Raw genomic sequence first — 121,896 nt, forward strand, 5'->3', positions numbered from 1 at the left:
CTCTACCTATGGTTTTTGTGAGAACAGCAGTAGCATAGTGGGTTATGCATTGGGCTGCTAACCTCAAGGTCAGCAGTTCAAAACTGCCAGCTGTTCCAAGGAGAAAGATGAGGCTTTCTACTCCCCAAACAGTTGTAGTTCAGAAACCCACAGGAACACTTCTACCCTGTCCCATCATAATGCCACTATGAGTCAGAATTAACTCCATGGTCATGAGTTTGGTGGAAGTGTTGTAGGTAAAACCTTTAAAGAATGCTGAGGTACTTTATTGTGCCATGTGGGGTTAATTGAAGGGCAGAGGGATAAATGACTCGGCGAGCCTTGCCTTTCAAGTTCTCAGGTCTCTTGCTTTCTGATGGTCGGACCAGTGTCCAGCTGCCTTAGCCAGTTCCCTGCTTTAGCTGGCATGGCTCATTTCCTGAGGAGAAGCCACATGGATCTACTCCGATGCAATGCTGGGTGCTGGAGCAGCCTTGTGGAAACCCCTGCCAGTGCTGAGATGCTCACACATTCACTAACTCGGCTTTCCTCCTGCATTCAGCATCATAGTGTGTGTGAGATGGAGGGGGACTTTGTGGATTGGTGTTTGACATATGGGTTAATGAGTTAATGTTGGACTTGTGGGCTTCGGCCACACTGGGTTGAGATATTTTCTTGATGCGCACTTAACCTTTATATAAAACTCCCTCTTATACATGAGTTTCTGTAGATTTGTTTATCTAAAGTCCCCAGACTAACACAAATGCTTATAATGTATGATTCACAGTTATACAAGAAGTACAAGTTGAATGTGCACAGCCTAATATCTTGTGCATTTTATAAATTGAAATAGCAGAATCATGGATTTATAAGAAAATATTATAAAAGCAGTGAAAACATCACAAGCAGAGCCTGCGGGCTCCCATCTGAAACCCACAGTGACGTTCACTTTCCCTCAAATACTGTTTCCCTGCCTTCAGAAGGGAAAATTTGTTCACATGCTTTCAGGAAGTCACACGACTGTCACCATCAATTACTCCTACGCCCGGAGTTAAAAGAAAAGATTGCAAGATTCAAAGCATCCTGTAGATTCGTCCTATGCTTTAGTGCAGGCACAGAGAATAGTGAGACTAACCTAGAGCCACTTCTGAGGCTTCCGAGGTAGGCGGAGCAGTGGGGTGATTTCAAAACAACCGTCTTTAAGTTCCTTAACAATCAACCTTCATTATTATTTGTATTTTGCACCAACAATGGTCAGTGAGGGCTACTTCATAAGCCATTGCAGACTGGCGTAGAGTCCGACACCACCCCCGTGCAAGCTAGTTATAACTGACGACACAGTCATTGTCCCTTCTTTTTATAGGGACCAGTGTTACGCTGCGGTTCATCAGGTTGGCTGTGACCAGCGCCTCAGAGAAAAGCAACGTCATCCTCCTTCAAAGAGTTCGGTGGTATGGTGGGTTGTGCTTTCCGATGCTACTAGCAAGACAGGCCGTTCAAAACCACCAGCGACTCAGGTGAGGGGTGGTGGGGTAAGGCTTTCTATCCGAGCAAAGAGCTACAGTTTCAGAAATCCACAGGGGTAGATTGACCCTGTCCTTGAGCATCTCTAAGAGTCTTAACTGACCAGGGGTCATTGAGATTTGAGTCTGTTCTTGGTCTCGAAGCCCCATTGAACCTCTTTCACCACGGTTAACCTAGCTGGTATTTGAAATACTGGTGACGTAACTTCCAGCATCCGAGCAACCAGCAAGCCAATGCGGTGTGGCAAACGGACAGATGAGTGCAAGTGAAATGAGGACAATGCATGAAGAAGACCTCAAAAGAGCTGAGGCATTTGCACTATGACATTGGTGACGGATATGGCACGTCCCAAAGAGCAACCGTATCTTGGATGAAATACAACCAGAGCGTTACTTTGGAGGGAGGAGGGCAAAGCTCCACACCTGCAGTCAGGTGAACTCCCAAACCACACTCACGGGCACGTAGCCCATGCCAAGTCATAGCCATCTGTAAGACAGGGTCTGTCACTGTAATTCTCCATGGGAGTCGAATGCCACTTCTTTCTCCTGCTGAGTAGCTGGTGGTTGCCAACTGCTGACATGGAGGTTAGCCGTCCACCAGGAAAGACACGCCCCTGACAAAGGACACCGTGCTTGGCAAAGGGGAGGGTGAGTGAAAAGAGAAGACACAATGGCTACCAGCAGGAGCTCCACCACAAAGTGAGAAAGGACGAGCCTGGCAGCATGTCCCTCTGGGGTGCACGCGGTTGCTGTACTTTGGAGCCGAACTGAACAACATATGGACTCGAATCACACACCGAACGATCCCATTAGCCCACTGCACCCACTTGTCAGATCCTTTCCCTTGCAGTCCCTTTCCTCAGGCTCCAAAGAGGATGCACTCACCCACCTCCTTCTCTCTGTCAAGATGGCGTGCTAAGAGTGCAGGTCGTGATGGCCAGCATGCTTAAGGACGGGAGGCAGGCGGAGCCTGAGATACGGGCTTGTGACTCTGTGACCTCACCTCCCCACAGAACCGTAATGATCACTTCACCTTCAGTGGCAGTGACAGCACGTGCTTGGGGAACTGAAAACTTTTCTCCAAAACGCTTCCCACTTTGGTTAATTACCAAACTCAACAACATGCATCCACTTAGCATTTCCAAAGAGACCCTTCAAGCCTTGGGAGGGAGGCATTGCTGGATCCCTGCTGGCCAACTGAGTTTCTTAAGGAGGGAACAGGAGATGCTGAGGTCTAACCTGTCAGACACTGGCGGCAAAACAGGTGTGTCTCCCATGGATTCCCTTCTGCTCAAGAAGTTTTTGGACTCAAGTGTCCCCAGTGTGTTGCACCATGGCACACTCTTGAGTACAGTGAGTTGCATCATCGCATACTCTGTATGCAGAGAAATGGAAAGAGACCAGGTACACACGTTAGATTGTCAGACAAACAAGTGCAAGAAAGAATACACCTATAATTTACATTACATAACCACAGGCCTCGTGGTCACAAACAAACCCAAATAAGTGTGACACATTTGTGTCCACGCCAAATGTGGTGAAACTGCTAGAGGGAAATATACTTAGTCAAGAAGAATCCCAGAAGTCACAGGAAGTAAAAATGGAATAAGCGCCACAAGAGAGCAGCAAATCAAAAGGAGCCACTCTCAGATTAATGTAAAGGTCAGATGACTTCACAGCTACGTGACAGCATTGTCCATTAGGGGTGTCCAGGTATTGACACAGCAGTTGCAACCATGGGCTCCCACTAAATGTCACAGGAGGAGGCAGAGTGCTTTTTATTGTTTATAATGACCTTCCATGAGTAGGTGGTGCATTGGTTATGCGTTGGGCTGCGATCTGCGTGGAGGAGTTAAGTCCACCAACAGCTCCTCTGTAGAAAGACCGGACTTTCTGCTCCCGAAACAGTTATATTCTCAGGAACCCTCGGCAGGTAGTTATGATTCAACATTCACTCCACAGCAGTGAGTTTGTTTATTTTTTTGTTTTTAAAGATGAGAACAAAAAAACAAACAAAGCACAGACTATTGTCAGACCACTAGATTCCTGCTGTGGCCGTTACCAGTTGTGTGCCCACTGTGCTGGAGAAAGATGGGACTATCTGTTCCTGTACAGATTTACAGCCTGTGAATGCCTGTATAGGGTCCTATGAGTTAGGATGGACTTGATGGTAGTGGGTTATTTATTTGTTTTTGCCCAACACAAAATTCCCACTGCCACTAATTCAATTCTGATTAATAATGACCACATGCAACAAAGCTCCTGTTTCCAAGACTGTGGTTCTTTATGGGAGCAGGATCATTTTTTCTTACACAGAGTGGCTGGTGGATTTGAACAGCCAACTTTGGGGTAACGACCCAACAGCTAACCGACCGATTCAACAGGATCACATTCTGTAAATCCAAAGTAAAACACTAGTCAAACTTCTAACAGCGCTCTCATTTCCTTTTTTAAAAACAGTTTTATTGGCATTTCATCCACATATCATACAATTCCATAGTTCAACCATGTCAAGGAACCTTGTACAATCTTTACCTCAATCAATTTTAAAACATTTTCTTTTCCTTCATACTCATTGTTACTCGTGTAATTTTTTTTTTCATCTTGATAAGCACATCCACAAATAAACATTCACCAATTCAACAACTCCTGCATGTGCAGTTCAGCGCCATTGATTAGGCTCTTCATGTTGTACAACCTCTATTGGTATCCCTTTCCAAATTGTCCCACCAATATTAAAATGAACTCAATGCCCCCTAAGAAAAAAACTCTTCTTCCTTCACACACAGTAGCTATAGCTCACGTTTGATTTCTTTCTTTCTATTTTTATTAGTTGAAATTTAATACATATGACATATTATATATTTAAATCACATCAAGTTGAATTGTACTATTGCTACCACAATCAGTTCCGAACATCTTTTTTTATCATCTTATTAAGGGCTCATACAATTCATCACAATCCATACATACATCAATTGTGTAAAGCACATTTGTACATTCATTGCCCTCATCATTCTCAAAACATTTGCTCTCCACCTAAGCCTCTGGCATCAGCTCCTCATTTTTCCCCTCCTTCCCCACTCCCCCCTCCCTCATGAGGCCTTGATAATTTATAAATTATTATTTGGTCATATCTTGCCCTGTCCGACCTCGCGCTTCACCCAATCCGAACATCTTTTTCTACCTGTACTCTTTGACGTCTTCTGACTTTTACTACCACCACCACCACCACCACTGTACCCTCCTCCTCCAAAATCCCTTTTTCTACTTGCTGTCCCTACAGGTTCATCAATCATGGCTTTCATAGACTGAAAAACAGAAAAACACATAACGCAGTTTCAAGAGAGTGACCTCCACTGACATAACACCTCTGAGATACGCTCTACTATGAGTGAACAAAAACCATGCGAAAAAATGCAAACCAAAAATACAGAAAATTCTGGAAACCAGGTCAGGTCCAGCCTGCAGCATGAGGAGGATCTACTGACAAAGTTGTAATTGTTCAGGTCAGATTGATGCCTTTGATCTTCTATACTCCTCTCTCAAAGACACTCTGTTATAAAACAAAACAAGCTCACTGTCAAGTCAATTCTGACTCAGCGACCCTATAAGACAAAGCAGAACTTTGTTCCAACTTCACCGTTGGAACTATGATGTGAAGATTTCTAGGGAAAGCAGAGACTGCCATACAACCCTGGGATATTTGGTGATAGAGACAGAGATGACTGACACCCAGGGGAGAACAGCTTCCTGGGATTGTTGGACCCCTAGCTTCTCAAACAGTTGCCATTTCAAGTGTTTCATTTCAGTCTAGAGTTCTTAGCTGCAGGAGGTACAGGAACTCAGACCCATGGAGGCAAAATGTTTCACAAGAGAAGATTTGCTTCCTGAGATCAGAGTTTCATCTTCCGTCCGATTTCCTGAGACTGTCACTCTGTGAGTGTAGAAAGGTTCATCTTTCTCCTGTGGAGCAGCTGGTGGTTTCAAACTGTTGACCTTTTGATTAACAGCCCTATGCATAACCACTACACCAGGGCTTTTGAAAACGAATACAATTGTTGGGGGAGGTCAGTCACTTACAGACATCCTCCCTGAGGGCAGTTAGTCACCAGACTACAGGGTAGGCCTCACTCCCTGCTTCTGGGGACAATAAACTATTCCTCCCTGAGGCCTGTGACCAAGCTGTTCTCACCGTACCAATAATGATCTCTATCAACTGAGTCAGGGAACAGGCCAAACTGACTCTGTGACATCCAAAGTTAAGTTATCCGCCCGCTTTATCACATGTATCCCTCCTCTTACTATTGCATGTATGTCCCTAGACCACCCCCTCTCATTACTGCATTACCTATAGCACAACCCCTTTCTGTGATGTTTGTCCTCACCTGTAATTAGAGGGCTTGCATGTCCCCAAAGGATATAAAAAAGCCTGGGCTAGTATTAAAGATCTTTCTCTCTCTCTCTCTCTCTCTCTCTCTCTCTCTCTCTCTCTCTCTCTCTCTCTCTCTCTCTCTCTCTCTCTTTCTCCCTCCCTCCCTCCCTCCACGCGGACCATGAATCGTGAATGACTCCATTTATTTCAGGACTTCACTTCTATCCCTCATGCTCTCTATAACTTTACTATGATCTTTACTTATTATCGCTGTACAATTGCACCTACCGGACCCGTAATGATGTTAGGCTTTTTAAAAATAAGGAATCCATTACTAGGATTTTCTACTACGATAGCACTGTTCTTCAACAACAATAGATTGAACAGGGCAGAGGGGAGAACGGTTTTTGATCAAAATGTCCACTGGGTTTCTGGGTCGTAGCTGGATTCAGGAAAGTCCCATGGAGACACAGTTGCCCTGGAGATTATTAAGGGAAAACGGGACCCATGCAGTGAAACAGACTCCAAGCAACCAGCTCTGAAACCTCTTCTCGTGTCAAGTCTCTAAGCTAAGCCTCTCTGAAGAAGAACGCAAGAACGCAAAGCCCCTAAGAGCTCGGACAGAAGATGAAACTCTGATCTCAGGAAGCAAATCTTCTCTTGTGAAACATTTTGCCTCCATGGGTCTGAGTTCCTGTACCCCCTGCAGCTAAGAACTCTAGACTGAAATGAAGCACTTGAAATGGCAACTGTTTGAGAAGCTAGGGGTCCAACAATCCCAGGAAGCTGTTCTCCCCTGGGTGTCAGTCATTTCTGTCTCTATCACCAAATATCCCAGGGTTGTATGGCAGTCTCTGCTTTCCCTAGAAATCTTCACATCATAATTCCAACGGTGAAGGGGAAATAGCTACTCGTTCTTTCGGAGGCAATAAATCAAGATTGAGTCAGATCATTTCACCTCCTTCTCCATGGTGGGCATGGGGCTAGGGATGGTCCCAGGCAGTAACTCGAAGGACAGGCAATGTTCTGTGTATTTTTCTACCTAGGAGTTTCAAATCCGAATATTTCAGTTTGAGATATGTCACTCATACCCTATACATATCAGGAAGCAAACGGATAAATGGTTGCTATCGATGTTTTTAATGACAGATAATACTGTGTATGTAAAACAAAGTCCCACCATCCTTGCCTCTACGAAGGACTTTGGGGGTACTTCTTTAGAAATGGGTTTATTTATGATTTTAGCAGCACATGCTAATTTCAGTATGCAGCACCAGCACCACAATTCAAACTCAACGATTCTTTTTCATTCTTCCCATCCAATGTCAAACTTTTACGTGCATCTAATGTAATGGAGTAAAACCACGGCTCCGGTCAGATTCATCTCGTCCTCAAAGTCACAGCCTTGCTCTTGAACTCTCTGAAGAGGTCTCGTGCAGCAGATTTACCCAATGCAACAAGTCTTTTGATCTCTTGACTGCTGCTTCCATAATCAGTTTGTCTGTTTGTTTAATCATTTTATTAGGGACTCTTCCAGCGCTTAAAACAATCCATACATCAATTGCATCAAGCATATTTGTACATACATTGCCGTCATTTCTGAAACATTTGCTTTCTATCTGATCCCTTGGTATCAGCTCCTCTTTTTTCCCTCCCTCCCCCCTCCTACCCTCATGACCCCTTGATAAATTATAAATTACTATTTTCATGTCTTACACCGACCGCTGTCTCCCTTCACCTACGTTTCTGTTGTTTGTGCTCGGAGGCGGGATGGAGGGTTATGCATCAATCATTGTGATTGGTTCCCTCTTTCTCCCCTCCACCCACCAACTTCCCCCTACCCCTCCTGGTATCACTACACCCTTTTCTGTTCCTGAGGGGTTTATCTGACCTGGATTCTGTGTGTCATAAGTTCTTACCTGTACCAGTATACATGCTCCGGTCTAGCCAGAACTGAAAGTCAGGACTGGGGTCATGATAGCGGGGTGGGGTGGGGTGGGGTGAGGAAGCCTCAAAGAACCAGAGGAATATTGTGTATTTCATTGGTGCTATATTTTGCCCTGGTTGACTCATCCCTTCTTTGTGGCCATTCTTTGAGGAGATGTCCAATTGTCTACAGATGGGTTTTGGGTCTCTGCTCTGAGCCCCCTCATTCTCAACAATATGGTTTTGTTTTATTTTGTTTGGGGTCTTCTGGTGCCTGTTTCCTGATTCTGTCAACACCTCATGATCGCACAGGCTGGTGTGTTTCTTCCATGTGGGCTTGTTGCTTCTCTGCTAGATGGCCACTTGTTTCATCTCAAGCCTTTAAGACCCCAGACACTATATTATTTGATAGTCGAACACCATCAGCTTTCTTTACCACATTTGCTTATGCACCCATTTGTCTTCATCAGTGTGTCAGGAGGGGGAGCACATAAGCACTGATTGTGGATCCATGCAAGACAAAAAATCCTAGACAACATCAACTTCTCCTCCACTTATCATTATGCACCCTGTTGGTCCAGCTGTAAGGATGTGGGTCTTTACATTGAGTTGTCATCCACACTGAAGGCTGCAAACCTTGATCTTCACCAGGAAGTACTTCAAGTCCACCTCACTTTCAGCAAGCAAAGTTGTGTCATTTGTATATTGCAGGTTGTTAATATGCCTTCCTCCCATCCTGATGCTTCATTCTTATTCATATAATCCAGTTTCTCTGATTTGCTCAGCATAAATATTGAATAAGTATGAATATATGATACAACCCTAATGCACACCTTCTCTGATTTTAAACCATGTAATTTCCCCTTGTTCTGTTAGCACAATTACCTCTTGATTTATGTGCAAGTTCTATGGGAGCACAGCAAAGTGTTCTGGAACTCCCATTCTTCATAGTTTATTATGATCTACACCAGTGCTTCTCAACCTTCCTAATGCCGCGCGCGACCCCTTAATACAGTTCCTCATGTTGCAGTGACACCCCCCCAAACATAACATGATTTTTGTTGCTACTTCATAACTGTAATTTTGCTACTGTTATGAACTGGGTGACCCCTGTGAAAGGGTCATTCAACCCCCCAAAGGGCTCACGACCCAAAGGTTGAGAACCGTTGATCTACACAATTGAATGCCTTGGCATAGTCAATAAAACACAAATAAACATCTTTCTAGTATCCTCTGCTTTCAGCCTAGATCCATCTGACATCAACAATGATATCCCTTGTTATATGTCCTCTTTTGAATCCAGCCTGAATCCAGCTCTCTGTCAATGTACTGCTGCAACCCTTGTTGGATGATCTTCAGCAAAAATTTTACTTGCATGTGATTCAATAATAATATTCTTCTATAAAGTGAGTATTCTCTTGGGTCACCTTTCTTTGGAATGGGTACAAATATGGATCTCTTTCAGTCAACTGGCAAGTAAATTTCCTAGCGTAGATGAGTAAGTGCTTCATCAACTTGCTGAAACATTTCGGTTGGTGTTGCATGAATTCCTGGAGCATTTTTTTTCTTTCTTCTTCTTCTTCTTTTTTTTTTTTTTAGCTAACATCATTAGTGCCACTTGAACGTCTTCCTTCAGTATCATTGTTTCTTACTCATGTGTTAACTCTTGAAATGGGGGATGTCAACGGTCAACGAGTTCTCTTTCCTGCTTCGGAACTGCATCGGTCAATGTTTTTCCTCAGAATCTCTCAATATTGCATCACAAGGCTTGAATTTTTTTCTTGAGATCCTTAAGGGTCAGGGGAGCCAGCCCCTGACAGATCAGCACCGTCCCGGCAGGCACAATTGCACAGCATAATAAGTAAAGATTATAGTAAAATCATAGAGAATAAGAGACATAGGAAAGAGTGAAATGAAGGAGTCAGACACATTTCATAGTAGCATGCTCACCTCAGCTCCTCTTGGTGGCACAGCGCAAGAGCAAGATGTTGAGAGCGATCTATTGCTAACCAAGGCTTATGTATCTTGGGGGACGTGCAAGGCCCCTAATTACAGGTGAAAACCTATGTCACAGGAAAGGGTTGTGCTATAAGGCAAATGGGAGGGGGCAACCTAGGGGTCTACATGCATAGGAAGGGGATTGACAGGATACATGTGACAAGATAGTCTGATCCTAGATTCAGGATGGCAGCCTAACCTTGAATGCCCTTGAGATGGAAACTAACAAGCTTTCAGGGGACGTAATCCATTGCCCTTAACAGCAGGGAGTGAGCCCCACCTGTGGTGGGACCAGACAGTAAATCTGATGGCTTCAGGGAGAATATCTCTAAGCTTCTGACCTCCCATGATGTGCTGGCAAACAGCCTCTAAGTTTGACTTATCCTGGGGGGAGACAAAGCTGGGGAAAAGTCTTTTTATATCCCACACTTAACCTTAAGGTATGTTGAGCATTTCTTCCTTTTTTTAAATAATACTTGGCTTTTGTTTTTCTCAAGTTGCCCTTTGAAATTTTCTATTTAGCTCTTTGACTTCATCATTTCTTCCATATACCTTAGGTATTCTATGATCAAGAACAAGTTTCAGGGGAGGGGGCCAGCCCTGCAGACATCTCTGTTAGTTCACTGCTTCATGCCAGCATGTTGCCCTCAAGCTTGACATACCAGGTTGAGATCTAGTCCCTCTATCACTTTCCTGCAGAGACATAAACAATATCCTCCCATGGATGGGTTAGTGCCCTGGTACCCCACTGTGGTAGTTACATAATCTGGTGTCAATTTGAGAGGATTATGAGTGAAGGGATGGAGTATGCCTTATCAATCAAGATCTAACCAATGAGGCCTCTTTGTAGGCATGGCCTTCCCCTAAGGATGCTGGGAATTCCTGTTTTTCCTCCTTGGAGGTGGGAGACACCTCTCTCTCTGCTGACTGCCTGGGAGACATTGCAGCTGACAAGACACATGGAACTACACTAGTGCCCTGAGAAGCCACATGGACCTACCCTGATGCAACCAGACCTCTGAAGCCAGAGAAGCCATGTAGAGGCCCCTGCCAGCACTGAGATGCTCACAGCGCCACTGGATCCTAAGACTTTCTACCCACTGGCCTCTGATCATCCTGCATGTGGCGTCATTGCATGTGTTTTGTGAGTCTGAAGATGACGTTATAGATTGGTATCAGACATATGGGCTAATATTGGACTTATGGGCTTGGACTGGACTGGGTTAGGATGCTTTCTTAATGTACCATTACCCTTTATATAAAATTCTCTCATACAGTTAGAGTAAACCAGCCTTTAACAACCATGGGGGGGGGGGGTTCATGGGCACAACTGTACGGTTATAGTATATAAAGATTATAGTAAAGTCATAGACGATAGAAGAGAGAATAAAATAAAGGAGTCAGACACATTTCATAGTAGCAAGTTCATCCTCACCTCCTGGATGGCCATGCTCTCAGCAGCCAGGTCCACGCAGAGCCAGAACGCAGGAGGAGGAGGCAGGAGGAAAGAGCGTCTCTATTTCTGACCAAGGCCGATATATACTTAGGGGTGTGCAAGCCTTCCTGATTACAGGTAACCACATACATCACGGGAAGGGGTTGTACAATAGGCATATGCATCACAGGAGGGGGATGAGCTAAGGGTGTTCATGCAATAGGAAGGGGAGGGACTAGGGACACATGTGACAAGATGGGTGGACCCAAACTCAAGATGGCAGCCTAACCTTGGTCATCCTTGAGTGGGCTCAACCTTGCCTCTGGGCTCTCCTTCGAAAGAACAATCCACTACCCTTATCAGAAGGGAGTGGGCCTACTTAGGGTGGGACAGACTATACAGACTGATTGCTCTAGATGGCTGATAACCCTCAGAGAAAATAACCTCTAAGGCTATTCCAAGTCGACCTTCAAGTGTACAGTCATTTACCTTGTGGGGCAAGTAGCATCTTAGATTTGGCATATATTTGGGGGAGACAGACTGGGGAAAAGCCTTTTTGTAACCCACATTATACACATATGATTCTCCCTGGATCTGTTTCTCTAGCCTACCCAGACTAACACGCCCACTATCCATGTCCTTTGTTTTTTTTCCCCTCCTCTTTATTTGGCTGCCATATGCATCCCTGGGTTGAGTCTGATCCCTGCCAGAGCGCCTGAGCCTACCCCAGGAATGTATGCAGTCAGTGGCTTTTCCTCTGTGCCCCTAGTGATTTTTAAGCTTACCTCAGTGGACTCATGTTGTACTTGTCCTTTTGTGCTTGGCTTACTTTGCTTAGCATAATTTCCTCCAGCTCTTCGAGTGCGACAATGTGTTTTGTGCATTCATCCCTGTTTGTATGTGTACTCCATTGTACGTATGTAGCAGAGTTTTTTAATCCATTTGTCAGTTGATGGAAATTCAGATTGTTTTCAATTCTTTGCAATTGTGGACCAGCACAATGAACATCAGAGCACGGATGTCTGGTCTTAGTCTGTCTCTTATTCCTTTTGAAATGGCCTATCTTAGGTGATATCTCATTGTTGTTTTAATTTTCATTTGCCTTATGGCTAATGATCGGGAACATTTTCTCTTATGTTTATTGGCCAATTGGATTTCTACCCTTGTTAAACAAGCGGGTATCTAGCGGGGAAGCAACAAAGCCCACATGGAAGAAGCACATCAACCTGTGTGATCACAAGGTGTTGACCCGGATCAGGTATCAGGCATCAGAAGACCTAAAACAAACAATCTTATCAGTGTGAATGAGGTGAGTAAGAGTGGAGACCCAAAGCCCATCTCTAGACAATTGGACATCCCCTCACAGAAGGGTCACAAGGGAGGGATGATCCAGCCAGGGTGCAATATAGCACGGACAAAATATACAACATTCCTCTAGTTCTTTAATGCTTCCTCCCCCATCCCACTATTATGACCCCAGTTCTACCTTACAAATCCAGCTAGACCAGAGCATGGACACTGAGAACATCCCCTCAGTTATACATGAGGGTAGAGGGAAGGTGGGGGAGAAAGGGGGAACTGATTGCAATGATCGATGTATAACCCAATCCCCAGAGGGGACAAACAACAGAAACATGGGTAAAGGGAGACAGTGGCCAGTGTAAGATCTGAAAATAATAATAATTTATCATTTATATCAAGGGGTCATGGGGGTGGACAGGGAAGGAGGGGAAAAAAAGGACCTGATACCAAGGGCTCAAGTAGAAAGAAAATGTGTTTTTAAAATGATGATGGCAAGGGGAGGGTATTGTTTATATCTCCACAGGGAAAGTGGGACCAGACTTCACCCCAGTGCCGCAAGGTGTGAGTGCAATATCCCGGCTTGGAATAGGGAACCAGTGGAGAGGTCTGGGAGGCTGGCCCCAGCACCATAAATTAAGTGGATTCCTGCCCCTCCCCCGAAAAGAATTTGTTCCAAAGGACAACATTGACTCTGCAGCTCCGGGAGATGGACATATCTGATCAGAGCACACGGAGCAGATGAAAGGGCAGGAGGAGAGAGTGGAACACAGCCTTGATTAGAGCAGCCAGTCCACAGAGAGAACAACTTGGCTGGCCCCACTATGAGAAATGATGCCCCTCAGTGACTAAGGGCGATACAGGAGACAGCACCGGAGACACAGTGTGCGAATTGCACCTGACCTGATCCTACCACACCGAGGCAGAGCACTGGGGGAGTGCAGCGGAACAGCAAGGGAATGGAGTGGCAAGGTCCCCAGGGAATGCTGAAGGTGGACTTTGGGGCCAGGGCGTGGTGCCCCAACAGACTGGACTGGAAAACACTCCTAAGGGCCAGCAAAGGATCCCTGAACTAACTACAAGCTTTTCTTTGATGTATGTATATGTATGGATTGTGATAAGACTTGTATGAGCCCCTAATAAAATGTAAAAAAAGAAAAGGAAAAAAAATGATGATGGCAACATATGTACAAATGTGCTTGATACAATTGATGTATGAATTGTTATAAGAGCTGTAAGAGCACCCAATAAAATGATTTGCTTAAAAAAAGATCAAATTTCAGAGTCTCTTCTGAAATCCACTTTGGTTCTTTTCTTTCTTGTCTTAATGACATACATACACACACCACTCTCCTTTCTCCCAGGTCTAGCTCTCTCTCCAAACTTTAGAGTCTTCTCTTGTGGGAAACCGGAAAGTTATTCCCCAGGCTGTCCCCCCACAATATATGCCACACCTAAAGGGCTGCTTGCTAACACATGGTCAATGACTACACTTGGAGGTCCCCTGCTTAAAGGTCATCTCCCTGAGGGTTATCAGCCATCTAGAGCGATCAGACTCTATAATCTGTCCCACCCTAAGTAGGTACCACTCTGTTCTGTAAGGATAATGGATATTGTGCCCCTGAAGGAGAGCCCAAAGACTAAGGTCAAGCCAACTCAGGGAGGGCCAAGGTTAGGCTGACATCTTGACTCTAGGATCCGCCATCTTGTCACATGTGTGCCCCTAGTGCCTCCCCTTCCTATTGCTTCTATACCCGTAACTTGTCACCTTCCTGACGTGAGTATGCCTATGGTACAATCCCTTCCTGTTATGTCATTTAGGGCGGTGGGGGGCTTGCAGGTCCCCTAAGTATATATAAGCCTTAGTTGGAAATATATTCTCGCTCTCTGCGTAGACCTGGCTGTTGAGATCATGGCTGTTGAGAGGTGAACAATTGCATGCTCTATCTTGTGTGATGTCTCTTTAGTTTTTTCACTCAATGACACAACCACCCACTGGACCCGTTCGATTGTGGAGCTGGTACCACACATTCTCTATTTCTACGTATCAACTCTGCGCTCCCCAATCTACTCCCCCACCTGCACAGAGGATGGCTGAGTCTTGTCTTTAACTTTCTCTTCTAGTCCCCCTTTTTTTAATGTTTTATTAGAGGTTCATACAACTCTTATTGCCATCCACACATACGTCAGTTGTGTAAAGCACATTTGTTCATTCATCGCCCTCATCATTCTCAAAACATTTGCTCTCCACCTAAGCCCCTGGTATCAGCTCCTCATTTTTTTCCTTTCCCTACCTGATACCCCCTCCCTCATGAATCCTTGATAATTTATCAATTATTATTTTGTCATATCTTGTCCTGTCCGATGTCTCCCTTCACCCACTCTTCCATTGTCCATCCCCCAGGGAAGAGGTCACATGTAGATCCTTGTAATCGGTTCCCCCTTTCCAACCCAACCTCCCTCTACCCTCCCAGTATCGCCACTCACACCCCTGGTCCTGAAGGGATCATCCGCCCTGGATTCCCTGCATTTCCATTTCCTATCTGTACCAGTGTACATCCTCTGGTCTAGCCAGACTTGCAAGACAGAATTCGGATCATGATAGTGGGGGAGAAGGAAGCATTTAGGAACCAGAGGAAAGTTGTATATTTCATCATTGCTATACCACACCCTGACTGGCTCGTCTCCTCCCCGAGACCCTTCTGTAAGGGGATGTCCAGTAGCCTAAAAATAGGTTTTGGGTCTCCACTCCGCAGTCGCCTCCCCCACCTCATTCACTATGATAAGATTTTTTGTTCTAATGATGTCTGATACCTCATCCCTTTGACACCTCGTGATCACACAGGTTGGTGTGCTTCTTCCTTGTGGGCTTAGTTGCTGCTGAGCTAGATGGCCGCTTATTTACCTTCAAGTCTTTAAAACCCCAGATGCTATATCTTTTGAGAGCTGGGCACAATCAGCTTTCTTCGCCACATTTCCTTATGCACCCATTTGTCTTCAGCAATCGTATCATGGAGGTGAGCATACAATGATATGATTTTTTGTTCTTTGATGCCTGATAACTGATCCCTTTGGCACCTCATGATCACACAAGCTGTTGTGCTTCTTCCATGTGGGCTTTGTTGCTTCTGAGCTAGATGGCCGCTTGTTTACCTTCAAGCCTTTAAGGCCCCAGATGCTATATCTTTTGATAGCCGGGCACCATCAGCTTTCTTCACCACATTTGCTTATTCACCCGCTTTGTCTTCAACGGTTGTGTTGGGAGGGTGAGCATACCATATAAGAACTCAATTATGAAAAAGAGAAAAGAAATTTAAAAAAATTCAATTAGGGAGGCACGTCAATCTAGATTTTTTTGTGTGGCCAATCTAGATTTTAAAAGATATGTGGTACCATTTTTAGAAGAAATCAAAGGAGAAAGTGCCTGTGGTCTTATGTAGGGTTCTTTCTTTCTATTTTAAATCATTTTATTAGGGCCTCATACAACTCTTATCACAATCCATACATACATCCATTGTGTAAAGCACATTTGTACATTCATTGCCCTCATCATTCTCAAAACATTTGCTCTCCACCTAAGCCCCTGCCATCAGCTCCTCATTTCCCCCCTCCCTCTCTGCTCCTCCCTCCCTCTGTTTCTGTTTTTCTTAACAGTTTTATTGGCACTTCATCCACAACTCAATCACCCCAAGAAGAGCTGGACAATTATCACCACAGTCCATTCTAGAACATTTTATTCTTTCTTGTTTTCATTGTTATTCGTGTAAAACAATGTGTGTGTGTTTTTTTTTCTAATTGGGATGTTTCTTAGACAAAACAAAATAAATCAAGCTCAAAAATATAAAAATTAAAAAAAATAAATAAATCAACCTCAAAGGGGGAAAGTGAACAATTAGACTATTAAACTACAGAGCTTTCAGCTCTCCACTGCTGTTGATAAAGGAACATCCACCAGAGAGAGAGGGAAAGAAACATCCATGGAGAGAGAGAGAACAAAAGGCTTTCCTATAGCTTATCTGAATGTCTCCTCCCACCCCCTTAAAAAAAAAGAAAGAAACCCTTAAGAATCAGACAGATAACACGCACATAAAAGGGGGGAAAGACCAAAGACACTTTGTAATACACTTCATAAAGGAGCTTGCCAATTAGTCAAGAAATGCGAAAAGTTGCTCAGCTTCCCTGGTAATGGAGGAAATGAAAATATAACCACTGTCAGATCTCATCACACAATAACCAGGGAGCTAAAATGAAAGTGGCAGAAAATACTAAGTGTCGACAATGATGCAAATAAGCACAATTTCATACATTGTTATTGGGTGTGTAAACTGGAACGGTTTGTCAAGACCAGTGGTTTTCAACCTTCCCAATGCCGCGAACCTTTAATATAGTTCCTCATGTTGTGGTGACACGCCCCCAAGCATAAAATGATTTTCATTGCCACTTCATACTTGTAATTTTGCTACTGTTATGAATCGTCATGTAACTATCTGATAGGCAGGATGTATTTTCATTGTTACAAATGGAGCATAATGAAAGCATAGTGATTCTTCACAAAAACAATGTCATTATATATTGTGAAATATTTATTTCTAAGGACAAATCAATGACATTGTGTCTTGAAGCATGGTGTAGCATGGGTCACCGTCTTCATGCCGGGTACTCGCAGGTGGGCGTATCTGCACTAGGACCATCGGAAATAACTGTCTTCCTATGGTCTTAGGCGACCCCTGTGAAAGGGTCGTTCGACATCCCCCCAAAGGGGTCGCGACCCACAGGTTGAGAACCACTGGTCTAGCCCTTCGACACTCCCTGTCCAAACTGGACACAGCCTGCCCAACTGGTGGAAAGGAAGGAGAATGGCCATTCTGCCTCTAACCCTGAGTAGGGAGGAGGAACAGCCGGCTGGGCAAGCTGAACCAGGACCAGGAGAAGCGTCCATCTGCTCCATCACCCTCAGATGGCTCCGTCAAAGCCCATCCCTGTCTCGGAGACCCCTGGCGGAGGTGAGGAGCCAGTCCCTTCTTTACCGAGTGCTGCCGTGTTGGAAATAGCACACCGGAGTGGTTTTCGGGCACAGCCATTTATTTTCTCGCGGTTGTTCAATGAAGTCATGTTTATTCCAACTCATGGACCCGATGTGGATGCAGACCCCATGTAGATGAGAAGTGGACACTGCAGCGCTTTCAGGAGCAGGTTCACAGGCTTTGTTTTTAACGGGTGTCTTGGTGGGTTTGGCCCACCAACCTGTGTTGGTTGCGCCACCTCGTTGCAAAATTCAAACTCACTGCCATCCAGTCGATTTCAACTCCTAGCAATCTTTCAGGACAGAGTATAACGTCTCCTGTAAATCTTGACAGGAGTACAAAGCCTCATAATTCTCCTGAGGAAATGCTGGTGGTTTCAAACTGCTGACCTTGCAGTTAGCAGCCCAACCCATAAGCCATTACACCACCATACCTTGGTCTACCAGGTCCACTCACAGGCATCTAGTCAATACTGACTCAGTGATCCTATCAGGCAGGATAGAATTACCCTGTGAGTTTCCAAGGCTGAAACTGTTTCCAAACACACACACACACAACTCACTACTATCAGGTCAATGCCGAGTCATAGCACCCCCGTAGTGGGTTTCTGAGACTGTAACTGTTTACAGGAGTAGAAAGCCCAGCCTTTCTCCCTGGGGGCTGCTGGTAGTTTGGAACCGCCAGCCACTCAGGTTGCACCGTCACCACTACACAACCTGGGCTCCTGTAACTATCCAGTTTAAGAGGCTAGAAGTCCAGGGCTTCAAACTGATTCATTGTGGTTTCACTTCCTGCTGATAATTTGCAATTCCACTCTCGTTCACTGCTACCAAGTCCATGCTGACTCACAGCAATATTATAGAACAGACTAGATCTGTTCCATAGGGTTTCTGAGGCTGTACACCCTATGGAAATGGACTGCCTCATCTTTCTCCTGTGGAGTGGCTGGTGAATCCGAACTGCTGGCTTTTAGGTAAATAGCCCAATGCTTATTCCTCACTGTATCACCAGGGCTCCTCATTTCTACCCCAGATATACAAGGGAACTTCAAACATTTGTTGAACAGGGAATAACACTGTAAAAACATTTTTCCATAAATTTTTTGAAAGCCCCTCCTACTGAATAAGAATCCATAATTTAATAAGATCCCCAGGTGGTTTTTTTTCTTTTTATTATTTTTTAATTAAAAGATTATTTTATTAGGAGCTCTTACAGATCCATACATCAAGTGTATCAGGAATATTTGTATATATCATGCCATCATTATTTTCTAAACATTTACTTTTTAAAAAAATACTTTTATTGGGGGCTCTTACATCTCTTATCACAATCCATACATTCATCCAGTGTGTCAAACTCATTTGCACATATGCCGCCATCAGCATTCTCATTCCACCTGAGCCCCTGATATCAGCTCCCCATTTCTTCCTCCTTCCACCCCCACCCACCCTCCCTAACAAACCCTTGATAAGTTATAGATTTTTATTTCCATATTTTACATCATCCTCCATTGCCCCTCACCCACTTTTCCGTTATTTGTCCCCCTGAGAGGCGGTTCTGGGTTGATCCTTGTGATTGATCCACCCCCCCACCCCAGGTGGTTCTTATGTATAAATAAGACTTGAGTGTAAATAAGTATCACCGGTGATCTTGTTAAACTGTAGGTCCTGACTCAGCATGTCTGGGGCCTCTCACTGCCACTGAGTCAATTCCAAGTCACAGTGACCCTCTAGGACAGGGATCCTCAAACTTTTTAAACAGGGGGCCAGTTCACTGTCCCTCAGACCCGTTGGAGGGCCGGACTATAGTTTAAAAACAAACTATGAACAAATTCCTATGCACACTGTGCATATCTTATTTTGAAGTAAAAAACAACCGAGGCTAAAACCCCCGGCGGGCCGGATAAATGTCCTCCTCGGCGGGCCGCGTATGGCCCTCGGCCGTAGTTTGAGGACGCCTGCTCTAGGACAGAGTAGGGCTACTGCTCCTGTGGGTTTCCACGGCTAAATCCTCAAGGGAGCAGACAGCCTCATCTTACTCCAGTGGAGTGACTGCTGACCTTGGGGTTCGCAGCCCAGCACGTGACCCACAGGGGAGAGGGTGGCCTAAAGGAGAGGTTGGAATAGGTCTTCCCTCCAGGCAGGAGGACGGATGACAAGGCAGGGGTTCAAGCACACGGGGTTCTGATGAGACCCATGGGCAGAGATGGACAGGGACTTCCTTCCGCCGGCTCTTTGCATAACCACTTGTGGGTTTGAAAAGGAGAAGTGGTACCCAGTCTTCAACTTCTTTGCCCTGACTCCTTAACCTCAACAGAGGCCTCATCTACCCTCCTGGACCACCGCCAAGCCTCCTCCCCAGCCCTGCTTCACCTTGGCACTTGGAGCCTCTTTAAGATCCGGTCCCTGCAGACTCTTCCATGCTCCATCCCTCTTTCCCTGCCTGTGATCTGAAATATGTAGTCTCAGCAGCGGTGGAAAGATGAGGCTCTCTGCCCATAAAAGATGTACAGCCTTGGAAACCCTACAGAGGGCCTCCGAATCAACTCGATGGCAGTGGGTAGTTGGGTGCATGGCATAGAGGAAGTGAAATGCTCATCTAACTGAAAGGTCGGCGGTTTGAATCCACCAGCTGCTTCTGGGGAAATGAGGCAGTCTGCTCTCATAGAGGTATGCCACCTGGAAACCTATGGGGCTGTGCTACTCTGTGCCATAGATTAGCTATGAGAATTGGCTCATAGTAACCTGTTTAGTTATGGGGTTATAGGTGGGGGGCAAAACACACCTCACTGCCACAGTCAATTCCAACTTAGAGCGCCTCTATAGGACAGGAGGGAACTGCCCCTGTGGGTTTCTGAGGCTGTAACTCTTTACAGGAGTAGAAAGCCTCATCTTTCTCCCGAGTTGTGGTTGATGGGGGTCAAACTGCTGACCTTGTGGTTAGCAGCCCAATACATAACCCACTGCCAGTGGCACAGATGGTTAAAATCTTTACTACTGTGAAGAAAGCTGATGGTGCCCGGCTATCAAAAAATATAGCGTCTGGGGTCTTAAAAGCTTGAAGGTTAACAGCGGCCATCTAGCTGAGAAGCAACAACGTCCACATGGAAGAAGCCCACCAGCCTGTGTGATCAAGAGGTGTCGAAAGAATCAGGTATCAGGCATCAAAGGGCAAAAAAACCCTCTCATTGTGAATGAGGGGGAGTGTGGAGTGGAGACCCACAGTCCATCTGTAGGCAACTGGACACCCCCTTACAGAAGGGTTGCAGGAAGGAGACAAGCCAGTCAGCAACAAGGAAACATACAACTTTCCTCTAATTCTTAAATGCTTCCTCCACCCCACCCCCCACTGCCCCACTATCATGATCCCAAGTCTACCCTACAAATCCGGCTAGACCAGAGGATGTACACTGGTACAGATTGGAGCTGGAAACACAGGGAATCCAGGATAGATAAACCCCTTAGAACCAATAATGAGAGCTGGGACACCAGGAGGGGAAGAGGGAACCAATCACAATGATCTACCTATAATCCCCTCCCTGGGGGATGGACAACAGAAAAGTGGGTGAAGGGAGACATCGGACAGTGTAAGACATGGAAGAATAAGAATTTATAAATTATCAAAGGTTCATGAGGGAGGGGGAAATAAGGAGCTGATATCAAGGGCTCAAGTAGAAAGAAAATGTTTTGAGAATGATGAGGGTAACACATGTACAAATGTGCTTGACATGATGGATGGATGGATGGATGGATGGTGATAAAAGTTGTACAAGCCTCCAATAAAATGATTTAAAAGAAAATACCATGGCTTGGGTAGAGCACACCTTAACCTTCACAGTGACAGTGTTGCTTCTTAACACTTTAAAGTGGTCTTTTGCAGTACAGTTACTGAAATGCAGAGCATTTTTTATGTCTTGACTTGTTCTCAGATTTGTTATTTAGTTACTGTAAGTCTTTTTAAAAACTGGGCATTTTTCAAAAGGCAAATTCATGTACCGTTTATTTTTTTCCTCCAAAGTTTTGTTTAAATAAATAGTTTGGAATTACAACTCAATTTGAGTTTGCTATCAAACATATAATTCAAATACTTTTAAATAATCCCAACCAATGTATATTATTTTAGAATTGTACCATTGAATTGATCTTATCAATTGCTTTGAATGTTATGCCAATGTCTTTTTATGCTGTGTGTGGAAGTTTTTAGATTATTCTTTTATTGATCTTTTTTTGTTTGTTGTGAGAAATTTTCCAGAGAGATTATATTGTAAATATTTTAATGTTAAATTATAGTTTTATGCCTATGATAGTCTTTCTAATTTCTCATTTACTGGAACACATAGACCATACATTATTTATGATCTATAAATATGTGTGCATGAATTTCTTCCAAATATTTCAAATATATCCTTTGAATCATCACATTAATTTTAGCCATATTTTTTCAAGCTATGTTTCTAATATTTCAAATTATGTCTGTTTCCCAATAGATTCTTCTAAGAAGTGTAAGACCATTTTTATCATTATAATAGTAAATGCTAATTTACAGCTTGTCAACTTGGAGAGAGGAAAAAAAAAACCTTAACTACTAGCCAGAACATTAATGGATCAAGCCCACCCAGAGGTACTCTGCTTCACATTCCTGTTGACAAGCCACATGAAGCCACACTGGTGGCTGCCAGAGCCCTGATGATGCATCCACTTGCCATTGGATCCACAGGCCTTCCTACCCACCAGCCTGTGATCTTATTTGGCATCATTGCATGTGCTCTGTGAGTCTGAAGAGGAATTCATGAGCTAATATCAGATTTATGGGCTAATATCAAACTTACAGACTTGATCTGGACTGGGCTGTTTTTATTTATTTATTTTCTTGAGATAAAATTCTCTCTTACACATACATGCATGTCGATGAATTTGTTTCTCTAGTCAACCCGGTCTAACACAGCTGGGGGATACAGAAAGGTAATTCCCTAGGTTGTCCCCCTGCGGTACTTAGTTGATTGCGCCAACCTGGCTAACAAACACAAGTGGGGTTAATTGAAGGGCGGAGGAATAAATGACTCGGTGAGCTTTGCCTTTCTAGTTCTCTGGTCTCTTGCTTTCTGATGGTCGGAGCAGGGTCTAGCTGCCTTAGCCAGTTCCCTGCTTCAGCTTTGCAAGGCTCACTTCCTGCAAGACATGGCTGAGGAGAAGCCACATGAACCTCCCCTGATGAAGCCCTGAGTAGACCCCTGCCAGTGCTGAGATGCTTACACGTTCACTGGCTCGGCTTTCCTCCTGCAGTCAGCGTCATAGAGTATGTTTTGTGAGATGGAGGAGGACTTTGTGGATTGGTGTTGGACGTATGGGTTAATGCTGGACTTGTGGGCTTGGACAGCACTGGGTTGGGATGTTATCTTGATGTGCACTTAACCTTTATATGAAACTCTTATACATGAGTTTCTGTGGATTTGTTTCTCTAATGTACCCACACTAACACCACCCCCACCCCACTCCCAAACCTAAGATGCTGCTTACTAACACATGGTCAATGGCTATGCACTTGGAGGTCAACTGCCTAAAGGTTATCAGTCATCCACAGCAACCGGACCCTATAGTCTGTCTCACCCTAGGTGGGGCCCACTCCCTGCTGATAAAAATAGTGGATTGTTCTCAAGGAGAGCCTAAAGACAAGGTCAAGCCAACTCAAGGAGAATCAAGGTTAGGCTGCCATCTTGACTTTAGAGTCCCCCAATATTGTCATGTTTGGCCCTAGTGCCTCCCCTTCCTATTGCATGTACACCCCTAGCTCTTCCCCCTCCTACTGCATGTCTGCCTATGGTACAACCCCTCCTGCTACGATATAACTAGGGGGCTTGCACATCCCCTAAGTGTATTTAAGCCGTGATTAGAAATATACTTGCTTTCTCTACTCAGACCTGGCTGCTGAGATCCTGGCCGTCCTGGAGGTGAGCATTAATTGCATGTTTTGTTTTTTGAATTGCATGCTTTATCTTGTCTGATATCTCCAATTTTACCCCTCAATTACACAACCACCCCTTTGAACCCGTTCGATTGTGGGGGCTGGTAGATACCTCACACGCAGCAACTATGCTGAGTAGCAGTTGAGCCTTTGAACATAGGGACTAAAGGCACCCACCTTTCCGGGCAGTTCTAAATCTGCTTATCATTTAATGTGGCCCCTGGAAGGTTTGAGCTGCCCGGCTTGGGCCCACTTATACGTCTTACAACGGGTTTTCTCTTTGTGTTGTAGCTGTGGCAGTTACTTTGAGGACGAAGGTGTGAATGACCCAAACCATGCTATATTCAATTGCTCATAGGCAGGTGAAAGTTAGACACTGCACGGGGACCAAAGAGTTGATGCATTTAGATTGTGGTGCTGGAGTACTGAACGTACCATGCACAGTTAAAATGACAAACCGATCTGTCTCGGAAGAAGTATGGCAGTGTTGGTCTCACACTGACTTAGGACATGTTAGGACATGTGCTGGCTTGGCACAGTGGGTTCAGGTACGATTGTGAGGGTGGAGTGGAATCAGGCGCTGTTTCCTTGAACACTGGGTCACGGTGAGTCCTAATCAACTCGACGGCACCTAATACCTTGGCGGTGAGCACAAGTGTGTTGTGTTTGCACTTAAAAACGTTGTTGTGTGAGGCTCATTAATACGTTCTTAGAGACTGACTGCCCATGTGCAGATCGTGAGCTTCACTCATGGTTCTCCATGAATTTTCCCAACATTGGGCTCATGACCACAGCAATAGGGAGAAAGAAAACTCCGCACATGAAAGTAGTCTCACGTATAAGCAGCCCTGCAGCCCTGGTGGTGCAGTTTTGCACTGGGCTGTGATCTGCATGGTCAGCAGTTCGAAACCACCAGTAACTATGAGGGAGTAAGACTGGGCTTTCCACTCCCATAAGCAGTCTCGGAAGCCCACAGGGGCTGTGAGTTAACACTGACTCAAGGGCAGTGAGCTTGGTTTTTGGTTTGCACCTGTGTCGTTTCAAACAAGCACAGAACCTATTCCTCCCCTAGAGTGAGAAGTTAGTTCCCCACTAGAGGTTCCAGTTACCATCAGAAGCCCGGAGATGTGTGGAAGGTTGGCAGGAACAGTGTCACTTGGAAGCAGGAGGAAGTGAGGAGACAGGTAAAGCTCGATCCTGGTTGTCAAGGTGATCAACACGCCTTTTGCGTCACCAAATCCTGACCTTGGGATTCGCACCCTTTTGAAGCTCTGCCCTCCCTCCACGGTCCCTGCTTCTTCTCACACCTCCTCTCTTACAGGGAAGCCTCTCCGGTCTCTTGGCCTCATTCCAATCTCTTCCCCCTTCAACAAGGATAGCTCTGTGACAGGTTCTAGCTTCCAGAACCAAGTTCCAATCCTCAACTTGCTCCCACTAGTCTATTGATCCCTCTGCATGTGCCTGGCAGAGCTAACATGGAACGCTCAAGTTTGCCACCTGAGCCACAAAGGGTAGACTGACAATGGTGGGACTGTCTCTGGCCCTCCCCACGTGGACGCTGGCCTGACCTTGTGATGCCTTCAGTTTGTGATGCACCCTGAGGCGTGTTCCCTTCAGAGCCTGTTCTAGGGACCTGGGTCAACGGAGTGTGCCAGGGGAAGCCAGCCCCTAACACATCATTACGGGTCCACTAGGCGCAATTGTACAGTGATAATAAGTAAAGATCATAGTAAAGTCATAGAGAGCATGAGCGATAGAAGTGAAGTATTGAAATAAATGGAGTCAGTCATGATTCATAGTAACATGCTCACCTCAGCCCCAAATGATGGTCCACGTGGAGGGAGAGAGCTCTTTAATGCTAGCCCAGGCCTTTTATATTCTCTGGGGACATGCAAGCCCCCTAATTACAGGTGAGGACATATGTCCCAGGAAGGGGCTGTGCTATAATAGGAAGAGGAGGGATTGGGGGTATACATGTGACAAGATGGGCGGATCCCAGGTTTAGGATGGCAGCTTAACTTTGACCTATTCTCTGCACCTCCATAGGAACCATTATCAGGGTGTAAACCCCACCTACTGGAACCAAATAGATGACTGTAGGCGTCCAGTGTCTGTAACAGCAGGGACTAGGGCTCACTGCAGTCTGGCAACTCACAGGCCCTCAGGGAGGATGCCTGTGAGCATCTGGCCTCCCCCCACAAGTTCCCCTTTTATATATAAAATTCCAAAGCCACATGGGCGACATGGTTATTTTCTATACATTAAAAGCTGTCAAGGCAAAACTTCATGATCCAATTAATATAGCCAAAATTTCAGGCTTAATAGAGACATTTGAATCCAGGTGCTGGGGAAAAAGTCCCCTATACCCATCTGCTATTGGAGGAAGGTATGAGAGATTGGATACCACGATGGGAAGAAAATAGAGCCAAATAGAAATGTCTGCTTTTATAGTTAAAGCTGCCAGCCACACAGCAACGAGCTCTGTGCTTGTAAGAGACAACCTCAGAGCAGCACCATACAGGAGGGTAAAGTGAGGAACAATGTCATGAGCATGTGATTAGGACTTACCTACAACTCACAAGGGTGGAGGTCCCCCTCCTACCACGAGAAACCTAGCCTTCCAGGCTCCTTTGCGATTCATCCTTAAACACTCTCTTCCCGTTCTCTGCTCCTCACGGTATTTGCCTCATGCGCGAACTTCAAAAGTGCCATAGAGGCCGTGTGATTCTCCTTCATACGCCTTAGCTTCCTATAGAAGCAACACGTGATCGCCAGGACGAAAATTGTGATAATGAGCAGCACTGTTAGGCTGGAATCCAGGCTATGAGAAACACTTTGAACCCAAGCACGAGGGTCCAATCCTTCCATGCCCTTCACCGATTGCTTAATGATATCAGAGCCAGGAGATGCCTCAAGCCTGTTTTGAATGTATAGAAAATATCCTTTTAAAGATGATCAATATCTAATTAAAATGTTTCCCTTAAACCCTTGCAAATGTTTCCTGATCAAATCCCCATCATGCAATGTTACATTATATAGGTAAGGAGTTACACAGAAATCAGTTATATTCCAATCACATTATAGCATTGACAAGTCCAAAATCTTGCTCTTTCAGCAAAATAGTCTGTAGTAAAAGTCCAGTCATTGTATAAAATGTTCAGTTATGATAGAGTCCCAGAGTTTCTCTTAAACAGCGTCAGCTATGGAATATCTCAGCATTCAGCAATCGCCATTCTCAGGAATCTGCCAGGTCTTCTTGACTTTTTGAATAACTTCAATAACAGGGCAGGGGGTCAGGTCACATATCAGCTTCCCTGCTTTCTTCTGGGCCTTGCTGGCTGAAGAGAAATCCACCTATCTCCTTTGCCTGTGAAAATATAAATAGCCCCTCTCTTCGGGGTGTCATTAATCTGAAAAAGGAATTATGATTAATATTGGTGGCTTCTCCATCTCTTCTTTGTCTATCTTTCTCCAAACATGGTTGCGTCCTAAGGAAAGTCCAACAGCTTTATTCTGTAAAAATATAAATGCATAGCCTTTTCTCCAGGTGACAGATGAACCTGGATCCCAAATGCGGTTTCCATCATCTTCAGATTTCTTAGGATCAATTTTATTTATTTTATTTTGGATCAATTTTCTCTGTAGAAGTGAAAACGTGTTTATATTCCCTAATTTTATTACAAGCTTTTAGTAAGGAGAAAATTTTTTTGGTTAAAATGACTAAATGAACTTTGTCACATGTAAGATTCCTCTTTTCCCCCTTCTGCTTTAACAATTCAGATTTTAAAGCATTGCTAGCAGTCTCAGTTGACTTGCTAGGCCTTGACCCAGCGTAAGGATTGGTTAGATAGCCTTCATTGTTGTGTAAATTTTCGCTCTCAGCTCTGAGAGAGCTAAATTGTGAGAACTTATCATATATCGAAAGACTGAAAAGATTCTTAATACATTTGTTCAGCTGTTCTTTAAGTAACTTACCAAGCAGACATTTTTTCTCCAAGCTTACGAATAAGGTTATAGGCTCAATTAAGCCGCTTTGCTCTTCAGGCTTCTTAAACTGTGTGATTTTACAACCTTGCAATCGTCTCTCTTTGTTAACTTCACTCATTCCTTCCAAGCTGGATTTAGAGGAAGCTAGTGGGCAGGTCTTGGGCCCTCCTGATTGCTCTAAAGAAAAGACCCTACATACAAAGTTTAAAACCCCTTTCCCTTCAATTTCTAATTCCATGTGGGGGCGCTGGTGTTTCCCCACAACAGCATTCCAAAAGACCCCTTGATTTAAAGGGTGTTCAGACTTTTCAAGTACTCTTTCCTGATAGACATATATTTTTACTCTAGGAATGCAAAGAAGCAAAAATTGGCTTAAGCGATCTTTTATAAACCATGATATATCAGAATTCATCACTGCCTTAATTTCTTCATAATCTTGTTCAATAATTCCAGCAACGGTCAGAACACCTTGAGAATTTACATTACACTTTTCTAATAAACATCCTATAGTTCTTTTAGGTAGCGAACCCCAATTACCGCTCTTAATAATTTCTGATTTAATCACAGCTTTTGGCTTTACTTCACAACTCTGATCAACTCCAGTATCAATTTTAATTCCGAGTACTTAGGTCAAATCTTCCCGATAGAAACTGTATTACTCTTTCAATAGGAGGCTCCTGCCTTTTAGAATCAACAGGGTGCTGCAAGGGTTTCTGAGCCATCTCTTGGTTACTCAAACCAACTGCAGGGAGAACAGGGGTTGGGGTTCTGCAAGTTTGGCTATGTCTGGTCTCCTGCCGTGAGGCTGGAAGATGCCCGCAGTTTCTCTTTAAGATCTTTACAGGCAAACACCTTGCCTCCCATGTTCTGCTGGGTGGGGTCTGTATCAAGCTCCTTTCTCTATTTTCCCGCTGGGAAGCCTTTTCTAATGGCAACCCTTCACTGCTGAATTTTGAACGACATTGGCTCGCCCAATGAGTTCCCTTCCTACAGCGGGGGCAGAGTTCAGGTTCTTTTAAACTGCAATTAGGAGTCCCTGGTCCATGCTCTGGCGCAGACCGGTTTGCTTTTCACGGCCAAGCTGATCGGCCTGTGCTGTCTGCACACTCTTTGAAGATGACCTGTCTTTCCGCGACTAAAGCACTCTTTCCTAGGTCTGATATAATTTGCCAAGGCCGCTGCCATGAGGTCTGCCTTGTGTTCCTCTGCCTCTACACTCTTGCATACCCTAAGATAATCCAGCAACGTGCCCTGTTCCCTGTAGGGACGCAAGGCATTTTTACAGTGCTTATTGGAGAAATCATAAGATAGCTTGTGCACTAGGTCTCTTACTGCCTGGACATTCTTCACACACTTGGAAATAGCATCTTCCAGTCGGGACACAAAGTCAGCATAAGGCTCATCACTCCTGTCTCATAGCCATGTAACTCAGCTGATGGAATTATCTTTCCCCTGGCCCTTAAGCAAACCTCACATATCTGTCCTATTGTCTGTTCAGTAAACTATTTGAGACTCAACTGTGATATAATTCTCATCTCCTAGCAATTGATGAATCCCTGTATCTATCTCATCAGCATTCTTGCGTGCTCGTGCAAGGGCTGCTTCCTTCCGCAGCATTTGCTATTGCAAGGATTCTGAAGAGTAAAGACAACTTCTCCCTAAAGCTCTCCAGTCTGTAGGGTTCCAGCTCTCGGACTCTGCTAAGGCCCTTACCATGCTAATTACAAAATGAGACTCTGGGCCATAATCATTGATTGCCTGCTTGAGATCTTTTAGTAACTTAAAAGGAAAGGCAGTAAGTATATCGCCTTTCTTGATTCCCTTCGCAGTGACGGTCATCAGGCTCCGTCTATAATTCTAACGGGATAAGCCAATCTGAATTCTAAGTCTGCTTCTTGAGCTATACTCTTCTCCACTCGCGAGAGCAAAGGTGCTTTGCCTCTTTCCCAGCTTCGCTTTCTAGGTTAAATCTATTTGCATTCCTTTGGATCTAATCTCTTCTCCTCCAGCACTGGCTTGCTTGATAGTATTGATTCCCTGAGCTGTATTCTGGTGGCAGATGCTTCTACTCTGCTATCTCCTGATTCAAACTTCAGTTTTCCCAGCTACACCTAAAATCTGCCTGAAACTCATTCTGCCTGCTTCTCACCTGATTTAAGTCTGCGTATCTTAGCGGTTTCTCACTACTCTGCTGGTCTTCATCTTTTGTTCTCTCTCCTTGCAGCGGCTCCAACACTGCTTTAATCTGCACCCACAGATCAAAGGTCTCCATGGGTATGCTCTGCCCTTCCCTGTGAGCTTTTCTTAAATTGATGGCTACCTTTTCCCAGATCTCCACATCAAAGGTTCCTGACTCCAGAAAAGGATTAAATTTCTTTACCAATTGAGGAAACTCTTTCATTCTCTTATTCTTTACCACTACATTGTGTTTCTTCAAGAGGTGGCAAAGAGTGATACCACCATACTCTATCCTTGCTCTTTGCCTGACCCATATCTCACTCGGACTAGAAAACACACTTAAAAAATAAACTCAAATATGTCCCGATTCACCCTCACTGTCCGTGAGGCCGTGCAATTGTTACACGGGATGTAACTCAAGAGTTCTTTTCCCACAAGCCCCCACGTGATGGGCGCCATATGTCAGGGGAAGCCAGTCCCTAACACATCATTACGGGTCCGGGAGGCACAATTGTACAGCGATAATAAGTAAAGATCATAGTAGTTACTGAGAGCATGAGAGATAGAAGTGAAGTATTGAAATAAATGGAGTCAGTCACGATTCATAGTAACATGCTCACCTCAGCCCCAATGATGGTCCACGTGGAGGGAGAGAGAGCTCTTTAATGCTAGCCCAGGCCTTTTATATTCTCTGGGGACGTGCAAGCCCCCTAATTACAGGTGAGGACATACGTCCCAGGAAGGGGCTGTGCTATAATAGGAAAAGGATTGGGGATATACATGTGACAAGATGGGCGGATCCTAGGTTTAGGATGGCAGCTTAACTTGACCTATTCCCTAGATCCCCATAGGAACCAAGTAGATGACTGCAGGCCTGTCCATTGTCTTTAATAGCAGGGAGTGGGGCCCACTGTCAGTCTGGCACCTGATCACCGCCCTCAGGGAGGATGCCTGTGAACATTTGACCTCCCCCCACAGGAGAGGTCTTGCTATGCTGTAGGGGCAGAATACCCCATCAGGCTCTGGCTGAGGAGGCAGATATACAAGGTGGGAAACCCATCCTAGGAGCCCCACTTGCAGTAGAAAGCACACGGGGGAAACAGCCATCACCATTCAGTCATTACGTTTGGGAGTGGTGTGTTGGGCCACGAGTGACTTCGTCTGGCCCTTCTGGAAACAGGCTGTGTGACACCCATACTGTGACCAGGTGGGAGTGAAACAGAAGGCTAGGGCAGTCGGCTAAGTTGGGCTGCTAACCACAAGGTTGGTGTTTCAGGTGTCAGTCCATCTCCTTGAAGGCCTTCTTTGTTGCTGCCCCTCCCCTTTACCAAGCAGAGGGTTGGACAAGAGAGCAAGACCCTCCATGAGAGGGACTGACACAGTGTTGGCCAACAGTGGGCTGGAGCACTGGGAGGCTGACGCAGGACCAGGTGGTGTTTCATCCCGTAGTAAGACAGGTCGCTATCTGCTGGCGCCAACTCCACAGCACTAACCGCGACAGAGGCAAAGACTATGTCTTAGTGGCCAATGACAAAGACCAGAGGACCGGTTATTTCTAGACCTTTATTTGTCTGTGAAAAGGGGAAAAGAGGGAGGGGGGAAGAATAAAATAAAAACAACACAATTGACACAAAAAAATCACTGAGGTGGAAGGAAGGAGGGAGGTGGAGAAGTTGACAGGAGAGGGGTCCGTGATGCAGCAGCAAGAGCCAGGAACCTGGGAAGCTTGAGTCTCTCCCTGGCTGGGCGGGGCCTCGCCTCCCAGGGTCTCACCTGTCCTGCCTCGTGTTCGTTCACCCAGCCCCCCTGGGAGGTGAACAGTGAGGAGTCGTCCCGGGCTGGGGAGGGGACGAGTCGTGCTGGGGGAAGGGGCCTGGGGTCAGACCATGCACGGGGAGCGGCAGCCACTGGCTCCCCGAGGGAGGGGCACGGGCAGGTAGACACCCGAGGCCAGTGTGGGCTCGTCCTTCAGCTTCAGGCCAGAGACAGAACTGGAGGAAGAGGCAGAGGCGGAGAATCAACAACAGTCTCCCATTGCTGCTCCCAGCCCGAGCCCGGAGCCCCGCCGCGTTCCCTGGGGTCTCCACGCCTCACCTGTCAGAGCCTCCTGGGCAAAGTACTTGACGTCCACATCCTGGTCCTGGGTCAGCTTCTCCAGGACGGGCTTGACCTCGCTCTGCAGCGTGCTGGGAGGCAGGGGAGGAAGGAGCGGGCATGTCAGCGGGGGCAGCTTGGAAGACAAGGCCCTGAGCACCAAGTGTGAGGTGGGTGGAGTCTCAGGACTGACACACGGGACCCCTCCTGTGTTCACACAGCTGGGCGGCTTAGAAGAGGAGGAGCAATGGGAAGGGGGACGAGGGACAGCCCTGAGGGGAGTGCGCTGGGATGGCGGAATCGAGTGTGTACGAAGTGCCCGGTGCAAAGCTGAGGCTCTCTGGAAACCCTCACTTTGTTCAGAAGAAAACGTGCACACTAAATGCACCCTGGGGCAGGTTCTGCTTTCCAGTCCAACTGTGCATTTTACATCGATATTCACAGCTATCTAAACAAATCTATCAGACAGTACTATGCAAATAAGGTAAGTAAACACCACAATAAGCAGGGGCTTATTATGCAAATAAGGTGGCTGTGATAACTGAGGGATTGGTCAGCACATGATTTTGGTGGGAGGTACAGGCTTATAAAAGAGGGTAAGGGAAACGTCTTCTCATCAAGGAGCTGGACTAAGAACCTTCTAGACCCAGCAGCCAGGGAAGGAGAGAGCTGGAACACTGAAAATAGAGGACAACTGGTACCCCTACTAGTTTGTACATGTGTGTGTGCGTGCACACACAAACACCTCCACGCCAACCCAAATCATGGTGGTGACCCGTGTGAGTGAGAGCAGACTTGTGCTCCAAGGCTTGCCTCCAGCTGTCTTGGGGCCTGTCTCTGCAGTGCCTCGGGGCGGACTTGGACAAGCACGGGAACCATCTGTGCCACCCAGGCATTTGCTGGGGACCCTTCTAGTGTCCACTCCTAGTAGAGACCCACGCCTTCTCCCTTCCAATGAGTGCCACTCTACACTGAAGGAGACTGAGGCCTAGGGAAAGGGCACGCTGCAGGCAAAGAGCGGCAGCGGGCCTCCAACCCTCAGCTCTGTCTTCAAAGGCCACAGATTACAACGGGGGTTCGGCCCAGTACGAAAGACTGCTGGGGTCCGGGGAAGGGCCGGGCCTCGCCTCACCTGTTGTCCAGGATGGGGCCTATCTTCTGCAGGGACTTGGCCACGTTGAAGCGGACGTTGGCAACAGGGTCTCCGGCCATTCGCAGGACGGTGGGCAGCATGTGCTTGGTGGTGATGTCCTGTCCACAGACCTCAGACAAGACCTAAGGGCCGGAGGGGCAACAAAGGAGAGATTACCTCGAGTGTAAGTCTCAGTCCTATGCCCCTGGCCAGGCCACCTTGGGGAGGACTGGCCCTGCAGGGACACGGCAGTATGGGGGACTCAAGAGTCCAGCTGCCGCTCTCCTGGAGGAAGCACATTTGCTCCCTAAAGCCCCTACCATTTTCCTGTCAACATGACGCCCTCCCAGGGGAGGAACAGTCTCCCAGCTCTGACTGCTCCAGAGCTACCTGCCAACCTCAAAAGTCCCCTAAACTCAGGCTAGAAATGTAGCCCTGACCCCTGTCCCGGGGAGCACTCCTTTCTGGTGTGATGGTCGTGCAAAGTCCGCCGGGGAAGAGAGGCGCACACCAATTTGCATGTACTCTGAAATCCCACCCTGCGGCGTCTGCTTATGTGCCCGGTTTGTCAGAGTACGGTCAGAGGAAGGTGACAACACCAACCAATGGGAGTGCTTCCTCCTACCAGACTATTATAAGCGCCTGGTGTAGAGCCAACCTAATCGAAGCCCGAGCCGCCCACCACCCGCGGCCCCGACGCTAGAAGCCCCAACCTCTGGCACTGGGTTCCTGAGACTCATCCCTGTGCCCACATGTACGTAGCCAGGCGTCTCTTCCTTGGGGAGCAGGGGTGCTCACGTTGATGCAGAAGAGCGTGGTCATGCGGTGCAGGTAGTTGGGGTCCCCAGACATGGCCAAGACCTTGGGGATGATGGTGGCGTGGGCCCATTCCTTCCCAAACTTCTCGACCAGCTTCTTCAGGTTGCTGGTAGCTGCCTCGCGGATGGCGTAGACTGCAGCAGAGGGAGATGGGTAAGCGGGATGGTAAGTTGGGAGGGGGGGGGGTTGACAGGCAGGTGTGGATAGGGAGTAAAGATTAAAGTCCCTACAGATCCTAGGGGCTGGGCTACCTCAGCTACCAGCCTCTGTCAGGTACCAAGGGGCAGGACTCCACTAGGGGCCTACAGGGGTGTACCTAGCAGGTCACTGAGAACCAGGTGCAGTCACACCGGGCCCCTCACACCTCGCTTCACAGCAGGTGCGTTTTATGCACACTAAGGCTGGGGCGTCCCTGCCAGTTGAGCAAGACCGTTGCCAATCTTGCTGCGACAGCTCCACCTCAATGCCCATCTCACGCTGGCAATCCTTCATACTTCTTGTCACTCGACTGCATGCATCACAGGCACAGGGTCACGTAAGCAGGCCTCTTCTCTGCCCAGGGGAGCACAAGCCTTTGAAGGACACTTTTGACTGTGTGCTCGCCTGGCTCACTGACCTCCGTGGTCTGGAACGGAGCAGGCACCCTCCCTGGGTCTGCCTGGACTCTGCTCGGTGCCTAAAGCAGGGTACTTCCCACAGCGCCCTGAGGATCAGGCAACAGCCATGGCTACCTCCTCAGTGTGGGGCTAAGAGATGTCAGTGATCTATTCTCAGGGTCCTGGCCTGGAGGGGCCCCGTGTGTCTATCAAGAGGATACCCACCTCCCACCCTGCACTCCTGCTGTAGGCACTCACCGTGATCCACCAGCCAGGCCATGCACAAGGAGTTGAGCTTCTCATCGAAGAACTCTACCCCCTACAGGAGAGGGCGGAGGGGTTGGGGGAGGCGTATCGATAGCTCAGGGAAGCTAGCTACCTACACGGACTAGATTCCTTCCACAGGGGCTCTGCCCACCCTGTCATACCTCACTGTCTGCAGCCTGTCCTTGGACTCCCCATGGTCCTGGAGCGGGCACTGTGCCCCCGAGGCCCTGCTCATGACTGGCTCACCCGGCTGTCTCCCTCCCCAGGCAGTGGCCACCCCTCCTGCTCCCACCCCAAAGCCCGGGTCGCCTGCCTTACCAGCTGTCCGGCCAACAGGGGCATGTACTCGATGATGGCCAGCCGCACCCGCCACTTGGCATCCTCGGCCAGCTCGACGATGGCAGGGAGCAGCGACTGGGACAGCTGCCTGATACCAATGACCTCGTTGACACAGTCCAGGTTGGAGATGATGTTCAGCCGCACCTCGGGGCACTGTGGAGAGGGGCGGGCACAGGCTCTGAGACGGCCCATGGCCATCCAGGGGACAGAGCAATAGGAAGGTGAAAGAACTCAACCAACTGGGTCCCCAACCCAGGGTAGATCCGAGGGCCAGGAGAGGACAAGGAGTCACTCTCTGTCAGCAAGACACATGCAGAAAAGCTCAGCACTTCTGAGCGGAAGCCAAGCCCACGGCCATCAGGGTGACATCTGTCTCAGAGAATCCTGGAGAGCAGAGAACTGCCCCCTCAGGGTCCCAGGCTACAAGTCTGACTCAGCTTCCTCCCCCAAAGCAGCTGGTGGGTTTGAACGGCCGACCTCCCAGTTGGCAGTCCGACACTTACCCCACTGTCACCCAGGATGACCATGTGACCTGACACTCCTACTCTGAGGCAGACCCCGACAAAACCCCGAGAGCAGGAAGGAGCGCACAGACTAGTAGGGAAACGTCCACTGCAGCGCTCGTCCCCAGACGGAGAGCGGGCACATGCTCATGAAACAAGCTGGTCATGAGATGGCAGGGATTGCGTGATCCCACTCGGGAAACATCCGCAACAGCCGAATAGAGACGAGGGACCCCGGTGACCGACAGCTCGCTGCCTTCTGCTAACTGCAAGGTCAGCAGCATGGAACCACCACCTGCTCCATGAAAGATGGGACTTTCTACTCCTGTAAAATTAGTCTCAGAAACCTACAGGGGCATTTCTCACCCATCCCACAGGGTCACTTGTGAGCCGGCATTGACTCAGTGGCAGTGAGTCTGGTTTTGAATATAGTGACGAGTAGTTGAGTACGGGCCAGGGAGGGCAGGGCGGGGTCTCTGTTGTGGTAGGGGTTGTAGCACAGGGCAGATGTCATTGATGCCAAGATGCTGAAGAAGAGGAACTGGACAATGTTTTGTCCTGATTATTTTTACCCTACCTAACAGAACAACTTTTAAAGTATCTGACAAGCCTCTAAAACCAGGTAGGTGGCCCTTCCTCATCTGTCTGAAGAGCCCTGGGCCAAGTCTGGCTGCGCTTGGCAGACACGGAGCGCGCAGCCAGCACTGTGTGTTACCGCGTGGACTGCCAGAAGCGCCAACACACATCTTGGAGGAAGTGTAGCCAGGTGCTCCTTAAAAGGAGGGATGGAGACCTGTCCCCTCACATGCTTCAGACAGGTCTCAGGAGGGACGTCTCAGCCCCGGACGGACCTCAGGCTTGGCAGAAGGGCAGCAAGTATGGAAAACCCTCTACAAGACGGCCTAACGTGGCGGCAGCAACCACGGGCTCTGACCGCACCACAGGCGCTGGTAGGACTTCCCTCTGCTGCACACAGACGGAGTTGCTGTGAGTCGGAGCCGACTCGGCAGACTAGCAGCCACCGTGCCAGTATCTGTGTTCCCCAAGGCAGCAGCAAGTGACAGTCACAAAGCGAGAGGGGGGAGGAGTCTGACAGTGTGCTTTGAAAACTTCATTGTGTGTGTGGTGAAATCAGCAATGTGACCCGACACTTTTCGTTGCTTCCCCCTTGCTGTCCTACTGTGCGCATGCCCACGCACAGAGGCAGCTGAGATGGGACGCGCTGATTGGAGGACTAACTGGGGCCTCTGCAAGCAGAACTACACAAACAAGCTGCCCGCCCACAGGCAGATGGTCCTACCACCTGCCCAGTCGCCACACAGCCCTTACCAGGGAGCCTGAAAACAGGCTCCCGCCCCCATAGTCCCTGCTGCCTCCTGAACCACCCAGGAGCCCCCCCATCCTGTGTCCTCAGCCTCTCCCAGGCTCCAGCTGTACCTCCAGGATCCACCCTGCCCCCCTCTGGGCCCCACTTGGTGTCCCCTCCCTCAGAGCCCACACGCGGCCCTGGCTCCCTGGGTGCAGTGAGAATCAACACAGCCCTGGGACCACAGGTCTCTCCTTGGCCGTGCTGACAGCCCCGTTTCAGAGTAGGCTGGTATGTGGCTCAGGCAGGATTAGGGCAGACTGCAGTTTGAACCAATGCCTTACTAGAGGATATGACTCTAGTCCCCGCTCCCATCACCCCCACACCCCCACACTGCTTTGTTCAAGGGAAGGGAGTCCCTTTGAAGGTGGAGTCTGTATTCAACACATACATGCGCTCTGCCAAAACTCTCCCTTGCCCTGAATCCTGCATCTGGCTGGTCATGCCGAGGCCCCTACTCTGTGGCCTGATTCGCCGGCTCCGCAGGGTCACTGTGAGCGGGAATGGCCTCGATTTGGGGGGGGGGGGTGGGTTGGGCATGAAAATCCAGGAAAGGAGGCTCTGTGATGAGACGGCCAACTGCTGCTCAACTGCCAACGAGCTAGTCAGCCACGGGAACACGCCCGCCCGGTCACTGGATGAGGAGAGCAGCTGTCAAGAGTCACAGCCCCAGCAACCCTGTGGGCAGCCCCACTGTCCAGCATGGACATGGAGTCAGGACAGCTACTGCCCTGTCCAGGAAAGGGCCCTCAAGTGTCACACTGACCGAGCTCGGCTACCAGTCTACAGGTTGGTGGGACACACATGCGCGCACAGCTCAGAAAAAAGGCCCGGGGATCTGGCTCCCATAGAGGGTTGCCAGGAAACTGCAGCAGTTCTTCCTAAAGCCTTCTGTCAGTCAGTTCGTCAACTGAGGGCAGTGGTCAGCAGGAAAAGGCATGCAAAGCAGTGAGTGAGTGATCATGGAGAGTTGTGCCTGCCGAGGCTCCAGGAGGCTCCTGGCCCATCTGGGTGGTCAGTTGAGTCTCCTGTCAGCCCCCAACACCCAGCGCTCAGTACCCGTCTGGTGCCCTTACCTCATCCTTCAGCTGTGCCAGGAAGAGGGGCAGGAGGTGCTCGATGGTGTTGTCTTTGCCCAGGATAGGCGAGAGGCCCATTATTACTGAGGCCAGGGCCGACTTGACATGTTGATTGGCGTCTGACACCAGCTCCTGGTCAGGAGGAGGAAGGAGGGGGAGCCCTTGGATCAGGGCAGGTCTGCGGGAGCAAGTGGCCACCGACTCCTCACGAGCCAGACCACCAGCCTGCCCTGCCCTGCCCATCCCACCCGTGCTGCTGGCTCTTGGGGTACAGCGGGCATGGCACTTCCCATGTACCCCACCTGCTCAGTGTTCAGTGACCTCTGCCCCCCCCACCCCCACCCAAATCCCCCAGCTCTTTCTGATATTGTGACTGGGGTGAAAACTCACAAATGGCTTTTTCCACTCAACAATTCATATGCAATTTGAATTTCAACATTACCCACCAAGTAGGTAACAGCTCTTCCAATTCCCCGTTTCCTTCCCACCAGTGGCCCTTGGTCCTTCCTGTCGCTGCCTGCCTACCAAGCCTTCTCCCTGAGCATCTGTCCTGTTGGTGTCGTATGATGAACGATGGGTGTGAGGCCCAATGGCTCACCCTACAGGCTATGGTACGACAGCTGAGCCCAGGGGTAAGTTCAGTTCCAGAATCAGAGGGTGACTAAGGGGCTCAGTCAGGGTTAGTCCCAAAGTTCTTTGGATGAACACAGTCAACCACCTCAGGGGAGGGGGCGCACACTGCCCCCTCCCATCTCAGATTCAGCAACCACCAGGAGGCCACACTGTGTCAAGCCTAAGAACATCCTGGCCCCCAGAGGCTGGGCAGTTAATTTGTGCCTGAGTGGCCCCTGCGCCAGACTCCCACTCATCTCTCCTTGCCCTTCTCATGCCAAGCACACCTTACCTTAATGCAGGGCAGGATCTGGGTCATGATCACGTTCTCTCGGCAGTCTGCCGAGAGATTCTCACAGAACTCTGTGGGTGGAGGGGGTAGAGGGGACAGGTGAGCCTGAAGGCCTGGTTTCTGCCCGGCCCCTGCCACTCTCCCACTCGCTTGACAAGTTCTGGTCGCCAGCACCAACCTTTGACCTTGTGGGAGGCGGCGGCCCTCACCTCGGCCTCACAGTCCTTCATCAGGTTCTGGAAGGCGGGGACCAGGTCTGTCTTGGTGATCTCAGGCCCCACTGCTTTTTGGAGCTGCAGACAGGAAGAGGGGCGGGAGAGGCATGTGGCAGGTACAGGAGCCCGGCGTACGGACAGTTAAGGTAACCGATAATAGCGTGCACTGCACGCGAGGGGGGCTTCAAAGAGCTCGTGGGAAAACTCCATTATCCTTCAACTGCATTATTCCTAACTCTACTTCCCCACACACCTCTGAAGGTAGCAGGTCACTCACTCACGCATCACTGTCTGTACATTTCTATGTCAGGTTTCCCACACCCAAAATGATGACTAGACTTATAATTTTTTTAAAAGAAGAATTTAAACCAAGTGCCACCCCACTGAGATGACAGGGACTCATAGGGACCCAGTGGCACAGGGTAGAACTGCCCGTTCGGGTCTCCCAGGCTGTGGTCTTCACAGGAGCAGACGACCGTCTCGCCCGTGGAGGACTGGTGAGTTTGAAGCCCGGACCTGTGGTCAGCAGCCCAGTTCATGACCCAGTGCACCAGCTGTGCGCCCAAAGGCAACAAAAGGCGGTAATATGGACACTGGAAACACGAGGTGGGCAACGTGGGTCAGACCCAACTTGCCACGGAGTCATGGGATTGGCGCCCTGGCATCATGCCTGCCCCCCTCTGAGGGCCTGTTTTCCCACCTGTGGGAGCAGGTTGTGTCCTTCACCTACCTCTGTGAACTTGTCGGCCACCATGTACCGGACTCGCCAGGACTTGTCCTCAGCAGCCTGGCGCAGGGTGGGCATCACCAGCGCCTCCAGGTCCTCCTGGGGCAGGAGCTGGGCGATGTTCACGCAGGCCTCCACTGCTAGCAGCCGCACTGAGTCCTAGGCAGAGGGTGGTTGCAGTTAGGCTCCACCTCCCCTTCTGAGGACCGGGGATGGGGATTGGGAGGTTGGAGGGGGCGGGGGCAGTGGCCCACCTGCTCGTCAGAAGCCAGGTTGGAGAACATGGGAATGATCTCGCTCTTGACGTTGTCCAGCTCCAACACCTTGGCGAACTCCCCCAGCTTAGAGGCTGCGGCCCGCCGCACCATGGGGGTGTCGTCTGAGCACAGGTTCCGGAAGTACCTGGGGGCAAGCTGGGGCTCAGGAGTGGGACTCCCAAGGGCCCGTCAAGCCCCAACCCCGAGGCACAGAACAGATCTCCCACAGCTACGCACGTGCCATGAGCCAAGGTCACTGTGCCCACCACGCAGAGCAGCTACTGTGGTCCCGTTTCCCAAGTGAACAGTGGGGAGGAGATGCCGGGGTTCATGCACACCAGCTCTAGACTGCAGTCCCGGGGGGGAGGGAGGGCCTGGAGCCTCAAGAAGGGGCTCTTGTGTGGGTACTTACTGTCGGAGCTCTGCTTTGACTGCACTGGACACTCGGGGGTAGCAGACGGAGAAAAGGCCGCAGGCCGAGGTGCGGGAGGTGAACCAGTCACCGCCTGCCAACCGCTTCACCAGTGGCACGAAGTGGGCCTCCAGGTCTGCAGGCGAGTGCTCGTGCGAGATGGCCCGCAGGGACTCCACCGCCTTGTCTCGTACCACCGTCTCCTCCACCGTGGCGAGCGACTCCAGGGGCGGCTGTGGCACAAGGCAGGTGGGGCATCACCCAACGGCAACCTCACCCTCCCCAGCCCATCACCCACAGCCTCATCAACGGGCCACCTATAAAGAGGTCTGGGGAGGTTGTCCAGGAACCTCAAAGTGCACAGTCTTTACAGAGAGGGGACCTACACCTCTCTCAAATTTCTCCAAGCAGGAAAAGAACATCCAGGCTCACGGAAACCCCCTGTGCACCACTGTTTGCAAGGCTGTGTCCTTTCAGAAAGGGATCACCAGGCCTTTCTTCGGAGGTACTTCGGGGGCATCAGAACCACTATCCTCTCCGCCAGCAGTCACCCAGGAAGGCCCACATGACATCACTGCCTCCAACATGCTCTAGTCTGACCACTGAGTCACACAACTCCAGGGGCACCGGCTCTAACTCACTGAGCCCTCAGAAGCAGGTCTTGTCACTGTCCTACCTTAAATAAGCGGAAACAGGCCTGCCAGGCGGCTGGCCGGCCCCACTTCTCGCCTTCCCTCAGAGCTCTCTGCTAGCTGACGTGAGCGTCAGAACCTTGGCCAGTCCCTGGGCTACGGGTGGGTTTGAATGCTTCCATCTGACAGTCAGCCCAGTGACAGTGAGCTGGTCAGAATGCCCCCGGTGTTCCTGGTGTTGCCACGGTCACTGCTGTTGACTCAATAGTCCCTGAGGCACAAATGGTTCACGAGCTCAGCCGCCAACCACATGTAGAGGTGTGAGTCACCTCAGGACAGGCCTGGTGGTCAGGCCCCTGGAAAGAACAGCCAGGGGGGCCCAGGCAGCTCAGCTCTACTCCCCTCAACACACTGATGGGCATTGGCCCCACAGCACGGAGCCAGAGCAGGATGTTCCCGGGCCTTCTGCTCTGAGAAGGCCTCTCCATAACTGCAGCCCCAAGCCGGGCCGGCTGACCCTGGCCACCCTGCGGACTTACCAGCAGGCAGTGCACAAACTCTGGGCCTCCCACCAGCGTGGTGAAGGTTCCCAGCTGCTCCGCCAGGGCCAACAGGACCTCATCCTCATCGTAGATGGTGTCTGTGGAAGCAAGACAGACTCGGTGACAGGCTGGCCACTGCAAGCCCAGCCCATGGCCTCCCCTCTGCTTCCAGCAGACAGAAACCGTGTGGGTGGGGTCAGGCCTCCTGCTCCAGGCAGCCAGCAGCACACCCAGAAACAGCCCTCGTTCAAGTGGGTCTTCACAAATGGAAGGTCTTGTGTGTGCGCATGTCGACTGGCACCATTTCCTGGTAGCCTGTGCTCACTTCGTTGTCTGCCTCATGTTGCATTCTGGTCACTAGAAATCCCCAACCCTGTCCTACTGCAACTGCACACTAGGAATCTTGGTGCCATCGTGGTGACACGCTGAGCTGTTAAACACAAAGTGGGCAATTCAAAACCACCAGCCATTCTGCGAGACAAAGACGGGGCTTCTACCCCCATAAACAGAGTCTCAGACACCCACAGAGGCAGTTCTACTCTGCTACAAGGTCGCTGCAAGCCACATCAACTGAAGGGCAGGGAGTGTGGTTTTGGAGGATTTTCACTACACACTAAGGAGCCCAGGTGGTGCTGTGAGTTAGCAATTGGGCCACTAACCACAATGTCGGCAGTTCTAATCCACCAATCAACCCTCAGCTGCCTGCTCCTGTACAGATGTAGAGACACCTATGCAAGGTTTCTCAGGTGGAATCGCAAAACAGCCTCCGTGAGCGGCTATGGGCTGTGGTGGTCTGCAACGGCGGTCTGCAGCGTCATGCTGACCTGTGAATATGCAGAGGCCTCCCAGCGGGGACCCCAGGCAGATGACAAACCATGGCTCCTGAGGCCTGACAAGGCCTGCAGGGTGGGGCTCCAGAGGACCCTGGGCCCCTGTCCAGTTCCCTGTAAAGTAAGTCCCACTCCTGGTGACCCCACTGTGCTCCAGGTTTCCAATGGCTGATGTGGAAGGAGTAGATGGCAACCCTTTCCTCTGAGGAGCCTCTGGGTGGATTCGAACCTGCAACCTTCCAGTTAGAAAGTAGCCAAGCATGCATCACCGTGTATACCACCAAGTCTTTCAACAGCAGGCTACCTTACAGCCTCCCTGCAGGGAAAAGCGGCCGCCTCACCCCAGACCACCTCTCCCCTCACAGAGTAGGGCTGAAGGCCCTGGTCTCAAACCCTGCGGGAAAGCAAGCCGACAGCAAAGACAAGCACCCTGCAGCCGCTCGTTCCCACCCCTGGGGACTCCGTGTGGGCACAGCAGACCTGCGGGAGCCTTCTGGAAGGAGACCAGGCCAGGCCTTTCTTCCAGGGCACCTGTGGAACTTCCTCAGTGGGGGATAAAACCACCTCTGAAATGTTCTCAGGGTAAGCTCAGGGGGTGTCCTGTGCCATTTTTTCTGATACTGCGTGTCTCCCTGGCTCTTCTGAACATTCCATGGTCCAGAGCAAAGCACATCACCTGGGACCCCACAGTTCAGAGAAGTCTCTCTGCAGTCCCCGCTACTCTGGGTGCCACGCCATTCCTGCACTGCAGGCCACAACACCAGATTCCTTAACGCAACAAAATAACACTGGGTGACACTGATGGTTAAACTCTTGACTCCTAGCTATGAGGTTGGAGGTTCGAATCTACCCAAAGGGGCCTCGGAAGATAGGTTCGCTCACAACCTGGAAAGCCCAGCAGGGCAGTTAGTTCTACACTGGGCACGTGGGCTGCCATGAGTCGGAATCAGCAGGAGGGCAACTGGCCACACCGCTGACCCTTCACAAGAGCCCGCTGCGTGTCACAGGGTTGCTCCGTTTGCTGTGAGTGAGGAAAGTCAGCAAAATCCAACCCCCACTACCCACCCTCCCTCGCCTCTGTCTCATTCTGAAAGACCGCAGGTTTAATCCTATCTCTCCGTACCTGTCAGGAAGGGCAGGAGCTCACTGCGGGTCCTCTCAACGCCGAGGGCCAAGGCGATGGTGGACAGCTTCTTGATGCTGTTGAGGCGAAGCTAAAACAAGAGGGGATAATGTTAGAGCGCAGCCTGTGGGGGATCCAGCAGCCCTGGAGGCTTTGCTAGGTACGATGGAGGTGGCGACACAGTAACACCTATGAAAACGGGAGTCTGAGTGAGGAAGAAACCTGTCCCGGCAGAAGCACGTAAATCTTTGCCACCTACAGCGAGCAAAGAAAGGTGTAAGATCACACAATCAAACGCAGCCACGTACTCCCCTAGCTGCCCGGGTGCGGTTGATACACCTGTGAAACCACACTGGATAAGGGCAGTGGGGCGGTCACCTTCAGGTGGCACACTGCTCACCCTTGTGTTAGCCTTCCTGAGGGTTTGGAGATGCCGCAATGCAATGATGGGAGGCTGACCTGTTTCTTCCCCTGCTGCCACCTCCAAGCTGGGTCTGTCTTCCTCTTGGCTGGGCGACAAGGAGGTGCTCACCTGGGTGGCCATGGTCCGAGAGTTCCTTTCCTAAGCCTCAGCAGCTCCTGGAGCCTCCAGAACCATGAAACAATACATGTGGGCTGTTTGAGCCACTACGCAGGAGCCCAGGTGACACCTGGTTAGAGGCGGTTCAAACCTACCAGCTGCTCCAGGGGGAGAAAAGCCCCAGGCATCCATTCTCACAGGGATACACCAGGCAGCCCTCCCTCGCTGGCATCAGGTCCTTGCTAAGCCACAGTGACCCCAAAGGACAAGGTAGACATGCCTCTGGGTTTCTAAGACTGTAACTGTTTACAAGATTAAAAAGCCCTAACTTTCTCCCTCAGAGCTAGCTGGCTGGTGGTTTAGAACTGCTGACCTTGAAGATCAGAGCCCATGTGTAACCACTACACCGCCAGGGCCAGAAAGCCCTATGGGGCTGGACATCAACTGGAGGACACCCGACGACGCTCACCAGGCAAGCTGTTGCAGCCGCACGGCAATGGAAGTGCATGCTTACAGAGCAGGGATCTGAAGAAGAGACCCAAACGTCATCGAGAATTAGAAAAGAAATGTAAAGGAGCCTGACCCTTTCTGCCTCCTTCCTTTGAAGCCAGCACCCTCAGCCCCAGCGACCCTCAGGGCTGCCAACTCTGGCAGGGTTGTCCTGTGCAACGAGAGACCTGAGCCGCCTCTCTGATCTCCCCAAGAGAAGCCAGTAGTATCCCCCTGAAGGGACAACCAAAACCGTCCCCAGGCACTGAAAAAACAGGTGCAAAATCCCCTAGGTTGAATTACTGGGTTCTTCACACAGAAAATGGAGCATCAACAATGAATGTGCTAGGGGCTGCACCGTCTGCAGACTAGACAGCGTGGAACTGGTAAAAACATGGCACTGTCTCTGCACAGCTCTTCCTGGGAGGCTCTTTTTGACCTTCCCAGAGTTGGTGCCTCCTTCTAGCCTGGTCTTGAGCTTCACAACCTGGGGGGCATTCCTGCCTGGAGACCTAAAACGGACCTCCTGCGCCCCATTTACATCTGTGTGAGCGCCCCAGGGCTCCGTACTTTGTCTCCACTGGATCTTTGCTCAACTGTCACCTCAGCAGGGGCTCCCTTGATCACATTTTTTAAAACCACACTCCACCTCTCCTCCTTTCTCTCCAAGCCACTTGCTCACACCTGTCCATCCCGCTTATGGGCTTGCTGGTTCCCTGATGTACACCTGGGCCCCAGCACAGACTATTAGAGGCCCCAATGGTACTCACTGAGTCACTCTCACAACATCCTGCTGGATTCCTTCCCACCGGGGCCCACACCTGTCTCTCACTAAGCACCTCTATATGCCCAGCCCCTACTTGATCCATGTCATCGCGCTCAGTTGCCGGGCAGGCCATGCTGACTGACGGCGACCCCGTATGCAGAGCGGAGCTACTCTGCGGGGTTTACATGGCGAGGACCTACAGGAAGCAGACTGCCAGGTCTTTCTTCGTAGGTACCTCCGGGTGGTTCAGGACAGCAACCTATGGGCGAGCGGTCAAGTGCTTAACCATCTGCGCCACCCAGGGACGCCTACCTGAGGCATTACGCAAACAAACACACCCGTTGCTATTCAGTCTCTTCTGATTGAAGGTGGTCCTCTAGGGCAGAAGAGAAGCTCCGAAAGGCCTGCCTAGGCTGCAATCGCCATGGAAGCAGACTGTGTGGTGGCACCAACCTTTCAGTTCGATGCCTACAACTTTAATCGCTCTGCCATCCAGGGTGCCTTACCTGATAAATGGCAGGTGTTTACAATTATCCTCCGTGGGACCCAAGAGGAAATCAGGGTTAGAGAGTCCCTAATCTACCCATGTCAATTAAGATGGTCTGGTGGCATAGTGGTTACACGTTGGGCTGCTGACCCCAAGCCCAAAGTCAGTAGTTCAAAACCACCAGCCCTTCCAAGGGACACGATGAGGCTTTCTACCCCGGTAAATAGTCTCTGCAGCCCACAGGGGCAGTTCTCCCTGCCCTCTAGAGGGACGATGAGCCAGGACTGACTCCTCGGCAATGAGTGTAGTTTGGTTATCCACATCAACCAGCAAGCAGCAAAGAGTCAGCCTACTACGGCGAGAGCTTGCCTGACTCCAGAACAAGCATCAGAACCCCGGGGCCGGCGCCCAGCCTCGGCAGATGTCCCTGTGTCCCTTGGTTTTACAAGCAGAAAAATCAAGGCCCAAGGGGCAATGGGGCTTCTTCAGTCACCACTCCCAGTTAAGAATCGCTAACATTTACTGGGCCCTTATAACGGGTCACACACCATTCTGTTTTATTGGTATCACTCATTCACTCCCAGTCACCCAAACGGGCCACGTTTTTATGGAAAACGGTTACTGGAAGGTGAAGTGATGTGTCAAGGTCACACAGCAGTTGGGGGAGGGGGATTGTTAGCATGGGATAGGTTGGGTGCTTCGCCTTTCCACCACTGTGGGAAGCCTTGTTTTGAGCTGGTAGTTCTATCAAACACGCAGAGTAGAAAAGGCCCCATAGCATTTCTAAGACTGGGACCTGTGGGAAGCGATTCCCCAGCCTTTCGCCCGAGGTAAGGGCCACGGATCTTCCCGTCAATCTGACTCATGTTTACGTAACCAGATCGCTATGGGAGCAATCTCGGTGGGCTAGATCTTTCGGTTGGAAGCCGAGGGCTTAACCACTGCGCCACTAGGCCTCCGAGGTACACAGCGTCTTCTCCATTACTCCCAGGCGGGCTCGGGGCCACCCTATCCTCCTGCTACACCCCCAAAAGGTGGCCCGTTTAGGAAACTGCGCATCCCCCCTTCCAGCCAACGGGAGCACAGGGAAGATGGGCTACTTCTCTGAGGTCTACACCAACACCGCAAGAGGGAGGCAAGAACTGGGACCGAAGGCAAACTTCAGCCATCGGTTCCCATTTGGGAAATCGTACCAACAACCCTCCCCCACCCCCAGCGCTGCGGCCCAGATGCGGAAAGCCACCTAAACAGGGGCAAACCCACCCGGGCCCGGACCAAGCAGGCGGCCCCTCCCCACGGAGCGGGTCGCGCACCCCCAAGGGGCCATTCTGGGGCCACGACGAATCGTGGGGTTCCCTCCTCCTCCCACACCCAGTTGAAGGACCCCCGGCCCCGGCCTCCCAGCCCCGGGGCCGCCGCGCGCACTCAGCAGGCCCGGGACCCTACAGGATTGCGCTCGCTCCCGCCCTCGGTGGTGCCGACAGCCAATCCGGAGCTCCGGCTCATCGGGTACGGGGACCCTGAGAGATGAGAGGTGGGAGCTGATTGGCCGCCGCCCCCCCCCTTCCGCCACTCCCAGCGAGCGCGGAGCCTGGCCGCGAGGGCCTCCCGAATTCCCACGTCTTCATTCCCGGCTTTCCCGAGCCCCCTGTACCCTCCGCACCTGAACATCCTCGTTGCGGAGTTCATCTATGAGCACCGCAATAGGGTAGAGCGAGTCGTCGCCGTCGGCGGCCGCCATCTTGGCTCTGTCCCGTTCCTGTCAGACTGCGGCCAGCGCCGTGCTGTAGCAGGGCTGGGAAGGGGCGGGGCTGAGAGGAGGAGGGAAGATGGGCGTGGGGGTGCCCTAGCCACTCTTCAGGGGCTGCCCCGCGGTCATTGGCTGCGCCGCGCCCGACTAAGCCTGCGTTTCGTTGGTCCAGGCAGATAAAGTCCCGCCCACTGTCCACCTGCCATTGGTCAAATGGACGAACGTGGGCTCGATGACGCCTAGGAGGGGGCGGGGGGAAGGAAACGGAAGTACATGGTATCCTAGCGACCAAGATTCTACCCTAGCCAATGAGGGGCGGGTGTGGGCGGAGGCGAAGCCTGTCCTTCAGCGAGTCCCAAAGGTTTCTGCGCGTGTGTCGCTAGGAATGCATTACGTCATGTGGGGGGGGAATGGAGCTTGTCTGCGGCTTTGAGCTTGTGAGATGTCCCTGCTGGACAGAGGGCGAACGCTGGTGGCTTTGGGGCCGAAAGCCAGATTTTAAACATTGGTAAAGCGGGGCACCATTGATAAAACTCATATCCTGGCGAAATAGCCACATGGCAGCCAAAAACCTTATACCCTAGCTTGTGCATTCTCTCCCAAAATCTGGACTTTTAAAAAACGCCTCGGGACGTGGGAAAAATTGATAAAATTTGGGACGTCTGATCACCTTACAGTTTTGGCGGGAGGAGAAGGGAGAAAAAGTAAGAGCCCTTGATTTATGTGTGGGGAAACCAAGGCTCAGATAAGAGGCACGATTCTATCTCCTGGGACAGACGTTTAAATTCATGGCCCTTGTGGATCTGATTCTATGCATACCAGTCCTGGGAGATTAGAACCACCTGTGCACATCTTTTTTTCCCCCTCACATTATGAAATTTCCCTTCTATACCTAACCTATTTTTCTATCCCCCCTCCCACTAGTGATAGTCTTTATTTCTCTCTTTTTTAAAAATCATTTTATTGGGGGCTCATACAGCTCTTATTACAATCCAGCCACCCAGCCATTGTGTCGAGCACATTTGTACTTGTTGCCATCATCCTTTTCAAAACATTTTCTATCTACTTGAGCCCTTGATATCAGCTCCTCATTTTCCCCCTCCCTCATGAACCCTTGATAATTTATAAATTATCATGTTTTCATGTCTTACACTGACCGATGTCTCCACCCACTTTACCTGTGCACATCTTAAGGCGCCCTCGTGGCCTAGGGAGTTACACACTGGGCTGGTAACCACAAAGCCAGCAGTTCAAAGCAACCGGATGCTCCCGAAGAGATCTATGAGCCTGTTCTTGTAAAGATTTACAACTTCAAAACCCTAGGGAACAGTTCTGTTCTGTCTAGAGGGTTGCTAGGAGTCCAATTGACTCCATGCAAGGGTTAGTTTGGTATTGCAAGGAGAAATTATCAACAACAGAATCAAATCCAATGCCATCGAGTCAATTCTGACTCATAGTGACTCCATAAGGCAGAACAGAACTAACAGCCCCTTTGCATTTCTGAGACTTTAATCCAGTGGTTCTCAACCTTCCTCATGTGGTGGTGACCCCCCCCCAACCATAAAATTACTGTCGTTGCTACTTCATCTCTGTCACTTTGCTACTGTGAACCGTCATATGGTATTAAAGACTCGCTCTCACTTCTCTGAGTACTCCCCTGCACGCAGTTCCATGTGGTCCATCAAGAGAAGCTGAGGGGAACATGCTACCGTCAAATGGGTCTGGCTCCTTTATTTCATTCTCTCCCTATCTTTCTTATCCTCTATGACTTTATTATAGTCTTCATTTATCATCGCTGTACATTTGTGCCTTCTGGCCCTTCGGGTGTTGACGGCTGGTTTCCTCTGACACTGACTTAGAGTTCAGGGAGACTCATAGTGCCCCCCCACCCCGCCCCGGTTGGGTTGTTGAGATAGTGGAGTAGAAAGCCCAGTCTCTCACAGAGCTGTTAATGCAGCGGTTCTCAACCTGTGAGTCACAACCCCTATGGGGGTTGAACGACCCTTTCACAGGGTCGCTCGATTCATAACAGTAGCAAAATGACAGTGATGAAGTAGCAACAAAAATAATTTTTGGTTGGGGGGGTCACCACCACATGAACTGTATAAAGGTTCGCAGCCTTAGGAAGGTTGAGAACCACTGTGTTAGTAGTTTTGAACTGCCAACTATGCAGATAGTAGCCCTATGCGTAACCACTATGCCAGCAGGGCTCCTTATCCCAACCCTGAACACATTACACCACACGATAAAAATGTTTCCCCTTCCCTAGGGACGCAACCAGTTTGTGCTTTATTACTGGTCTAAAACTGGCAGTTCACACAACTCCAGGGAAGAAAGGCCTGGTGATATGCTTCCCTAAAGATTCTTCAAAACATAATCATTTGCTGTCTAATCAATTCCAACTCAAAGCAAGCCCATCCAAACCAAACTCACTGCCATTGAGTCATCTGACTCATCTCCACCCTATAGGACAGGGTAGAACTGCCCCCTTTGGAGCTGCTGCAACTGTAATTCTCCACAAGAGTGGGTGGTCACCTAATCTGGTGTCAAGTTAAGAATGAAGAGTGTAGGGGCGGAGTCTAGGCTTTAAATCCGGAGTTAGCCAATGAGACTTCTGTGGGCATGGCCTTCTCCTGAGAATTCTGGGAAATCTGGTACTTCCTCCTTGGAGGTGAGAGATCTCCATCTCTTTTTCTCTCTCCCCCCACCCCCACCCCTCTCTCTCCCCTATTCCCTGGGAAGACAAGCCACATGGGTGAAGTCAGACCTCTGAAGCCAGAGAAGCCACAGAGAGACCCCTGCCAGCTCTGAGATGCTTACAATGGCACTGGACCCAAAGACTTTCTACCCACTGGCTTGTGATCGTCCTGCATTTGGCTTTGTTGCATGTGTTTCGTGAATCTGAAGAGGACTTTATGGATTGGTTTCGGACATATGGGCTAATATCGGACTTATGGCCTTGGACTGGACCGGGTTGGGATGTTTTTTTCAATGTTCAATTGCTCTTGAATATAAATCTCTTTCTTATACACATAGGTGTGTCCATGGATTTGTTTCTCTAGTCTACCCAGACTAACACAGGGAGAAGGCCCCAGCTTTCTTTGTTGCAGCAGCTGGTGGTTTCAAACTGCTGACCTTACAGTTAGCATCCCAAAACATAACCACGACACCACCTGGGCTCCTTAGCCATGTGATACAGAACAGAGTATGACTGCTCCCTCGGGTTTCCCATGCTGTAAATCTCAGAAGCACACGGCCCCGTATTTCTCCCACGGAGCAACTGGTGGGTTCGAACCATTGACCTTTCCAATTTGCAGACAGGCTCTTTCATCACTGCACCACCAGAGCTCTTCAGTGGAGATGACACCCAGGAAAGCTCCGGGAACACGGTTCTGCTCTGTGACACATGGGACCACAGTGAGCTGAATGGACTTCAGCCCAACTGGTCTCCCTGCCTTTCCTGCCTCCTTGAGGCTTCTCCTTGCCATCTTTAGTACAAAGAAAACTCCTTCCTATTGTATCAGCCCCAATAAATTGTTAAAAAAAAAAAAAAAGAAAACTCCTTCCCCTGCCCCCCCAAAAAATCCTCATTTCTAGAGCAGGTGTGAGACTTTTCATGGCAACCGATGTCCTCTATAGAATGAGAGCAAGGTTAGGTTAGATACAGCTCTGTCCCTAACCTCTCCTCAAACAAGCCTGAACTTGCCGTCCTAGGACCATCCTTACTGAGGAGCTTGGGCAGTGGGGTGTGGGCAGGCCTGAAATGACCCTTCCTTTGTTATGGCTCCCACTTGAAGGACAAGCTGAAAAAGTACTGCCCTAGAGTCCGTTGCAACTCAGTGAACCGTTGTTGTTGTTGCTAGGTACCCATCAAGACGGTTCTGACCCAGAGTGACCTCATGCACAACAGAACGAGACCCTGCCCAGTCCTGCACGATCCTCACAGTCGCTCCTGCGCACGAGACCATGGTCGCAGCCACGGTGTCTGTCCACCTTCTGAGGGCCTTCCTCTTTTCCCTGCCCCTCTACCAAACGTGTTGCGCCAAGGACTGGTCTCTCCTGATCCCATGTCCAAATTCTCTGAGATGAAGTCTCACCACCTTTGCCTCCAAGGAACACTCTGGCCGTTATTCTTGCAAGACAGATCAGTTTGTCCTTTTAGCAGTCAATGGTACATTCAGTAATCTTCTCCAGCACCGCAGTTCAAATGCATCGATTCTTCTTCGGCCATTGATTCGCAGTTCAACTTTTGCATGCATATGAGGCCATTGAAAAGACCATCGCTTGGGTCGGGCGCACTGAGGTAGTTAGTTCATTGTGCCAGCCTGGCAGATAAACACATGTGGAATTAATTGAAGGGCAGAGAGATAAATGGCTCAGCGAGCCTCACCTTTCTTGTCTCTCACTCTTTGATCATCGGACCAGTGTGCGGCTGGCTGCCTTTCTTGTTCTGTGCCTCCATTTGCAAGCTACCCTACCTGTGAACTGTGTCGCTGTAATTTGAGGACCATTTAAGACCTCCTTTGCCATACAATTGGAATTTCCATCTCTTGAGCTGGGCACTGACAGTTGGTGACCTGCCTTGCTGTTTGCTGCCTGTGCCGGGATAGCTTGAATCTCTCTACAGAGGACTACCTGGCGGCCCTCAAGACTTGAAGGACTGCCAGTGTCTCACAACTCTCTCACGGGAGTGAGTTGCACTGAGCCATTTGTACTGCTTTATATAATTTCACAGTTCATTTCTTATTATATATCTATCTGTATAAATATGTGTGTGTGTATATATATATAATTATTAGCAATATGGTCTTGTCTCTCTCGAGAACCCTGTCTAACACACGTGCCTTAGTTCTTGCTTTTGAATGCTCTAAATAGGTCTTCTCCAGCAGATGCACCTAATGCAAGTCATCGTTTTATCTCTTTGCTGCTTCCACTTGCATCGAGTGTATGTTCAGGTAAGACAAAATCCTTGAAAAATTCAATCTTGGCTCCATTTATCATGATGTTCCCTATTGGTCCCCTCGAGGAGCCCCGGTGGTGCAGTGATTAAGTGTTAGATTATGATCCTCATGGTACACCGTTTGAAACCACCAGCATCTCGGTGGGGGGAAAGACTGGCTTTCTACTCACATAAACAGCTAGTCTCAGAAACCTATGAGTCAGCATAGACTCAATGGCAGTGAGTTTGGTTTGGGGTTTACCTATTGGTCCAGTTGTGAGGATGTGAGAATTTCAGTCTTTTTTTTTTAATTAGGAGCTCTTACAAATACTATAACAATTCATAGTTCAATTATATCAAGCAAAATTGTATAATTGCTGTCACCATCAGTTTCAAGACATTTTCTTTCTTGAACTCTTTAATATCAGCTCATCTTTCCCCCTCCCTCCCCCACCCTGCTCCCCAGGAACCCTTGTTAGAAAGCTATTTGAAATGGTAAAGATTGACGGCCTGGTAGGTTCTAGCCAAGCTAGAGGCTTGGCTCTCTCGCACCGCGACTCCATGTCCCGTGCCTGCGGCATCCTGCACGCTCCCCTCCATCAGAATCGCCGCCACCACCACGGCCCAAAAGGCAACGGAGGTGAAAATAGACTTTAGAGGTAAGAATGGGAACGAATCCGAACAAAGAGAGCTAGCATTCAGAGAGCGAGGAAGAATGTGCCCAGGTGATCTGAACGTTGGATGATTAGAAGCCAGGTGTTTTGATGGCGTACACAGATGGTGTCACATCAGGGGGGAATTGAGGATAACGGTTTGGGTTAAATACCTCAGACATCATATCGGTTGGCATACGGGGCTATCAGGAAAACAAAGCGGATGTCATTTTAGCATCCAGTGCAGATGATGCTGGAAGTCTGGGGGCCTGTGGGGAGCTTCCAGAGCATGCTGAGATGCCCTGGAGATGACGATGAAATCTAATTTGACCTCACTAGAGATGAGGACGAGGAGGACATTGATGATATCTAAGTTGAACCCCCTGTTTTACATTCCGCGTTATACCTGGAGGTGGTCCCACGGTTCCAATTTGGGGCTCAGCTCCATGGCAGAAGCTTAAAATTTCCTCAGTCTATTTATTCAAGAAGGTTGCTTTGCTTCTAAGGTATTGATGTTTCTTTTAAAACTGAGACTGTTGAAATATCAAGAAAAATGTTAGGCCCACTTTGTTCTTTTGATGTAACCGAGTTTCTGGATAAAAGACCATATAGCATCTGTTTTTGTTTTTTTAATCAATATTGCCTTTCCCGCTTTGACGTCTTCACTTCCAGGACATAGATATTCGAATGAATTAGTTGTCCTCTACTCATTAGGGGTTTTGACTGGCCTGTTGAGTGTACAGTGTTTCTGCCTGCTCTATATACCTGCATAGTCCTTGGCGATTTTGATACCGCTTAAGAGAGGCAGAAGTCTGCACCTAAAGTCAAAATAAATAGCTGGTTTTCCATATGTAAATAACATGTGGCTGTTTTTATACTAACTTTGAGATCACGTAGTTCTGATTGTGACCATGTGTTGTTACCATGAACAGACATCATGAAAAAGCATTTCCAAAGTTCACTTTTCAAAACTTCCGTTTCAAAGGCAATTATTAATTTCTAAACCTAATAGTTGCAGAAATCAGATGCTAGGTGGCACCAAATTATCTTAAATGGAAAATTCTGATGTAGTTGTGACACTTTTTTAAAAATTACACTTTTTGTTTAAGTCGTGTGCATAGGAAATTTCTTAAACAGTATGTTCTAATGTGATGTCTGTATGTAGAATGTTCTTAGAGAACAATGCACTTATGTTAAATATATTTTATTTTTAAAAGTTATACATCATAAGCTACAATGTGGAGTACTTCATAGACAATGAAGTTAATATATTAATCCAATTTCATAATAAATTATACAAATTTAGCCTTTTTCACACGATCCCTAAACTGGTGAAAGAGAAGAGGATCCTCCCAGCTTAACAAACGGAAAAAAGAAGAGTCCAATTTCTAAATGGAAAAGCTACAGCTAAGAAATAAACTATCAAGTGGCTAAGTGTATTATATCTTTTATATGCAAGATGATGTATTTTATTAGTGTGCATTGGGGGGGGGGTTAAGTTTATCCCAACCTTTTTTTTTTTTTTTTTTTGCCATGTCATCAACTTTACTGAGATGGAAGATCAGGGCTGGGTGTGAAAGATCTCACTGGCTACATTTAACACAACTGTTGAAGAAGGAATCCATAATAAATTGGTCTACAGAGGACTTTTCAATGATGAGCAATAATATAAAAGGGAATAAACTTCCTTTCACGTGGACTCAGAAAAATATATCTTTCCTAGTCCTTCTCTGATAGTCCTTCTTTAATAAGTATGAAAAATCTGAGGCCAGAATAAGTACTAATGAAACATTCAATTGAAAAATAGGAATCGTGACTCAAAAACATTTTACAGCCAAAGAAACCCCATGTAGGCTATCAGTTGGAATACACTCAATGACAATGGATTTGGGGGGCTGGGATAACATGCCAGGCAGGAATACATTCCCATTAAAAGATTATGGGAAACAGGAAGGTTCTTATATCAGTTCCTTGGCCTCCATATTCCCAGGCTACCCCCTAGGAGCCCATTGAGGCCAAGGGTCTTCTTGGGTAAGAATGTCTGCGCTGGTGGGTTTGGGACTTTGGGCTGGATGCCCCCCAAAAGGGGGGAGGGGTGTTTTCCGGTCCATTCAGACCCATGACAACTGAGATAGTTAAATTTTATCGTGCCAACCTGGCTGATAAACACATGTGGGGTTAATTGAAGGGCAGAGGGATATACAGCAATAGGAGGGGGGACAATCCAGGACTGTACAGCAATAGGAAGAGGAAGGATTAGGGGTACACATTTGACAAGATGAGCAGATCCTAGATTCAAGATGGCAGCCTAACCTTGGTTGTTACTGAACCCGGTGGTTTGATTTATTCTGAGCCCTTCAGGAAAGCAATCCACTGTCCTTAAGAGCAGGGAGTGAGCCCAGTGGGACAGACAATAGGGTCTGCTTGCTCTGAATGACTGATGCTTTCAGGGAGATAACTTGAGAATCATTTGCCATTCGTTGCAAGCAGTGTCCTAGGTCTGACATCTATTCTGGGGAGACAAGCCAGGGGAAGGCCTTTTTATTTCCCACAGAATTATATAAATGGAAGAATGTGCTATGCTCATGGATAGGAAGACTTGTGAAAATGTCAATACTACCCAAAGCATTCTACAGATATAATGCAATCCTGATTCAGCATTATTCTTTAAAGAGAAGGAAAAAGGAATCACCATTATTTTTTTTATCAAGTGGAAAGCAAGCATAGAGGCAAAGTACTACTGAAGAGCTGCTACTTAGAAGTGCTACTAAGGAACAAAGTAGAACACCGAACACTTCTTCATCCCCAAACCTGCTGTATAGCCACAGTAGTCAAAACAAGCTTACAACACATAGACCCTAGCACAGAAGCAACAAAGTCCACATGGAAGAACACACCAGCCTGTGTGATCGAGTGGTCCCGAAGGGATGAGTTATCAGGCATCCAAGAACAAAAAAATCATATCATTGGCTGCACACCTCCATGATAGGATCGCTGAAGACAAATGGGTGCATAAGCAAATGTGGTGAAGAAAGCTGATGGTGCCCGGCTATCAAAAGAGATAGTGTCTGGGGTCTTAAAGGCTTGAAGGTGAACAAGCGGCCATCTAGCTCAGAAGCAAAAAAGCCCACATGGAAGAAGCACAGCCAGTGTGATCACGAGGTGCCAAAGGGACCAGGTATAAGGCATCATGCAAAAAAAATATATATATATGTATATGTGTGTGTGTATGTATATATATATATACCATATTGAATGAAGGGGGAAGTGCAGAGTGGAGACCCAAGGCCCAAGTGTCAGCTACTGGAGATCCCCTCATAGAGGGGTTTAGGAGAGGAGATGGGTCAGTCAGGGTGCGAGGTAGTACCGATAAAGAACACAGCTTTCCCCCAGATCCTGGATGCTTCCTCCCCTCAACTACCATGATCCGAATTCTACCTTGCAGGGCTGGATAGGGCAGAGGTTGTACACTGGTACATATGAGGGCTAGAGGCACAGGGAATCCAGGGTGGATGATACCTTCAGGACCAAGGGTGTGAGGGGTGATGCTGGGAGAGTGGAGGGTGAGTGTGTTGGAAAGGGGGAACTTATTACAAGGATCCACATGTGACCTCCTCCCTGGGAGAGGGACAGCAGAGAAGGGGGGTAAGGGAGACTCCGGATAGGGCAAGATATGATGAAATAACAATGTATAAATTACCAAGGGCACATGAGGGAGGGGGGAGCGGGGAGGGAGGGGGAAAAAAAGAGGACCTGATGCAAAGGGCATAAGTGGAGAGCAAATGCTTTGAGAATGATTGGGGCAGGGAATGTATGGATGTGCTTTATACAATTGATGTATGTATATGTATGGATTGTGATAAGAGCTGTATGAGCCCCTAATAAAATGTAAAAAAAGAAAAGAGGAGAAAAAAAAAGAAAATGATTAGGGCAAAGAATGTACAGATGTGCTTTATACAATTGATGTATGTATATGTATGGATTGTGATAAGAGTTGTATGAGCCCCTAATAAAATGTTTTTTAAAAAAACATATAGACCAATGACACAGAATTGAGAACCCGAAGTAAACCCATTCACCAATGAACAACTGATCTTTGGCAATGAGCCAAAAGGCATTAATTAGGGAGAACTGGTCTCTTTGACAAATGGTGCTGGCAACACTGGCAACACTGGTGCTGGCAACACGTGAAAAGATCAATCTCTCACATCACATACAAAAATGAACTCAAGATGGATCAAATATAAAATTTAGATCTATATAAAAAGTAGATCTATAACAATCTCTCAATGAAAACATGGGGCCAAACATAGGGTCCCTAACATTTCTCATAAATACAATATTGATTGTAACTGAAAACACACAAACACCAGAAGACAAGCTACATGACTGGGACTCCCTAAAAAATAGTATTATATGCATAAAAAGATTTCACCAAAGACTGAAAAGAGAACCTACAGATTGGGGTGGGGGATGGCAATGATAAGGATCTTAGCTCTAAATTTTGTAGAAAACTTTAATACCTCAATGGGAAAAAGATTATCCAATTATAAAATAGGCAGAGATCATGAACAGAAACATCACCAAAGAAGATATTCAGGCAGCCAACAAGCATGCGAAGAAATGGTCACAATGCAGGGGGGCAAACAACAGAAAAATGGGTGCAGGGCAACAGTGGATGATGTGAGATATGAAAATAATAATCTAAAACTTATCAAGGGCTCATGAGGGAGGGAGGGCGGGAGAGAAAGAAGGAAAAAAAAAGAGAAGCTCAAATAGAAAGTAAATGTTTAGAAAATAATGATGGCAACATATGTACAAATATGCTTGATACAATTAATGTTTGGACTTTATAAGAGCTGTAAGAGCCAATAAAATGATCTTAAAAATAAATAGACCAAGAAAAAAACAAACAAAAAGAAAATGACGGCAACATATGTACAAATGTGATTGACACAATGAATGAATGTATGGATTGTGAGAAGAGATGTAAGAGACCCCAATAAAAGTAGTTAAGTTTAAGAAAAAAAGGAAGAAATGGTCACAATCATTAGCCATTAGAGAAATACAAATTAGAACAGCAAGGTAGATACGCTTCCGTTTCCCACAGTGGCCTGAGGTGATCTGCCTCATAGTTTGCTACTCACCTGACCCAGAAAAAAACCACAAAATCATGCAAAACAAGGGGGTCACATCTTTGGGTCTATCTTAAGAACACTTGTGAAATTGCCCAGGCCATCAAGGGTATGTGTTGCTGCGAAGCCACCAACTATTTGAAAGATGTCACCTTGAAAAGCAGTGTGTGCCCTTCCAATGTTACAATGGGGGGGTTGATAGGTGTGCCTGGGCCAAACAGTGGGGTTGGACCCAGGGTCCATGGTCCAAAAAGAGGGCTTAATTTTTGCTGCACATGCTTAAAATTGCAAAGAGTAATGCTGAGCTGAAGGGTTTAGATGTGGATTCTCTGGTCACTAAGCACATCCAGGTAAACAAAGCCCCCAAGATGGGCCATTGGACTTAGGGAGCTCACGGTCGGATCAACCCATACATGAGCTCCCACTGCTACACTGACAGTATCCTGACTGAAAGAGAACAAATTGTTCCTCAACTAGAAGAGAAGGTTGCACAGAAGAATGATATCCCAGAAAAAAAACTAAAGAAGCAACAAAGCCCACATGGAAGGAGCACACTAGCCTGGGTGATCACAAGGTGCCAAAGAGATCAGTTATCAGGCATCTCACTGGGTTGAATGGAAGGATGGGTCATTGAATTTGCAATTACAGAACTTTTTTTTTCCTAAAGGGCATCAAAAATTAACAAAACAAACTGGATTCCCTGTGTTTCAAGTTCTGATCTGTACCAGTGTACATCCTCTGGTCTAGCCAGATTTGTAAAGTAGGATTGGGATCATGATAGGGGGAGGAAGCCTTTAAGAACTAGAGAAAAGTTGTATGTTTAATTGTTGCTATACTTACCCCTGACTGGCTCATTTCCTCCCCGAGACCCTTATGGAAGTGATGTTGCCTACAGATGGGTCTTGAGTCCCCAATTGGCAATCCCCCTCATTCACAATGATTTTTTTATGGTTTGATGCCTGATACCTGATCCCTTCAGCACCTCGTGATCACACAGGCTGGTGTGCTTCTTCCATGTGCTATTTGTTGCTTCTGAACTGGATGGCTATTTGTTTACTTTCAAGCCTTTAAGAGCCCAGGCGGTATATCTTTTGATAGCTGGGCTCCATCAGCTTTCTTCACTACATTTCCTTATGCACCCATTTGTCTTCAGCGATCGTGTCGGGAAGGTGAGCACACAATGATATGATTTTTTGTTCTTTGATGCCTGATAACTGATCCCTTTGGCACCTTGTGATCACCCAGGCTGGTGTGCTCCTTCCATGTGGGCTTTGTTGCTTCTCAGGTAGATGGCTACATGTTTACCTTCAATTCTTTAAGACCCCAGACACTATATCCTTTTTTAGCTGGTTCCATCAGCTTTCTTCACCACATTTGTTTGTGTACTTACTTTGTCTTCAGCGATTGTGTCAGGAAGATGAGCATCATACAATGCCAGTTTAATAGAACAAAGTATTCTTGCATTGAGGGAGTACTTGAGTGGAGGCCCAATGTCGATCTGCTACCTTAATACTAAGCCTATAGATATATGCACATAGATCTCTTTCTCCATCCTCATATATAAATATATTTACATATGTGCATACCTTTATTTAGATCTCTGTAAATGCCCTTTGCCTCCTAACTCTTTCCTCTATTTCCTTTTACTTTGACAAGAGGATATATTTACCCATGATGCAAATGCATCCATGAATGTGATGGCTCACACTGGGGACAAAGTTAAGGAAACTTCTTAGACATACCCTAACCATTTTGAGGAAACAGGACTCTGTGCTTGAGGTCTCAGGACTACAGTCGTGGAGGACATCAACGTCAATTGGCATAGCATAGCCCATAAAGACAATGTTCTACCCCGTACTTTGTAGAGACTAGGGTCTGAAAAGCTCATGTCAAAGGTGTAACTATTGGCTTCTTCCTCTCCAGAAGAAGTATGAAGAAAACTGAAGACACATGGAAACAATTTCTATAATCTGAGATCAGAAGAACAAGATGGTACCCTGCTACCACTACCAACTGCTCTGAAAGGGATCACAATAGAAGATCCTGGATAGAGAGAACACTGAATCCAAACTCAAAACAATCAGAGGAGGAGGAGAAAGGAAGGAAAGAAGAAAGCAGGCAAGCACCGCTTACTAATCAGAGACTGGAGGAACCCCTAAAGCCCTAACACCCTTTAAGTCTGAAATGTAACTCACCCCATGGCTCAATTCGCAGCCCAATAGACAGGCCTATGAGAGAAACAATGACGCTAGGGGTTACATACATCACAGAATAACCAAACATTTGGTATCGAAAGGGGAGCTTTTACCAAGGACCAAGTTCAGAAGGGTTAGGGACAAAAGGAGGCATGGAAATAGGAAGCACCAGGGAATGTGGGAGAAGTGACATGATCTTGAAGGGTTGCAATAAAATGTGTAAGAATTGTTGAAGAGAAAACGGATCTATTCTGTAAACCGCCACCCGATTCATAAGAAAGGGGTTAAAATAATAAAAGAAGAGCAGATGAGACAAAGAAAAGTAAGCAAAGATCAAGTGGGAAGGCAGATGCCATGTAAAGATTGCTGATAATCTAGTCTGAACTCTTGTGATTTTAAGAAGACTGGTGAGACTTTAAATGAGCAGGAAGCTTATTCCTGAGGGGAAGGTTGGACAAATCTCCACTCTCCAACTTTTTCACCGCTTATGACACCAGCCTCTAGTGTACTCCCCACGTATCACTCTCCATGTCGCTACTGGATTCAATAGTCTATTGCAATGGACACAGAACTCACACACCATACTTACAATTGGAGGAGCTATTATGGAAACACTAGGTTACAATTCAGGATCAGGAGATTTAGGATACAATTCTGTGGTCAGGAGAGCATGTCTGATGCTCCTGCAGGTAGGCCTCTCTCAGGTCCTTACTCCTTTCCCCCAAGAGCCTCTTGGGCTCACCACACCTATATTCTGCTTGAGCAAGTGTTACAAAGCTCTTTCAGCTCCACTGCTAAGTGTCCAGAGGCATCCTTCTCTGACTGTAAGCTTCAGCATGAAGGTGCATAGCTCTTGCTTCCGTGGCTCAGCAGTCTACCTCCATCAAGGGCCTGGAGGGACCCTATTCTTCAAGCAAACCTGCCTGCAGACACTCCATTCTCACCCACCCACTGCACCATCTCCTGCGGATCTTCTGGTTATGCCTCTGCCGTCATTCCTTTGGCTCCAGTCTTGCCATCTCTCTGGTTTCCTCTCCTCTCCTCTCCTTGCCTGCCTGCCTCCTAGGTCTGTGAATGTCCCAGCACAACGTTCATACAATCAAAGGAGGCCCTCCACTCCTCTTTTTTTTTCCAGCTCTTTCTTCATGGTCATGAGGTGTCCCTTTGTCTCTGAAACAGCTCATTGAAAGCCTAGTAGGATGGCAAAACTGACCAGTCCCCATGTAAGCATTCCATATACCTCATTTGCATGCAGGACACTCTGACTCAGAAGGCATAGATCACTGAGAACTGTCAGTCTGACTTCCAGGGATGTGGCAATAGCAATTGTCTACCTATCAGAGTGCATTTGGATCTGTGGGAGGGATGTCTCTCTTCTTTGCTATTATGGTTTTGTGGGCTTGAAACTGCTATGCCCCTTGAAAGGATTGCTCACTAGGCTATGCAAATGAAGTGTCTGTTGTAGCCTATTATGCAAATAGATGTCTGTGACCTAACAAGACAAGCTTGGTTTGGTGAGTTCAAGGACCAGGGGGGAGGACCATGACTTGAAATCAACAAGGATTGTATGTGTATACAAATACTGCAGAGGTTGCGCAGACAGAAGTAGGAAGAGAAGCCACAGGAAGAAACAAAAGGAAGAAAGAAGCGAGCAGCAGGGAGAAGAGGCAAGGAGCTACTTTCGGAACTGTGTAGCATCGTGGACAGTGAGAGTCCCAGAGGAGCTCATGGGCAGAGCTAGTGGTGACAAGTGGCTGAGCCCCGAGGAGCCTGTTCTTGTGGGGCTGAGAGGCAACTTGTAAGAGCAGAGTTTGCCAACATGCTTCTTGAACTTTGCTACATCCTAAATCACTGAGTATAGCCTTTGTGTTTTGTGTGGTCATTGCAACAAATTGAGCCCAGAAGTACTTTGAGAAAAAGAGTACCCCTGGGAGAGATGGTTGGTATTAGAACAGTTGGAGGGTGGGCTGATCTTTATTTGCATGATCCCCTAAAGTCAGACAAGTTCTAGTTCTTTCTTTCTACTTCCAACATTTCTCAGGGATCCTCATGAGAGCTCTTGTAAATGTGCATATGTTTATCTGATTCTTTCTCATTAGTTATGTAATTCTGAAAAAACAAAACAGAAACCCTGAGAGTTCAAGTACCCTATCATCACTTCATATCTAGAGGTGCATGAGACCAAAATGACTGATTTGGGCATCGTTGCATTTTAGAAATAATTTTCTTTATATGTAGTCCGGATCTGTAAATCTATTGAAACAGTAACACGGTTAATAGCGCCTTAGGGTTATGACTGGGAGCAGTAGGGGGAATGTGGAGTTAATAACAGATACAAGAATGAAAAAAATAATCTAAAACTGATTGTGGTGATTTCTCAACATTTCAATATATTTAAGACTGAATTGTATGGTGTAGAAATTATGACAATAGAGTGTTGTTTTTTAAAAAAACTGGTTCAGATAGTTTGACATTTCTCCATCATAAATTTACTATTTTTATCATTCCTTATTCCTTCTGTAGTCACCCACAAAATCCAGTCCACTCTCAGCGGGAAGGCAGTAAGCTACCTCCTAGTGAGGGAGGGGTTATCTATATGTATAACCAAGATTATCCCCAAAGAGTATTTGTCCTTTTGCCCATTTAAGTGTTTCTCACACTCACACACATACACACACACCATTAGTATGAATTCAGCTTCGGCCAGCAGTTGTCAACCTTCCTAATGCTGTGGCCCTTTAATACAGTTCCTCATGTTGTGGTGACCCCAACCATAAAAATGTCAATCATCTATAGACTCTTCTTTGTGTTTCAGAACACAGACCTCCTCCCCGTCCTTACGGGGAGACACAGAGAAATCGGGTTGGCCAGGTGCGGCGTAACACAGACATTTAGCTAAGGAGTTCCTGAGAATCTGACTCGTGTGCAGGACAAGAGGGGAGGGGTGTGCTAGGAGGCCACCAACCACTGCTATTGGATATGTTTTGAGTCAAGGTCGTAGGCAAGGAAGTTGGCCCACGCTCTCATCTCACCCACAGCAGCCAGGCTGACGCGTTAGGCCCGGCACACAGCTTCATGTGTATCTCTCAGTGAAGACCAGCAGCCTGTGCTCAACCCGCTTCACATATGCTTTGGATTAGAATCAAACAGCATCACTATTTGTCAGTGAAACGGTTCCAGCTTCAGCTACTGAGTACTATTTTAGGTTGTCCCCTCTATCCTTTGCATATTACTCCTTAAAACACACACACAATTCTTTAATTTTTGTCACTTCAAGATGCCCCAGTTGCATCTTGTACCATTCTTGTGCGGGCCGTAAAATTAAGTCATTTCTCTAAAGGGCCCTCACGCCCTTTGTAGAAGAGTGGTAATTAGAAACCAAGATCTCAACAGGAGTGTACTCGCTGACTGCTACTGCTGTCATTGCATCAAGATCCTTCCTAGGGACACCATTAGGAACCCACATAGACACAAATCCAGTAAGCATTGCTGTATTTACCTAACTGCATAGTAAAGTGAACGACTCAAGATGGTTCTATTCAACTTTACTCTCGAACCACAGGGTGCATTAAGCCAAGTTAGCTTTTCTCGTTCTGAGTATGAGGGAAACGGCTTTCTCATCGTCTCTCAGAATGACAAAAATGGCTACCATGATCTAAAAGTGACTTACTAATCTCTTTAAACCTAGTACATATGTAGTTCCAGAATCACAATTCCATGTCTCTGTAAGAAAATTTCTGGGCAAAAATTCTGTTCTGGAACTTACTTTCCTTTGGCTAATCGACAAAACACTCTTGGTTTATTAATTCACTCATCTGCTTTTCAGATCAGTATATAATATTTTTAGGAAATTAATGCATGTTATACATTTTTGCAAATCACATAACCCCTTTGAAGAGAAGTCTCCTATGCACAGGCGTGTTCTATGTACTGCACACCCCTTATATGGGTATTTTAGTTGTAACTATGGTATAGCTTTTCTGTGCTAGGAAAAAAATTATGTAAACCAATGCTCTCCAATACAACCTTCCAGAATGACACAAAGGAAAGCCATGTCTGCAAGTATCCATACTGTAGCCATTGTCTACGCTGTCCAAATAGGTAGAAACAGTTACGTGGCTATTCAACATATCAAGTCTGGCTAGTGCCATTAAAAAGTATGTTCTGGATTTTGTCTTTTACATTTAAAGTTCAGAGTCAAAAGAACTCTCAAGTACACTATCACCTGCCCCGGGAGATGAACATGGGCATAAATTTAAAAAAAAAAAAAAAAGAGGGGACTTATTTCCTATGATATTTAAATCCCTTTAAAATCAGTGTTTACTCCAGAAATATATGGCTGGAAACACACAGTGAAGATCTTCACCTGCTCAAGGTTCAAGTGCACCTACAGATACCTCAGAAGAAAGACCTAGCAATCTATTTCACAAAAAAAAAAAAAACACCCATTGGAAACCCTCTGGAGCACAGCCCTGCTCTGAAATAAATGGGTGTATGATGAGTAGAAATCAGCTCAATGGTAAGTGGTTTTTCCAGAAGAAATTAGCAGAGTTTTTTTTAGAATTTTCTAACTCCTAAAAGCCCCTGATTGCAGAAGAGCCAAAGGACTGTATTTTTCTCTAAACCCAACGATGAAAAAGAGGTTCCACACGGGAGAGGGACACACAGAGGCACTATACTGTATCCTCAGACACCCATCAGAGCATCAATGGGCATTAGGATGGGACTTTCACACTCTTTCTCCCCTGATGGCTTTCATCTACTCACCTGAAGAGGTTCGACTATGGATTTGGTCTTCTACACTCCACGGTGGTTCTACTCATTCCAACCTGGACAGTGTTTCTGGTTTGCTAACTTGGTACCCTTCATAGGAAATGACAGAAGACTGAGACACACACCAAACTGGACTTGCGTTTTGGGACATATCAAATTCCACACTCACACAGTAAGGCTTTCTGTGAGCAGCAGGGAGTATACACCCACTCATCTAGGACCAGAGAACAGACTGAGAGTCTGTCACTTCAAGCTCACAAGCACTTCAAAGCTTTTAATGGCTGAAGAAAAGTCACTTGACTAGGTGCCCTCTGAGACAGACAGAGGAACTATCCTCACCCACTGATACCAGGTGGCTAAAGTTCTCCAGCATCACGTCCTGGTACAGGTCCTTCTGAGCTGGGCCCAGGAGCTGCCATTCTTCCCATGTAAACGTCACAGCCACATCGTCGAACCTCAGTGACACCTGTTACAAAAGGGTCCTGTTTAGTGACTTCCTTCCGAGGCTTCAACTGAAATGGAAGAGGTGTTTGGGTCATCCCCTTCTTACAGATTGCATTCCATGTATCGTATAGCACCTTATAGAAAAAGGGAAGTTGTCAGTGACTGTGCATTCAATCACCCATCTGTAATATACAACAATCAAGTGAATCCTCTTGTTGCAACTAAATGCCCCAGAGCAAGAAAAATGGGTGTCTTGGAGGCGGCTTGCTGATTCCTGCTAGGACTGCTGAACCACCGGCACCCTGGGCGGAGGCTAACTGGTGAATCCAAGTGTCTAACAGAATATTTTGTGACAAAGCCGGGCACGGAACCACAGGGTTGCCCCTTGCAACCATAGGTGCACCCGGGGGCATGGCTGGGAGGAGAGTGTCCTGGTCGGATAACTGGACCCTGCGTGTTTCTGATTCTCAATTGTAACATGCCTTCCCTAATGTGGTAGTTACATAATCTCGTGTCAACTTGATAGAGTGAAGGGGTGGAGTCTAGCCTGTCAATTGGATCACAGCCCGATGGAACCTACTAGTGGGAGTGGCCTTCTCATAACAAGGGTCCTGGGAACCTCTCCTCTCTCTCTGATCACGTTCCTATTGCTGAGCCACTTCAAAGCACACTGATGGCAGCCAGAGCACTAGAGATGCAACCACTGCCATGGGATCTACAACCTTTGCACCCAGTCTGTGATCTTCCTGCACTCTGCCTCATTGCATGTGGCTGCATGAGTCTGAAGAGGGATCTATGGACTAGTAGCAGACTTACAGAGTAGTACTGGACTTCAGGACTTGATGTGAACTGGGCTGGGATGTTTGCTTGGTATATAATTACTTCTTCATATAAATCTCTCTCTTACACATACATGAGTGTCCCTGGATTAGTTTCTCTGGTCAACCTGGTCTAACATATCTAATAAACGCCGTAAGCGTGACTGTTGTCTGTGAGTTCTGTATGGCCAGTGCAATGAATGATCGGACCCTGTAAAGAAGTGGAGTGTGCTGCAGGAGGATCAGAACCAGCGTCAGAACTGGTTAAAATAAAAAGGTGGAGGGCACAAGTATATCTGACCTCCGCCTTATACAAATCAGCCATGGGTTGATGCTGATGGTGAGTCTCTTCCTCCCTCCTTTTGAAGTTAAAAGGCAACCAAATGCCTTATAAACAGTAAAAACATAAATTTTAGTTCCTTAAAGTCTCCTAAATACCTACGCTATTTCTGCTCCTGCAGCACTAGATAACTAAGATATCACACCTACCCTTCACCAGGTCTGGGGCAGTAGTAACAGCGTATGTAATTGTAGTACCCTATAATACGCAGGAAACTTACCCTCAGGTAGTCAGTCTACCTTACTCAGGCTTACCGTATTATCAGCCCTCCAGGTGTGGGTGTGTTTTCTTAGTGCTATACAATGTTGTCACACGTAGAGCCACATGGCCACTATACACGACACGCGATGGGTGCACAACTGGAAAAATGCTATTCTGTTACTAAACTGTGCAAGAGACAGATCTCCTGCTCCCTAAATCAATTCCTGTCCTGCGAATTATGATTTTCTTATTTGTCATGGAGAAATATGAAACCCAAGTTGCTAGCTAATGCAACCCCTAGGTGCCATCTGTCACATACCATACTCCAGTTATTAGTAACTCAATGATTTGTCAAATTTTCCTTCTATTTTGACTCAGGTGAAAGTTTACAGATCACCAGTTTGACACAATTCATACATGTTTGTTAAGACTCGTCTCTTGCAATCCTCTTACTGTGCCGTCACCTATCCCACTTCCTCCCTGTGATTCCTCTTTTCTTTCTTCTTTCATCAGTTTGACTTTGACCTTAGGGAAACGATGCCCTTTTGACTTTAAATGGTTGATTATTTGTGGGAAACTAACACTGAGGGAAACAGGACGAGGACTATATTCCCTCATTTATAACAGAGGGAATCTGGAAAGCTGGTATTCCACGGTAGGAAAGCCTCCACTTTGGTCAGTTAGAGGTCAAGTCCAAGTACATGATCCTGCTTTAAATATCGTTCCCACAGACTCTCCTACTAAAAGCTATGCTGCCTTAAAGTGAGCACAGGGTTGATTTATCTCCCGATAGAAGCAGACACCCTTTTTTCTCTTCCCAACCCCCAATGCAGGTATTAGGTGTCCTTTCCTGTGAGCTCAGAGACCTTAATGTAGATGCCATCCACCTTGTGACACATGTAACGACTGAATATGCATGTGTCCGGCTACCTATAAATGTACCAAGAGTAAAGGTTCTCTCTGTGTCACTTCTCCCAGTTCCACGTGGTCTATCAAGAGGAGCTGAGGGGAGCATCCTACCATAAAATGTGTCTGCCTCCCTTATTTTACTCTTTCTCCTATCTTTCCTATCCTCGAGGATAATCTCCAAATATTATCGCCATACAATTGCGCCTGCTGATTGCGCCTTTGGTTGTTATAGGCTGGCTTCCTCTCACGATTATTCTAACACACGAGTGAAGAGTGACTAACAGCCATAGTCTTGAGCGTTCTATCAGTCGGTGTCTGATCAGTAAGGGTAGTCTCTTTTATGATTTTGAATTGTGCTATGGGTTTTTCTTCCATTCCACCCTGGGCCTTCTAAAGTGACCCTGTTCAGAACTATGGGTAGTGGTGGAGGAGCACCATCCAGTTCTTCTACGTTCAGGCTTGTGGTAACTTACTAGGTTTGCAGAGTCCCAAAGTCCATTGGACTAATTGTTTCCCACAGGTCTTACAATTCTTGCCATTCTTCTTTCTTCCGGAGGGGAAAGACCAATAGTTGCACCTTAGATGGCTGCTCACAGACTTTTAAGAAGCCAGTCCCGACTCACCAAAGTAGGATGTGAAACATTGTGAACTCTGTGATATGACAACTGCCTCAGTGTCCCCCAAGACAATGGCTCGATCAACAATTTAATGCTAATCCTATGACTGATGTTTCCCATCCTGCTTTGCCTCATGTTGAAATCAGCGTATAAACTTTATACACTCCAGCTCCATTTCCAAATATTTTTCAGATGAACAGACCTGATGTCTGACAGGCCTCTACAAATCTACCAGGGACGGAGGAGAGCATGAAACAAAGCAAGAGCCACCTGCGGCTTCATCATTTCCTTTGGTTTTCAGGAAATGGCCAGCAGCTGGGATGCTTTGTCTCCGTGTCTTCTGGGTGAGCTCTAAATTTCTGTTCAGAAATCTCCGACTCTGGTGAAGGCCGTCCCAGGAAATGGCAATCCGCAAATCCGCGACCCTCTGCCTCCTTCCTTCAGGGGATTCTCCTGCTGCTGGGCAGTCACAACCTAGAGACTGAAGGGAAACTCCCTGTCAGTGGTACGGTACGGTGGAGACTTTGACTCACGTGCTTTGGACATATTATCAGGAGGGGCCAGTCGCTTGAGACGGGCATCGCGCTTGGTACAGTAGAGGGAGAGCAAAGAGGAAGACCCTCAAGGCAATGGACTGGCACAGTGGGCAACACAGCTCAAACCTAACAGCTGTGCAGCTAGTGCAGGGCCAGGCCATGTGTCCATGGTGCATCGGGTCGCTGTGACAGCACCTAACAAGCTTCTGCGGATAAAGGTTGCTAACTCTCGTGACACCACAGAGTGTCTAGCCACATGGGTGGCTGGATGACTGCCACACACACAGTATTGAACAAAGGACGCGTGACCTCCCTGCCCCCTGTGAAAAAGATCCCGGGCTATACAATGTCATAATCTTCTGTTCAAAAGTGGATGAAACCACATCAGTCACAATGGCGACCTGCACAGCGGAACTCTGAGTAAGAGCGTGGGAGAGCTTCCTATACAGGCGAGGATGGTAGCTACCTCCTGGGTGAGGTCGGGCTCCCGCTGGGAACACTGGGTGCTGGCAATGCTCTAAGGTGTGGCTGGACTCCCTCCTCCACCTCATATATTTAGAAAAAAAAACTATAAAGAAATGAAGGAGCAACAATAGGAAAGCCTTTTCTGTGAAAACATCAGTTAACACTGAGGGAAGTAGGACCCTATTTCCCTAATGTATTCCCTAATGTATACCAGAGGGAATTGGGAAAGCTGGTATTCCACGGTAGGAAAGCCTCCACTTTGGTTAGAGATAAAGTCCAAGTACATGATCCTGCTTTAAATATCATCCCCACAGATTCTCCCCTGAATAACTATGCTGCCTTCAAGTGAGCACAGGGTTGCTGTTATCTCCCTACAGAAGCAGACATCCTGTTGCTCTCTTCCCGCTGTGACACTCAGCCCGCCTCACACCTTCCCCCAATGCAGGTATGAGGTCTCCTCACCTGTGAGCTCAGGGACCTTACTGTAGTTACCACCCACCTTGTGACGTATGTGACTACTGAATAAGCATGTCTTATGGCTACTCATAAATATCCCAAGTTAGTAAAGACACCCCGCTTTTCTCCCACCTCCATGTGGACACTAAGGGGGGCTGAGGTGAGCATGCTACCATAAAATGTGTCTGACTCCTTTATTTTATTCTCTCTCCTATCTTTCCTATTCTCAATGACTTTACTATAATCTTTATTTATTGCCACCATACAGAGGCTGGTTTCTTCTGATAACTGCTCATGGGAACTGGACCCAAAATGACTAAGTGAATGACTAATAGCTGGCATCCCACTGTCATTGATTTGACTCTGACCCGTACTGACCCAATAGGACAGAGTTAAACTGCCCCCTTGGGGATTCTTGAGGCTGGAAATCTTTATGCAAGTAGACAGCCTCTTTTTGCTCCTGAGGAGTAGCTGATGGGTTTGAACTGCTGACCTTGTGGTTGGCAGCTGTGTAACCCTCTACACCACCAGAGTCCTTCATTTCGCTGCTAGGTTTGATCATTCATTGCAAAGACCACACAGAACTCACACTACACCCAGAATCGTGAAGTTCAATAAAGAAGTACTAAGTGACCATTCAGAATCAGAAAAGACTAAGGATACAGCTCTTTAGTCAAGACAGCTTCTTCTCAGCCACACCCACCAGTGTGCCCCTTGGCCCTCAGAGCCCTAGGCCAGGCTGCCTGGCCTCTGCCAGCTTGAACAGGTGTGAAAAGGCGCTTTAGTTTTCCTCATGAGTGCCCAGAGGCACAGCACCCCACAAGCCAGTTTCCTACACAAAAGCCCTCATCTTAACTTGCTATGTGGGTTGGGAAGCCCACGACTCTGCCACGCTCTGACTCCTAGTTCTGCTGCTGCCCCGCTGATGTTCCAGATGCCATCGGGATCCAGTAGGGTCACTGCGCAGGCGTCTCGGGTCCAGAGGACGTGCTCCACTCCTGGCTCTTGCTGGTACTAAGATCGCTCCTCCTGCTTCTGAGGACTCATTCCATACACATCAGGATGACAGGCCAGGGCCGCTTATTCCCAATTACTCCCAGGTGAATCCTATCAGTATCTTTCCCCACCTTCTTACCAGACTCATACAAGGTAAGGCCATTTAGTGGGAGTTAGAGACTTTCGCTGGAAGAACCACAGTAAATAATTCACTGGCCCTGACGCTGAAACAATGGGCTCAAACCTAAGAACGAGGATGAGGCAGGCTCAGGACCTGGCAGTGTTTCGTCCAGCTGTACACAGGAGTGCTAGGAGTCGGAACCAGCCCCATGGAGCCGAACAACAAAGACAACACACGGGGCCTTACTTACTAAGAAACGGGTCTATGGGCCACTTTGCCAGAGGGATAAACAATTAGCAAAACAGAGATACTGTCAGCAATGCAGAATGTGTGCATGTCTGTGAGCCTTTGCTGGCTGGAAGGTCTCTTTGTTACAGAGATTCAAACAATGGAATGTTGTTCAGTCTGTGGCAGGAAAGCCACAGACAACATACGAAGCAATTGGTCCCTCCACCTGTACTTAGGCAATGCATGAATTAGAGGAGAAAAGACAGGATTATCTAAATCAAGGTTTTCCAACTACTGTCCAAGGACCGGACTGGCTTCTGCACCAGCAGTTAAGGTTTGGCTCTCAACCCAACCACCAACCAGCCAGAGATCCTAGGCAGAGCACCCCAATCCTGTATTAATACAAAATCTGGACCTGATGTCCATCCTCACCCCCAACATGGTTGTATCAACATATTAACTCCCCAACTAGATGCAGCAATGCTACCTCCACTCCTTACAGTCAGTCACCATGGCCCCGGCCCTGATGATTGGAACATCCTTGTCCGTAACACAAGGGAGCTCCAACCTATGTCTTCCTTCTGTTGAATGCCCAAATTCCAGCTACTCTCTGTGGGATCCAGCCCATATCCAGATGAGTCCTAAGGGACGGTGTGTAACTGAAGGGAAGAAATTAAGAGGCAGACAAAAATTTGGGGGGGCTCACCTCCTCCATGCCATCAGGTGAGAGAGAGAGAGAGAGAGAGAGAGAGAGAGAGAGAGAGAGAGAGAGAGAGAGAGAGAGAGAGAGAGAGAGAGAGAGAAAATGAGAATGTATTGAGAGAATGTATTCTTACACCAACTTATATAGTCTTGGGGCATTCAAGCCTCCATAATTACAGGTAACCACATACACAATAAAGTGGGAAGTACCTTAACCTTGCAGGTCCCTGAGTTCACTGGAGAGTAACCTAACACCAGTGTTAGGGGCAGGTAAGGGGAGTGACTGTTCCCTGAGCAGGGAGAGCAATAACAACCTGTCTGCTCCTACAGATAAAGCTGCCGGCCAGATAGCAATCAGCCCTGTGCTTGTAAGAAGTAGCACTCGTAAGGTAGCACTATAATGGGAGGATATTGTGGGGATGATTATTCATTATGAGAATGTGGCTGGGCCTCATCTCCAACTCACAAATGTGAAGGCTTCCCTCCACTCACAATTCTGGCCTGCCAGCCTTGTTCAATATGAGACTCTCTGCCTGGTCCTGTTTCCTACAACTCTAAGGTGAACTGGGGCACTTCCCCGGGCTCTTTTGTTCAGAGATGCACACAATTTATGCAGGACTCCTGGGCAAAGAGGCCCTCTCAAGAGATGATGTTGCCGTTTATAGCTGCCATATATAACAGTAGCACTGTGCTCCATCGTTTTCTTGAGTCTAATCTCTAAGAGGTCTGGAGGGTGCAAGAAGGAGCCCTGGCGGGGCACCGTGTAAGGTCCCAGCTGTGCACCCGAGTGTGGGCAGATGGAACCCCAGAGGGGAGAGACATGGGATCTGCCCCAGCCAGTAAAGATGACTGCCACGAAAACTCTCAGGGCGGCGCTCCATCAGCTGGGGCAGCTCTCAGATGAAATCCACCCCAATACACACCGCCACTAACTTGCTCTGGGAGGCAACCGCAGGCTTTCTCTTCCCGGGAACAGTTGGGGGGCTCCAGCTGCCCAATTTTCACGTGAACCAATCAACCAACACCCACAGCCCACTGCCCTTGATTCAATTCCAACCTAGCAACCCTCGATGGGGCTTCCAAGACTGGAAATCTTCACAGGACGAGAGGCAGCCTCCTCTGTCCTTTGGGAGCGTTGTACTGCTGGGTTTGCGTCGCCAACACCCCCCTCCGCTTAACCCTCTGCGCCACCCGCTGATTGCCAATTACTCGCCCCACCCGGGAACGCAGCCTTTTGGACCCTCTATCAGTCTGACCGTTCAAAGTTCCTCCGATCCAATCATAAAAGAAACCAATACCCCGCAATAAGTAATCAATGAATTTTACCTCCCCTTCCTTGCCCGACCGAAAGACTTCTCGCGTTAACTATTCCCGCGGAACTTGTTCAAGAAACCCCCCCATTTTCCTCCAACATTTTCCTTCGCCCCTCCCGGAGCTTCCACTGACCTGCTAGCCCACTACGCCCTTAGCCCACCGAGTTTGAAACCCTTCCCGTCGCTTCGGCCCCGGCCAAAGGCACCTGCGTGCCCCCAACACCTGCACCCCGCCGCCCTCCGCGTCACGGCACCCGCACCCTCCCCCCGCCAGTTCCCAGGGCAACACACACGAGGAGCCGCTCGCTTTACTCCCGACCACGGGAAGCGCCCGAAGGTGGCACTTACTCCGAGTCCGGTGACCGGTTTTGGCTTCGCGACCCCTGACCCGGAACCTCTTCCGCCTACGGCGGCCGGCGAGGGCCGGAACATTTAAAGGCACAGGAACGCACTTCCGCCTGTGCTTGGGGAGGCGACCTGTGTGCGCCCAGCAGATGGTAGCTCACCGCAGGCGGCCATCTGTGATGCCTTCTGTACAGAGGTCTGACGCTTTCAGCAATCTTTTTTTGTTGTTGTTTTTTAATCATTTTATTGGGGGCTCATACAACTCCTCACAATCCATACATCCATCCATTGTATAAAGCACATTTGTACATTCCTTACCCTCATCATTCTCAAAACATTTGCTCTCCACGTAAGCCAATGGCATCAGCTCCTCCTTCGGGAATCATTTAGAAGGCTCCGGCTCAATCACGAAGAAGCAGATTGTCCACAGTAAGTGACTTGATGAATTATGAGACACAGAGAAAACATGGAACTGGTCGAATTTCATTTTGCTTAGATCCACAGACGATGCTTGTGGAATCAGCCTCGAGAAAGCCAACAACAGAATGATTGCATTGGGCAAATCGGTTCAGAGCAAGGTCGCGTTAAAGACTGGCGTGCGCCTGACCCGCAGCCATGGTATTTCCAGTTGCCTCATATGCGTGTGAAAGTTGGGCACTGAATCAACCCCCACAGTATCCCCCATAACAATTTTAAGGTGCTACTTGGAAGCGCATGTTTGCTAACTATACTCCTGAAGGTTCACTGCCATCAAGAACAATCAGACCCTTTTGTCTGTCCCACCCCCTTCTGTTAAAGATCACAGATTTTTAAAAATCACAGATAATTCCCCTGGAGAAGAGCTCAGGGACACCTAAGGTCAAGTCAGCTCAGAGAAGACCAAGGTCAGGCCACCATCTTACCTCTAGAACCGCCCGTCTTGTTACATATGTGCCTTCCTGTCACATGTATGCCTCTAGTACCTCCCCTTCCTGTTTCATGTCACTCCCCTTCCTGTTTCATGTAGCTCCCCTTCCTATACCGCTAGCTTTTCCCTCTCATGTTACATGTATGCCTCTAATACAACACCTTCCTGTTACATATGTGTGTAGCAGGGCTTGCATATCTGAGGTTATATAAGCTTGTGAGAGAATATGTTACTCCCTCTCTCTGGTTCCAGCCTCATCAGAAGAGGTAAGCCCTTGCATGTCTTGCCTGATGTCTCTTCAATTTACCCCTCAGTCACACAACTGCCGCTTGGACCCATTCAGTTGTAGAGGCTGGTCCCCACAGATGCCTCAGAAGAAACTTCATAAGTTACTTCCAAACATCAACCGTTGAAAACCCTTTGGAGCCCAGTTCTATTATGGTACGCACAAGATGACTACAAGTTGTAAATCAATTTGAAGGCAACTGTTTATTTTACCCCCAGAAGAAATGATCATAATAAATTTTAACTCTTAAAAATCAAGTTAAAATTCTTACAGCAATCACTCAATGTCTATTTTATCTAATGTAGATTACTCCTCCTTTGGCTAGATTAGCTGGCAAGTGACATTTTCTGGAAGGTAAAATAAGACACAATTGATTACTGCAGGTGTTGTCCCATTCACTGAATTAATAAGGTTTCTCTCCTGTACAATTTTTCTGTCAGTTCCTGAGGGTTCGCATCTGGTAACAGGCTGCCCTACAAGGACCACGTTCTGATTTGTTAGGACTCCACTGATGTTTAATGACTGAGATTCCACAGAAAGCATTTGTATGGTCATTGTCTTAACAGGGTTTTTGTCTTGCATGAGACCATTGTCTTCCACCTTGCCTGGATTTACACGTTTCTCTCCTGTGTGCGTTAATTTATGGTTAAAACGGTCAAGCATAGAGGCAAAATCTTTCCCACACACGTTGCAGACGTAGGGTCTCTTTCGTGCATGAATTCGTTCATGTAAATGTAGCTGCTTCTTCCGGTTGAAGGCTTTCCCACATTCACTGCACTGAAAGTACTTCTCCACTCTGTGTGTCTTCTGGTGTAGATTGGGTGAGAAGTTAATCAGTGGGACTTTGTCACAGTCTGTACCTTCACAGGATAACTGTTTATGAATCCGCTGATGAGCAATGAGACTTAGCTCATGGCTGAAGCACTTTCCACATGCACTGCACGTACAGGGCTTCTCTCCTGTGTGTGTTTTCTGATGCATATTGAGGCCGGCTTTTGTGATAAACATCTTGCCGCATTCTGTGCATTCATGAGGTTTTTCCCCTGTGTGAGCTTTCTGATGGTTTGTGAGCATGAACTTTCGGGAGAAGGCTTTCCCACACAAACTGCATCTATGAGGTTTCTCCACTTTATGAATTTTTAGATGCACACTGAGGTCAGATTTCATGGCAAATACTTTGTGAGAGTCTGAACTTTTATAAGATTTATCTTTGGTGTGAGCTTTCTGATGTTCGGTGAGCAAGTACTTTTTAGAGAAAGCTTTCCCACAGAGGCTGCATCGATGGGGATTCTCTCCCGTATGAATCATCTGATGATTCAGGAGTACAGACTTCCAGAAGAAGGCCCTCCCACATTCACCACAGACATGGGGTTTCTCTACCTTCTCTGTTTTCTGGTGCTTCAAGAGCTGAGACTTCATATTGTTGGTGTTTTGACCAGCAAGCAATTTAAACTCAGTTTGTAACTGTTCATGGTTGGCATGGAAAAAGATTTCCTCATCTTTGTTAAGCTTCGCGGAGTTCATTTCATATCTTCTGTTCTGGTTGATTAATGTTAAAATTGATTTCACAGTTTTTCCACGGAAATCAAGCAGACTGTAGTTTTGCCTGAAAGCCAAGTGACTTGTGTGAGCGCTGTTTTCAAATGCATTGCCTTCCTGGGATTGCTTCGTTTTATTTGCGCTGCTTTCCTTTGGCAGGTTCCCCAGCAGACGTTCACTACCTTTTTGGATTTCTAGAAGATAAAGAGAACAATAAATCTTCCCACCATCTGGAATGAAATAACGCTGCTTGTTAAAAATATTCTTTTTTATAAGGTGAGTCTTGGGTGACAATCATAAGTATAAATACAACTCCACATTTATTGTTTCCTGCACCCTGGTAAAAATACAATGATATAAAGAGCTCAAAAGGTAAAATTAACTCACGTAGAAAAAGTGTTAAATCTTAAACAAGGAAGCAATTTATGTATTTGGGTGTTCCTACTGAAGTCTTGGAAACATTCAGAGGGTATAAAATACAAGTAAGTCATTATGAGCATATTACAGATACCAAAGGAACACCTGATCCAAACTAGGGAAGAAGAGGCTCAGTCCAGGAATCTTTATTCCATGGGTATTATGTACTCAGAACTGAACTGGAGCTGGGGATATACAAACACATTCCTTGTGCTTATGGAGCCATCCCATTTGTTTTGATAAACACAACCTAAGGGACGGTGTGAGGTCTACAATTAACGCTATCCAAACAACTTGGTCTTTGAAGGATATTGTTCCTTAAGAATAAGTATGAACCTTTGGGATTTTCTTGAGTAGTTGGGCACTGGTGCCTCAGTAACCTCACCCTGAAGATTCTTTTCCCGATGACAGGACTGATTGCTAATAACTGTTTTGGACTGGTAAGATGATTGGGAGAGGCAAGTTCTCTTCCAAGTGTAAACGAAGCAGGGTTAGGAAAGCCAATAGGTGGCCTAAGGTGTGATGGATCACTTTTACATGGTCTTTCCCCATGGTTTGTAACTCCCAGCAAATGACTGTGGAATTAGGCAAGTAGGGTGCTTGTGGTCTACTACTAGGTGCCCTGGTGGCATAGTGGTTGGGCTGTGATCCACAAAGTCAGCAGTTCAAAACCACCAGCAGCAATATGTCAACACTGACTCAATGACAGGGAATCTGTGGGGGGAGGGAGTGTTTGGTGTTGGCTTACCATGGGGATTGGACAACTTGCTAATAGGACAAATGGTGCATAGAACCTTTGTAGGATTGAAACCATTCAAATAAATGTATGGAAGAAATTTAACCAAGAGGAGTGGTCAGTTTTGCCATCCCACTAAGCTTAACATAAGCCATCCCGGAGGTGGGGAGCAGGGACTCTACCAGTCTTGTTTCGTCCTGTTGCACACAGTGTCACTATGAGTTGGAACCAACTCGATGTTACCTAACAACAGCATGGATCAGTTCCCAAACGGTATTCTGTATCATGGACAAGAAGCTGTAAATATAAGCAGCCAACGCCACAGAGGCTTCCGAAGGGGAAAGCAAGGAAGAGTAGAAAAGAGAAAAGAAAGAAGCAGGAGGAGGAAAGGTGTGGGAAATGAACACTGAGGGAAATAGGACAAGGACTGTATGCCCTAACTTATTACACAGGGGATCTGGAAAGCTGGTATTCCACACTAAGAAAGCCTCCACTTTGGATATTAGAGGTGAAGTACAGGTACATTATCAGGCTTTAAAAAAATCAATCCCAGATTCTCCCTTAACAGCTGTGCTGCCGTAAAGTGAGCACATGGTTGATTTTATCTCCCTAGAGAAGCAGACATCCTGTTGCTATGTCTTTCCGCCTGTCACCCATCATATCTTCCCCCAATGCAGGTATGAGGTTTCCTCACCTGTGAGCTCAGGAACCCTTAATGTAGATACTGCCCACCTTGTGACGCATGTAAGTAATGAATATGCATGTATTAAGTGATGAGGACAACAAAGAACTACCTTGCAAGACGATGAGCAGTGAACATAAGCAATTCCATTTTAATAGAAAATGATAGTCCTATGAGGCCTAGCAAAGATGCTGAACCACAGCAAAGATGTAAATAAGCGGTCTAGGACCCACCCCAGAAATTCTGGGGGACCCAGATAAGACCCAGAATGATGTCAAATGGCCAGCTGGACTGTCTATATAAACCCAGGTAGAAAGATTGAGAGTTCAGAGAGCTAGGAACCAAGGAGACATCAACTCCTGCTCTCTCCAACTCTACCCGGGTGGGTACACTGATGAAGGCAATGCTTCAAAAATGTCAAAGAGCATTAATTATTGATCATGTCGCTCGTGACACTTAATGCTACCTATAAATGTCCCAATATAGTAAAGACTCACTCTCACTTCTCCCAGTTCCACGTGGTCCATCAAGAAGAGCTGAGGGGAGCATGCTACCATAAAACGTGTCTGGCTCCTTTATTTCATTCTCTCTCCTAACTTTCTTATCCTCTATGACATTACTATCATCTTCATACATCAGTGTTGACATATTGCTGCTGGTGGTTTTGAACTGCTGACTTTGTGGATCACAGCCCAACCACTATGCCACCAGGGCACCTAGTAGTAGACCACAAGCACCCTACTTGCCTAATTCCATTTGTGCCTCCTGGCCCTTTGGTTGTTGCAGGCTGGCTCACCCCAACAGAAAGGAGCTTCCTAAAAGAACTCTAATGTAAGTCGAGTGCTTAATACTGAAAACAGCAGGGGCAGACCCAGAGATCCAGTGGCACATTTGTCAGGGACAAGGACAGAAGATGCCCTGCAGTCGAGTCAATGGTAAGGGCAGAAAGCTGCTGCTAAGGAGAAGGCAGCTAAGAGTTGAACAAAATCATCACACTGGATAAGACCTAGGTCAGTTACCCATAGAAAGGTCAAGAGCAGAAAGGCAGAGAGAAGACAGGTACAGCCAAGAGGAGGCCTGACCCGAGGGAACTGAGGAAGGTGTGCTTTACTGAGTGAGGAGCATGTGGTAGAGCGAGGAGTCAGCTTGTAGGAGCTCAGAGCTGTCCTTGACTACAGACGGAAAGGATGTACTCTCCACTTTGAAGGAGCCTGCGTGCTTCCTAATCCTGATCTCGAGTTTAGCCTGTTGATCCTCATCTCAAACTGTAGCCTGTTACTTCCTTAATGAAACACTTCGTCCTGAGTATGGTCTGGGAGTTCTCTGTGGCCGCCGCAGCAAACTACTGAATCCAGCAGAAAAGTAGAGTGCAATGGGGAGGCTGGCTTGTGTCAGAATCATGAAAATGGTGGAATCGGGTTAATCTTGATTCTCACACTCCCCCCTGAAGTTAGACAGGTTCTGACAATACTTCTAGTGCCACAAATACAAGAGCAAACGAGGAAATGGAAATTAATTCTTTGGAGATCCTCGGGCTAATGGCAAATAGAAGATAAGAAAATACATAAATAAGAGCAGGGGTTCCCAGACTTATTTGGTCTACTGTCTCTTTTCAGGAGGGAGGAAAATATACAAAACAACTCAGCATCCCCCAGGCAACTGAAAACTTTTGTACGATGGCCCATAATCCAAGACAAAATATAAGCATCTGCTTGGCATTCCCAGAGTCCTGCACCCCCCAGGCTGCGGGGGGCGGGGGACTACCTACTTTGGGTCACACTGTTGTACAGTCAATGTTTACAGTAGATAGGATTCAAGAAGGAACTATTACCCAGTGGTGGAGGAAGATGCTGTGGTAGTTATATAATCCTTTGTCAATTTGAGAAGATTATGGGTGAAGGGGTGGAGTCTAGCCTGTCAGTCAGATGATAACCAACGAAGCCTCTGTGTGGGCATGGCCTTCCCCTAAGGATTCTGGGAACTCCTTAATTTCCTCTTTAGAGGCAAGAGAGGCAGGAATGAGTCAAGAGAAGTGTCTCTCTCTCTCTCTCTCTCTCCTCACTCCCTGAGAGATTCTCTACTGACAAGACAAATGGAACTAAGCCAGACTCTGGAGCCAGAGAAACCACACGGAGATCCCTGCCAGCACTGAGATGCTTACAATGCCACTGGATCCACAAGACTTCCCACCCACTGACCTGTGATCTTCCTGTATTCCCCATCATTGCATGTGTTTCATGAGTCAGAAGAGGACTTTACAGAGTGGTATCAGACATATGGGCTAATACAGGACTTATGGACTTGATCTGGACTGGGCTGTGATGTTTTCTCAATATTCAACTGCTCTTGTATATCCTATACACATACGAGTGTCTATGAATTTGTTTCTTTAGGCCACCCAGACTAACACAGATGCTGACTGTAGAGCTCTACCGACTATTATAAAATCAAAGTTCTCTCCTTGGAAAGCAGAATTTCAAACCAAGGTAAGGTGGTTAAACATGAAGAAGATGGGAAAGGTTTGAGACTCCTAGGCAGAACTCTGCAGACAAGCACCTCAAGATGTATATCAAATTCACAAAGACCTGATCTCAGAAGAGGCATATGTTTTTCTCTAGTCAAGAAAGGGATTCCACCTGGGGAGGGGCACATGGAAGCAACACTGTGACGTATCCCAGAGACATCCTTCACACCATTTCCTTCCACTCACCTGAGAAAGTTCGAGGGTGGATACTATCTTCTAACCTCCACGGTGGTTCTCCTCGTTCCAACCTGGACAGTGCTTCTGGTTTGCTAACTTGGTACCCTGCTCATGGGAAATGACAAAGGACTTAGGCACACACCCCACTGGACATACTCTTGTGAAGACTGCAGAATGTTAGATTGAGAACAAAATAATTTCGATATGCACTCGGGAAAGAGCTGTCTCTCGGGGGTAGGGAGAAGAGACCTATTCCCCAAGGCCCAGAAGATAGACTTGAGAATGGACTTGTGGGCCTACTTTGGAGGCCCACAGACACTGCACAAGTTTCAGCGGTTGGAGAGCTGCCCTCACCTAAGGACACCAGGTGGCTAATGTTCTCCAGCATCACATCCCGGTACAGGTCCTTCTGAGCGGGGCCCAGGAGCTGCCACTCCTCCTGGGTGAACTCCACAGCCACATCGTGGAACGCCAGTGGTACCTGTCACAACAGGGAAGGTCCCGTTTAATGATTTCCTTGTGACGACACAACTGAAGTGTGAAGGGCGCCGTTGGGTTCATTTCCCTGACACAGGCTGTTCCTACTACCTAATGTTTGTTTGTTTTGTTAATTTTTGATGCCCTTTAGGAAAAAAAAAGTTCTGTAATTGCAAATTCAATGACCCATCCTTCCATTCAACCCAGTGAGATGTTTCTGTAATGTGGAGCAATTAAATCTAAATCTTCGCTGACCTTGTATACGAGGCACGCACGTATATGTACCTGTGCATGTGCATATATATCTGCCGACCTGGTTGCAAAATGATAAACCTAATGCAACTGACATCTGGGAGAATAAAACATACCACGATGCTAAAATCTTCACCACCAATATTGGAATATAGTGAAGAGAATGCTATTCTATTAAAATAAGGTGCCCAGACGTCCCGCTTTTGGTGGGACAGTCACAATCTTTAACAATTTCTCCTGCGTCCCGTGGCGTTTTTTAAAAGTCCCAATATTTGGGGAACGAATGCACGACAAGCTAGGGTTTGTAGTTTTCAGCTGCCATGTGGCTATTTCACCAGGATATGAGTTTTAGCAATGGTGTCCTGCTTTACCAACGTTAAAATCTGGTCACCTGATAATTAAAATGCATCCATGTGGGGAAATCAAAAACTATTTCCAGTAGAGTTTCTGTTCATACAGGTGGTGGGAGGGGGGCATTATTCTAAATAAAAGTCTCGGTGATCACTGGATGGCTGCAGACATGTCCTCTCGGTAATACATTTTTACAAGAGTACAACTCAGTGTCAGGGAGCATGTCGACAAAGCTCCCCTTCTTCAGTGAAAGGCAGTTCTCTTAGCAGTCCCTGGTCCCCACAAGACAGTGTCCTTGTGGCCCTGTCATCTGTTGTCACCGCTTTTGCTGCTGGGCCCCTTCTGGGCCTACTGCTGCTACCTCTGCAGCTGGGAGTCTGGTTATCTTGAATGTTACAGCCCTGGACTAGTGTTTCCGCTCGTTCACGCAGTTCCGTGACTCTCCTCTCTGTTTCTTCTCTTGGGAGTTTTGCGGCTTCTCTCTATCTGCTCAGCTTTTGTGGGGCCAGCTGCTTATAAACATTTGTGGAAAACTTCAAAAACATTTGTGGAAAACTCCCACTACCTTTTCATTCCATTCTCCCACAATTTAAAACACACACACACACACACACACACACACACACACACACACCTCCCAGTTAATGTCAAGGCATAGCCTGCTCCTAGAAGGGCTACAAGCCAACTGATTCCTCTTGGTAGGCCAGTGTGCTAGTCCGGGTTGACTACAGAAGCAAATTCATAGACACTCATGTGTGTAAGAGAACTTTATATCAAAGAGCAATTGTACATTAAGAAAACCTCCCAGCCCAGTCCTGATCAAGTCCATCAAGTCCGATATTACCCTATATGTTAATACTAGTCCATAAATTCCTCTTTAGACTCACGCAGCCATGCAATGATGCTGAATGATCAGATTAGTGGGTGGGAAGTCTTGGGGAACCAGTGGTGGTAGAAGCATCTCAATGCCGGCGTGGGTCATCACGTGGCTCCTCCAGTTCCAGGACTCTAGCGTAGCTCCATGAATATGAAACAGAGAGGGTGTCTGGCCTCCAGGGAGCTACTTATCTCCTGAGTGCCTCCAAAGGAGGCCATCAGGCTGCGACCTGATAGACAGGCTAAACTCCACCCCTCCACTCTGAATCCTCTCAAATTGACACCAGATGATGTCACTCCCACAGTCAGATACTTCATTTGCGTAGCAGGCAAGGCTGGTCAAGCTCTCCTCGGTCCCTTCAGGAAAGGCACCTGCCCTGTTTCCACAGTCTGTTGGAAAATTCCTACAGGTGCATACCAATCACAGAGCAGTATGCAGCCCAGACCTCCTTGTCCAATGTCACATGGGGGAGAGGATCAATATCAGCATCAGCCCAAGGCTAGTCCCTATGAAGCAGAGAGCAGGCATTCCTTCTTGCTCCACCAATTCTGACACCAGTTACAGACCTCTTTGCCCAGTGCCTGCATGGCCACATATAATCCTTTCAGAACTGAACTGAAGTTTTATACTAAGGTGACCAGACGTCCCACTTTTGGTGGGACAGTCCAGATTTTTAACAATTTTTCCCGCATCCTGCGGCATTTTTAAAAAGTCCCGAATTTTGGAAAGAATGCACATGCTAGGGATATGGTGTTTGGCTGCCATGTGGCTATTTCACCAGGATATGAGTTTTATCAATGATGTCCTGCTTTCCCAATGTTAAAATTTGGTCACCTTATTTTATATGCCTTTACAAATCTAGTTGTGTGGGAAGCAGAACTGGGAAAAGTTATTCCCCATGATGTCCCCTCATAATAATGCCAAGCCTAAAGAGCTGTTGGCAAGCACATGTTCACTGACTAGATACTTTGAGGTCAACTGCTTAAAGGTTATCTGCCTAAAGGTTGTCAGCCATCTAAGGCAATCAGGCCCTGTTGACTGTCCCACTCAGTAGGGCCCACTCCCTTCTGATAAGGATCATGGATTGTTCTCCCGAAGGAGAGCCCCAAGACACCTAAGGTCATGCCAACTCAGAAACAACCTAGTTAGGCTGCCATCTTGACTCTAGAACCCACCTATCTTGTTACACAGATGCCCATTGTACAACCTCTTCCTATTACGCACATGGTTACTTGTAACTAGGGGGACTGGCACACCCCTAGAGTGTCTATAAGCCCTGGAAGGAAATATATTCTCTCTCTCCAAGCGGATGTGGTTCCTGAAGTCATGATGGTCCCAGAGGTGAGCAACCGCATGCTTTATCTTGTCTGAGGTCTCTTTAATTTCACCCCTCAATGACACAGCTTCCCCTTGGACCCATTCAATTGTGAGGGCTGGTACCCCACATAGAGTTTAAAAAAAAAAAGCAAGAGTCACCTGCGGCTTCATCATTTTCTTTGGTTTTCAGGAAATGGCCAGCAACTGGGATGCTTTGTCTCTGTGTCTTCTGGGTCAGCTCTAAATTTCTGTTCAGAAATCTCCGTCTCTGGTGAAGGCCGTCCCCGGAAATGGCAATCCGCAAATCCGCGACCCTCTGCCTCCTTCCTTCAGTGGATTCTCCTGCTACTGGGCAGTCACAACCTAGAGGCTGAAGGGAAAATTCCGTATCGGTGGTACATTACGTCCAAGTCAACATAGGCTGACTCTCTTTTTAGTTGGTGACCCAGAAGATTTTGCATATCCCAAAACGGTTAAAATACAGAATCTCCAGAAACAGAGACTAACGATGTCCTTCAAAAAATGAGTGCTTAGATAATCAAATTAGCTGTGAAAAAAAATTTTTTAATTAAAAAGTTGATTCCCTACCTCACAACTAAGGCAACAACTAATACAGCACCTCTGAATAGAAAGGTAAATCCACAAGGCTTTAAGATGCTAACAAGAACAAATACTCTGAAGTAGACATCTAGGTCTATACCCATCCAAATCAAGTAGACAGTTGAACCAAGAGGCATGAGTCATTTTCACAGCAGTATTAGTCAGCACAGCCTAAACTCCCCAAGCCCCAAATGTACACTCTCAGTATGGAAAGCTGCTCAGTGGTTCTCAACCTTCCTCATGCCGCCACCCTTTCAGACAGTTCCTCATGTGGTGGAGACCCCCAGCCATAAAATGAATCTCGCTGCTACTTCATCACTGTCATTTTGCTACTGTGATGAATCGGGCCCACAGGGGTCGAGACCCACAGGTTGAGAACCGCTGTGCTATCCAGACACTGCAATGCTATACAGCAACTACATCATTCGACAATGGTAAAGGACTACAAAACTAAACAAATAAAAATGGAGAGAAACCGATGTGAAAGTATTTCCTATGTAGAATGTTGCAGAACAAGTTTGCGAATTCTTGTTACGAAATGAAAAAGTAGCAACATGATCGACTCAACAAGTAATATTGAGTAAAATAACCCTGGCACGAAATAATCAGAACACACGATTCCCAAGAAAATAGGCAAAATGAAAAACTTGTAATGGTTTCCTACATAGCAAAACTATCAACACCTGGCTGGAAGTGCTTCTTATAAAGAACAAGATGGTAATTGCCTGTGGGCGTGAGATCTGGATGCATTGGGGAACTTTGGGTATTGGTAATGTTGTATTTCTGGGTCTAAGCCATGGGTTCCCAAACTTTTTTGGTCTACCCCCGCCCCCTCCCCCACACACACATACACACACTTCCCCCGCCCCCTGCCCCCCGCATAAAAAAATACACACCATTAGCAATGAAAATATTTTCTATTATAGCCCATGGTTGAGGATAAAGCACAGTGACTCCCTGGATAGTTCCAGGGCCCACTGCTGGGGGAGTGGGTGGGGGAAGAGTACCACCCACTTTGGGAACCACTGGTCTTAGCAACAGGTGCACATGCACACACTGTCCCTTAGGAAGTGGGTTGTACTTTTGTAAAAGATAAGACTTAGAAAAAAAATAACCAGAAGAGTTAAGTGCTCCACAGTGCAAAAATCTTGCTATTTGCTGGAAACAGGGAATCCAGGACAGAGAAAGCCCTCAGGACCAATATTGACAGTAGCCATACCAGGAGGGGAGGGGAAGATGGGATTTGAAAGGGGGAACTGATCAGAATGATCTACCTATAACCCTCTCCCAGGGGGCTGGACAACAGAAAAGTAGGTGGAGGGTGACATCAGTCAGTATAAGATATGAAAAAAGAATTTATAAATTATCAAGGGTTCATGAAGGAGGGAAGGGGGAAAATGAGAAGCTGATACCAAGGTTTCACGTAGAAGACAAATGTTTTGAAAATGATGATGGCAACAAATGTATTAATGTGCTTGCCACAATGGTTGGATGGATGGATGGATTAAGAGACATATGAGCCCCAATAAAATGATATTTTTAAAAAAATCTTGCTCTTTGAAAAGACCAATAATCTAGACATACATATTTGAACTGAGAGGATCAGGAGAGAAAATGGAAGTGATGAAAATTAAAAAGCATGAGGAATTATGGGAGGTGTGACCCAAGTAAGGCAGATGAGCTGTTCCCCAAAGGGATGGGAGAGGAGCTCGTTCTTTGGAACCTCCTAGACTCAAGGGAAAGAGGGATGTCTTTAATACAGGAGGCAGCTGGGAGGACTAGAAATGGGGACAGAGAATCAATGGAAGCAGTAGGATTCCTGGTGCACAGAGCAAGGCGGTTACAGTGGGTGTGCTGACCCAGCCATCTGATAGGAATTACAGACCCGGGCTACAAGGTCTTTGACTTATTAATAAAAGGTCAGTGAATTACTAATTCATTGCCATTACCTTTTCCCTTTCAAGCCACTCCCTGCCCCTCCTGTCTTACCCCTTTCCAGTCCGGTCCCGGGCTATAGCAGCGGGGACCCCACTTTCTCTACCTGGGTCCTGCAGTCACGCGACACTGTTCTTAAAGCAGAGAGGAAGTACTGGACCAAGTACAGGGGAATCTCTAAGTTCTGCAGTTGAATTACAGAGTATGACATAAGGTAGGGGTCCTCAAACTTTTTAAACAGGGGGCCAGTTCACTGTCCCTCAGACCGTTGGAGGGCCAGACTATAGTTTTTAAAAAAACTGTAAACAAATTCCTATGCACACTGCACATATCTTATTTTGAAGTAAAAAAAACAAACAGGGCAAAAACACCCGGTGGGCCGGATATATGTTCTCGGCGGGCCGCATGTGGCCCGTGGGCCATTGTTTCAGGATGCCTGATTTACAGTCTCAGAAACCCACAGGGGCAGGCCTACTCCGTCCTGTGGGGGTCACTAGGAGTTGGAATCGACTTGATAGCAGTGAGTTTGGTTCCGAGATTTTGCGTTCTGTTTTTCTACTGCATTAATTGTTCTGGTTCTTTTATAAACCGTTTTTTGAGTTACATGATTGCTTTGCGACCTAAGAGGGTGATGGTTATTTCTCAAACATGTTCCTTGCTGTCTTTCGGCACCTGTTAATTCCTCTACCTGAAGTAGCCTCCTTTTCTCCCGTTTCTGAACCCTGGTCATCTGCCAAGTCTGCCTCTTCATAAAACTTTCTTGTGCGGCCTCCTGGAAGGGAAACTGAGGACCGAGAAGAGAGTGCATACTTACAAATTCTTTATTCTCAGGATCGAGGAAGTCTGGGAGGCCAGGGTTCTGGGTGGAGAGCAGCCTTCACATTTGTGAGTTGGAGATGAGTCTCAGCCCCGGTCTCCTAATTAAACATCATCCCCACAATATCCTCCCATCCTAGTGCTGCCTTAATACCTCTTACAGACACAGGGCTGATTGCTCTCTGGCTGGCAGCTTTAGCTACAGGAGCAGACAGATTGCTATTGCTCTCCCTGCTCAGGGGTCAGTCACTCCCCTTACATGCCCCCAGCTTACTGTTAGGTTAATCCCCCAATGAGCTCAGGGACCTCTAGAATTAAGATCCTCCCACCTTGTTATGTAGGCACCTGTCTGTGGTTGGGGCGGGGGGTAAGGGACACAGGGGGACAGGCCTTGCATATCCCACAACTATATAAGTTGGTGTAAGAATACATTCTCTCTCTCTCCCACTTGGGCCTGGTTCCTGATGCCGTGGAGCAGATGAGTACCCCCAAACTTCTGCTGCCTCTTAATTTCTTCCCTTCAATTACAAACTGTCCCTTAGCACCCCCCTGGATATGGCTGGCTTCCACAAGAAATGAGCCTCAGAGTGTGGACAGTCCTGTTGCTTACTCCTCCAGATTGTTTATCCTGCCTATCTTATCTAGATAGACCTGCAGAGATAATAATATGCACAAAAACAAGATAGAGTAAAACGAAGCAACAAAAGAAAAAAAATAACTAAAACCAATGACAAAAAAAAGGCCTATAAATAGTTCAAGGCCTGTTTGTTCAAGTTTAGTAGTGCTTTCTGGTCGAGTCTGATGGGGCGCCACGCCCTGGCCCCACAGTCTATTTTTGGTATTTCCTGGGGACTTGGTTGCTCTGTTCCCCTTGCTGTTCTGTTGCACATCCTTAGTGTTTAGCCAGCACAGGCTGTCCAGCACAGGCTGTCCGCACTCTGATGCTCATTTCTTGTGTCGCTCGGCTTTGGAATGTGTCATGGCTGCGTCTAGCTCCGGCTCTGCAAATAAATCAACCGAGTGACCGAAACCAAGTGACCCAACCTCTGTGATCTGTGTTTCACCTCTCAGGTGGACACATGGCGCCTTTTTAAAGGATATTGAGAGTACATTAAGTGAAATGCATTTTGTAAAGGCCCTACTACAAGGTGCCTGGTAAGCAGTTTGTATTGAATAAACTGAAAACCTCTAACTCAGTGCCACCAAGTTCATTCTGACTCCTAGTGACCCTATAGGACAGGGTAGAACTGCCTGTGGGATATAGAAGGGCTTTCCCCCAGGTTTCCCCCCAAATATATGCCAAACCTAAGATGCCACACTGTTTGCCTGAAAGTAAGACATCCCCGAAAATAAGACCTACTTAAAGTTTTGCCTCTTGCTGAAATATAAGGCATCCCCCCAAAAATAAGACCTCTCCGAAAATAAGGGTTTGGATTGCTATGATGATGTTCCAGAGGATGATGACATGACTGTCACTGAATAAATGAATAAATGTACCATAGATTGTCGTACATGGAAATGATGGTAGTAACAAGAAATTCTTGATACTGTAGGATTCACAGTTTGTCTGGTTATGCTGGTTTGTGATGACAACTACTACCGTACCGTATACAGATAATAAATTTCCTTTTTATGTTGTTCAACAATAAATGTGTACCGTATTCTTCTTCGTGGAAAAATAAGACATCCCCTGAAAATAAGACCTACCACATCTTTGGGAGCAAAAATTAATATATGACACTGTCTTATTTTCAAGGAAACGGGTACATGCAACACATATTCACTGACTGTACAGTCAGAGGTCAGCTGCTTAGAGGTCATCTAGAACGATAACTCTATCATCTGTCCCACCTTAAGCAGGGCCCGCTCCCTGCCAATACGGATAGTGGATTGTTTCTCTGAAGGAGAGTCCAGAGACAAGTCAAGCCAACTCAAGGAGGACCATGGTTAGTCTGCCATCTTGACTCTAGAATCCGCCATCTTGTCACATGTGTACCCTGGTGCCGCTCCTTCTGATTGTGTATACACCCCTAGCTTGTCCCCTTGTGATTGATGTATGCCAATTGTACAACCCCTTCCCATTATGATGTAATCAGGGGGCCTTGCACATCCCCTAAAGTGTAAGTATGCCATGATTAGAAATATATTCTCTCTCTCTGCGCAGACCTGGCTGCTGAGATCGTGGCCGTCCCGGAAGTGAGCATGGACCATAACATGTGTCTGACTCCTTCATTTTACTCTCTCTCCTATCTCTATGGCTTTACTATGACCTTTATATATTATAACCGTACAATTGCGTCTACAAACCCCGCGGTTGTCAGAGGCTGGTTTACTTGTGAGTTTCCGAGTAGAATTGTCCAGCTTTATGGGGCAGCCTCATCTTTGGCCCACAGAGTGGCTGATGGCTTCGAACTGTTGGCCTTGAGGTTAACAGCTCAACACGTAGTCCACTATGCCAACAGGACTCCTACTCTCTCCATACACACTGGCTGTCCAAATAAAAATAAATACTTCACTGCACCACGTGGATGGCATCAGAACTGGCCCAAAGACTCAAGGGTGGAGGTTACTTCTAGCCTCCATTTCAAAGGAATCCCTCTTGGGCTAAAGATGCTGGTGCTTCTTCCCCCCCCCCCCTTCCTTGTGTATGTAGAATAGGATGTCTGACACCGCCACCACACCAGTTTTACACAAGGCGGCCAATGTCTCTATGTCAACCAAGCCACCAGCCAGAGGTCCTGGGCTTCCAAGCCTCAGAAATCACACAGGCCTCGTTGTGCCAGGCACACACCACCCCCAGGCTCCTACGAATGCCAAACTTACATACCAGGCACCCTGAACAATGCCCATCCTTCCAGGTGCAGCATCGCTGGGTGTGGGGGAAACCAGCCCCTCACACGATCACGGGTCGGGTAGGCACAACTGTACAGCTATAATACATAAAGGCTATAGTAAAGTCAGAGAGACTAAGAGATGGTAAAATAAAGGAATCAGACGCATTTCATGGTCGCATGCTCACCTCAGCCCCACTTGGTGGTTCACGTAGGGATGCAGAAGGTGGGATAGGCAGGAGAGAGCAGGGAAAGGGGGGAAGGAGGGAAGGAGGGAGAGGGAAGGAGAGGGACTAGGGACTGGAGTGGGCGTCTTTATTGTTTAGGGGCTATTTGTTTAGGTAGCCATATGACATGCACATTCACTAGTTACCTAAGTCACAAGGTGGGTGGCATCTACAGTAAAGTCTGAGCTCACAGGTGAGGAAGCCTATTAGCTGCATTAGGGGGAAGGCATGAGGTGGGCTGGGCGCCTCAGTGGGAGGAGATAATCAGGGCATGTCTGCCTCCACAGGGAGACGGAATCAACCATTTTAAGGCAGCATAGCCGTTAAAGGAGAATCTGTGGGAATGACATTTGTTACCTTTCCCACAGCTGGGCCTCATACCAAATCCCCCAAACTGACCCAGGCGGCGGCACATTCGTGCTCACTTGTGGGAAACTGAGAACCAGGAAGAGAGTAAATGTAAATTCTCTACACTCATATTGGAGGAGGCTTGGAGGCAGACTCTGGTGGAGGAAGGCCTTCACATTTGTGAGTTGGGAGATGAATCCTAATCACATTCTCCTAACTAAAAGTATTGTTCCACAATGTCCCCCCATAATAATGCCAATGTAAAGATGTCACTTAGAAGCACATGGCCGGTCTCCAGTGTGCCCAGAGGCTGCCTTAAGAGTGAGCAGACCTAACTGTCCGTGCCCACCCCTCCCTAAGTGTGGTCCACTGCAATCTGATGCCGATCCCAGATTGTTCCCTTGGAGAAGAGATCAAAGACACCCAAGGTCAAGTCAGCTCAGGGATGCTCAAGCTTAAGCGGACATCTTAATCCTAGGACTTCCCCATCTTGTTCTGTATGTGCCTTCTGTCACGTGTATGCCCCAAGCACCTCCCCTTCCTGTCAAGTACATGCCTCTAGTGCATGCTCTTCCTACCACGCGTGTGTATGACGTGGCTTGCATGCCCCAACATTATATAAGCCTGTTGGAGAATATATGTGGGATCCAGCCCACATCTGGATGGGTCCTAAGGGATGGTTATGTAATTGAAGGTGAGAAATGAAGAGACAGACAAAAGTTTTGGGGTGCTCGCCTCCGCCACGGCATCAGAAACCAGGTGCGGGCAGGAGAGAACATGCATTCTTACATCAACTTATATAGTCTCAAGCACGCAAGCCCCCGAATTACAGGCAACCACATATGTAACAAAGTGGGCAGTACCTTAATCTTAGAGATGCCTGAATTCACTGGAGAAGTAACCTAACAGTAGTGCTAAGGGTAGGTAAGGGGGGCGGGGGGCGGGGGGTGTTGTCTGTCCCCTGAGCAGGGAGAGCAATAGCAAAATGTCTGCTATAGGAAAAGCTGGTGGCTAGATAGTTATCAGCCATGTGCTTGTAAGGGGTAGCTGTAAGGCAACACTATTGTGGGGATTAATCTTAATTATGAGAATGTAATTGGGACTCTAACTCACAAGGGTGAAGGCCTCCCTCCACCCAGAACCCGGGCCTACCAGGCTTCTTAAAATATGAGGATAAAGAATTTGTCTGCCTACTCGATCTTCCCTGTCCTCAGTTTCCCACAAGTGCATTGGCTCTCTCTTGATTCGGTCTTCAAGGAAGAGGGGAGCACTTACTGTCTAGTCTGTTGTCCTTTATTTCTTTCCTTTCAATTGCGCAAGCGCTCCGCAGGGCCCTATTGGCTGCGGAGGCTTCCCCCCACCCCACACTCACTCCCTCACACACACTTGCGTGGACTTTTCAGCTACTGGGTCTCATCATTCATGGCAAGGCACGAGCCACACCGATTCAGAACGTCAACAGGGTTACATCTCGGGTGAGAAGCGCTCCGGGCCCAGATGCTGTCAGGACCTTACGAAGCTTTTCTGAGGGCTGCTGAGAGATGTCTAAGGAGAGTGCCACTCGGCTGCAAGGCACTCAGCCTTCACTCCCTGGGTCTGCGAGCCAGCTCCCCAAATTAAGTGTCCAAAGGCACACAAGTCTCTTACCCAGGCGCACTCAGCTTTACTTTATCGGTGGCTGGGGAGTCCAGCACGCGGTCTCACGCTCCGGCTCCTCTGGTTTCGAAGCACCCAGAATCAGCGGAAGTTCCTCTCTGAGTCCAGGGGACAAGTTCCACTCCTGGGGCTTGCTGGTAGTGAGCGTCCCACCTCCTGCTTCTGAACGGAATCCCTTCATCCCCACAGCAGCCAGCATTCACAAGGACTCCTGCTAACAGGCATTCACCGCTGCATCTCCCACCAGCCCCTACCCCCACCTTCTCTCAGCCGGACTCATGGGGGGGGGGGGTCATTTAGTGGGAGCGGCTGAGAGCGCAGCGCAGACTCTGCACCCGATCGGATCATGGGCACAGCGCTCATCATGGTACAGCAGCGCTCATCCCGGCAGATGAAGATTCACTCAGCTCAGCTATTCTTGCAATAAGCAGATATATTTCTGAGAGCTCTACACAAGTTGCGTCGTGTGTCTTGGGTCAAGCGAGACCTTTCTCAAGAGATGGTGGTGTTTGCTGCCTCGAAGTCATGATGGCCTCCACTGCGGCAGAGGATCCTGACTGCAATCTTCCAGGGGCGCTGCTGGTGCAGTGGAAGCCCTAAGCGGTTAACCCAATGGGAGGTGGGGTTGGAGCCCACCCAGCACTTGCAGGGAGAAAACACCTGGTACTTTCTGTGCCCCCTCACAGCAACAGCCAAGGAAACCTTAAGAGACGGGTCTAGTCTGTCACATGGGTCAACCAGGAGTCCAAATCCTCTCCAAGGCAAAGAACAAATCCTCAGAAAAGTTGACCATCCCGACTTTTCTTCCCAGGAGTTGTTGGGTGCAGATTGTTTGCATCACCTTGGAGATGCCCTTCATTTAGACATTGTGGTAATTAACTACATAATCTGTTGTCAATTTGCTAGTATTAGGATGAAGGGGTGAAGTCTAGCCTGTCAATCAGGTCACAGCTCGATGATCTCATTTGGTGGCAGGAAGCTCACCGGAGGCTGGACACAGGCTCACTCCCTGGGAGACATTGCAGCTGACAATACGCAAGGAGTTTCGCTAGTGTCCTGAGCTGGAGAAGCCATGTAGAGACCTCTGCCAGCACTGAGATGCTTACAACCCACTGGATCCACAAGACTTCCCACCCACTGGCCTGTGATGTTCCTGAATTTGGTGTCATTCCATGTGTTTCATGAGTCGCAAGAGGAATTGCATATGCTTCATGAGTCTGAAGAGGACTTTATGGATTGGAATTCGACATATGGGCTATTATCGGACTTATGGACTTGATCTAGACTGGGCTGGGATGTTTTCCTAATGATAATTACTCTTTATATAAACCTCTTCCTTGTACACACAAGTGTCTATGAATCTGTTTCTCTAGTCTACCCAGACTAACACGGACAGAAACTTGGAGCTGCACTTGTTAACACTTTGGGGAGCCCTGCTAGTGCAGTGGTTACAAGGTTAGAAGACCGACCAGAGAAAGTAACCGTGTGCTTTTGTAAAGATTGTGAGCCTGTGTGATCACGAGGTATCGAAGGGATCATGTATAAGGCATCATCAGAAAAAAAAAATCTTACAATAGTTCATGAAGGGGGAAGTGCAGAGTGGAGACCCAAAGCCCATTTGTCGGCCAATGGAGATTCCCTTGCAGAGGGGTCTAGGGGAGGAGACGAGACAGTCAAGGTGCTATATAGCACCGATGAAAAATACAACTTTCAAAAAAAAAAAAAGAAAAATACAACTTTCCTCTAGTTCTTAAATTCTTCCTCCCCCCCAACTATCATGATCCGAATTCTACCTTGCAAGTCTGGCTAGATAAGAGGATGTACACTGGTGCAGACAGGAACTGGAAACACAGGGAATCCAGGCCGGATGATCCCTTCAGGACCAGGGATGTGAGTGGTGATACTGGGAGGGTAGAGGGTGAGTGGGTTGGAAAGAGGGAACCGATTACAAGGATCTACATGTGACCTCCTCCCTGGGGGATGGACAACAGAAAAGGGGAGTTTCAGACAGGGCAAGATATGACAAAACAATAATTGATAAATTATCAAGGGCTCATGAGGGAGGAGGGAGCAAGGAGGGAGGGGGAAAAAAAGAGGACTGATGCCAAGGGCTTAAGTGGCGAGGAAATGCTTTGAAAATGATGAGGGCAATGCATGTACAGATGTGCTTTATACAATTGATGTATGTATGGATTGCAATAAAACGTTTAAAATAAAAAAGATTGAGAGCCTTGGGGAAGACCCTATGGAGCAATTTAACTGTCCCACAGGTTGCTGTGAGTCACAAACAACTCAACAGCTCTAGGGCAGCAGGTTCGGTTTTCTCTGGGACCTTGAAGCACTTACTGGTGGAGACCAAGTACGAGCAGCTTTACACGTGGATTACAATTCAACATAAAAGAAACGCTGCCCTCACAACGGCAGGGTTTCCGCTGGAATTAAGCCTCCAGGGAATTTCCTCTGGCCATTGGCCAGGGATGTCCTTAACCTCGCTGTCAGAGTGCATCAGAAAGTGGACTAACGCGGATGAAGGTTGGTGAATTTAACACCACATCATCTGTTCGCGTTTTAGATCCATTTAAAAGGGTTCTGGTACATATTATTTTTGGTTATTTTTCAACTGAGGGGTTCCTGTTTTATTTTTCTATTGGGTGTTTGGTTTATTTGTTTCCATATGCAATCCAAGATAGGTCTATCTGAGGAAACAGTAACTCGATTGGCAGTTTCTGGGAGTTAAGGCGAGGGAGGTGGGAGGAAATGGGGTGCTAATAATAAAGAGCACAAAGAAGACGAAAGTTTTCTGAGATTGATCTTAATGATGATTGAAGAACCCCTTTAAATATTTTTAAACAATCGAACTGTATAATTTGTGAATTATATGCCAATAAAATTGTGACTTCAAAACTCAATTTTTACTGGGGTAGAAAGCCTCATCTTTCTCCTGCAGAGCGGCTCGTGGATTTGAACTGCTGACCTTGAGGTGAGCAACCCAACGCATAATCCATTACGCCACCTAGGATTTAACTTGATAGAAAGTTCACGTAAATAATTAAGACATTTCTTGGTGGTACTTAACATCTCTAGATCGCCCCCTTCAGGGCAGCGTTCTTCAGACACTGCTTGCGGTTAGGGAGCATTGGTTTCAAGAGAAGAAAAATCCAGCAACAACGATGCATCTCATAACCTGTTACTTTCTCCAATTACTAAAAGAAATGCACACGAAAAGAAGAACTCTGCAATTGCCTATGGGCCCTGGTAGCGGAACGGTGACCCACTGGGCTGTGAGCTTCAAGGTCAGCAGTTCGAATCCGAAGGAGAAAGAAGGCGGCTTTCTATTTCCGTTAAAGAGTTACAATCTCGGAAACTTACAGGGGCCGTTCCACCCGGTCCTACAGGGTCGCTACCCTTACGCTTGTGCACCCCGAAAGCACAGGACTCCCTTCTGCGTGCCCCAAACACCTGCACCCCAGCGCTCCCCTAAAGTTATCACGTCCAGACGCCTCCCTTTCCCGGTTGCGAGGATAAAGCACACACTGACCTGTGTTCTCCTCCAGAACTAGGAGTTTCCACATTTTGCATTTCCGTAAATAGGTCCACGGCGCGACCCGTAGCCCAGAATCCCCGCCTGCGTACGGCGGCCGGCGAGGGGCGGAGCCGGCGGGGGCGGAGCCGGCGAGGGGCGGAGCCGGCGGGGCGGAGCCGGCGGGGGCGGGGCCGGCGGGGGCGGGGCCTCCGAGAGCACGTACAGCTACTTCCGGCGCGGCCCGCGGGCCTGACTCCGGGAGGGGCCGTCTGCAAGTGTTCGGTGCGGTACAGCGCCCGTACCTGTCCTGCCGTCTCCCCCTTTGCAGAAAATGGGTAGATTTTCTAGCTTTACCAGAGAGTCGTGGACCAGATATAATTGCTTTCAGAGCCCTGGGCGGAGAAGGGATAGGGCCTTTCCCTTTAAATATTTTGTTTAAAAAAGTAGAACGTTGGAAATGTAGAGGTGAGACACCCTCCGGGGGCGGGGGTAAGACTACCAAACTTAAAAATTAAAAGCAGTCGGTGGACAACCCCGGATGAGCCTGAAGGAAGCACCTTTTATTTGTTTATTTTAATTTATTTTTTAAATCATTTTATTGGGGGCTCGTACAACTCTTATCACAATCCACATCCATCCATTGTGTCCAGCACATTTGTACATTTGTTGCCATCATCATTCTCAAAACATTTGCTTCCTAGCTGAGCCCTTGGTATCAGCTCCTCACTTTCCCCTCCCTCCCCATTCCCCCTTCCCTCATAAACCCTTGATAATTTATAAATTATTATTTTGTCCTATCTTACACTCTCCAACATCTCCCTTCACCTACTTTTCTGTTGTCCATCCCCCAGATAGGAGGTTACATGCAGATCCTTGCAATCGGTTCCCCCTTTCCACCCCACCCTCCCTCCACAGAAAGCACCTTTTAAAGACAGAAAAGTTGGGAGACATTGGGAAGGGTTGAAAGTGGCCACCATAGGAGAGACGGTAGCTGGGGCGGTGAGCCAAGATCGGACTTGAGATGGGGACATAGAGCAGAGAACATCCCTTCTGGGGAAGTTCAAGTTCCCTGTTGGCAGCCCTCTTGAGGTCCTCACCTTACGCATCCTGATTTTATGCTTGTGTTAAATCATTTTACTCTCTCTTGAACCATCTGTAATCAGTATAGGACTTTCCACGAGTTCTGTGAGTCCGTTCATTCAGGACTCAACCCAGAGTAGGTGAGAGTCAGCACTGAAGAAGCCAGAGAGCTTCGGGCTTATGGGGGGAATTGCAAAGCAGGAAAAGAAACTCCAGTTCCCCAAATCCATAACTATTGTTTGGGATTCCCAAATCAGGGCTGATTACTTTCTACTTGGCATTACTTTCTCACTTGTAACTTTTGAGATCTAACCCACCTCTTGTTGTTAGGGCCATTGGGACCATTTCCACTCGCAGCAGCCCCGTGTGACAGTGGAAATGGTCCCCGTAGGATTTCTTTGTGTCCTAAACAGGAGCAGACTCTCAGATCATTCACGTGAACTGCCAGCCTTCTGTTTAGCAGAAGCTGTCACGAGGACTTCATAGAGAAGTGAAAAGTAGGTAGTGTGACTCTTAATTTTTATTTGAATGATTTGAGATTCCCATCCAATGCATCCAACAAACAACGCTGAGTCCAGTAGTTATTTGATTTCTTTTTAAGTTTTTTTAAGTCTTGTCTTTTCTAAAGGATTGGCACAAAACTGGTGTACCCTGTGACTCTCCTAATAAAGCACTCAGCTGAAAGTATGCTTTGTGAGTTCTTTGAAATGTTGTAGCAAGTTACCAAACCCTCAGATGGCAGGGAGCACACCAAGAGGAGGGGGAATGGTTGCTGTTAGAGCGGGATAGCAGTTTGGAAAAGGAGGGATACTTGGGTCATCATTAACTGTGTGCCCTAGAAATCAGCTGTGTCTGACACCTTAAAGTAATAAATAATGTAGTGGGACCCACCGCCCTGGCATCTTTCAAGTCCTCCATGGAGGCACTAAACGCTGCCATCTCTCCAGGGATCTGTTCTTGCCATTCACTGACTAGGTTCCTAGGGAGGGGCGGCCCTAATGGCTTCTGCTGGGCATTTACTGTTAGTCCAGTGTGGATGCATTCTGGAATAGGGGGGTCGTTGCAGGATGGTTTCAGGGATCCATTGTGCCCACTGTGAAATTTACTTGAGCTGACTCCATTAATAAGCTGCCCCCCCCCCATGTATTAGATGCAAGCCCAGGAAACCAATTCCCCTTTCCACCCGTTGTTTGCTCACATTGGATCATAAAATAGAGGGTATTACACAATGTCCAACCACTGAGAACTCTGTCCTCACTGAGATGACACATAACCTTAGCCATCTCTGGTGATGTAAGTGTTCATCTCCAAGACAACCCAGAATAATTTCATCATCTTTCATTTGTGGAATGCCCTCTATCCTTAAAAGACTAAAATTCTCCTCCCTTTGTTCACTTTAGTCTGGGGAATCCCTTTCCTTTTCTGCCCTGGAGGGAAAACTAACCTTAAGGAAAGTAGGATGAGGACTCTATTCCCTACCTTATCACAGAGGGAAGCTGGAAAGCTGGTATTCCATGATAGGAAAGCCTCCACTTTGGTAAGTTAGAGGTCAAGTCCAAGTACATCATCCTGCATTAAACATCATTCCCACTGATTCTCCTCTTAACAGCTGTGCTGCCTTAAAGTGAGCACATGGTTGATTCGATCTCCCTATAGAAGCAGACATCCTGTTGCTCTCTCTTCCTGCTGTGTCACTCAGCCCCCCTCATGCCTTCCCCCAATGCAGGTATGATATTTCCTCACCTGTGAGCTCAGGGACCTTACAGTAGTTTCCACCCACCTTGTGACATATGTAACTACTGAATATGCATTTTTTTTTCTGGAAAGACTTTATTTTGGGGGTGGGGAGAGGGGGGCACGGCACTCAGTCCTTCTTGGCAGCGGCCTTCCTCATGGCGGCCAGCACGTTGCTCAGCTCCTCTCTCTTCCTCTTGGCCCGGATATGTGTGCCCACCCGCTTCTTGATGAACTTCAGTGCCCGCTTGTCCTTGGAGACCTTGAGCAGCTCCATGGCCCTTTGCTCGTAGGGTGCGAAGCCGCACACCTCCCGGATCATGTCCCGCACGAACTTGGTGTGCTTGGTGAGGCGCCCGCGGCGGCGGCTGTGCCTCGGCTTGCTCACGTTCTTGGTCACCTTGTGGCCCTTGTCGAGGCCCACGGCCATAGGGTAGCGCACAGCCATGGCTGCGACTCTTTGGTGGGTGCCGCGGCGGAAGGGCGAATATGCATATCTTATGGATACCTATATATCCCAAGATAGGGACCAGACTTTAACCTGGTACACCAAGATGTGAATGCAACATACCAGCATGAAGCAGGGAACCAACAGAGGTCTTCAGGGGTCGCTCCCATACCAACTACGTGGACTACCCCCCGCCGCACCCCCAAACAATACACTTCAGAGGACAGCACTGAAGCTGCAGCTCAGGGAGAGAGCTGCTTCTAAACAGGAGCAATGAAGAAGGAAGGAGAGTGTGGAACATATCCTAGTCCACCAAGCCCCAAGGACAATATTCTGGCTCAGAGTAGCCAATGCAGAGAGGACCATAGGACAGCCCCACCACGAGACATGAAGTCCCTCCCTGAACCATAGCGCTATGGTGGGGGACAGCACTGGAGACAGTACGGGAATTGTGCCCAATCTGACCCCACCACACGGGGGTGAAACAGTAAGGGCGTGCAACAGAGCAGCAAGGGGAGCAAAGCAACGATGTCCAAGGGGAATACCAAAATAGAATTTGGCTCCAGGGCATGGCACCCCATCAGCCTTGACTGGACAACACTCAAAAAGGTCAACAGACAGACCTGGAACTATTGATAGGCTTTTCTTTATTTGCTCTCGGTTTCCTTGTTGTTGTTTTGGGTTTTTGTTAATGTTTTGCTTAGCCTTGTTTTTGTGCTTATTATTGTCTCTGCATGTCTGTCTAGATAAGATAGGCGGGATAAACAATCCAGAGGAGAAAACAATGGGACTCAACAGTTCCAGGGGGCATAGTTCAGGAGGGGAGGGGGAGGGGGGTGCCAACAAACCCAAGGATAAGGGAAGAACAAGTGATCTAAAATTGATGCTGAGGAGTGCTTAAGATGCCTAAAAGGGCTTGATCAAGGGCAATGTAGCCAAGAGGAATTTGAAACCTAAATGAAGGCTGAACATGATGGTGGGACAAGAGGAAATAGAGGAAAGAACTAGAAGGCAACAGACATTTATAGAGGTCTAAATACAGGCATGTATATATGCACATATATTTATATGTAACGATAGGGAAATATATCTAGGCATATATTTATTTGTTAAGTATTAAGGCAGCAGGTAGACATTGGGCCTCAACTCAAGTACTCCCTCAACTCAAGAACATTTTGTTCTACTAACCCGGCACTCTGTGATGCTCACCTTCCCTGACAGGATCACTGAAGACAAAATGAGTGCATAAGCAAATGTAGTGAAGAAAGCTGACAGTGCCCGGCTATCAAAAGATAGAGCTTCTGGAGACTTAAAGGCTTGAAGATAAACAAGTGGCCGTCCAGCTGAGAAGCAACAAAGGCCATCACCTGTGAAAAGAACTCAGACACAAAAGTGTTATGAAAAATATCAAATTACCACCACCAGCACTGCCAGAACTGAGCCTTTCCCCTCAAAATCAGTCTTGCATCAAGTGGGATTCTCCTGTATTGGACAGAGTCATTAAATACAGGTCGGCTGGCCAGTGAACCGAGGGGAACCTCCAGTCAGACATCCTATCCCAGCACCAGTCATTTAGTGTGAATCCTATCAACCGTGTATTTCTGATCCTCTTGGCCTGATGTTGAAGTCAGAATCAAAGATTGGCCCTCTCCAGCTCCTACGTTTCCGAAGAAATGCATCCTGTGCAGCTGCATGGAACTGATAGTTGACAGGCCTCCAAAAATCCACCAGGGAGCAAACGAAAGGGGAGAATAAGCCAAAAGTCAGCTGGGCCTCATCGTTTTCTTTACTTGAGAGGCTTGGCCAGCCACTGGGATGCTCTGTGTCCTCTGGATCAGCTCTGAATTCCCATTCAGAAATCACAGTCCCCCAGCAAGGGCATCTTCAGAAATGACAATAACCCAATCCTTGGAACGTCATTCTCCTTCCTTCAATTGCGTCTCTGGGTCTTGGGGAGCCAGGACGTGTGAGCTAATGGGGAAGATGATGTAGAGGTAACATTACCCTGGACTCAGATTACTGCTGGCATTTGCCCTAACACAACACACCCAAAACATCCAATTGTCCCCATCCTTAGTATCCCCAAAGATCTCACAGGTCCAGGAAATAAAGCCTAATTATTAAGAATATGTATGTGGGGGGGGGGGAAGAGGGCCCCCAACAAATCATCACTGGTCCACAAGGCGCAATTGTACGGCGATAATAAGTAAAGATTATAGTGAAGTCATAGAGAGCATGAGAAAGAAGAGAGACTGAAGTCATGGAGTCAGACACAATTCATGGTAGCATGCTCACCTCAGCCCCGCTTGGTGGTCCTCATGGGGAGGGCCTGGGAGCAAGAGCAGGAGAGAAGATGGGGAACCAATGAGAGGCCAAGAGGGGAGCCCAAGAGAGAGTTCTTTATTGCTAACCCAGACCTATATACCTTTGGGGGGAGTGAAAGCCCACTATTTAAAGGTAAAGACATACATCACAGGAAGGGGTTGCACTAATGGTTACAGCAATGAGAGGGGGACAATCTAGGGATATACAATAGGAAGAGGAGGGACTGGGGGCACACATGTGACAAGATGGGCGGATCCTAGATTCAGGATGGCAGCCTAACTTTGGATGTCACTGAGCAGGTTTGACCTGTTCTCTGGATCTCCATGGAAACCATTGTCAGTAGCCTGTAAACTCCACCTATAGGAACCAAGCTAATGGTCACAAGGCTTTAGGGAGAAGTAGCCCCTTGTCCTTAGCCTCTTAACTTTTTCTCCTTTTGTTTGTCCTTGTGCCTCAGTTTCCTCTGACAAATGGCACCCAGTAGGAAACAGGGCACAGTAGGAAAAGAACTCTTTTGTGTTATACCCCATTTAACAAAAAGGGTCTAATTGTTTTTGATGGCCGACAACATTCAGGCAGATAGCCTTCAAGCAGTTGACGGTGGTTCCCAACCTTCCTAATGCAACGATCCTTTAATTCACTTCCTCATGTTGTGGTGACCCCAACCATCGGAAATATGTTTTCAGATGGTCTTAGGCGACCTCTGTGGAAGGGTCCGTTCGACCCCCAAAGGGGTCTTGACCCACAAGTTGTCATTCAACCCCCAAAGGGGTTGTGACCCACAGGTTGAGAACCGCTCGTATAGTACAAGGCCATGTGTTTTCAAACAGCACCTTAAATTTGGCATTATGATGGGGGAACATCATGGGGAATAACTTTTATTTAGGAGCATATGAGTCGGACCCATCTCCAACCCAGGAATGTGAAGGTTCCCTCCACAGGAAGCCTTGGCCTCCCTGACTCCTCAACATATGAATGTTGAAGTTTGTCTGCATACACTCTCTTCCCGGTTCTGTTTCCCACACCATCCAGAAGGCAAAGTGGCTGTTTTTGTGGGAGGAGTAGACAGGGATTCCCAAAGAGAAAAGTCACTGAAACTGCCTGGCTTCCTGACTCCTTGACCTTTTTGAAATGGATAGATTTTCAGAGGCTTGAGCTTCAGTAGGTGAAGTAGTGTGAGTGCACAACTTAAACACTGCTTCACCAGAGGAGGCTGTTGGGTAAGCATTGAACTGCGAACCGTGAGGATGACGGTTCAAAGGCACCAGTCTCTCAGCAGAAGAGAGGAAGCTTTCAGTTGCCTCAAATTCCCTACAGAGGGTCGCAATGTGTTGGAATCAACTCAGTGGCAGTTGGTTTCACTGGAACAACTTCCAAAACCTTGACATGTTTTAAAGACCAAATTAATTTCTGCTGGGAATTTTTGGTTGAAACCACGTGTTTTCAGTAATAAAAAGCATCGGGAATGAAATGAAAATGGTTTTCAAAGCGATGTGGATTTGTATACCGTTAGTGGCACACATTCCTGAGAGGTCGTTGATGGTAGAAGGAGGCTGCTACCACGGAGCAAAATAGATCCATGGAGCAAAACAGCCCCTAACCATATGTCACATTCACTAAGTGGTGTTGGTAGGTAGCCTGAATAGGGACTAAGGGGGGGTTGTCTCCTCAGATGCCTGCATAGGGCCACAACAAAGCGGTTGGAAAGAAAGCAGGCACATTAGACACCTATGGGATGATCCACACTGAGCATGCTCAGACACAGGCCCCTGGGCCCAGGTGGGAGGTCCACCTGGGTGCACAGACCAGCTCCAGCCACAGGACCTCACACAGGTGGGCCTAAACTCAGCCAATGAGGTCAGCCAATACCTAAAAGCAGCCACAGGCAGGCCACTGACCCCTTTTACTCCCCTCACTCTTGCAGGTCGGAGGGCAGGAGCACACACACGCCTCCTGGGTCCTGAGTTCCCTCTCAGGACACTCTTTTGGGTTTTCCTGCTCTTAGCCCCTGGGATTTCCTGTGAATACCTAAAACTTTACTTTTCCTCATAAAAGCCACTTGGATTTACAAAAGTGCTTGATTTGTGTGAATTCTTTCAGCATTGCAAATCAAGAACCAAGGTATAAACTGTGGGGTCCTGGTTCACAACTGCCGGCACCAGCACCATGGCAGGCCGTATAAAACCAACGTCTGGGGCAGGCTTACGCTCTAATTTCAGATTCCTGGACACTGAGGTAATTCTGTCAGAGAAGGCATCACCTGTCCCAGACTGACCAGTAAGGAGCAGCGACCACCACCCCCAATTGACCAGTCAAGAAAATACGCGCGGAACTACTCACCAACCACCACTGGACAACGCTGATGCCAGGAGTTTTCTCCAATAAGTTTAAAGAACAGCAACACTGGACTGCCCCCCGGTCCCTGGCCCCATAAAAGCCCAGGGAACAAAGAACTCGGGGCTGATTTCCTTTTGGACGCTGGGTCCCCGCTGCACTGGGCAGTGGAGGGAGGGAAGCCCGAGCTCGAGCTAGCAAATAAACTCCTTTTGCCGCATTTGCATCTCAACTGGTCGTAATTCTTCCGTGCGCCTAAGGTGAGCTCGCGTTCCCTTCCCCAATCCAACAAAACCACTCCAGAAACCTAACAGGATAATTAATGGCTTCGCACTAAACCCAAGGGTGAAAATGCAGGTAGTCACTGTATGTACCATGGGTCACAAGAGTTTAAAAACACACGAAAGTCAAAATAGGCATAGACACTCGTGAATAAGTAATAACTTTTTATAAAAGAGCAATTATATATCGATAAAACATCCCAGCCAAATCCAGATCAAGCCCGTAAGTCCAATAATAGCCCATATGTCTGATACTAGTGCATAAATTCCTCTTTAAACTCATGCAATGTTGCCAAATGCAGGAAGATCACGGGTCAGTGAGTGGAAAGTCTTGTGGCTCCAGTGGCAGTGGAGGCATCTCAATGCTGGCTGAGTCTCTCAACAGCAGAAAAGGGAAGAGAGATGGTGGGTCTGGCCTCCATTGAGCTATTTATCTCCATTGTGCATCCAAATGGGGTCATCAAGCTACGACCTGATTGACAGGCTAGACTCCAACCCTTCGCTCAAGTTGACAGATTATGTAACTGCCACAGGAGGTTGGAGTATTTTGGAGGGTAGAGGATTGTAAGCTCCCCTGCCCCCCAAAGGAGGTATCTATCTTTTGCTTAGGAAACCTTGACATGCCCTTCTGTGAGACACAGAAAGGTTTCTCCCCAGGTTGTCACACTGCTTGCTAGGGCATTGTGAATTCAGCTGCTTAGAAGTACTCTCCCTGAGGGCTTTCAGCCATATAGAGCAACTAGACTCTATTGTCTGTCCAACCATAGGTGGGGCCCACTCCCTGCCAAGGACAGTGGATTGCTTTCCTGAAGGAGACCTAGAAGAGGTTAAGCCAACACAAGGAAAATCAAGGTTGGGCTGCCATCTTGAATCACGTACACCCCTAGCTCATCCTCTTCTTGTGACGGGTATGGCTATTGTACAGCCCCTTCCTGTTACAAATGTTACCTGTAATCAGGGGGGTTTGCATGCCCTACGTATACATGAGCCTTGATTAGAAATATACCCCTCTCCTCATCCCCCTCTCTCTATAGACCTGGCTGCTGAAAGCATGGTCATCCCGGAGGGTGAGCATGCTACCATGAAATGTGTCTGACTCCTTTATTCTCTCTCCTATTGCTCCTACCTTCTATGACTTTACTATGATCTTTATATATTATCACCGTACAGACCCCGCGATTGTTAGAAGCTGAATTACTCTAACACTGGTCCCTGTTTTTCATCCTAACTCAGAACTTGAGTTGGCCCCCTTTAATGCTTTTATCCCGTTACTTCCAGTTCCACACAGTTCCTAATACACCACATAACCACAAGTGTAGGCAGGGAGTTATGTGGATCTTACAGCAAATTATCAAACTCAACAGAGGAAAACTGGCTCAGAGCTGATAGCTAGTGCCAGAGATAATGGAAACATAAAACGTGGGGATGGAAGTGACCTTCCCCTCATGGGAATCAACGAATGCCCAGTGTATAACAGTGGCAGGTAGAGCGATGGGGCCTGAAGAGACTTCTAAACTGAATGAACAAACTGGACTACCACGCAACTCTAAGAGAGCCTCTGCATGGCAAATTTCCATCCCTTTCTCTGTAAACAGTATTTGCTGTTAATGTAGGTGGGACAAAGTAAAGGTGTTCTGGATAGAGACAGGTCAAGAGCTCTGTTAGGTAGCTAGCATAGGGACTGGGGCATCCATTGGGCATGCTCAGAGGTTCGGGCTTCTGGCCAGGAAGGGGTGGTACAGCTAGGCGGGCATTATACCTGGACATGCCCATCTGAGCCAGGTGAATTCAATTCAGCCAATGGGGTCGACCAGGATCATCAACCACACCTTCCAGTGGAGGATCTGAAAAGCCAGAATACAGAGCTTTGTGGCCCCTTCTTTCTCGAGAGAAGCCAAGAACTGAGGTCTAGCTCTCCCACAAGAGCAAGAGATGTAACAGCTCCACTCCCAGCAAAATAATGATGAAACTAAGAATCACATGTCCTCACTCAGCAGGTCACAGAGGAATTGGAGTCTTGAACCGGTGACAACACTCAAGTGCATTATAGAATGGTTTACCTCAAATACACTCTGAACTCCTTTCATGTAACGTCGGAAACTAACACCGGAGGAAATGTGACTAGGACTCTATTCCTTAACTTGTCACAGAGGGCATCTGGAAAGCTAGTATTCCATGGTGGGCAAGACACCACTTTGGTAAATTAGAGATAAAGTCCAAGCAGACATCCAGCAATGCAATCGACATCAATACCAAAAACAAACCTACCAGTATCTAAAACCTTATAATCTCTAGCAGCCAAAAGGGTTCAAAAAGCTAGATACAAATTTTTGCTACATTTCCCCAAGGAATGTCCATAGGAGTTATCCTATACATTTTCTGTGACATGAAATTGATGCAATTGGTCACTAAAGGCACTTCTACTACATTTATTTCTCTGTGGTGCAAACTCTTATTATCCCCTGCTGTTTCAGCAGGCTGACGCACAAGCCCTACACTCCTACTAGAGAGAAACCCACTCATATTTCCAGATACCTGTGTTCCCACGGGATGGGGGAAACCAGCTCCTCACAACTCTATCACCGGTCTGAGAGGCACATCTGTAGTTAGTCATAGAGGATAGAAAAGAAGGTTAAATAAAGGCATCAGATGCATTTCATGGTGGCATGCTCACCTCCTGAATGCCCATGATCTTACCAGCCAGGTGTGCGCACTGCTCAGGCAGAGAGGGCAGGAGAGCCTCTCTTCTTTACTTCTGGCCAAGGCACATCTATATTTAGGGGAGTGATTACAGGTCACCACACACTGTAAGAAGGGGATATACAATAGGCATAAGCATGACAGGAAGGGGATGAGCTAGAGGTGTACATTCAATAGATGGGAGAGGGACAAGACGGGCACACCCTAGACTCAATATGGCGGCCTAACCTTGGTCACCCTTGAGTGGGCTGGACCTCCCTGGGCTCTCCTTCAGGGAAACAATCTACTACCTTTATCAGAATGGAGTGGGCCCACCTTAGGGTGGGACAGACTATACAGTCTGATTGCTCTAGCTTACTAGAATAACCTCTGACCTGCTTTCCTTGACCTCCAAGTGTATAGTCCTTTGCCATGTGTAGCAAGCAGCATCTTTGGTTTGTACATGATTTACTAAAAAGGTTTTTCTCCTACATGAGATCACTGGTTTGGGAGAGTCTTCCACTGAGCTTAAATCTACACATCTCTTTCTCATAGGTATTTTGTGAAACAAGGCTGCAAATGTAAGAAAATTATTCTCCACTCCCACTGCACCCATACAGTGAGTCCCTCGCCTTAATGAAATCTGTGATGCACAATGAGCGTTTGCTTCCTGGAGGTTGTCCCACATTCACTACATTGGAAGGGTCTTGTGCCTCCGAGAAATGTTTGATCTTCAATAAAGCTGGACTTCTGAGAGTGACATTGTCCACAGATACTGCAATACCTGGAAGTATTCTCCTTGTGTAATCTCCGGTGTGCTAGGCGGTGTGACTGTCTTCAGAAGCCTCTACCACACTCACACGTATATAGGGTTTCTCTCCGGTATCAGTTCACCGATGAGCAACGAGGCTTCCTTTCTGGTTAAAGCCTATTTTGCAATCACCGTTCACCGCATTTGTGGGGCTCTCCTCCACTGTGAATTCGCTGGTGCACAGTAAGATTCCCCTTCTGAATAAAGCTTTTTCCACATTGGCTGCATTCGTAGGGCTTCTCTCCAGTATGAATTCGCCGATGCACAGTGAGATTCCCTTTTCTAGTAAAGGCTTTTCCACACTCAGTACAGAAATGGAGTCTTTCTCCTCTATGAGTTCGCAGATGAGTAATGTAGTCTCTCTGGTGGATGTAGCTTTGACCACATTCGGTGCACACGTAGGGTTTCTCTGCCTTGTGACTTCGCAGATGAGTGAGGAGATTTCCCTTCTGCAGGAAGCCCTTTCCACAGTCAGTACACAGATAGGGTTTCTCTCCACTATGAACTTGCTGATGAATAATGAGAAGTCCCTTCTGGAGGAAGCTTCGTCCACATCCACGACGTGTATAGGGTTTCTCTCCAGTATGAGTTCGTTGATGAATAATGAGATCTTCCTTCTTTACGAAATCCTGTCCGCATTCCATGCATCTGGACGGTTTGTCACCAGTATGAACACGCTGATGGACACAAAAGTTTCCTCTCCGCATAAAGCCTTTTCCGCACTTTTCGCACTTGTAGGGTTTGTCTTCTGTGTGGATTTGCTGGTGAATAATGAGATTTTCTTTATGTAGAAAGACTTTTCCACACTCGCGGCATCTGAAGCGTTTCACGCTTCCGTGACTTTTCTGACGGGTAGCAGGTTGAAATTTTGTGAGAAGCGCTTTGCCACGCCCAGTGCATTCCAAAGATATTTGCCCTTTGTGTGTTCTCTGATGTTGAGGGGGCCCCAGTGGTCTGGAGAAGACCTCCCCGCATCGATTATAACTATGGGGCTTCTCTTCTGTATGAATGATCTCATGACTAATGAGCCAACACTTCCTGGTGAAGCCTTTCCCACATTCACTGCATACATGTGGCTTCTTTATTTTGTGACGGTTCTCCTGCTTAATGAGTTGACATCTGGTGTTGCTGGATTTCCTGTCAGCGACGCCGATGATATTTATTTCTTTATGAAACTGCTCCTGATTAGCATGGGGAAATGTTTTTACGTCTCCAGCAAACTCAACAAAGTCCTTTACTTCACAGCGGCTACTCTGGCTGACTGACGTGAGATTTGATTTCACAGATTCTTCATGTAAGTCAAACACATTTGATTTCACAGATTCTTCATGTAAGTCAAACACATTTGATTTCACAGATTCTTCATGTAAGTCAAACACATTTGATTTCACAGATTCTTCATGTAAGTCAAACACATTTGATTTCACAGATTCTTCATGTAAGTCAAACACATTTGATTTCACAGATTCTTCATGTAAGTCAAACACATTTGATTTCACAGATTCTTCATGTAAGTCAAACACATTTGATTTCACAGATTCTTCATGTAAGTCAAACACATTTGATTTCACAGATTCTTCATGTAAGTCAAACACATTGTGATTTTGCTGTACAGGAAAACGACTTTCGCACCGAGAAAAACTATCTTCCCTTGCATTAAGCTCAAGGCATTGCTTCACTCGGTTCACCCTCAATTCATTTTGCAGGGGCTGAGGCGGATGATCATCAACTTCCCGGGTTTCTATAAAAGAAGAGGGTAAAGAAGACCTCCATCATCCTGAGTCGTTAATATAAGGGATTTAAAAACACTTTGATGTAGAAGCAACATGCCCACATGGAGGAAGCACACCAGCCTGTGCGACCATAAGGTGTCATGGGATCAGGTAATAGACATCAGAAGATCCAAAACAAACAAAAAGACATGTTGTTGAGAAGGAGAGGGGTTGGAGCAGAGACCCAAAACCCATCTATCTGTAGGCAATAGGACATCCCATCACAGAAGGGTCACAAGGAAGGGATGAGTCAACCAGGGCACAGTATAGCAATGATGAAACACACAATCTTCCTCTGGTTCCTTAAAGCTTCCTCACCCCCCACTATCATGACCCCAGTCCTGCCTTTCACTGTGGGCTAGACCAGAGCATGTGCACTGGTACAGATATCAGGACACATGGAATCCAGCTCAGATAAACCCTTCAGGCACAGAAATGGGAGTAGTAATAGCAGGAGGATAGGGGGAAGGAGGGAGTAAGGGAAACCAATCACAATGATCGATGTACAACACCCACCCTACCCAAACCCCTCAAGGGGCCAAACAACAGAAATGTGGGTGAAGGGAGACAGTGGTCGGTGCAAGATAAGAAAACCATAATAATTTATAATTTATCAAGGGTCCCAATTGTGGGAGAGTGGAGGAGGAAACAAAAAAACACTCTGATGTGAGATGGCTCTATAGTGACAGACCTAGGAGTGTAAGTAAAACTGAGCTTAATTTCCTTAAAGAATGGTAAAAACAGAGATAGAAATCCAGATATATAGGGAACAGAAGCCTAGACTGGACAGTATCAAAGGTGATATCAATTGGCTAGGCTTGTCTGGGAAACAGAAGGAGCTTCACTCAGTAGATACCTTACGTTTTCCTGATCCCCAACTGTAGCCTGTTATTTCCCTAATAAACCCCATCATTGTGAGTACAGCTTGTGAGTTTTGTGGGCCATTTCAGTAAATCATCAAGCGCAGCAGAGAAATAGAAAGCGTCATGGAAGGAACAGACAGTACCAGAACTTGTAGAGAAGGATGGAAGAACTGGAACAGATAAAAATAAGACATTTTGGAGAACTTGAGAAGAGAGGAAAAGTGAAGCTTAGCCAGCAGATAAGGTGCAGTGAGAGGTGGTTTACTGTGGGGCACAACACCCAAAGTGGGTTTAGATACAAGGAAGAGAAAGATCAGTGACTCAATAAAGGAAGGCGGATTTATTCGGAGGACAGATATGAATTCAAAGTTCTGTCTGCGGAGAGAGCCTTGGGAGGTGGAATTCCAGGTCAAGGGAGGTGAAAGGTGTGAAGTGATGACTGTTTTATAGTCTTTTGCTTTGGTTCCTTAGTAAAATAGCTTGGAAGATTTCCCGTCGGAGCACAGCTGAGCTGCTGTGCTCTAGTTTTCTATCCCAGTGGGTTCGTTAACTTTTGTCCACGTCAACTGACATTCACCGGGGTAGGCTATAAACTTGAAGGTCAGATTTTTTTTTTCTGGCCTGGGCTACCGTTTATTTTATGCATCTTGTAGGGATTGTACAATAAGCTATAGACTATTGGAAACAAAGTAGCTCAAGACTATGCAAATGATGACAATGTGGTACACTAACCCTGCCAGTTCTTGGCCTGGTGGGGTAGGTCATGCCTTCAGACTGATGAAGGATTTACTTCTGTGTGCAGCCAATCCCACAGCGATTTCAAAAATAAAGTGGGGAACGGAACGAGGGAGAAGGTATAACAAGAGAGAAGAGAAGCCAATGGAGAGACAAGGACGCTACTAAAAGAACTGCAACTGTACTCCCTCAATGCAAGAACACTTTGTTCTATTAACCTGGCATTCCATGATGCTCACCTTCCTGACACAATCGCTGAAGACAAAGCGGGTGCATAAGCAAATGTGGTGAAGAAGGCTGATGATGCCCAGCTATCAAAAGCTAGTGTCTGGGATCTTAAAGGCTTGATGATAAGCAAGTGGCCTTCAAGGTGAGAAGCAACAAAGCCCACATGGAAGAAACACACTAGCTTGTGTGATCACGAGGTGTCGATGGGATCAGGTATCAGGCATCAAAGAACAAACAATCATGTCATTGTAAATGAGGGTGAGGGTAGAATGGAGACCCAAAGCCCATCTGTAGACAACTGGACATCCCCTCACAGAAGGGTCTCGGGGAGGAGATGAGCCAGTCAGGGTGCAGTACAGCACTGATGAAACATACAACTCTCCTCTAGTTCTTTAGTGCTTCCTACCCACCCCTCCACTATCATGATCCCAATTCTACCTTACAAATCTGGCTAGACCAGAGGATATACACTGGTACAGATAGGAACTGGAAACACAGGGAATCCAGGACAGATAAACCCCTCAAAACCAATAATGAGAGTATTGATACCAGGAGGGGAAAGGGAAGGTGGGGTAGAAAAGGGGAAGAAGCCACAATAATATACATATAACTCCCTCACTAGGAGATGGACAACAGAAAAGTGGGTGAAGGGAGATGTCAGACAGTGTAAGATATGACAAAATAATAATAATTTATAAATTATCAAGGGTTCGTGAGGGAGGGAGGGCGGGGGAGAAAGCTCCTAGGAGGTGTTGTAGCAGAACCAGTCATGACAAGCAAACAGAGGCTCTGCAGCAGAGCTGGTGGTGATGGCAAAACCCTGCTGCTTGGAATATAGTTGAAAGAGCTGACCAAAGCTGCGGCACTGGCTGTAACCTGCGTTATCAGTGTGGAGACCAACGGTGGGGAAGACTGAACCGCTGAGAGGGGCCAGGCATGACCACAAGGAAATCAATCATGGTAAAAAGAGGAGGCTGCTTGTGCGATCCAGATGGGTCCTAAGGGGCGGTTGTGTAATTGAAGGGAAGAAATGAAGAGATAGAAAAATGTTTTGGGGTGCTCACTTCCTCCATGACGTCAGGTCCAAGTGGGAGGGAGAGAAGCTGTATTCTTTCACCAACTTATATGAAGAGGTATCCCCCCAAAATCGGAAACAAGCTCCATTGGGCGGAGCTTTCGTAGAATGCATCCATTGGCGTCATCTGGGAAGGTTCTCTCTGGTCACAGTGAATTTCCTTTAAAAAGCAGTTTCGCTCGTACCTCTTTTTTTTGTGATGCCCAATTTAAGAAAACAGCACGCGCCTGTGAAATGTTGTTTCCTGCTTGGGAAAAACACCACAGAAACTGCTCTAACATAGAACACAGCTTACAGGGACAGATATGGGGAAAACTCAAGTGTACGAGTGGTTTTCTTGTTTCAAAAAAGGTGAGATGTTGATTGATGACAAACCTCGTTTTGGATATCCATCAGCTTCCAGAACAGACGAAGATATGGACAACATTTATGAATTTGTGCTCGAAGACCAATGATGGACCATTGAAGAGATGGGGAAGTTATATGGACGACCTTGGAGCTCGGTTCAGAGAATTTTAACGGAAGATTCGGGAAAGAGCAGGGTCACTGACAAATTTGTGCCTCAGGTTCTGAATAACCAGGAAAAAGAGCATCAAGTGGAAACACGCCGTGCTTTGAAAGAACAGCTCGGTAGTGGCCCAGACTTTTGTTCCCCAAGGTCATTACTGATGAGGAGAAATGGGGATATTCTTATGACCCCGAAACCAAACAACAATCAGGGAAGTGGAAAATGCCATAGTCACCTTGTCCATAAAACATCATTTGAAAAAAATAAAAACAACGTTCATCAAGTGAAATCAAAGATCAAGAGAAAGCTCACTTTTTTATGTGAGGGGGACAGTACATTCAGAGTTCATTCCACCAGATTAGACTGTTAATCAAGCTTTCTGTTTAAAGGTACTGAAAAGATTGCTTAACAGTGTACGACAAAAAAGGCCTGATTTGTGGCAGGTGGGGGACTGGTTTTGCCACCACGACAATGCACCTGCTCACACAGTCATCTCAGTGTGCCAGTTTTGAGCCCAAAACAGCATGTCTCTCTTGCCCCACGCACCTGACTCACCTGACCTCACTCCAGGTGCCTTCTTTTTGTTTCCTCACATGAAGAGGGACATGAAAAGGAGAGTGATTTGATGATTTAGAAGAGGTGATGAAAAAAATGAGGGATCTGCTGTCAGCCATCTTTTCAAACAGATGAGTTTGAAAAAATGTTCCCTTGGGAATGATGATGGCAACAAATGTGCGTATGTCCTTGACACAATGGATGGATGGATGGATTGTGATAAGAATTGTATGGGCCCCCAATAAAATGATTAAATAATTTAAAAAGGAAATAAAAAATGTTCCCAAGAATGGAATCTCTGAGACTTCGGACAGTATAAGACATGACAAAATAATTTATAAATTATCAAGGGTTCATGGGAGGGGAAGGAAAAAAAAGAGGAGCTGATATCAACGGCTCAAGCAGAAAGAAAATGTTTTGAGAATGATGATGGCAATAAATGTACAAATGTGCTTGACACAATGGATGCATGTATGGATTGTGATGAGAGTTGTACGAGCCCCAATAAAATGATTTTTTTTCTCCCTCCTCCAGCTTCTCGATTTTTCTAAAATATAGAATCGCATTTGACAAACGTATTCAGTATAGTGAAAGTACTTTGTCCCCCCCAACTACCATGATCTGAATTCTACCTTGCAAGTCTGGAGAGCAGAGGTTGTACACTGGTGCAGATAGGAGCTGGAGGCACAGGGACTCCAGGGTGGATGATACCTTCAGAGCCAGGGGGTGAGGGGTGATACTGGGAGGGTAGAGGGTGAGTGGTTTGGAAATGGGTAACCGATTACAGGGATCTACATGTGACCTCCTCCCTGGGGGACAGACAACAGAGAAGGGGGTAAAGGGAGACGCCGCCGGATATAGGGCAAAATATGACAAAATAATAATGTATAAATTATCAAGGGCTCATGAGGGAGGGGGAAGCGGGGAGAGAGGGGGGAAAAAAAGAGGACCTGATGCAAAGGGCTTAAGTGGAGAGCAAATGCTTTGAAAATGATTAGGGCAAAGAATGTACAGATGTGCTTTATACAATTGATGTATGTATAGATTGTGCTAAGAGTTGTATGAGCCCCTAATAAAATGTTTTTTAAAAAAAGAGTACTTTGAAGGTGATAAGGTTATTCTGTAAAAAAATTTAAATACATAGCTTTGAAAAAAATTCTGAATTTTTTGGGTACAACCTCATATAATCCGGATATGTAAGACCCTCTAACCACAGACACTTACCTACATTAACACATTGGGCAGTACCTTAACCCTAGAGGTCCCTGAGCTCATTGAGGAGTAACCTAACACCAGTGCTGGGAACAGGCAGAGGGGAGTGACTGTTCCCTGAGCAGGGAGAACAGTGACACATCTGCTCCTATGGATAAAACTACTGGCCAGAGAGCAATCAGTCATGTGCTTTTGCGAGGTGACATTAAGGGGGCACTACGATAGGAGGATACAGTGGGGATGATTTAATTAGGAGGATGTGACTGGGACTCATCTCGAACTCACAAATGTGAAGGCCTTCCTCCACCCAGAATGCTGGCCCTCCCATGTTTCTTAATTATGAGAATAAAGAATTTGCCTGGATACACTCTCTTCCCCTTCCTCAAACCTTCACCTCAGAGGAACAGCTTCATGCTGATGACAATTCATCCTGAAATTAGAGGGTGTCAGGAGCTACTAGAGTGAGGGATATAAAAAGACTGTTTCCCAGCTCGTCTCCCCCAAATAGATGTCAGTCCTGGAGCACTGCTTGCAACTAATGCTAAATGATTGACAAGTTATCTCCCTGAAGGCAACAGCCATCCAGAACAAGCAGGCCCTACTGTCTGTCATTCCCTACTGTGAGGGACCATGGATTGCCTCCCCTGAAAGCTTAGACTAAATCAAGTCTCCAGCTCAAGGACAATCAAGGTTAGGCCGCCATCAAGAATCTAGGATCTGTCCACCTTGTGACATGCGTACCTTCAATCCCTCCTCTTCCTCCTATAGTGCTTATTCCCCTCCCATTACTGTATTACCTAAAGTACAATCCCTTCCTGTGACATATGTCTTTACATGTAATCAGGGGGCTTGCACATAAGATACATAAGCCAAAAGATACATAAGCCTTGGTTAGAAATAAATCACTCTCTCCTGCCCTCCTACCCTCTCTGCCTGCGCTGAGACCTGGCTGGTGAGATCATGGCCGTCCAGGAGGTGAGCATGCTACCATGACATGTGTCTGACTCCTTCATTTTACTCTCTCTCCTATCTCTATTATTCTCTATGACTTTCCTACAATCTTTATGTATCATAAACATACAATTGCACCTATCTGACCTGTGATGTAGTGGTGAGGGACTGTTTTCCCTCACACTAGAGTGTTACCAAAGGAGATGGAGGTAGACTTGCTGAGCCACGGAAGGAAGAGCTATGCACCTTCACGCTGAAGCTTACAGTCAGAGAAGGATGCCTCTGGACACTTAGCAGTGGAGCTGAAAGAGCTTTGTAACACTTGCTCAAGCAGAATATAGGTGTGGTGAGCCCAAGAGGCTCTTGGGGGAAAGGAGTAAGGACCTGAGAGAGGCCTACCTGCAGGAGCATCAGACATGCTCTCCTGACCACAGAATTGTATCCTAAATCTCCTGATCCTGAATTGTAACCTAGTGTTTCCATAATAGCTCCTCCAATTATAAGTATGGTGTGTGAGTTCTGTGTCCATTGCAATAGATTATTGAATCCAGTAGCGACATGGAGAGTGATACATGGGGAGTAGACTAGAGGCTGGTGTCATAAACGGTGAAAAAGTTGGAGAGTAAAGATTTGTCCAACCTTTCCCTCAGGAATAAGCTTCCTGCTCATTTAAAGTCTCACCAGTCGGTCTTAAAGGCTTGAAGATAAGCAAGCGGCCATCTAGCTCAGAAGCAACAAAGTCCACATGGAAGAACACACCAGCCTGTGTGATCGAGTGGTCCCAAAGGGATCAGTTACCAGGCATCAAAGAACAAAAAAATCATATCATTGACTGCACACCTCCATGATAGGATCGCTGAAGACAAATGGGTGCATAAGCAAATGTGGCGAAGAAAGCGGATGGTGCCCGGCTATCAAAAGAGATAGTGTCTGGGGTCTTAAAAGCTTCAAGGTGAACAAGCGGCCATCTAGCTCAGAAGCAAAAAAGCCCACATGGAAGAAGCACACCGGCCAGTGCGATCACGAGGTGCCAAAGGGACCAGGTATAAGGCATCATGCAAAAAAAAAAGATATATGTGTGTATATGTATATATATGTGTGTGTGTGTGTATGTATATATGTGTATATATATGTATATTGAATGAAGGGGGAAGTGCAGAGTGGAGACCCAAGGCCCAAGTGTCGGCCAATGGAGATCCCCTCACAGAGGGGTTCAGGAGAGGAGATGGGTCAATTAGGGTGCGAGGTAGTACTGATGAAGAACACAGCTTTCCCCCAGATCCTGGATGTTTCCTCCCCCCAACTACGACGATCCGAATTCTACCTTGCAGGGCTGGATAGGGCAGAGGTTGTACACTGGTACATATAAGGGCTGGAGGCACAGGGAATCCAGGGTGGATGATACCTTCAGGACCAAGGGTGTGAGGGACGATGCTGGGAGAGTGGAGGGTGAGTGGGTTGGAAAGGGGGAACTGATTACAAGGATCCACATGTGACCTCTTCCCTGGGAGAGGGACAGCAGAGAAGGGGGGAAGGGAGACTCCGGATAGGGCAAGATATGACAAAATAACAATGTATAAATTACCAAGGGCATATGGGGGAGGGGGGAATGGGGAGGGAGGAGGGAAAAAAAAAGAGGACCTGATGCAAGGGGCTTAAGTGGAGAGCAAATGCCTTGAGAATGATTGGGGCAGGGAATGTATGGATGTGCTTTATACAATTGATGTATGTATATGTATGGATTGTGATAAGAGTTGTATGAGTCCCTAATAAAATGTAAAAAAAGAAAAAATATATATTTTTTTTTAAAAAAGAAAAAAACAATGATGTTAAACAAGTGGCCATCTAGTTCAGAAGCAACAAAGCCCACATGGAAGAAGCACACCAGCCTATGTGATCACGAGGTGTCAAAGGGTCAGGTATCAGGTATCAAAGAACAAAAAAATAAAATCATTGTGAATGAGGGGGAGTGCAGATTGGGGACCCAAGACCCATCTGTAGGCAACGGGACATCCCCTTACAGAAGGGTCTCGGGGAGGAGACGAGCCAGTCAGGGTGCAGTGCAGCAATGATGGTTCAAACAACTTTCCTCCAGTTCCTAAATGCTTCCCCCCCACCCGCCCCAATCATGATCCCAATTCTACCTTACAAATCCGACTAGACCAGAGGATGTACACTGGTACAGATAGGAACTGGAAACACAGGGAATCCAGGACAGATAATCCCTTCAGGACCAGTGGTATGAGTGGTGATTCTGGGAAGGTGGAGGGAGGGTGGGGTGGAAAGGGGAACAGATCACAAGGATGTACATATAATCTCCTCCCTGGGGGATGGACAACAGAAAAGTGGGTGAAGGGAGACGTCAGACAGTGTAAGATATGACAAAACAATAATTTATAAATTATTAAGAGTTCATGAAGGAGGGCAGGGCAGGGAGGGAAAAAATGAGGAGCTGATGCCAAGGGCTTAAGCAAATATTTTCAGAATGTTGAAGGCAACAAATGTGCAAACATGTTTTACTCAATAGATGTATGTATGAGAGTTATATAATCCCCCAATAAAATGATCTTTTTTTTAAAAAGCAAAGGGGAAAAAAAAAAAGAAAATGACAATGATTTGAAAATTCTAAGATGAAATCAATGACACAGGAGTATTGGATATTGATCATAAAAACCATGGTTTAGTCTTGAGAGAAGGTAACATATGTCTAACCGCCTACAATGGAAACAATGTCACATATGGAAGAGGGATACATGGAAGCTGGTTTCTGAAGCCTTATCAGGGGTCTTCAAACTTTTTAAACAGGGGGCCAGTTCACTGTCCCTCAGACCTGTTGGAGAGCTGGACTATAGTTTAAAAAAAAACTATGAACAAATTCCTATGCACACTGCACATATTTTATTTTTAAGTAAAAAAACAAACGGGACAAAAACACCCAGCGGGATGGATAAATGTCCTCAGCGGGCCTCATGTGGCCCCCGGGCCGTAGTTTGAGGACACCTACTTAGATACTCCTCAGAGCTGAGAGTTGGCTTGAACTAGAACTCGAGCTCACAGCCCTCCCCTTTGCTGGATTTGCTCGCTCACCTGCAAAATCTGCACGACTGACTTCATTTGAAGGACTCCACGGTGGCTCTCCTCTTTCCAACCTGGAAAGTGCATCTGGTTTGGCAACTTGAGACCCTGTTCGTGGGAAACCACAGAACCTTAGAGCCACCCAATTAACCTTAGCTTTTGACTACAGAATGTAAGACAGGGGACAAAACCATTTCCACATAGATCCAGTACTTGGGTTTCTGGCAGGAGAGGGGGAATGCACCCCCTTCTCTAGGGCCAGAGATTAAGCTGAGGACCCACCACTTCAGGGAGGCACGGGCACTCCAAAGGTGTCAGCAGCTGAGAAGGGAAAGGCTAGCGACAGGGGAGCTGCCCTCACCTAAGGACACCAGGTGGCTAAAGGTCTCCAGCATCACATCCCGGTACAGGTCCTTCTGAGGAGGGCCCAGGAGCTGCCACTCCTCCCGGGTGAAATCCACAGCCACGTCGTTGAATGCCAGTGGTACCTGTCACAACAGGGTCCTGTTTAGTGAACTTCGTTCTTGATCATTTGGGTAACATCTGGAAAGGACAGTTCTGCTCATTTTCTCTACATAGGCTGACGCTTTGATATGCCCAGTGTTTGTTTGTTTGTTTTTTAAATAATTTCTGCCCCCGATAAAAATAATTCATTAAAAAATTAATAAGGGAGGGTGTGGGCAGGGAAGGAAATGAGGAGCTGATATCAAGGGCTCAAGTAGAAAGAAAATGTTTTGAAAATGATGATGGCAACATATGAAGAAATGCACTGGACACAATGGATGGATGGATGGATGGTGGTAAGAGCTGTAAGAGCCCCCAATAAAAATGATTTTTGAATATATAAAAACAAAATAAATTCTTGAAAGACCAGAAAAAAATTCTGTATTTGTGTATCAAGCATCCATCCATTCAAAACATGTCTCTGTAAAATTTTACAGTGAAATCCTGTAAGCTATAAGTATCTCACATTCACACCCACACTCAAGTTTCTATGTATGTCTGTATACATGTGTGTATACTGTATACTTGTGCATGTATATTCATGAGAATGTGCTTGTGTATTTGACCATGTGTTTGATAAACAGAAACTAGTGATATCATAAAATCCAATGCTACATTCAAGTCCTCAAGGCCAATATAAGAATCTATAGTGAAAAGATGCCGGGGGTCAGAATGAAAGAAATTACAAGTTGAATCAAAACCAACTCAGCGCGACCCGATAAAGCTCTATGGGAGTAGATAGCCTCATGATTCTCCGGGTGGCTCAGGGGTTTAAACCACCAACCTTGCGGTTAACAGCCCAACCCTTACCTGACATCAGAGTCCCACAGGTTAAACAAACATGTATAATATGTGGAAATGGATGAAAGAAACTATTAAAACCGAGTAAAGACTAAGATACTGATTGAAATGTATGATATGTGAATTCAATGTCAACAAGATGTTTTTTTTTAAAATAAGACTATTTTTTAAAAAGGCCCAAATGAGGTTTTCTTATCCCTTCAAGTTAGTCTGGGAAACTCCGAGGCCCCATCCTGTAGCGTCCTTAGGAGTCTGAACGGACTTGACAGCAGTGGCTTTGGTTTTGAAAGGAGCCCTGGTGGTATCCGGGTATAGTTAGCATAGGGTCAGCAGTTCCGACCCACCACCCACTGTGCAGGGAAAGAGGAGCCTTTCTGGGCCCAGGATGATTTATAATCTCAGAAACCCAAAAGGACAATTCTACTTGCCCTATGGAGACGCTAGAAGTTTGATTCTTCTAGAGAGTCTTTGTAAATTCCCAAGTAAGCGGATGAGACTATGCAAATAAGGCGCTGGTGGCTCACCAAGGGGATTGGATCACATGCTAAGGCTGTAAATAAGGACGATGGAATTGTAGGGGGGGGGGAGATTTAGTCAATTTTGCTTTCCTCCGAGGCTGCTGTAAGGGGGCCGTCCCAAGCAATCCCAACGATTGAACAACTTGTGTAGAAGTCGTGGAATGGAAGCTTAAACGATTGTGCAAGCCTTCCCTGGAAACACAATAAATTGCTATTAAAACGCTGTGCTAGGAAGTGCACGGGAGCAGGATGGTGTGAGGTTTGGATATGATGACCCCAAATAAGGGCCCACTTGAGTGACCCTAATGCGCTTCTCAGCTGGGCAATGGCTAGTTACACGTACACTGTTACGCTGCACGCTTTAAACACACACCCTTTAGGGCAATGCCTCGTTAAGGCCCGATCTCCTGTATAAAACGAAGGAGCTTTTTCAGGCAAGAGAAACATCTGTCTAGAAAAGGAGATGGAAGGAATTACCTGTTTTTAAGATTTATTTTTAAAAAAGCTACCCGGGACCAAACAAGAAGAATTTTCACAAGCGTGTGGGTTTTGCCGCAAGAACTTTGTTTGCAAATTCTTCTCGTTCGGTCCCGGGGCCGAGCCCCGCGCAGCGGCTCACCTGGGATTGCGCAGAGCGAGGCGGGCGGGGGCGGGATTGACTCCTACCTGCTGGCGCTCGAGCGCCTCCATTCCCGGTCCCCTGAGGACCCTCACTGCTCCACGGCCAACATCGCCCACGCTCGGCGCCAAGGGCGGAACGCACACCGAGAGGTTCACTCAAAGCCACAGGCGTTCGGCAAAATCACTCACTCCTTAGGACTTTAAGGACTCTCCCCCTTTCCCGCCGCGCTCGTCGGCCTACGGGTGCCGGCGAGGGTCTAGAACAGTGGAAGGCGCCCGCGTGGGCGTTTCCGGCGCGGCTGTACGTCACGTTCGCGTCCTCCTACAGGTGTCCCCATGGAGGCGGCCATGTTGGAAAACCTGCCGTACGAAACTGCCTGCCGTCGCTCCATAGGTCAGGCGATGGGAACCCACTCGCCGCCTCCGTAAGAGAAGCGTCTGGCACTTTGCTACCCATAAAGATTGCAGTGTAGACGAGCCTGCGGGGAGCTTCTGCCACCAGGGGTCGCTAGCAGTGCAAGGTTGGCGATGGTCTGGATGCCTGTCTCATTGCCTTTTTTGTTTTGTTTTGTTTTGTTTTAAACGTTT

The 121,896-nt window shown here is 47.3% G+C and overlaps 3 protein-coding genes, 1 long non-coding RNA gene and 1 pseudogene across 5 annotated transcripts; all 5 read right to left on the reverse strand.

Moving 5' to 3' along the window:
• Nucleotides 1–31,234: 31,234 nt before the first annotated feature.
• On the reverse strand, nucleotides 31,235–47,607 carry PPP2R1A (protein phosphatase 2 scaffold subunit Aalpha). Its single transcript, XM_075537412.1, has 15 exons — nucleotides 47,448–47,607; nucleotides 43,523–43,613; nucleotides 41,567–41,667; nucleotides 40,396–40,628; nucleotides 39,981–40,128; nucleotides 39,730–39,885; nucleotides 38,963–39,077; nucleotides 38,785–38,855; nucleotides 37,878–38,012; nucleotides 34,912–35,085; nucleotides 34,585–34,645; nucleotides 33,710–33,864; nucleotides 32,912–33,054; nucleotides 31,780–31,871; nucleotides 31,235–31,676 (listed from the first exon to the last, which is right to left on the reverse strand). Exons 1-15 carry the CDS (start codon nucleotides 47,523–47,525, stop codon nucleotides 31,660–31,662), a joined length of 1,770 nt encoding a protein of 589 aa, XP_075393527.1. The 5' UTR covers nucleotides 47,526–47,607; the 3' UTR covers nucleotides 31,235–31,659.
• A 17,242-nt stretch (nucleotides 47,608–64,849) lies between these two features.
• LOC142432292 (uncharacterized) lies at nucleotides 64,850–73,777 on the reverse strand. Its single transcript, XR_012780876.1, has 3 exons — nucleotides 73,724–73,777; nucleotides 68,829–69,039; nucleotides 64,850–65,695 (listed from the first exon to the last, which is right to left on the reverse strand). It is a non-coding gene; the product is annotated as an uncharacterized LOC142432292 (long non-coding RNA).
• A 207-nt stretch (nucleotides 73,778–73,984) lies between these two features.
• Nucleotides 73,985–96,303, reverse strand: LOC142432282 (uncharacterized). 2 transcript variants are annotated; one of them, XM_075537415.1, is made up of 5 exons: nucleotides 96,214–96,303; nucleotides 84,422–84,632; nucleotides 81,343–81,469; nucleotides 80,998–81,093; nucleotides 73,985–76,646 (listed from the first exon to the last, which is right to left on the reverse strand). In XM_075537415.1, the coding sequence occupies exons 2-5, from the start codon at nucleotides 84,434–84,436 to the stop codon at nucleotides 75,235–75,237; spliced, it is 1,650 nt and encodes a 549-aa protein (XP_075393530.1). In that variant the 5' UTR covers nucleotides 84,437–84,632; nucleotides 96,214–96,303; the 3' UTR covers nucleotides 73,985–75,234. The 2 variants fall into 2 exon arrangements, with proteins under 2 accessions (XP_075393530.1, XP_075393531.1); XM_075537416.1 differs by lacking the exon at nucleotides 96,214–96,303 and adding an exon at nucleotides 90,441–90,539.
• A 2,791-nt stretch (nucleotides 96,304–99,094) lies between these two features.
• LOC142432288 (large ribosomal subunit protein eL36 pseudogene) lies at nucleotides 99,095–99,501 on the reverse strand (annotated as a pseudogene).
• Nucleotides 99,502–104,556: 5,055 nt separating this feature from the next.
• LOC142432277 (uncharacterized) lies at nucleotides 104,557–121,573 on the reverse strand. The gene is made up of 4 exons (XM_075537406.1): nucleotides 121,354–121,573; nucleotides 119,226–119,352; nucleotides 118,877–118,972; nucleotides 104,557–109,631 (listed from the first exon to the last, which is right to left on the reverse strand). Exons 1-4 carry the CDS (start codon nucleotides 121,375–121,377, stop codon nucleotides 108,019–108,021), a joined length of 1,860 nt encoding a protein of 619 aa, XP_075393521.1. The 5' UTR covers nucleotides 121,378–121,573; the 3' UTR covers nucleotides 104,557–108,018.
• Between the last annotated feature and the right edge of the window lie 323 nt (nucleotides 121,574–121,896).

This window comes from Tenrec ecaudatus, chromosome 18 (assembly GCF_050624435.1).
Source record: "Tenrec ecaudatus isolate mTenEca1 chromosome 18, mTenEca1.hap1, whole genome shotgun sequence".
NCBI lineage: Eukaryota > Metazoa > Chordata > Mammalia > Afrosoricida > Tenrecidae > Tenrec > Tenrec ecaudatus.

What these genes read in the sequence shown, in the direction of transcription:
- LOC142432282 (XM_075537415.1), bottom strand. An exon ending in TAGCCACCTGGTGTCCTTAG is followed by an intron (nt 81,094 to 81,342) that starts GTGAGGGCAGCT and finishes TCCCATGAGCAG; the next exon opens with GGTACCAAGTTAGCAAACCA. An exon ending in CCACCCTCGAACTTTCTCAG is followed by an intron (nt 76,647 to 80,997) that starts GTGAGTGGAAGG and finishes TTTATCTTCTAG; the next exon opens with AAATCCAAAAAGGTAGTGAA.
- LOC142432277 (XM_075537406.1), bottom strand. Translation starts at nt 121,377, where the DNA reads ATGGAGGCGCTCGAGCGCCAGCAG. An exon ending in TAGCCACCTGGTGTCCTTAG is followed by an intron (nt 118,973 to 119,225) that starts GTGAGGGCAGCT and finishes TCCCACGAACAG; the next exon opens with GGTCTCAAGTTGCCAAACCA. An exon ending in CAGTCGTGCAGATTTTGCAG is followed by an intron (nt 109,632 to 118,876) that starts GTGAGCGAGCAA and finishes CTTCTTTTATAG; the next exon opens with AAACCCGGGAAGTTGATGAT.
- PPP2R1A (XM_075537412.1), bottom strand. Translation starts at nt 47,525, where the DNA reads ATGGCGGCCGCCGACGGCGACGACTCGCTCTACCCTATTGCGGTGCTC. An exon ending in AGATCCTGCCCTGCATTAAG is followed by an intron (nt 38,013 to 38,784) that starts GTAAGGTGTGCT and finishes CCTCCTGACCAG; the next exon opens with GAGCTGGTGTCAGACGCCAA. An exon ending in CCACGCTCTTCTGCATCAAC is followed by an intron (nt 33,055 to 33,709) that starts GTGAGCACCCCT and finishes TCCGGCCCTTAG; the next exon opens with GTCTTGTCTGAGGTCTGTGG.